Consider the following 129,564-nt stretch of genomic DNA (forward strand, 5'->3'; position numbering starts at 1 on the left):
TGTGCCAATCAAAGCTGTCTCATTTTGAGTGCAGCTCAGCAATGCTACCTTTATTGGGGTGGCTATGTGTTAGAGGCGTTTCATAGTAGAGCTGTCAACTAGGTAGCTCTCCATGGGACAGAGGCCTTTAGGTCAAAATAGGTAATTTGATTAATCTGCATTATGTAATATTAACGCCTTAAAATTTTCAGATTAATTACTGAAGGCTATTTCTTAATTCTAAGGACTCCGTATTTGAATTTACAATCCAGTTCTTATATGACCTAAAATACAGAATCTCAAGAGCTTCAAAGAGATCAGTAGTCTTTTGGTAGCTTTCAGTTTCTTTTAATGACCGCCAACCTGAATGCTCTTTTAACGATTATTAGTGTTGCATGTCTTAATTTCTCTGAGTGATTTCAAAAAGATTATTATACTGCAATTAGACTGATTTAAATATTTACATTTTGCTGGTCCAACACAGTTCATCAATCCTGCATAAATGGTTGGGGAAAATTTATGTTTGTTTTACGCAAGCAGAAAGTCCGGTCACATTATATGCTAGCCCATCAAAAATTAGTTGCGCAAGACTTTGGTTTGGCGCTGGTCTCTAAGAGAGCATTTCACCAACGCATAAAAGAAGAGATATTAGATCTAAAGCCAAAGTGGTGTTCTGTTTGGTTTGCAACACTTCACAAACTGCTGAACCATGCCAAAAAGGCTATTTGACTAGCGTCAGACCCGGGACTGGGTGACGTACCATCCGACGGGATTCACACGCTTCCCGCTCTTGAGCACAAAGGGGCAGAACAACAATATTATGGTGTCCACTCAGACCCCACCCCCACTGCCCCCCAGTAAAAACATTTCTGTGAGAGTCGGCTTGACCAACCTCTTCTCTCATATAAAAACACAAAGCTGTGCGTATTCTGACAGCTGCTGCCCGGGTGCCCTGTGGAGAACAGAAGGAGAGCTTTGAAGATCTTGACCTTCTGGAACAATAAAATGCCATCATCAAACACTCCTGAGAAAGGCTGCTGACCCACAGATCCATGTGTCTTGCTTGAAGTAATTCATATTAAACTCTGGGGATCCCTAGGATGAGTTTGACGCTAGCAGAAGCACAGATAGAGTCGATCTGGTGCATTCTGACGGTGCTAACTGGGAACACGTGCAACAGAGTTCACCACTGTCGCTTGGTTTTAGCAACACCTTTCAAGTGGTCTTCCAAATCTTTCTTAGTTGAATAAAATGAACTCTAAGAAAACAAAAAGCATATTTCTCAAACCATTAAGCCAGTCTTAGAATGCAAGAGAATGCAATATTTTATTTTATTTTATTTTATTTTATTTTATTTTATTTTATTTTTTGTTTTTGACATTCCACATTGTTACTTTTGTTCTGAATGTTGAAAGCCTTCTGCAGCTTTTTCACGATCTTGTTTGTTGCCCTTTCTGGCAAAAAAATAAAAAATAAACAAGATCACGAAGGTTAACTATTAATTTATTTGAAATAGTCCATAATTTGTCATCATAAGGTTCAATGCTGAAACTTTCAGAAGGATTTTAAAAAAATAAATAAAAAAAACTTAAAAGAAAGTATTAGCAGACATTTTGTTTTTATGGTTATATTCATGTATTTGAATGCAAATGCGGCTCCATTCAAATATTCCCTTACTTAGCAACTCTGATTTCAGTGAACATTTTTGTTCACTTTTGTGTGATTTGGCCTTGGTTACTAAGTTGTAAACACAGGAAAGAGAAACAATCTTCCTCGGTTCCTGAAAAACTTCCTGTGAAAACTATAACCTTTTTATACCTTTCCGAACATTAACACTTCCTTTTAGTTCCTTAACTTTTATTATTATGATACACTGTTACTACATATTCTACATATTTTCAGTATGTCAGCTACTTTAAGTTAAAGTTAACTTAACATTTTGTCTGAAAGAGAATAATTTTCGTAGGCTAACCTTAAAAAGAAAGGGAATAAACGGATAACTCCAAATCAGAGCTTTTTCATCAAATGGAGTCGGTGAAAGAGAATTGATCACATATGAAGTTGGTAATGGATGACTCAAAAAACCTTTCTGAACTTGATGATCAACATCTCTGGGTTTTTGCACTGAACAAGAGATCAGAGGAGATGAAGCGAAAAGTGACTTGTCTGAGCCGCCTCCAAGCGTAAGTTTGTGATCTATCAAGGTGAAAACAGGACCTGTCTCTTTGATACAGCAGGAAAAAAAAAAAAAAAACTTCAGAGAGTAAAAATATGAGGCACATGCTCAAAACAAAAAGGGCACACGCACACACACACACACACACAAAAACTCATTCTGGATAAAATAGAAAACATTTTTCTTATCTCTGTTTTCATGCTTAGAGACTGATGTTGTACTTTCAGTCACACGACTGATAAAACAAGCCTTTGAACTTACATAACTCTGCATTTGCATAACTGTCGAAGAGGATTGCAAAGCAGAGATGCCAGCTGGGTCCACTTGCTCCTCAAGCCTTCTGTCTTTGTCCACATGTTAAACTTTACAGGGCTCTCAAGAAAGTGGTGTTGACAGTCTCGATTTGAGGTCAAGAGGGGCCGGGGGTCAAGCACTTCCTGCTGACATGAAAGCACATCGGAGCACACCTTGCTCTCGGAGTCTGTCGTCGACCCCACGGACCATCTGTACCTACATAATCTGGGGTTCATCGGGGCCCAAACAAAACCCATGTGTTAATTACCTTTGAAGGTGCAATGACTTCAGAGCCACAGCTGATCTTCATCTTGTTTCAAAGGTAAAGCTGGAGAACAGGTTACGCTTCAGACGCGTTACAGTTGTCCTTTCCCAGCGGTAACCTGGCTGCTCAACAATCTCTTTAAGGGGATAAGCTTTCCGCTCAGCGTCCCTGATAGTGGGTAACCCCTTCAGTCTCACTCCGAGGAGCTTCCTAAAAATAGTATTGCAAAAATATATTTGTGATACAAGACGCACCCTGCTACACCTGCACACCAGATGTGACAGTATTCTCTTTGTGGGAATTCCAGTTGTTCTCCTGATGTTTTCCAGTTTTTTTTTTTTTTCATCCCCAACATTAACATTGTTCCACCATAATAACTGCTTAGTTCTTCAATCGATCGTTTTCGTACTTTTAGTAGAAAGAATCACCAAGAAGATTAACTGGAGCGTCATGAAAAGCATTTACAACCATTGTGTTTTAGAAAGTTCACAGAAGATTCCAGGAATGCGATGATCATAACTTCATAGACATAGCAGAGGATGCTGGTAGCAGTCACCCTATTAGTCATGACAAAAACAAGATGATGTGTCCAGCTCATTGCTTCTGCTTCCCTCTGTGAGTTCAGCTTGAGTAATGCTTTTTTCTCCAACCACAAATGACCACCTTCATCTGGACACAGGAGAAAAGAAAGTGGGCGTTGTGCATTCCCAAACAGATACGTTAAATTCCTTTGAATAAATATACCTACAGATGACCTCAAACCAAAGACAGAATATTTGTGGCGATGACACACGATTTTAAAAGGAACACGTGGATTTGTTGGAAGTGGTTTCAATATGTCTGTTTTTCTACTTAGATCCCACAATACTTACCTGCTTTTGTAAGAGGATGCGCTTTCACACAAACCATCAAAGGCTATGTCGAATATGGTTCAAGGTTCAAATTGACTTGTTCCCGCCGCTGGTGAACTTAAAGCGTGACAGACGCCGACCGGTTACCACCTGATGGAAAACTCAAAAATGTAGTCTTTTTTTTTTTTCCCCCAATCAGCAATTTCCATAATATTACATACAAACACATTTAAAGATACAGTATAATTATGCATTTCATTTTTTATTTTGAAGACGGCATGTAAAAAGTTTGAAAATTAACAGGAAGTTGGCGCCTCAGTATCCAGAACGAGCTGCTGTGCATATGAAACGGCTTCAATAAACATTTGTTTGCGCTTTTGGTTGTTTGTCCCTCAGTAAAATTCGTACACACACAGTATGACACAAAGTTAGACAGGGAATCTGTTGTTATGGTACAAGCTGTTACATACTGTTATGGTACCAACTTTCTCTTACCCATACTAAAGGCAACCCCAGTGTCACCAGTGTTATTTTTGTCATCGTTTACAAACCATGACTGGGTGAATATATTTAGAGATCAATATTTAAGGCAAATAAAGCCAGTCATGCTCATTTTTTCTTGCTAGTTGCTAATTTAAGGTACGCAAAACAGTTTAGCATGTCAAAATCATCTTTCTTTTAATTCAGTAAAACAATGTTTTCTTGACAAAGTCTCTGCTTGACTACTCAGACATGATGACTGGAAAGAAATCAGAATTGGGGATGATCAGTATCGGTGGGTAAAAGCATTGCAAATGTAAAACCATGTTGCCTTTATTCTTCAAATGTTTTTGAAGACAATCTCAAGATGGTGAAAATGAAAGCAGGCAGACCTGTAGGTGACAGATACTAACACTGTTAAGGTAATCTTAAGCAGTGATACAAGAGTATCGGCAACCAAAGTGGTAACAAAAGTCCAGCCCGAACTGAAGTTTCCTCAGGTTTCTCCAAAAGGAACTACTTGGATGCCACACAACTAATGTCTTCGATGTGCCTCTTTTTTTTTTTTTTTTTAGAGAGAGAGAGAGAGGGCTGTAAAAGCTGAGGTGATGATTTCATGTTTCTGGCGAAAAAATTCCCAGGCTGGGAAGAGCCCGTGGAAAGTAATCAAGTGGCAAGGCTATGTCATTCTGATGAAAGATGGCTTGTCAGAAACTGGCGACTATGGGTGCTCTTTGGCATCACCCACAGCCCTCTGTGCACTAAAATGTGACATCAAAGCAGGTACGAAGCCAGCCCAGATGCTGGCAGTGATCATTGTCTTCTGTAGTACCAATGGTCTCGACATCCTGGTGAGGTGATGAAAGCAAATGGTGTTAAGAGTGTCAAAATGAGAACCTTACCACAAGCTGGAGACTTTACAGTGGTACAACAACAGGAAGGTGCTACATGCCAAATACACTGAAGTCATTTCTAAATCATTTTTATAAATTATACCTTAATCCTTGTATCAACAGTTTCAATCCAGTGTTTTGGACGTTTATGTTGCAAGTCAACAACACCAAAACAAAACAACATCATAAAAATAATGTTGTTTTTTTTATTTTTTATCTGCAGCTCAAAAACAGCTTCAAATACAGCTCTCATAATAGAATAATGACCATGTTTTATGTCAGGGTGTGGACTTCAAAAGAGCTCCCCATTGGGAATGGCAGGTTAAAGGACAAAAAAATGAGTAATGTGTTGTGACTCTGCTGTGATGACCTGTAATAAGGGCTTTTCCATGTCCTATGGCAAATGTGTGGCATAAATAAACATTTTGGAGACGGCAGAGCCGGATTCTCCCTCTGTCTCACTGGCAATGAGATTAGACATAGTGGCAGGAGGGCTGCCGCCTCTCCGGGGATAATAATAGCACATTTTAAAAGGTAATTGGTCTCTGTCGTCTGCTTTTCTCCTGGCTACCTGGCAGAGGGCATAGTAAAGGGTGATTCAGGGACCAAGCATGAATGCAAAACCCCCTGGAGGATGGTTGTGCGCACTTTCGTGCGCCAGTATCTCCATCGCACCCTGGTCCACCCCGAGTCATCCTGAAAGCGTACCGACACATTCCTGCACACATGCGGGCAAACACGCAAGACATGCATGTAAACCCCGCCCTGACAGACACACGCATCCATCTCTCTCGGGGTAAATGATGTGACAAAAGTGTTAACAGGCAGCAAGTGCTGGCTTTTCACCGCCAACAACAAACAGCTCCGCTGCAAAAACAATGGTTTGATTGCTATTTAGTGTCAATAAGATCTCCAATGCTATCTTAAGAGTTTTTGTTTTTTTTATCAAAGAGGGCATCATCTGCAACCAATAGACGTTCTCCTCTTACGAAATGAGAGCCTGCTCGACAGATGTCTCCTGCCTCTCTTACTCTGTCTTACTCCCCTCACCCCCCATCCCCAGTTTACATGCACATCTTAGATGGCACCTCTTGACTTCAGTCAAGGTTGTTTACTGATTCTCTGGGAAAATATCAGGAACATGTGGCTAGGGCACATGAAAGGAGCTCCACTGTGCGTTAACACCCAAAAGCATCAGTACATGTTGTTGTTTGGGGTTTCAAACAAAGGTTCTAGCATTAAAATTAAGGGGGACCTCCTGCTTCCGTAGGGTTGCCTCAAGGTGACGCAGAACAGAAGCTGTGGTTAGAAAGGCTTCCACAGAGACCTTATAACAGTGTATGTTTGTAAAGGAAACTCCACAGTGCCAGGAAATATAAAATCTGGTAAATGAAAGAAAAAAAAAGCATGAATAGTATATGCAGTAGGGAAAAAAGGTTTTAATGACAAATATTCCAAAGTAAATATGTTCCTAATGGGTTCGTTGACATCACATTCATACAAAATGTTGGTATAAGCCCAAGCAATCCATGCCTAAAAAGAAATAAACACAAATAAGCACATAAATAACGTGTACTGAAATGCATTTAATACTTGACAGAGACTTGCTTTGGCAAACAATGCTTCAGAACGTCTGCTGTAAGCTACATTGCTCAAGTGTGATTTTGATTCATTCTTCCTATGAAATTGTCTTCAAGCAAACAAACATTTCTTTCTTGCTTTCAAAAGATTTTTTTTAATTGGATCGTTGCTGAGCAGTTGACAGTTTCATTGTTGCTGCTTTAAAAATTCAGATTTTTCTTGGTTATGTGGGATCATTGTCTTGCATCATGTTCCATTTTCATATTGTTAGAAAAAATTGTCTTGACAGTGAGATGTTCTCGCCTCTACAATGAACTATCTGTATGTCATTTCAGGGATAATGTGCAGCATCATTTCTCCTCTTACCATGGCGTGTGTACAATAAAATAAAAAAAGTTACATTTTGAGCTCTTCTGACCTCAGTGTATTCCCTATTTGGTTTGCTTGACAAGATGATTAGAAGCAATTTTAAAATGAGCTTCATTGTTGTTGTTTTTTACAGCAGAGACATTCTGTGTGATGACTTTATATACACTTTTTTTACATAAAACAAAAATAATAAAAAAAATGTATTCTCTCTTCAAGTGGTCCGTGACTCATCTGATTATGACTTGAGTCTTCTGACAAAACTTTTGTAAAGGAGCACCAAGAAATGACTGGATTATGGTGAACTGATGTTCTTTTCTTCCAAAATATGACCCAGATAATGATCTCATGGTGACATTATGAGGTTTAGAAATATGTATCTCCAGTGTTATTTTAGCATCAATTTTACACATAGTTTAACTTGTTGACTGATTTTTGCTTATTTATTTATTTGCACACCTGGGTTACTTGAATTGTTGCTGATATATTGCATGATTTTCATGTCAACTCCTCTATTATTTACCAAGAAAACTATTGATTTGTCTAATAATTTTCTCCTGTGTCCCAAAATATCTGTAAATTTTAAAATAATTCATCACACCTGAGCTGATTTCCAGACATTTCCAGATCCCTTTATGTTCTGAATCTGATCAGACTTCCAAGCTAAAACACTTTGTGGTATTATACTGCTAAATCCTGGTCTTTGGGATTGTGACCTTTATGGGATTTACTTCAGGCTCACAGTCTTCAACTTACCATAATGCTTTAATATGTTTTACACTCCTACTTTTTGGCTTTTTGCATAATGTGTGGGAAAATAAATGGTGATTTAAGGAAATTTAAAGAAACTCTTCAATGAATTATAAAAGTTTTATAGCTGGCGATCCCTCCTTTGTTCTTCCAATGAGGACCTCCACCTGTTTCTGATGATGTGAGCCAGAGCTTGTCCCTTTCAAGAGGCTGATCCCTCCTGATCTCTTTGATGTAACCTGACCTAACAGTTCCAACTAGCAGGATTTGACGATCACGGACAGACCCTCAGCAGCAACCCTGCACAAATCAGAGCTAACAGCAATGGGGGCGATAGGAGATGGGGATGTGCACGCAGACTTGGTAGGGCACAAAGACGGAAAGGGGACTCATAGAGCTATGAAGTGTCTGAACGCCAAACAGCTAGCAGTCACATGATCACTGCTGCCAACTCAGACTTAAGCAGTAAAACCTGTGAATCTGTGAGGGCACATGCAACTGATCGGAGATGAAAGACAAGCTTTGACTTTCACAGGAGGCCTGGAGTTGGGGTGGGGGGGCTATACCGGGGCACTTCTGAAGGACTGCCATCAGAACAGCTGGGTCATTTTCAGATGACCTAATTCTTGGATTAATCCAGTCAGGCTTGCATGGGTAAATTTGAGTGTATGCTACACAAAGAGGACAAAAAAAGGACAGAAAGAGAATTATTGGCAAAAGAAAGGCTTAGTGCTTCGATTTCAGCGAAGGTATGCAGAGAAACCCACCTTTCACACAATGGTGGGAAGTTGTAACCTTTTTTTTTTTTAATTTCTTAAGTCTGTTAACATGCCTAGTACATAGAACATTAGATGCAATCATCTACAATTCACTCTTCTTTGGTCGGAGAACATTTCCTCGCCAGGGCACTGCGTGTGTCAGAGGCCAGAGTCCATCTGCGAGTGATTTAAGGGTTTCATTTTTGAAGATGATGCGTGATAAAACAGGGAGGTATGGGTCAAAGTGACTATACACTCCGCCTGTGACAGAACCTCTACTCTTGGACCTTAGCACATGTTTTAATCTATCCAAGCATGTGTTTGAAGCATCAGATTCATTTTTCCTGGCTCACAGCAGCTTCACGTCATTTAGACAAGGTCTAAGTTAGGGTATTTTAAGCTGTTTGGTCATGTTGTCTTTTTGAATGGAATTTTGATGGATGGTATATGAGCAATTTCAAACATTTTGATCAACTTTTTGTTTTTTTCACAATGGAATCATAAATTTTAACAGCAAACAGTGCAGCTGTTTATTTGAGATAATCTAAAGCCAGGCTACCTCAATTGCTCCGAACCAACCCCTAAAGAGCAGCAAATTCACACACTGCTATGGAAATGTGCACAGTAATAGAACTCTGGATGATGAATAATAGTCACTTGGAAAACTGCCTAAAACAAAAGAAGGAAGTTAGTCATTATCGTTAAAAAAAAATGAACAGAACGACGTGTCGCTTTAGAGAAGTTATATTTTAACAGGCCTCTTCTATGTATTTTAATGTATCAGATGTATCAAACACAAACGTTTAATAGAAGTGGTATGATGTCAACGAGATGTGAGTGACATCAAAATTTCAATGTGGCATCACTCTTTAAAACAGGTGCGCAAGCTCCTCCTACTGAGAACAGGAAGTGACATGTTTTACTGGTGAAGGCATCCTAACTATAGCTATTGTTGAGGTTGCTCAGGATTAAGAACTATGACTTTTCACTGGAGGGTGTGGCTATGTGTGTAGGCATGGTGGCATGGCAGATTTTGATTTATGCTGTGTTAAAATGTGGCTCCAAATCACACATAGAACAACCAAACTGAGCATGAATGAATGAATGAAACTCCAGGCCAAATGAGTTGCAAAATAGATCCCTCAGCATCCTTTAGAATGTCTTGGTTACTGTGTATCCCACATTCAAGATTTGAGCACCGCAAAAGTTTCCGTTGCTAAACAAACATACTCAACATCTGGGTCATAATTTGCTAGCATGGTTTTCGTCCTGGCCGCTGAGAAAGTGAAATGAAATGTCCAATTGAAAGTTCCTCTTTAATTGTTAATCATATTAGAGTCACGCTTTTTCTGATGACATTATCGTAAGAACCCTATTGGAAATAATCAGTTTTCTTTTTGTTTGTCCATGCCAATCCTTCACTACCAATCAGGAAGTTGGGTGAAATGAATGAGGCACCTAACTTTTTGCTCCTTCACATCAGACATTATTCGTGATTAAATCCATTTTTTTAAGGTCTTGCAAGGAACACAACTTACTGGCTAAGTGTGCCTATTGAAAGACAGAGATTGATCTTACTGAAGAGTGGGGCGAAGCCCTGGATTAGGCCACTGACCAACCTTGAGTGAAGGCTGATCAAGGTTGCTTGCAGCTTTTCATTCAGACTTTATGTTTTATAATGGTCTTGTTTTGTGAAAGTTCTCTAAACATAAGGAGAAAGTAATTTTATCATTAATAATTTCATCAAGAAGGAACTGAAAGTTTCTTTTTTCACCAAATCTGCTGATAGCTAATTTTAAAATGTACTTTTATTGAACAATAAGAGCCTTAAAATATGAAGGCACTACTGTATGTCAATAGCAGTGCAGTTGAACTCCCATGAGTAATATACTGACTGACTAGGGACTGGCACCATCACTGTTCACCTCCACAGGTGACGCAGTTGTTTGAAGAAATGGAAGTGTTGATGCTCACCCTTGTAGAGCTAATTGAACATAAACAAAAATAAGTTCAACACCTAGCCGAATCCTGCAAAAACTTTTGTTTTCAAATTACAGGTTTGCTACAATTTCTGGGTGCTGGTTTGTTATGTCTCCAAGCAACTGTCTTCAGATGACACTTCTGATTTCCCCCCTCCTCACTGGATAAATCGCTATATAAATCTTTACTTTTGTTGCATTGATGCTAGAATTCAACATTCGCAACATAACCACATCACTCTCGCAAAACTTGTATCCATATTCTTGGTTGCCGTGTGCCTGCCCTTTTGGGATGCCTTTTCATTTTGTGGAAAATTATTGTGTCAGTTAAGTTATACACTTTGACCCAAAGGCGTCATTGACAAGACAGAAGCTGTTCCCTGGAAGCTCACCTCAACCATAACCAGGCATTCCTGTGTTAAAAAGCCAGCTTCCCATCAGGATGCTCTGCTCCACTTAAAATATACAGTACAGCAGGAAAGTTTTGGGAAGGACTGAAGTGGGAGGAAGGATGCAAACAGGGGAAGAAAGAGTGATGGCTGCTTTGATCTTCAGAGGCCCAGTCTGGATGAAAAAATAGAAGTGTCTTTTCCTTTAAGAAATGTGAGCAACTCAGAAATGGAATCAATAAAATACAAACATAAACAAATACAGTAGACAAATAACAAGTGCAAATTCGATCATAATAATAATAATATAATAATAATATTTTTTTCTTAAATGATTTCTTTTGCCACACAAAAAAAAAAATTGTAGGTTTTTCTCAGTTGTTTTTCTTTGAGTGTATTCTCACTTCATAAATTTGCGGTAGGATGGGAAATGGGCATTTCAAGGCCAGTAAAAGCTACCACATCAAATAAAACATTGTGGATCAAAAGAACCAACGCATCGACATTTTTTCCTGTTTAAATAAAAAAAAAAGAGAGAAAAAGAAGTGGGGCTAGTCTGCCACGCTTGATCGTGCCCTAAGTCCTGCCCCCGCAGCAGCGATTGGCTGGGTGGACGCACATGGGGGGAAAGTTTGAATAAAATACAAGAGCATGGCACAAGTGTTGTTGTTCAAGCTTGTGCGCTTGATCCAGAGGCACTCCAGTCCGTCTTGTAAAGCAGAGGTTTGACTTCTGTCTGAGAGGGTTTGCATCAGGTTCAGAAAGCTTAGTGGATGACTTGTTGGTCTCTTAGGACTTTTTTTGTTTTTAAGTCATTTTAAATTTGACATCTTAGGAGCTTGACAAGCTCCGTCGAATCCGGGCGTGATAGCCGTTGATTTACTCAGGAAAGTTGCGCGCATCGCTCCGTCTGTTGTTGTATCTGTTGAAACATCTTGAGATGAAAGCCGTCAGAATGGTCCCATCCCTGCTCCTGGTGCCGCTGCTGCTGGTGCTGATGCAGCCCGGTGCTCTGTGCGCGCGGAGGTTCCGGGGCGGCCGCAACCCGCAGCCTCGCCGCTCGCCGCCCCCTCCCACGCACCGGTCGGACAGGGGCGACACCACGGAGAGCTTCCCTCTGGACTTCACCGCAGTGGAGGAGAACATGGATAACTTCATGACGCAGGTGAAGAACCTCGCGCAGTCCCTGTACCCGTGCTCGGCACAGAAGCTTGACCACGACATGAAGCTGAACTTTCTGGTGAACACGTCAGTCACCTGCAACGACGGGAGTCCCGCCGGGTACGTAGCAAATCACGTTAGCGCGCAGACACGTATGTGGTCAAATTTAGTTTCAGGGTCACCTGAGCTGCTGCTGTTGTGCCTCAAGCGGGGCTTTCTCTGCTCCTGGTCACCTGCAGTCAGTCGCATCTGACTTGAGAAAGAAAGTGCTTTTCCAAAAGTGAACTTTCGCGACTTGGTCAAGTTTGTTTCCCAAATTAAAATCTTACTTTGTACATATATACTTAGAAATGTGAAGTTATTTATGAAAGTGAGCCGTAAAAAGCGTTCTGTTGAGACGTCTAAGATGTCTAAATGTGGTTGAAGTGTTTAGGGTTTGTTTTTCGGCTAACCAACCCTGACTTTTGATGTCCTTCCTTTGGCTACGTTTACACTAAACGTATGGACTTAAAAATAAAGTTCCGTTTTGTCATTCCCCCCCCAAACGACGTCGCAGTGTTAGCAGCGTCTGTTGGAAAACACATGATTGGCAAACGTGTGTAAAGAGTGCAAAAGTACAAAAAGCGGAGGCTCAGTCAGGATAAGGTAGGATCTGGACAGCTGCTTTGCGTCAGCGGAGCATGAAATTTGCGGGGAGCCACATGGTCCATGCTTCATTTCCTTTGCTTCAAATTAGAATGCAGGATTTGCTCTGCAGAAAGCTTCGGTGTAAGTTTGCAGACCCCTGCCTATTGCAAGCACGTTACTTTCAGACAGAGAATGTTTGACGACGGGACCCAAACAGTGGAGTTGGGATGTTTCAGAAGTGTTCTGCTTCATTATTCTGCAACTGACAGCTAAACCTATTATGTATTTGATTGGAAAAAGAGATGCAAGCTTTGAAAAATTGTTTTATATATATATATATAATGTATGTCCTTGTGCATCAATTTAATCACAAAAGTAGCATATGTGTTCTTGGCTGTTTTTAGACTATCAGCACATAATGGAAATCTGAGATAAATTATACTGTAAACATATCATCTAGTTATTATTTGCAGTTTTCTTTGTTACGTAAATCACTTTTAAGCGTGTCCTGTCCTGGCAACATTAAAAAAAAAAAAAAAAAAAACATTATGGTGGGTCTAGCTACCTCGCATTGTAGGTGAGATTTGCTTTTTATAAAGGGGGTATTGAGATATTCATCCTGTACCTTAATCAGCTTTTTAAAAAATAAATAAAGAAGAAAAAATCAGACAGGTGATACAAGTGAGATTTCTTCCATTCAGCCTTTCCCCAATTTGTCCCTGTGGATTGATATTTCATCCTTCCTAACTTCCTGTTTTAATCATTATAAACCATGTTGTACTTAAGCTTTCATTTGAAGTTTTAAGGGAATTTGAAGTTGAATAATCACATAAATGCTCAAATCTAATGAATAATTAAATTTAGGTGAATTTCACTTTCCCAAAACCTGTTTTAGCTGTAATCTCTGTTTGCTCCAGTAACTATGATATGTTTTGACCCCGAATCAAACCAAAATCCCCCTGGTGGGTATGTATTGAGGCATATGGCAGTAGGAAGCGTCCCGTGGGTAGACGGCATGAATCAACCAAAAATACCAGCATCTGCAATAGCACCAAGGAGGACGTGTGGAGGATAATAAAAAAAAAGGGAAATAAAAAAAAAAGATACAATGAACTACATGTGTCCCATAGGTATTCATTTCAGATGGTTTTAGTTCATGAAAACCCATCCTTGAAGAGTTTAGACGTGGATCACATTGACTAAATTTCATGTACCTGTGGATTTAGAATCCAGTCTGATCTCAAAGTGGCATGTGGTGAGAGCCGGCTGCTTTCACTATAAGATTCTGAGCGCTGTGGAGACCCAGCCTGGTATTGGCAGATGTCCTTTCATTCACATAAACACCATTTTCCTGAGAGCTATTAATCACAGCTATACACATCCAAAGATTAGACGCTTAAAGTTAATCGTTCAGGAATGGTGTTGTAATTCACCTCCCAGAATCACTCTTGTTTAGCGCGAGCGGGTCAACACGACACCTTCACAGCGAAGCTTGTTAAACTTCCCAAGAATGCTCCAATAAATTCTTTGTTGTTTGGAAACTGCATCGCCGACTCTTGCTGGCAATAGTTGCGTTAAGCATCATCCGAAGCCAAAACGTGTGATTCAGCGGTCTGAACAAGCAGCTGGAAGGTGCAAGCCAAGTCTGTCCTCTTTAAACTCAATGAAATGTCTTTTGGCAGTCTCTTGAGTTGAGTCATTGGCGAAGTTGAAAGAATAGAAAAAAAAATTAAAATTAAATCCAGTTGAGAAGCTTCTTCTTCTGATCTAACCATAGCAGGTTAGACCATTTTCAATAAAATAATGGTATGTTTTTTTAACAAGTGCATCCAAAAATCATAGCCATGCTCTCTCCTTGAATGTCCCACCATTAATTAAGTTGTTCTGCAGTTGCTGTTTGGAGAAAATACTACTTTCAATTCTTTCTTCTTTTTTTTTTCTATGCCTCAAAGTGCACTTGAAACTTGACAATTCTTAATTTCTCTTAATTTTCTTTTTTCTCGACTTATATCCACACTGTGGGAAAGACAGAAGAATGATGAGCTCCACGTTGAGAAATGATGGTACAACCTGGGATAGGGGTTGGTGTGATGTTTATCTCCCATTCAAGCATCGCATCAGAGCAGAAAACACACATAGGCTCATTGTTCTCCACTGTTGCTGTTTTCTGTCAGTTTTCACAGATAAAAATCAAATGAAGATAAAGGACTTTTTTGTTTATTTTAAAGCAATGAAGTCATATTTGTTCTGTTTTTCTATGCTGGTGAAAGAGTAGTTAGAGTGTTACCTTGCAGGTTTCTATCTGTATCACATTTTCTTAGAGAAATGCTTATATAAAATAAAATAAAAAGTGAGTTGTTACATTGATCTTTTTTTTTTTTTTTTACGCAAACATGCAAGTCATACTGACTTTTATTCCCCCACAGGTACTACCTGAAAGAGTCTCGGGGCAGCAGACGCTGGTTGATATTCCTTGAAGGTGTGTATCTGACCAACTTCTCACTTCTAAATCCATCTCCAAATCAAATTAGGAGTTAGTTGACGGGAGAACTGATTTGTGACGCGTCCCATTTCACGTGTTATTTTCCAGGCGGCTGGTACTGCTTTAACAAGGAGAACTGCGACAGCCGATACGAGACCATGAGGCGGTTTATGAGCTCTTCCAAGTGGCCCCAAACTAAAAGAGGTCAGTTTGTTTGCACCGCAGAGTGCAAAGTAGAAGCTGCCTTGACTTATTTGCAATGAAATGAGATCGGATGTGACGTGCACCCATTTACAGTGTTATTAAGACCTTGCATCCAGTCATGAGATGGTTCAGAATAGTTACCTGGCGCCCACTGCTAAGAAAGCATAGATTCCTTTCTCTGTCATTGCAGTGTAATGACTATAATCCATTTGGTAATGATGATGAGTAAGAGGAGGATGTGTCTGGGGATTGGGGGGGAGCCAGGATGGCTAATGATACATTTGTCTCTGCAGGCACGGGGATCCTGTCTCCACTGCCCGAGGAAAACCCTCACTGGTGGAACGCAAACATGGTGTAAGTTGACTGCTGTTTCTGTGCTCAGTGACTGCGTCGCTGAATTCCCTACTGCCAGTTTTAACTATGCATCATTTGTGCAGGTTCATTCCCTACTGCTCCAGTGACGTGTGGAGTGGTGTTACGGCTAAGACAGAGCAGAGTAAGAGATTATGAAGTCCTCTCAGTTGGGACAGTGTGTTCATCCTTAAGGAATGGCTATTTTAAACCTCTTCTTACTGTTTTTGCTCAGATGGATATGCTTTCATGGGCTCCCTGATTATCCAGGAAGTTGTAAAAAATCTTCTGGGCAAAGGTCTAGACAATGCCAGGGTCCTTCTGTTAGCAGGAAGCAGGTATTTAATTTGAAATTCTTGCAAATCAGTGTAGCTTTGCTGTACGCTTGCTGATACAGATGTGAATTGCTGCTGTTCGCAGTGCTGGCGGCACGGGGGTTCTGCTGAATGTGGATCGCGTAGCCGAGCTCCTGGAGGGGATGGGCTACGCTGGGATACAGGTGCGAGGCCTGTCCGACTCGGGCTGGTTCCTGGACAACAAGCAGTACCACTGCACGGATTGTGTGGACACAATCAGTTGCACGCCCACAGAGACTATCAAGAGAGGAATCAAGTAGGGGATAAATATAAAATCAAAAATTCATCTCACATTTGATTGTTTGGCAACTGAGAGCATGTTTGCTTATGTTGTTTTGTTGAATTTCCTGCAAGGTACTGGGGAGGTGTGGTGCCTGATAGGTGCAGGCAAAGCCATGAAGGAGAGGAGTGGAATTGTTTCTTTGGATACAGAGTCTTCCCATCAATTAAAAGTGAGTTTGTCATGTGGGGCCCCCTACTGGCCTGGTTAGACCAATACAACTGGAAGAAGCAGAGGACATGCCGATAAATTCACAAATGTCACATACAAAATTTTCTTTCCAGCATCAGTTCAGTTTTGTTTGTTTTTTTTTTTGTTTTTTTTGTTTTTTTTTTACAGCAGAGTCATAATTCAAAGCTGTATTGATGATTTTATCTTGTATCTAAGTTATCAGAGCATTTCTGATCATAATTGCATCAGCTAGTAGCATTTCTTAGCACTTTCAACAGTGTGTATGTATGCTATGGAAATGCTAAAATCTCACATTTAACTGTGACCTTCACAATGGCTTTTCCCATTTCACACTTCACTTATATGAAATATATCCAATGATGACCTCAGACCAAAAGTATGTAATATTAATTGGAGCTATATTACTACAATATGCAGAATATGTGAAGTTACTTTAACTCCTCAGTTAAAAAGCAGCTATAAAGCATCTCTCTGGTGGGTATAAAATGATGCCTGATCAGTATAAACATCTTGTGTTAGACAGTTCAATTTCTACCTACCCTGCAAAGGCACATATTTGCAAAGTGGCAAAATGATCAATTATAGAAACTTTCTTCCATGCTTTCTGGTGAACATAACAATAAACTTAGCTCTTCTTGCCTGAGTGCAGTGAGACTACATTGAATCCAATGCAAAGTACAAAGAATGCTAAATCAATTTAAAAGCAAAAAGGGGATTCATTAATAAGATTAAAGAAAAGGAGGTCAGTGGCTTGTGGGATCCTCTGAATGCCAGTCCTAAAATGAAAACCTGTTCAAAACATGGGCTGGCTCTGTTTGGTTTATTTTTATTATACTAAAATGCCTGTATCCACATTTATTATTAAGTTTTAAAACATTTTAAATTAATTTGCCTTTTTCTCTTTGTTTTTTTTTTTTTTTCTTCTTTTTTATCTCTGTGCAGGTCCCGTGTTTGTGGTCCAGTGGCTGTTTGATGAGGCTCAGTTGACAGTGGACAACATCCAGCTAACAGGTCAGCCTGTGCAGGAAGGCCAGTGGCGCTACATCCAGAATCTGGGCATTGAGCTGAGGAACACACTCAAAGATGTCCCGTAAGGCTGCATTCTTGCAATTTAGAAAGAGAATTAAAATATATATAAACATATATATTTATTTATTCATTATTTATCATGCCTTCTTTTCTTCAGGGCTATGTTTGCTCCAGCATGTTTATCACATGAAGTTATCACCAGAAAGTGAGTGAAATTTACCATTCTGGGGGACTTTGCATGTATTGTTTTTTCTACTGTGAGCTAACGGCGCCCTCTTGTGTTGTGATTCAGCTACTGGATCGACGTGCAAGTCAAAGGGACCTCTCTGCCCCGAGCCCTTCACTGCTGGGACCGCAGCCTCCATGACAGCAGAAACAACAAGCCACCGCCCAAAGCGTGTCCTGTGCATCTGATTGACAACTGCCCCTGGCCGCACTGCAACCCCACCTGCCCGACCATCCGGGACCAATTCACGGGGCAAGAGATGAGCGTCGTGCAGTTTCTCATGCACATGGGGTTCGACGTGCAGAAGATGGCCCAGCAGCAAGGCATGGACCCGAGCAAACTACTGGGCATGCTGAGCAGTGGCAGCTAAAAGGGACACACCGTCCAGTTTTAAGCTAGAACCAAGCAGGACTGGATGATCTTTCTGGCCTGTCTCCCATAACTGATACCTCTGCTCACCCTCCCCACTGCAGTTCCCCTTCTGTTGCTTCCAGACCTCCTTCCATCCCAGGTGCTTCAGTTTGACCCTGAAGTCATGTCTGACACACCAGGCTCCACCATGACCAGGCACCACTTCTTGCTATTATAAATGCTACAAAAAATTATATTTTATTTTTTAAAAACCAAAAAAAAAATAATAATAATAAAATAAAAACAACAATATCATGAATGTAATCCAGTTTTAAAGATGCTAACTGACTTCATGTCTTTAGTGCTGTCATCCTTTTGTACTGAATAGATTTAGTGAATGCAATAATGGTACAAAAAAATGCTGTTTTATATTTTAGGTAGTCGATAGTGTTGATAACAGAAAAAAAAATCCTATTACCTCTTGTGTATTAGAGATGTATTTCTATAGTTTCTAATAGAAAACACATCGGGTCATGTGTTTAGCAGAAACAGTGTAAAAACGATACAGAAAAGCACAGTCAGTAAAGCTCTTAAAAGTAAAAAGTCGCCTTTATTTTAGTGTTAAAGGTACCCAAATGAAAATAGGTTGTCAGATAGCATCTGCACTAAATATTGCGATGATTGTGAAAATAAGCAGGCAAAGTTGGAATTTCGCAGGAGCTTGTTTGAGACTTTCACAAGATGATCAGGTTTCAGCAAAAAGGTATATCGTGATCAAATCGATTTCAATTAAAACAGGAAGCAACATTTAATTCAATTGCTGCTACAATTATCTAACATAATCATTATTAGAGTTTTGATAGCTATATCTGTGAGATTTGTTTATAGAAGTTATTTTGACTGATACATTGACCCAAGCAAAAACACAGAGTAACTCTAGAGAAATGGATTCCAAAGGATTAATGTCCTCTGCCGTTTCCCATTGACATATATTTTTTTATAAACAATAGAACACCACTGACACGGGATAAGAGGTTTTTCAGTACGATAACCTGGAAAATAAATGACTGGTTAATCAGTTCAGGTATCTGCTCAGGTGGCTAACTTGTAGTCAGCTGCCTTCAATCATGCTGCTCTTGAATTGCCAACTATAGTTTTAAAACAATGTCACCTTAAACGAAAGTCTGTGACTTTTGCAAGCAGTCGGTTTTCTCCAATCTCCATACAGTCAGAGAAATCTTCAACCACATGCCACCGACACTGGCATGTCATTTAAATGACCTTAAACTGTAGCAACCGTACAATGAAAAATGCTGGTGATTTCGAAACAACAACTTTATGAAATATTGATATACCTATTTTAAAAGAAGCTGTTTTATTAAATGAGTGAGATAGTGAGACTTTCACCAGATAACAGCAAGTTGCTCTCTTTTATTCTTTTAATTACTTTATTCGTTTCATTCTTTTAAGCTTTCAACTTTTAAGCTTTCAACCTTGATACCTGAAACTGGTCTACACCTAGTTGAAATCGGACATGCGAATTTTTGCGGCTGAAGCTACATCAATATATAATAGTTCTAATCATACTCTGAAATGGTGTTAAGGTGGACCTGGAAACAAGTCACAAACAGCTATACATACACATTATAGTGCCATTACATCCATACCTCTTTCTTACGGACTGTGTCATCATCACAGGACACACACTTATGTCAGGTCAACTCCCTACAGCTCAACAGTCATCAAACTCAATGCACGATGAACATTTAAAGGGAGACAAATGTTGTGTATTGTATATTTTATGAGTATTTGTATAGATTATTTGGAAGTGTTCACCATTGTAACTCCATTCTTTTATTTCATCATAGAGATCACGTTTTAATATAATGACATTGTTTGTATGTAATGATGACTTTATAAAATATGCTTGTAAAGGACCTCTATTTTTCATCACACCGGAAAAAAAAAGAAGTATTACTAATTGTAATTTTATTCTGTAACATATTTTTTAACAAAAAAAAAAAAAAAGTAACTCAAGCTACATTGGTAACTTTTACATATTTATTTTGTTATGTAAATCATATTTATAAGTGCTATTTTTTACAGAGAAGTGATTCTTTGTAAATTGTAAATACATTGCTGTTCTTTGCTTTGTGCTGATTGCATGTCTTTGTATCACACCCAAAAAGGAAGACATTACATATACTACAAGGTGAACATTGCTGAGCAGTCTTGTTATTATTTACACGTTATAATGATCATTGGTAACAAGTTGTAGAGGGGCTAGAGTAGGATTTTATGACTTCTTAGAAGGAGGAAGAAACAAAAAAAATTGGGATTGTCAAAGATATCCCCTGCCATTTCCGTAGCTGGAAATTAAACAACTAGTGTTCAATGTAAGAAAAACAGGTCAAAAAAGTGTATAAACAGATGAGGACTATGTAAGCATAAAAAAATCGAAGGTGTCATGAAAACACTAATGGCAACTGCATCATTGCAATTATAATTCAATTCAAACTAAAAAAAAAAAAAACCTAGTATCATAAATGGCACTAGATGTGCAGCTTTCTTTTAACATTTTGTTTGCCTTAATTTGCTGCCTGTTTTTCATGTCAAAATTCTCATTTTATCTTGATCTATTTCTTTGGGATGATTCACCTGGATGGATGGACAGAGAGGCAAAAAGCTTGAAACATATATTTTTCTGGTAACACTTTATTTGAAGGGGGTTGAATAAGACTGACATGACACTGTCATAAACATGACGTAACACCTGTCATGAACATGAATAAGCCTTCATGAATATTTATGACTGTTGTGATAAAGCGTTATTCGGTAAATTATGACACTTTCAATACAAAGTTGACATTATTCAAAATGTCTTTGTTATGACAACTTGACATTAACCAATAAATCATTACTGACATAAATTTGTTATAAAAGTATTACTGATTTCACTTTAAAAATTAGGTAACTTTATGTTATTAAAGATAAAGTTTAAAGAGTAATGATTTCTTGGTTAATGTAAAGTTGTCATAACAAAGACATTTTGAATAATGTCAACTTTGTATTAAAAGTGTCATAATTTACGGAATGACGCTTTATGACAACAGTCATAAATATTCATGAAGGCTTATTCATGTTCATGACATGTGTTATGTCATGTTTATGAAAGTGTCATGTCAGTCTTATTCACCCCCCTTCAAATAAAATGTTACCATTTTTCTATATATTGAACTGGAAATGGTAAAAAATGCCATAATATTCCAGATTTTCCAGGCTGGTCTGGAACCACAAGCTTTTCCTGGGGCATTTTCTCAGTTTTGAGCAACCCCTGGCTAATGCCTTCTTGTGCAACACCGTTTGGAAAACAAAATTCTCGCTTACAGCACAGTCTGGGCTTTCTCCCTTTGACATAGACTGTGTCCAGGAGATTTTCCACCGGGCCAATCAGTGAACAGAAGGAAAAGTTGTAAACGATGACGCTGAATTTCTGCGCTGTTTTAGGAATGGCAGCAGAGGAAGTGAATGTAGCCGTTCAGTCCGTGTTGGCCACACTTCCAAATATTGAATTAATAATATAACTGTATTTGGAGTGGAGGATGGTTGTTTACAGCACAAGCAATTTGCAATAAGCTTCTTAGCGTGGAACTGGTGCATTATACATCATGAACAAACATTAGCAATTCAATAAAATCTAAAACCTAAACACACTCCACGCCTCCAGGAAGCAGTCGTTTCTCAACAGCTGATATCCCTGACCCTCTACAAAGCAAATAGCATAAGACAAAAGGCTTGTTTTCACCAGGCTTAAAAGAGCCACAACAGGTTCTTTTAATCCCAGTGTATTTTTTTCCACTTATGAAATTTGTAGGCGTTGCAAAATGCCCCAAATTCTGATCTTTCTAAGCTATTCTCATTTAATATTGTCTATAAAGCAGAGTTGTATTGGATCAAAATGCACTGGTAATCATCAACAGCTATGAAAAGATTATTGGGTAGTTGTCCCAGTAAAACCCATTCTTTGGTTCATAAATCAAAAAATTAAAGAACACTGATCCTACATGTTGAAGCTTTGTTCTGGAAATGCCGCCTCCCTCTCACGTGTTTAGGCTAAATTTGCTCTCCCTCGTGTATAATCATCTCTCTCAACTCATGTGTAATTTATGTCTTTAATGGAAGTTTTTAACCTCCCTCCCTGTCATTACACTCCATGTAAATGCCAGTCTCTTATGCTGAAGGGAGCTCTGAGTCAGCCTCTCCAGAAATACGACTCCCAGGGTGCCAGCCACATGTAGCCTCCCGCCCCTCTGTGGAATATAGACCCCCTATTTATAGAGCTGGCAAAGGCCTGGTGAGCCTGGGCTCTTCACAAACTTTTCATTTAAACAGTCACCCCTAGCAGTCCACCAAGTGCACAGTGACACTCAGACAGGGAGGAACAGGATGTGCCTGCTCAGGTAGAGAAAAGTAAAAAACCAAATCCAAAAGAGGCTGAAGGAGACTGGAAGAGCAACCCGAAGAACAAGATTGAATCTGATGGACAATTAAAGGCCTACTGGACCTGACAGGTGCAACAACAACTTGTCCACCTCTCATCACAAATAGCTATTGCTGAAGACCTAAGTCTGGATACAACTCTTAAAGGAATTCAGTGAGAACAGAAACTTCTTTTTACATTGGACAACAACAAAGGAAGGCCGTAAGCAAGAAAAGAATATACTTTAATGGACTTCAACTGTACCAATAATGGAAAAAGGAAAAAAATGGCTTGTTTATTGCCTTACTGAGTGAGTTTTGAGCACTGAAGATGGACGCAATTTAACGATTTGTGTGGCAAAGAAGAAACTTTCCAAAATCTTTTTTTTTTTTTTTTTATCTGATTGCCGAAGTCTTCCAGAGAAACCTCTACATATCTGTCTGTAAATGTAACCTGAGCTCAAGCAAGCTTTTCTAATTACAAAGCACGTTCAGACATTTGTAATTAGTGGTCATCTTTACGAGCAAACCAGGCAAGGGTGAGGTCCGTGTGAAAGGGGGGAGTAGGCCGTAAGAACACCAACACTGAGAACAAGAATATCCCAAAGGAAGACATCGGAACTTTGTAGGCCTAGCAGCGCTATGGATCCACATGGGGGACACTACCTCAACAAGGACGCTGTGCTGTCACCTTTGGGTGCTGCCCGAATATGCCAGCTGGTGCTTGGATGTACCATAATCGCCCTGGTGTCCCACAGCGCAGGTTACAGTGCAAACTATGGGACCTACTGTATGTTTGTTTGGTGCTTCAGCTTCACCGTCACACTGGTCGTTTTCACCCTGGACATCACACGGCTCCACAGCTGCATGCCAATTTCTTGGGACAACTTCACTGTCGCCTTCGCCATGCTGGCAACACTGATGTACATCACTGCCTCTGTGGTCTACCCAGTATACTTTCTCCAAACAGAGTACTCTGACGAGGACTACGAAGTACAAATCTACCGCATTTCCGTCACCGTCTGTTCCAGCGTCTGCTGCTTCCCATATGGAGTGGAAGTATTCTTGACCAGAGCAAAACCAGGAGCTGTGGTGGGCTACATGGCCACTGTGTCTGGTCTGCTCAAGGTAGTCCAGGGATTTGTGGCCTGTATCATCTTTGGGGCTCTTGCTAACGACAGCGAATACAACCAGTACATTGCCACCCAGTACTGCGTGGTGGTGTACAGCCTCTGTTTCTCTGTCACAGTGATTGTCATCATAGTGACAGTGTCCGGAAGAACCGCCGCGCTGAGGTTCCCATTTGACCGCTTTGTGGTCATCTACACGTTCTTTGCTGTGATCCTCTACCTCAGTACTGCACTGATCTGGCCCATCTTCAGCTTTGATAGAAAGTACGGCAGCAATGCTCGTCCTGAGGACTGCCCCCGGGGAGAATGCCCCTGGGACAGTAAGCTGGTTGTGGCAGTCTTCACCTGTGTCAACCTCGTGTTATATTTTATTGACCTTGTTTACTCTCAGAGGATTCGATTTGTCTCCAGCTCTGCCGTCTGAAAAACAAAAACAAACTTTTACTCCAGTTTCTGTGAAGAATATTTGATCCATAGCTCAATAGTGTTATATACTAAAAACCTTAAAAGTACTAGACAGTATTAAGCATGTTGCTTTCTCCGTTTGCCACTATTTGGTGCCATAAATGTACATTTCTAGAATTAGCAGCTTATTTATTGTTTTAAAGACTTCAACAAGATATACCTTAGAGAATTGCCTAATATGTAAGGTCTACTGTGTGCACCAAGACTGGATATTGGTTTTAGTATTCAAGAATTTTCTCTTTCTGTTTTCTGTTCTCTTCTTATTGCATTATATAATTGGTGGAGTGCAATTTGGTAATGAAATGTAAATGTATCTGATACATTTTAAAACCTAACTGACTTAACCTAACTGAGTATTTAATTGCTTTCTATCTACATTACAGTTTTAGCACTGAATGAATGTGGCATTCTTTATTCCAATATGTTTTCTAATATATATTCCAGTGTTCAATAAAATGCCCAAAACACAGACCATGTTTAGTTTTGCATCTCTTTCTTTATCTGAAGAAGTTTAAAAATTGTTCAGGCTGACTTTTAACTTGATTTCTTAAAGATTATATTTATTTCTTGCAAGTATGAAAGTAGAAGTGTGTAAAATTGTCTTTGCTTAGCACCTTTCACATATGAAACTCACAAAGTGCTTCACAAAACATAGGAAAAGCATATCAAAAATAACATCAAATTAAATTAAAAGCTTGTCTGTACAAATAGGTTTTTCGCTGTGCTAATGATAATCAGTGGAACTGAGACAATATAAAAACAATGGCAGAGAATTTCACAATTAGGGTGCACCTGCTTACAAAAGGAGTTTAATTGTCTTTTTGGCATTTTTTGTCTATTTTGTTTTTGTTTCTTACTTGAACAGAAGAAGCAATAAACAATAAGATGGATCTTTGCCTATTGTTACCCAAACTTGATAAACAAACTGTAAAATACAACTTCCAAATTTTGGATATTGCACTTCTTTTGTCTGAGTACAAGATATGACCACAATCAGAAGCTTGTTGATCTTTGGATATTGGATGTTTGGTTTGACAAACAATGGGCTCTCTCCACTACAAATATTATTAACATGGGGAAAGGAGGGAAGAAGGTGGCGAAAAATCAATGATTTTTCAGTGTGAAGCACACGTTGAGAGCAGAACAAGTGGCTTTTGGCATGTTTGGTGTTGTCAACGCATGAGAAATCGCGGCAAATACCGTTTTCTCGACTAATTTTGTCAATTTCAGTATGGTTCTTCAATATCTGGGTCAAGGGATCTGATGTGTGGTACAGACCGACACAACTGGCTCTTCATCTTTCCAAGTCCCGCCCATTAAGGTTGTTGATTGGTTACACGAGTTACGTATACCCAAAGCTAGACACTCATTGGCTGATTACATCTGCCAATGCCTGGTGTTTTTACAGGTAGCGACTTGGACGTGGAGAGGAAACTGAAACACGCTGACTTTGAAATCATAATATTTTGTTGCTACATTGCTAATTCGAAGAATCTTTCTCATTTGTAAGTCAATTTTTTTGCTTTAAAGATGCTATTTGTCAAAAATATGATCTTATACATTATGTGACGTGATGCTTTCGGATAACAAGGAAGTAAGGGTTTGTTTACTACGTACACAGGAAGAGACGTACTCGTGGAAGTGATGAAAAAGAGGCGAAACAAATATCAAACATACTGTATGATATAATATTCAATTTATTCTATTTTCAGGCATAATGAGTGTCGGATTTATAGGAGCTGGCCAGCTGGCGCAGGCTTTGGTGAGAGGCTTCTCGGTCGCAGGTAAATTTAGACTTTTACATTTGCGTTTTAATAGGTTTTGACTTGTATTTTTGAAGATTGCAATCATACACTGAAGTTGTTTCTGGACATTTTCCCCCTCCAAGGCGTGATTGCCACCCACAGAATCACAGCGAGCTCTCCAGACACTGAACTCCCCACAGTGCAGCAGCTGCGGGTGGGTACATACATTTGTCATGTCCATGAATGTCACAGCCTGTTAATTTTTGATTTGAACAGTTCTCTATATTCAACAAGTATATCTGGTTAGTAAAAAAAAAAAAAAAAAAATCTTGTTTATAATTGAGTGACAGACTAAAGAATGTATTTTATCTATTACAACCAGGGCAAAAAATTCTACAGGATTAAATGTATACATACACCTCCACCAAAACCTCCAGGGCAGGTTGTGGATAAATCAACTATATTTCAGTCATCAGCCAGGCTCTGGAAAAGTTCTGGCTGGATTTGATAATACGATGTGACAGAAAGTGGTTTTGGACGCTGTTGGCACTATTTTCACTTGATTTGGTTGTCCTAGAAGCTAAATGTTCATTCTAAAATCAGTTATGCGTGTTTGGGTCCAGTTATAACAGCCAGATTTTTTCAGGAGATTTCACCCCTTACGTGCAATGTTTTGCAATATGTAAGACTATATATATATATATATATATATATATATATAATTTATTTATTTTTTTAACCTGTGTGGATCATACAAAATATGGCTTAATCTCATCCATCTCTTGTTTTGAATATTTATAGAACTCATCAATCCATTCTTGGAAAAAAAATAAAGGTTCAAATTCATTAATAAAAGCTCTGGATTAATGGGATATTTGTGCCACTGATGAGTGCATGTAAAGTTTTTGTCAGAACTTTGTAGTTCTTTATTCACATTGAACTAATTTCTATAAAACTTCTGTATTTATAGAAAATGGGTGTGAACTTTACCACCAGCAACAAGGAGACGGTCAGCAGAAGTGATGTCCTCTTCCTGGCTGTGAAACCCCACATCATCCCCTTTGTTCTTGATGAGATTGGGCCAGATATCGAAGACCGCCACCTTATTGTGTCCTGTGCTGCGGGTGTGACCATCAGCTCCATAGAGAAGGCGAGTCTTAGCCGTTGCATTTACTTCTTCTTCACGTATTATATGATTAAGAGAACAGGTCCTTGAAGATTTTGTTGTTACCGCTTCACAGAAACTGCAGCAGTATCGTACTTCTCCAAAGGTGATGCGCTGCATGACCAACACTCCAGTGGTGGTGCGTGAAGGGGCCACCGTCTATGCAACAGGTACACATGCAGAGGTGGAGGATGGGAAACTTTTGGAGCAGCTGATGGCTAGCGTTGGCTACTGCACTGAGGTGGAGGAGGACCTGATCGATGCCGTCACAGGCCTGAGCGGCAGTGGACCCGCCTATGTGAGCTTGCTTTGCTTTACAGCATTTAGAAAATGCTGCCTTCCTGCTTATATGATTCTCTCTGGATAGTTGCCCCTTTTCCATCTCTGTAATTGTGTGATTGTTGTCTTGTAGGCATTCCTAGCTGTGGATGCCCTTGCTGATGGTGGGGTAAAAATGGGCCTGCCCAGGAGGTTGGCTGTACGCCTCGGTGCACAAGCCCTGCTGGTAGGACCCTCATATTTGACAGTAAAGTCGATGGCACAGTTTGGTCCAAAAAGCATACCTAAACACTAGTAATTTTATTTTTGTTTTGTTAAATAACAGGACACACTTTTTTTGTTGTTTTTGTTTTTTTTCAATTCTCATAATCTTTAACATTTCTGATATTTAGTTCTTGGATTTTATGCAGTCACTCTGAGCTTTGCATCATTGCTCCATAGGGTGATCTTAGTACCTGGACTATTTTCCTACTGTTAACAAGGCATTCAGGATAGAATAATTCTTTAAAATCGTCTTGTATAGCTATGCTACATTTGTTCATGCAATTCCTTGCAATGGTGTTCATGAGTTTTTAACATTTTGTCATTCTATTACCACAAAAATTGGGATTTTATGGGATAGGACAAGACACAGTTTTGCATAATTTTGAAATGGTTGAAAAGCATGCTTTTAAATTTGTTTCACAAATACAAATCTGAAATTTGTGGTGTCCATTCAGTGCATCCATTTTTTGTAGACTTAATTTAATTGCATTCTTGGGATTTAAATTTATAATATATATATTTATTTTGGTCTTGCGTCTTTGTTATAAAAAGCTGACATTTTTAAGCATTATAAATTCTAACCTTCTGTTTGGAAACTCCAGGCAATAGACATGTCATGGCATTTATTTAGGCACCTTTTTGTTGCAGTGGAGATTAATTAAGCCCGTCTTGGCTGACAGCAGACAGAATCTGGATGCTCAGCCTAATGATACAGAAAAAACATTAGTCTGTATATCATTTCCTTCTTTATGCTACTCTAAAGGGAGCCGCTCGCATGTTGTTGGACTCAGAGCAACACCCTGGGCAGCTTAAAGACAACGTTTGCTCACCAGGGGGCGCCACCATCCACGCCCTTCACGTCATGGAGAGTGGTGGCTTCCGAAGCCTCCTCATAAATGCGGTTGAAGCCTCTTGTGTAAGAACGAGGTAAGTTGATCAGATGAAGTGGGGGGAAAAAAAATATTGGCACCTAGCAAAAATGCAATTTTTAACCATTTTTAATGTAAATTGATTCTAAACTAAATATGAACTTCAGACAGCAGATGGAGCTGTTATGCAGACATATTTTAAAGATTTCTTAATGTTGTTGGTTTTCCGGATTTAAAGTACCTGATTTCTTACTGCAGTGAAAGCTATATATCCTATGTTTCTTATGCTCTACATGTATCTTTTGTAAGGGAGCTTCAGTTTTTGGCTGACCAAGAGAAGATCTCCCCAGCTGCAATAAAGAAAACGACTCTGGATAAAGTTCTTCAGCAGCCAGGCGTCACTGCAGATGCTGTCGGTGTCAGAACTCGTGGAATCAGTATTTTTAACACCACCAACCCCAAGATCAAGAAAAACTGAGTCTTTTTTTGAAATGCCTCGTTCAGTATATACACTGTCTAGGAACCACTGTTGACCACTGTTTGTGAACATGAAACCAAAACATTTAACACTGTAGAGCAGTGGTCACTTCAGGGAGACTCAATCATATTTATATAGGTTTTGACCATATTAAAAGGAAAACTATGTGAATGATTATTTTTGTGGGATTTTTTTTTTCTTTTTTTCGGAATTGAAAAAATATAGTTGAACCCTTTAATTTGACATTGTGGAAACTTGGCAATCCCTTTGGGTTTGATGCTACTGACTTCTTTGCCGTACAGAAATTGTCATGTTTAACTATTTATATAGTTAAAGTAAGGGCAGAAGGTTTATTTTTGCTATTTTTCTAAAAAAAAAAGAAAGTGTTAGGATTTTTTTGTGTAAAAATTTGATACAAGGTTTAGTTGTAACAAATTAGAAGCGACTTTGGGATTTTATAATCAGATACCTAAAGACTATCATTACAGGCTGTTTTAAAAAGTGGGAGTAAGGGCGCTTTATTGCTTACATTTGATTAAGTCCTTATATTTACTTGCGAATAATAAAAAAAACATAAGTCTTTATATTTATATTATCACAATGTTTTATGATTTTTAATATAGTGTTATACCCAAGTAAGATTATCTTGTAAGATTATCTTGTCTGCTTGTTTTAGCAGTGCCTTACCAAAATATAGATAACCCCAGTACTTTTTCCACATTTCATCACTTTACAATGACAAAATGTAATATATTGGGATTGCTCAACACCAAGTAATGGGTGTGAAGTTGGTGGAGAATGCTTAAATAAAAATTTCAACAATGTGATGTGCAGTTTACTCTGATACCTTGTAATATTCAATTCAACCACCTCTTACAAAATGGCCTTTATAAACAACAGAAAAGCCGTTATAAGAGGGCCAATTTTGTGTTAATTTTATAGTGGAAAAAAAATACCTTTTTTAATGTAATATTTTAATTATTACATTAATTATAATAATTCTGTCAAATGCTGTTTTCTGATTGATTTAAGGTACATTTGCAGTCTCTGTTTATTTAGGCACAGCAAGTGTAAGCAGTGTTCAATATAACAATAGGTTCAAAGTGTTTTTTTCATTATTATTATTGAAATGTTTGCTTTTCTTTTGAGGAAAGTAGACCTTTCATGAATGGAGACACGTGACCAAACACGATGACGTCTGGCTTTGGTACAAGAAAGCAATCAACAAGGAGCGCACGAGCTGATATCTGGAAATCGCTTCTTTTTTTTTTATTTTATTTTCTTTTGCTGCTAAAACCAAATTCATATTTATTTGTAATGCTCGCTCCTCCTCACCGCGGTTTGAGAAGAAGAGTTTGGCAGCTCTGACTTCAGGGAGCTACATCGTTTTAAATTCAGGTGAGTCTGGAAAGCGAAGCGACTCGCTGTTGTGCTGAGTGTGCAGAGATGTATTAGCACAGTTAGCTCGTCAAGCTAACTGTATTAGCTCCCACAAACGGTTTTCAAACTAAAGCGTCCGCTGTACTCGACCGCTTAAAACACGTGTTTATCTTCTTACTAGGGGATTTATTTTGAAAGTTCAAACCTGGTACGTTACACAGTGGCTTACTGGAAGAGGTTGTGCTCTTACTATGCAGGGCTAATCTTTTGTACGCTCGTAAAATGCGAATAAAGGGGGAAAACACTCAGATTTTAGTGCTCGTGGAGCGGTATTTGCCATCCGTTTCGCACCTGGTGGCCAATTCCCATCCCGCGAAGAATGGCTCGGTGCCACAGTTGTAATGTGCAGACAGAGGCACGGGGATTTCCTCGCTTGCTTGTATCGCATTGCTTGCTTGCTTGTTTTTGTAGGCGGGGAGTTGTTTGCCACTTTCGCACGAGCGGGGCGCCGAGAGGTTGAGTCGCGGAATGTCAGGAGCGTGCAACCAGCGTGTAACCTGTGCAGGTTCCCCTTTGCCATAATTAGTTTGCTCTGTGTTATTACGCCCGGTGTGCTTTGCTTGCCCACCGTGTCTGAGCGCCTCTCTGTGGGGTTTGTCAACTCATGCGCTTCTCGCTGGTCAAACCTGCTGCTTCATCACCTCGTTGTGCGAAGGAACGAGCGGCAGCCGAGCCAGCCAGCGGTGTTGCCAGATCAGGTTGGTTGCAGTGTCCTTTTGTGACATTTTTGGTCAGAAGCGAACGCGATTATTAGAAATCACAGCATGATGATGTCGCTTTTGTATGTGCATGAATTTGATCTTCCAGGAAATCGCTTCCACACCATCCTTTTCGTGTTGAATTGCTTCACCTGGAGTGATCTTAATTCATCTCACTACTATTTGAAATCAATCGTCAAATCAGACCAGTCGGTTTTGCGTCCCTCATCAATATTGTTTCATTTTAAAATCCCAACTAGAAGGCGCGATATTTTTATCATGCTGAATCATCACAATGATGTATTTAGGCGCTCTCTTAGTCAGAATCCACCCCGAAATATGGCACCACCGGACAAAGGTCTCCTCGCCAGATGAGTGTCGATGTTTATCACCGAGCCCGTCGTTATTAGTAGGAGACGGATGGAGATCTGGTTGCTGATCTCTCATCTTTCCCCAAGCCATCAGCATCAAGTGATGACCCATCAGGCAATTTATCAATAGCCTCATCGACATTCCGCTGAGAATGTGGCTTTTTATTGCAGCGCTGTCATGATGTACATCAACAAACACATTTAGACTAAATGCTTAGGTGTCAACTGCGATGTCAAAAACATTTTTTTTTAAATTGCACAATAAGCAGATATTGTGTGTTTTAATATTTTTAATCAAATGCCGTTTCAAAATTGGGTCATATCTAATTGTTGCATGATTTAAAAAAAAAAGAAAATACAAAAACACCACCTGAAAATTAGCATTTAAATGTATATTTTAATATTGAATGAGGCATGATGTGAATCATATATTTTAAGATTAACCTTCCTTATGATTTATTTTAAAGTCTTGCAGCTCTTAATTACTTTAATTTTGGGATGACAGCTGCTCTTGTTTCCCTGAGTGTGACATGATGAAATTTGCTGCCTATTAGAGCTTATAGAGGGGTTGCAGGTAATGAATTATCCATGGATAGTCTCTGTGCAATTTGAAAAGTCACCTTGGAAACTGTTGAGCACACATAGCCAGGGCTAAAACACATAGAAGTTGCCCATTCTTGCACAGATATCCCAACTTATTTCATCATCTCTGTTCATGCAAGAGAAGGGGAGCGCATTGAAGTGTGTTTAGCAGACAGGGCAATCGTACATCAGAAGCTTGGCTTTGCAATAAAGCGTAATGCCCATTGCCCTGCCTCTTTCTGCAGGTAACGAGGAAAGATGATGGTCCATATAAGCGTCGGACGGAGGCAGAGAATGGCGGAGATGAGCTCTTAGATTTATCTCCTCTTTCATTGAGGTGGTGAGGATAAAATAAAGCTAGGTATTGTAGAGGTGAACTGAGTGCACAACTCATACCCAGTGGCGTTGCTTGTAGTGGGCAGGCGGCGGAGGGTGGAAGAGGATATGTGAGGTTGATGAAACACGAAGCAAGACTTAGCTGTGCACAGAGGTACAGTCTGGCCACCAACACCACTGTACAGCCAACTCAGCTGCGCTTTGGGAGTCGTTACGCCTATTCAGGACAATTATTAGCCTCCAGAAAGGAACACAAATGCAGGATTTGTCCACAAAAGTGCTGCTTAAGCTGCACAGGGAAATAGAAATGCCTTGGAGGAAGGAAGGGAAAAGATCAATATTTTTTCTTTCAGCCCTCTCCTTTTGGAATAGGGAGGGAATGTTGGTGATGAAACCACTTGCAAGTGTGCTGCGGATTAGGATTGCTAAGCATTGCGATATGCCCCCCTTCACTCCTCAAAGTAATACTTTCATCCAGATAGTCGAAAAAGTGTGTTTGATGGATTTCTTGGAGCTTGACTTAGACATGCTGTGTTCATTAGGGCTCTCTGTTTACTCAGAATTTAGTGGAGTAAACGTGATGAGCATAAGTGCACGTCTTTCTCATGGCTAACCTTTCATTCTTTATCTTGACTAAATTCTGTGCGGAACAGATCAGCTTTAAACTCTTATGGGGAAGCAAGTGATTTAAAAAGAAAAATCCCTGTAATGCTGTAAAAACAAAGTCAAGATAAAACTAGTGAAAGCCTCAGAGTTGGTCTCCTTGCATGTTTTTCAGGTACTTAAAAAGACATAACTAGGACCGTTTCTAGTAGGTGTCTTACTTTCCGAGAAGGTTTAGAATAGTAGGAGCTTGTTTTAAAGACACCACATTGTGAAGACCCATTGGAGGATTGTGAGAACTGCAATCTGCTAGTATACATTGGATTTAGAGTTACACTTATCACACTTTTCCTGGCCAGTACTGATTAGAATTTTTTTAAGGGCTGACTTAATTAAAAATTTGACTGATTACTTTTTGTCTGTTTTTCTAAGGACTGCGACACATAAAACACAAACGTGCTGCAGCTTATTTGAGAGTGGTAATAGTTTTAAATCCAGCTGTAAGATTATTTTCATTTATGCATAAAAAAGTATAATGATAAAAGTAAAAAAAAAAAAAAATCAAAGCACACACTGCTGGTTGAGCAGCATAAAAATTCAAATGCATTTTGTGATTTAATAAACAGATTTAAGTGAACTGAATAATAGGTTTATTCAATCTCTGATTGATACTTCTGTTAATAATAGCAAAGATCCACACAAAACTGAGTTATTAAATGGAACATGAAATTATGTATATCTTTTCATTTTATTTGTAAAAGTGTTTGGGGGACAGTTCTATTAAGTAGCTTCTGTGATTGCATAATTTTGTACCAATTAGACATGTTTTTAAAAGACACAGTTTTGAGTATCTTTTATGTTCTAACAGCAATGAAGAAATTTCAAGGTTTTCCCCATGTATGCATCAATTCAGATATTTAGAAGAAAATATATTTTTTATTTAAATTAATGAACCACTTGCTACTGGGTTCCTTTTATCGGCTAAAAATTGCAAGTTTTGATGAATAGAAAATTAAATGATTTATTTTCATGTCCTTCTTTTGTGAACGATAGTAAGCAACTCAGTGTAACCAAATTCTTAAGTGAAAACATACTTTAAATGTTTGAGTAGCTCCCTGTTATGCTCCCTAATGTTGTTTTTGGGAGCATTAAAAACATGTGCAGTTGTCTTTTGAAGGATTCAGTCAGTAAGGAACATGTAAGACGGGGCAAACAAATAAATGTTTTAAAAATTCAAAAATTATTCTAAAGTATTATTTAGAATTTTTCAAATAAATTTGTTTCAATATCAGGTTTTACTTAGGGAGAATCACATAGATGTAACTAATATCTTGTTTTTGTGTTGTATCTTTTCTGTAGAAATTCAGCTGTTTGAATCAGTTTGAATAAAAAAAAATGATAGGAGAAAAAGATATGAAAAAGTGACTTGTCCTTAAGCCGTTATAATATTTTGTGAAGTTTTCATTATTGAAATGCTACTAATAAATCTGGTCTGCACTTGCGCTTCAAAAGGTTACGATGTCAGGTCAATACAATATATCCTTAAAAATGCCAGTGCTACAGTAAGCAGCAAGGTTTTTCTGTATACCGATGTTGGTTGCCCTCAACCTTTACTTCCTCTGCCACAGTATCACAATATATTCTCTTCCTGTTTAAGCAAGTCCTCCAGGCAGATACAGTTGAAGGTCCAGAGTCTCTTCTCCCAGCCTGCTGCTTGTACTGACGGAGCAGCTCAGATAGTAAATAGCGGCGGCCGAGCCTGAAAATAGATTCTGTAAGACTAGAAAACATCGGAGAGCACAAACTAGTCCTTTTAAATAAACCTCATTTTATGAGCGACTTAAAAAAAAAAAAAAAAAACCCTCCCTGAGGGCAGTGATTCATGTTTTCACTTTAAACCAACATGAACTGGATTCAGAAGTTGAGATAATGTGCCGCATGCTTTTTTTTTTTTTTTTTTATTCCGTGGATGGTGGTAGCTTCTTTATTTGTTGTTGTTCTTTTTTTCCTTTTTCTTGCTTGTGATCCTATTAACATAAATTACCTTATTATATATAACAAGGGAAAACACAAAATAGGAACAATTCTGGCAAATTCTTCCTATTCTTTTAGCTGCACTGCTGAGGGGTCGCCACAACACATCCTCCACTTCCATCGGAACCCGCCTGCAGCACACTCCTCTGTCACACCAATCTTTGAATATCCTTCTTCACTACACCCATGCACCTTTTTATGTGGTTTTTCTCTTCTCCTTTTCCACGGCAGCTTCATATTCAACACCTTTTCACCAATATATCCACTAACCTGCCTCCACAAATGTTCAAGCCATGTCTGCCTTGCTTCTCTGACTTTGTGTCAGAAGCTGTCAACCTGAGCTGTACCCCTGATATACTCGGTTACAATTCTGGCAAATTTCTTTTCTTTTTTTTTTTTTTTTTAGCTGAGATATTTTTCCTAAATTATCAAACTTTTGGAATCAGATGAAAGATAAATAATTATAGAAGACAATGGGATTCACAAGAGATGGAACAAATTGGACAAAACCATTTTTTAACTGATTTTTTTTTTTTTTTTTTGTATTTTAAAAGACTAATCTTCTTAGGAAAAGTTTTAATATTTTACTACTCATCTGAATCTATAAACTTATTTGAATTAATATTAAAACCTGATTATGTCACCCAAACAACACACTAAATGGCATATATTTCAATTTACCTGCTAAAGAAAAAAAGTGAATTTGAAATTATTCTGGAAATTTGATGTTTCCTGATGTTTGATCTGAAAGCAGTGAATATTGAAATATATAATCAGGTATGATTGGCTTAAAGTTTTAAAACTGATTTTAAATGTTTTTTTTTTATTTGTACATTTTTATTTTATTTTTAGCCATGAACCTGATATTTTTATACCAATTTTACACAAAGTCTATATTAGTTCTGCTTATTAACATGTAAGCTATCAAAGCTAGTTGCCCATGCTTTTGCAGGCGTTGGGATGAACAGGCAACAGGTGAAGGTGTCAGTACTTGTGTATTTGTAGGCTGTGAGGACAGAAAACCTCTTAAGAAGAGCTCGACAATAAAAATAAAAGAAAACTCTAAATTGTCGGCTGAGTTTCCTTTCTCTGCTGGAGTTCAAATCAGTGCTGTTTACAGAGGATCTAAACTGGCAGCCACTCTAATGCCTGTCACAATAATTACACAGTCATATTATTGTCATCATTTGTAACAGTTGTCTGTTTAATGTTTGTTACTGAATAGTAGTACTGCAGTTGCAGCACACAATTGAGCAGAGACTGGCAAATCTATTAAAATGTTTGACAAGCCGTCCACTGGCCCCTCATTTTGAGATGTTATGTCAACAACAGAGATCACATAAAAATTTGATTAGTTTTATTTTTAGAGCCTTTACTGTACAAAAGGACATAGATGAGTATTTCCCTTTTACTACAAGCAGATCACATTTCCACTCTGAAAGCTACTGAATGATTCTCCTCCTTGCTGTTTTTGTCAGTCTTATTTCACGCTCTGAATACTTAGTAGTTAATGGCTTCCCACCTCTCTTCCCATCGTACCTTACTGTTGCTCAGATGCACTCGTACACAGTTTCTCCATCCTTAAGTTTGCACCACTCAGCCCATATCGCTCCTCCAGAGCGATCAGAGGAGTCTGATTTTTAATTTGCAGTTAAATGCCTCCCGACACATGCAGCTTGCTTGATAATTGACTTAGCTCAGCTGACAGGAGAAATGATTAGATCTGAGTTTCTGGGTGATCTTTTTGAATCTGAATTAGAAGGGAGGTGCTGAAAGTAGGGCGTCTGTTCAGGCGCGGTGAGTTCTTGAGGTGGGGTGCTTGTGGCGTACAGCTTCAAAATGCTGGCTGATTACATTAAATCATCTCAACTCTGTAAGAACAATCGAATAAGACGGCAAATGAAGTCATGATACAAGATTGACTCAACGAGAAAAGGCTAGCATAGCTTTTTTAAGTTCTTTTGCTTGCCTGTTAATGTAACTTAGGTAATCAACATTAGCCTTTTTTATGTTTAAAACAAAATGGGAAGCTTGATAATCAATAAAATTATCGACTTCAAATCAATAGTTGTCTTTACGGGGTTTGATTTGGAATGACAAAAATCTGAAAATATTGATTTGTTTATGTTTCAACAGTAAAAAAAAAAAAAAAAAATTGTCCAAGCATTGGGGTTTGAAAATATATTCATATATTTTATTCTTTATGCACCACTAATTTTTACATTTATTTAAATAACCAAATGCATTTTATTTTGAGGGATTTGTTTTTACTCTGCTGGCTAACAATTACTGACAATATTTGTGCCTACTTTTCTAGAGTGAGAAATAAGCTCTCACTAATTTGTACAATTTGAGAGTAAATATATAACATAACCAAAAAGCTTGTGTTAATAAAAATAAAAGGCAATCAGCGGCCATCTAAGGGAGCCAACACAAAGAGCTGGATCTTTGAAAAAAAAAAAAAAAAAAAATAGACTTCCTGTAAGCACTTTCTCTGGCATCTGCTTAGTTGCACAATTAAACTGTGGCATCAATTTTAATAAAACATTCCAATGTTTTTAAGCTATACAGTTTTATAACTGGCATGACTGGGACTGGTAGTGGTTCCAGAAAGGTATTTGTCCTGGAATCTTAAAATTGTGTGTTTGATTCAAGTTTACTTTGGGCAAGGTACTACTACCAATCTGAGTATTGGGGCATAAATGTGTTCCTCTTTGTGGCACTGGGTGACTGCGATAGAAAAACATTAGGCATCAGTTCTGACAATTATTCATTATCTACTTTGTCTATTGTAAGTTCTGTGGCTTCAAGAAAATAATACTTACCAGAAGGTAGTTACTTATCTTTACTGTTTTAATTCGGCTCCATAGTTCCTTATATTTAGAATTCAGTTAGCCCATTTTCGTTTACGTTTTTAATTTTATTAATTTACCACAATGTCTTATTGTTAAAAGAAACACACTGGTAGGTTTAGGAAATAGCAATATGTGGGTATGAATTGGTGAAGAGAAAAATAGACCCAGGGAAAAGTCTTTTCTCATCATGCATCTCCACTGTCTAGTTTTATTTAACTTAATATCAAGCTGCCAGAACCAAGTGCTTAGAAGCTGCTTTGCAAGTATTGATCATGGCATTTTTTATATGTATGCACTTGTGTGGTTTTAGTTTTCCGTCTCTTTGCAAATACCTTTTGTATTAGGCGATGTGAAATCCACTACCTTGGCGGAGCAAATCTTGTATCCTGTTAGTCCTTCCCAGCTTTGTTTAGTATTCAGGCGGCAGGCGCTGTCGTAATCTGGATTCTGAGGCAGGTTTCAGGGGTTTTTGTTTGCTCTTATGGCCCTGATAATCTCGTTACACTGCTGTCAAGTGGAGATGGCTCTCCCTGCAGCCCCAAACCACCATGCGTGCCACCTCCAGTCCCCAGAAATATAACCTCCGCCCAACCCCCACCAGCCTGCCGCCATTTTGAGACAGTTGTTGATAGAAGGGCCTTGGATGTATCCTTGAAGAATCTCCTCCTGAGTATCTCTATTCTGCTTCCAAAACCCTGGTACACCCCACCACCATCCCCCTCCCATTTCAGGTTGTAAACGACAGTGATAAATATTCACCATCGGGACACAGTGCACGGGAGCCTTGGCTCTGGATCCCCATCAACAAAAAGTCCCCCAGCTAATGGTGTTCATCCTTGGCATCCCCCTGGAGAAACCCTGTGACGAGATCTTTAAGGCAGGCCGCTGGCTTACAGCCAAATCTATCATGTTACATCAGCCTTTATAGGAGAGCAGATTTTTCTATTTATTTTTTATTATCATTCTTGAATATGAACCTGAGCTTGCCTTTGTAGATTTGAATGAACAGAGACTGCTTCTGATGGTCGGCTGGCCTGCTCTTATTGTGTTGGCTCAACTTCACAACTTATAATTGGCACCTTGGTTTTGGTCCTTGCTGAGATCAGTATTTTTTTTTTAACTCAACCTGCTCTACTCAGGCACCTCTAAATGTGCCGACCACGCATTTCACACAAGGCTTTTTCGTCTCTCTTTCTTTTCATCTCGTCCTCACGTTCTCTCTCTCTCTCTCTCTCTCTCTCTCTCTTTCTGTCTGTCTCTCACCATTCCTTTTCTGTGGGTGACCACACTCAGCATTTTTCTATTTCCTGTGGGTGTGATGTCTCTCCTCCACAAGCAATCAGCCCTGATTTGTCAGCGTTCTTCCAGGCGATTCATAAAAATTCAGCAAGCATCCACAAAAGACGTCTGCGTCCCCACCTGCAATGCCCCCTGCGCTCCGAGCTGCAGATCTCACCTACTGCTCCGATGGCTAGATGCTCACTAAAGGCCTGGAATTTTTAATGCGAGGCAATATGCTGCAGGACTTTTTGTTTTTGTTTGAATTATTGAACTTAAAGCCATCCTGTCACTATCAAATAACTCACTGGAGCACCTCTGACATCCCCTTGTCATTTCTGCAGAAAATTGTAGGTGTGTTCTCCTCTCCCTGGCTTCTCTATTTGTGTGGATGCCTCTTTGTCTCTGTGAGGTATGACATGCCCGGCAGTGGAAGGGAGCAGCTGTGCATTGGACCTTGTCTGTGTTGTTCTGCCATGCCCTGTCATTGCTAGCCGTCTGTTGGCAGCAGCCTGTGCTGGAGGCTTGCAGCCTGGACACAATCTTTCCTTGGTGTCATATGGTGAGCTTTCACAATGCCAAGCCATGCCTTCGCACAGCTGTGTGACAGAACGCGTATCTTTAATAGGCATGGTAGCATGATATTCCCACTTTATGATAACCTTGGGTAAAAAAAAATAAAATGCAATATATTGTGTTTATATCAAAATCAAAAAGTAACACATAAAATGATATTTACTCCTGCAAAAAAAAGCAGATTTATTATAATCGTTATAATAGTGTTTAATAGCTGTACTGTGTGACTCTGAGATTCATAAGGCAGAGGAATGTCCTCTTCATTCAAACGCTTTCTATAACATCTGATTAAAGTGGAAAATGTTAGCAGTTTTTAAACCAAGCTACCAGACATTGCCAGCAACCAATTTTTACTTGATTTTGCTATTTATTAAGTGCCTTTCATTTCGTTCGTACACACGTCAAAGAACTTCCAAAATTTTTAGTTTATAAATGCCCTGCCTTCAGATTATTAAAAATAAGAAAAATGGCAGGGACATATGTTATGATGCATAAATGAAGATAATCTTATCCTTGGAACAAAATAGTCACTGTAATAAAGTTCGAAGGAAATAAATTTATCAAAGTTTTATTCATAAAAAAAAAAACAAAGGAGGAAATTGATATTAGTTGTGAAAAGCTTGATCAGTGCTGCCGTAGCTCTTTCTTTTTTCTCGCTCTTATCCTAACAGCTATTAGCCTCATGCTTTCCTGTCTGTTTGTCCATTATCTGTGCATCATCAGACAGACCATTATCCCATTATGCTTTGCATCTGTGGTCCAAATGCTTACTGGAAATGAGTCACTGCAACGGCCTGTAAAAAGTAGGTGTTACTATCATACGACTATTCATAGCCAGCCCATCAGGGATGAAAACACCACATTTAAAAAGTCCGCTGAAGGCGGGGTGGGATGCAACCACATTACAGCAGAACACTGCTGTTTTTAAGAGGACTTTATCTTTTAGAGTGAAAAGCATCAAAAAAATTCCAGTCACAATCTGACCCCATGTTATGTCCCCAGCCTGTGCAGTCGTGTCGTATTCAGGTCATTTTTAACAAGCGTCTGTCTCTCCCTGTTTGGCTCAGGTGACCGGTCCACCTGTAGCTCCCCTTTTGTTGCCATGGCAATCTCCCGGCCTTCTTATAGTGCACTTCAGAGCTGCGACTCATCTGTTTTTTCCTTGTCTTACCTCACTGAGCTTTCTCCACACATCATACGTGACTGGCTTAATGTGCTCGGAGGCCAAAAACACTCACTTGCGTGCACACACCATCACACACAGTAGCTGTAGCTCTTTGTACTTTATTTGGTGTGATGCTGTCTAAAAAAAAAAAAAAAAAAAAAAAAGAAGAAGAAATCCAGCATGTGTTTGTTTATGTAGTAACACTGCTGGCTGTGTAAATCAGCTTACGGAGGCAGTGTGCTGGGTGGGCGGACTGTGGTGGGTGTCGCTGACACAGCATTTATAGCGTGCAGAGCAAAACTCACAGTCACAACTCTGCGTGTGTGTGTGTTTGCGTGCATGCGTGTGTGTATGTGTGCGTTTTTGTGTCTCGTCTTATGATGGAGTTCACCCGATAGACAGCATTCGACCTTCTGTCTTTACACCCCTTAGTTACATTTCTCACTCACACAGCTTCCCTGGGTGTTCCCTCTGTACTGACACAACAAAAATTAAACTGCATTGCAGCCTGGTTATTCTGGGCTCTGCACTAGTTACGTCCCCTTTATTGATTTGTGGGATTATAGCCGAGCTGATTCCAAGACAGGTGCGACTGTCTAGACTGGGTAGCTCGCTGCCCTGTGTACCTGGGAGAAGGAACTCTGTTTTCTGAGATATTGCGAAGTGCTGCCAGCCAGTTTAACGGCATCCTGCATTCAACTCCCAATAATCCTTGTTGACGACGCCGCAGAAGGTTTATGTGCCTTCCTCTAGATTGCATGTCCTGTTTAAAATCAACCCGATTTACGTTTGTGGCAGACATAGCGTCAAATTATTTGTTTGTTCTGACAGATGCATAAAGAATTCTCATTCAACACTCTTGGTATCACTGAGAAGGATGTCTGAAGTCCTTGACCTACTTTATATTTGTGGGTCAAAGTCAGGCTGGAACCTATTTGCCAGAGATATATTATTTTGCACTGAAATTAATTTGTTCTTTTGACAGCAATATTTTTTTTATTATTTTTTTTTTATGATTATGACTTTTCACAGAACAACCAGCAGTACAGGTGGAGGCTTCTCTTGTGGCATGAATACCATAAACAAAGGAAACAAGGCCTTAAAGGTAAACAACAATGTCTGATAAAAATGTTTTATTAGGACTGTTCCTAATTTGTGATTTTCTTTTTTGGTGTTGGAATTTCAATTTTTTTTTTCCCATTTCAAACCGTAGTGCCTTTTAACTAAGTAGAGTAATTTTTGTCCTTTTTGTATTTTTGTCCCAGTGACGCATTTAAAATGTACTTTTCAATAAACCATCATTGTAATTTATTTTTTTTTCTTCTATCATTCCTTGATGTTTAAATTTGATGTTTTATTTTCCACTAAGAATTTATATTTTTTTATTTGTACTAGAAGCCCATCAATTTTTATAGATAAGGCACAAATACAATAAAACTATCAGTCAAGGTTGCTATCTATTTTTGAAATGACCAGTTTTGGATTACACTTCAAACTACTGTTTGCATTTATGGGATGGGGGGAAGAATCTAATTTTAGCTTCTCTTATTTTCTCTAAAGTGAGAGAGAAAGGAGGGCTGAACCTGGATAAGGGCTAAAATTTCCCAAAAATTGCTATATATTTCTCATGCGTAATGAGGACTGAATTAAATAATTGATTTTTTTTTTGAAAAAATATGTTGATACATGCTCACTGTTAAAAATTTCTGTCAAACTTTAAAATAGTATTTTTTTGTGTCCAACGGACACAGGTGGAGCACAAATGAAGGGACTCCCAAGGGTTACAAGTATAACGTTTCAGTTCTCAGGATGGTGGGTCACATTTTATTGTTCAGTTGCAATGTCTACTGTTGCCAGAAGATGATAAAATGTATATTTTCTGTTTATTATCAAATATGTGCTTGGAAAAGTTGTGTTCAGCTAATGATCTGATCATTGATAACAGTCACAATTGCTTATGTGGCCTTTTGGTAAAATTGGAAGAAAAAAAAAAATTGCCCACCCTCCATGACCTAATATTGTTACGTCGCCCACCCTGAGTTTTAATGATGACTTTTTTTTTTTTTAAACCAGTTTTGATGTAAGATAATTTCTAATTGCTCTGCCTCTGCAGGTGAAGCGGGAGCCTGGAGAAAATGGTACCAGTCTAACGGACGATGAGCTGGTCACCATGTCGGTGCGCGAACTAAACCAGCATTTACGGGGGCTCTCTAAAGAAGAGATCCTGCAGCTAAAGCAGAGGCGGCGCACCCTGAAGAACCGTGGCTACGCCGCAAGCTGCCGGGTGAAGCGGGTCACCCAGAAGGAGGAGCTGGAAAAGCAAAAAGCCCAGCTGCAACAGGAAGTGGACAAGCTGGCAACAGAGAATGCAAGCATGAAGGTGGAGCTGGATGCTCTGCGCTCAAAGTATGAAGCCCTCCAGAGCTTTGCCAGGACTGTGGCGCGCAGCCCCGTCACTACAGGAAGGGGACCCATGGCCTCCGTGATAGGGCCCCTCATCCCTGGTAAAGTAGCTGCCACCAGCGTCATCACCATCGTCAAATCCAAAACGGAGGCCAGGTCGTAGTAGCAAAATAGGCAGAGGGAAGATTTTCACTTCTGAACTAGTCAGTGCATTTTAACACGGTCCAGGGTCTCCTGTGTTTTTCGTTTTATTTTAACAGTCATAAAATGCTTCCTGATTCACTATGAGCAATGCAATTCAGCAATCGTCCATTTTCTTTAATATAAGATGATATTGTTCATCTTTATTTACCTCCAATTCCTTAATACTGACTCAATCAAATCTAACAATTTAAGGCCCTCTTGCTTGTTATTTTGCACTGACTTGAATAAGGATCAATAATGAAAGTTCACTTTCTTGGTCTTAATGCTACAGAAGTCTTCAAAACATCTAACCCAAAACTAGCAATTTAAGTCCAACTTGTGATATTTCAGTTTGTTTTGTTTTGGTGTTAGGTGTCTCTCAGTGATATAGGCATAAAACAATGCTGACAAACCTAGCGTTCGTTTCCGTTTATGCATCCGTGAAAGGCTTCAGTGAAGTTGTCATTAACGACATGACTGGTAGATGCAATAATATATGTATGCACTGAAAACACACATGGGGAAAAAAAAAAAAAAGAGATCTTGCGTATTTATCTTAGCGATATCGTTCCAGAGCTGAGTGCCATTCCAGTATGACAAGATTCCGCTATAATGTCCGAAAACCTGAATGTTGATACAGTGATACCCTCACGATTTGTGAGGACACTCATTTTGGTCATAGAGAAAATACGTCGTTTTCTTTAAAAGATATCCCTCTCTCTCTATATATATATATTAATTTTTTTTGTAATTACTTCTTAACATGTCCGTCAAATATTTCCAAAAGAACGTCTTTACACAAGCTTTACTGTTTGAATTGTTAAAGTGTAGAAAACTTTGTCTATCATTGAGTTCTTGGTTTTTATTACTTGGTAGATCAAACGCCATTGTTTATAGAAATACAGAAAAAGAAAACTCATTAAAAAAAATAAAATCCTGTGACATCTCTTTTGCAATTGTACCGAAAGTGGCTTATTATTGAAGTCTGATAGCTTTTTTCTAGTGACTAGGCGCGTACAGTGGGGTAGCGCGTAATGTGACGTATAAGTGGCAAGTTGGCGGTGTTGTTCACTGTATAGATGTCAACGCTGTGCTATTTAAAAAAAAAAAAAAAAAAAACTAATCTGTAGAGCTAAACTAGGTGGTGTGAACAAGATCAGTTGTCTGTGTGCATATTGGCATCTGTGATATCCTCTGCTTTCTCGGTGTTAGTTACCAATCATATTGTCATCAAGAGTTTACGTCAGCGAGCAGTGTAAGGCAGATATCAATGAAATAGTCTGTGAATTTAAATTAAGCTTAAACTAAAAGTATGCTGCACCTGATGTTGGATACCTTCAAAATATATCCTCTGTGACCTGAAAATAAAGAGCTTTATTGTTGGGAAGATTTCATTAGTTTTCACTTACTTGATGCTAACTGCAGTTCCTTTCAGAAGTTTACATACACTCATTGACATGAAGGACATTAACTGGAGTCTTTTAATGTATCTTTTTCCATACTATTATTATCATTAATAATAATAATGATAATTCTCCTTCTTCTGGGGCGAACTCACAATATAACATACAACTTTGAGAATTTTTAAAGCTAAAAATTTAGTGGACAAGTCCATCCACTCCCCAAATACTATTTAATTAGGTTTTCCAGTAACACTTTATTTGAAGGGGTGTGCATAAGGCTGACATGACACCATCATAAACATGACATAACACCTGTCATGAACATAAAGGAGTCTTTATGAATGTCTATGACTGTTGTCATGAAGTGTCATTCGGTAAATAATGATGCTTTTAATGCAAAGTTGCTCTAAAAGTTGAATTGAAAGTCCATTAAAAATGCCAACTTTGCATTAAATTATCATAATTTACAAAATCATGCAAAGTTGGCATTTTTAATGGACTTTTAATGCTCTTTTTAGAGCAACTTTGCATTAAAAATGTCTTTACCCAATGATACTTCATGACAACTGTCGTAAACATTCATAAAGACTTCTTTATGTTCATGTCAGGTGTTATGTCATGTTTATGATGGTGTCATGTCAGTCTTATGCTCACCCCCTCAAATAAAGTGTTACCGATTTTCCTAAGCAAGGCGCCGTCAAACCTAATACTTTTTGTAGCTACCAGCAGACTAACATCATTCTGACTGAATATTTTACAACTATCCTTTGTAGAAATCATTGCATTAATCTATATTGCTTTGATTTTTTTTTTTCCTCAGCTTAACTTCTTGGACTTATTATTGTGGCCAAATGGCTCAATCTTTAGATTTCAGTCCACATCTGAACTAATTTTTTCTGTAATCTGTGGGTAATAATTTGGGTAAAATAATTTAAACATCTTCACAGTTTTGTGTTCCAACAGGACAATTAAACAAAACACATTTTGACTGTGTGTAGATTTAAACATTTACAATAAATTGAAATTTTAGGTGCTGACTCGTATTTTTTTGTTGCATAATTACCTTGGATAAATGCACAATTTAAAGCTCAAAATTTATGCGCCGTTCTTGTCCTTCATGCATATGTATAACTTCAACTGTAGATAGCAGAAATAAAATATGCAGTTTCCTAAGCCTATATCTGGATAATCCACCAAATAAAGAGGCAGATCTTCCGTAAATTGACCCGTGGGTCTTTAGATTAAAGGTGGCATGGTTTGACTGAGGGTTTGTATGTATGCACTAAGCTCCTGCTTGTTTTGCTCAGGACAAAACAGGCCACTAAAAATAAAACAAACAGTTCTCGATAAGAAGCAAAGTGGCAACATGGATGGCAGCTCTGTTTTCTCTCTTTTTCTCTATTTTTTTTTTTGTTAAATTTAGTTTACTTGTCATAAAGGGCTTCAATGCACACGTAGAAAGAGACGGCATGAACATGTAGTTACAATCAAGAGCAGCTGCCAGCAGCGCTTCCCCCCGTGCCGAGCGTCGCACCGCCTGGTTGTGTAGAAGGAGAACCGGCGCTGAAGCAGCTGTGCACCTCAAGGTGAACGCAGTTGTTCAACGTCATTAACGGAACACACTTCAGCCAGGGGTCGCCCTCACTGAGGTGTTAATCTACAGTCACTCTCAAAACAAACATCTCAGCAAAACTCCACGTCTGAGATCTGGGTGCTGGTTACACTGTCTACGCGCACGTCGTCCTACCCTCTCTCTGTCAACATGCTTAGCTATCTGCGGTGACGGGTTAACTGTGGGAAAATGTATTTGTGACTCTTGACATAGCCCAGTATCGATGTTGGCGTCCTTATTACCGTGGCCGTCTTGTGGAGTTGATCTTTTTTCGTGTCAAGTGTCTTTAAAAGGTGTTCAAGTGGCACTGTCGAGCAATCTCTGAATCTCCTCTCGAAGGCGACGACTCTTTATCACGCATACTGGTGTATAGTATGTAGCTGCAGTAGGTACTGATGATCGTTGTAAAAAAAGTGACCCTTAATATGCAACTCAGTGGAAAGATGTGGGAGAGATGTGTAAGGTTAAATTAATATTGTCAGAGTTGTTAGTCTGTTGTTTAAATGTTCTTGCTGCTTTGTTTTGAGATGCATATGTTTTTTTTTTGCTAAATGTGTGTTGTTATTCCTGAAGTTTTGCTTCCTGAGTAAGTGTAAAAGCATTCGACCCCTTTTTTGACCTAAAGGATTCCAGGTTTTCTGCGCTGTCTTGAAACGAACTTTTATCATTTTCCAGATTTGCCAAATATGAAAAAAAATAATATTTTTTTTTAAATAAAATTCTCAATTAGGTTTAAGTTGCGTCCTTTAATTCCTTTTTCTTACAAATTTGACATCATTTCAGGAAGACAAAACTCAACCAAGTTTTGTTTTCTTTTTTTCTTTTTTGTAAAGAATTCAAACTTAAAAACCGTGTGGTACCCCTGGAATCCACAAAATATCCATCCTTATTCAGATTCCGAATTTCTAATTTCAACGTTAATTGGCTTAGATATCATGGAATTACAAATGTTTGTGATGTGGATGCAACTAAAGTGTCTGTCCCAGGGGTCTAATGCAAAATCTGCTTTTGTCTTTTTTGTTTTAATTGATACATATTTTTATGTACGTGTGTGTGTGTGTGTCCTCCTCTGCTGCTACACCAGTCATTTATGCTCCTTATTTTCTGTTGCATCCTCCACAGCATTTTCTGTCCTCATTTTGTGGCATTTTTCTAATTGATCTCAACACTGTAATTTATTCTGCACAAGTAATTTTATAATTGATCATTGCTTTTTTTTTTTTTCTTTGTAAGCAACATATTGGAGAGGATTATTACAGCACTAGTGTGGCAGTTGAATTTATTAGCTCTCGAGACGTTGGGATTTTTTTAAAAGTGGAGTTTGTAAACGGTTGACTGTGCAGGGTTATTTTTTTCCCTCTCTCTTTCTTGCTCTGTGGAGTGGGTTTGTGTTTCAAACGGAATATAAGTGAGTAATACAAAGTTAATATTCTGTTTTGTTATTTTTCTGTATGGGTTGTAATAAAATATTGCAGTACTTTGTATGAAAACAGACAATAGTTAATTGTAACTATTTATAAATTAAATTATTGTACTTTTTTGCAATCTGTAGATAAGCACTATGTATTCCTATACAGTATCAGCTGTGGATTTAAATGTGATTCTCCGAGGTGTCTAAGTTATTGATGTATATATTGTATGTTTGTTGATACAGCTTTCTTTATTTTCTATAAGACCAATAAAATGTTTTGGAAAAGGACTTCATGCGTTGCTGTCATTTGGATTTCTTGAAATTGGGTTTTGCATTATTCTGTGGCGTCATTGACCCAGTTTGATACTTGTAAAAATAAACTGACTGGGAAGGCTTTCGCCATCCAGGGTGGGTTTCAGAAGACAGCGATCATTTAGATGGCACATTTTTTTTTTTTTGATTTTTTCTCTCTTTTTTTTTTTTTGCTTTTTTTTTGCGCGATCCAAAAAAAGCTGCTGGGCGACCCACTTTGACTAACCTCAGCGGACGTATTTTTGGCCCGACACGAGTAAAACATTAGAGTCATGAAGGATGTCTAGGTGTGCTTGTCCTAGATTAGGAGGAGTTGTGAGTTAGTCATCTTAGCTCCCTGTGGAGCTCCTGAACCAACACCCTACCCCCCTCATCAAACATCAGGCTCCTCAGCAGCGCTTCAACCATAACACATCTCATGAGAGAAGCTGCTCAGACAAAGAGACAGATGGCTTCAGACAGGCTACATCTTACTGCTTCATCCTTGAGGGCAACTCCAAACCCCAGCTGCTTCGGCGTGATTTTAAAGCAATATTGTTCTTCGCTTCTCCTAAACGCTCCTACAGGTCCGTCTGACCTGTGCCTTAAAACAGGTTCTGCCTCTCTCCTTGGACGGCTGCCCCAGACGAGCACACAGCTCTCTGAAGAGTTGATTAATTTGGCGGGTTGGGTTAAGGTGAGCTGGTGGGCTATGTAGGACAGCATTCTTCATCTTCACCCACTTCTGCAGCAGGTGCCTGCCCCAGTTCTCAGACCACAACCTGCCGCACAATTAATGTTGCCATCTCCGTCAGCAGGGGTAAACTCTCACCACATGTGACCTGCTGAACTTTGACATGCTGCAGATCCCTGCACTGCAGAACATGCCTGTGCATTGTTAAAACGTCTAATGAAAGGTTCATTTAACATTTGGATTAAAGTTTCAGTCAGCTTCAGCAATTATTTAGATTGCTTAAATATAAAATTGTTATTGATTTTAAGTATTGCGATTTTGCTGAGGGTTTGCGTTACACATCGTGTGCCTCTGTCCGGATAAAGGATGCAAAAGAAAAAAATACAAGACAAAAGAGATCAGGATATTCAGTTCAGGAAGTGGCGGTGTGGAGTTAGGTTTCCCTCTGCTGGAAAAAACAACAAAGCTCAATAAGTAAGGACAATAGTCTAGGTCTGCTGTTGTAATGCTGACTTTTTTTTTGCACCTCCCCTTCAAAATAAAATAGATTTTTCTCCAATAAAATTATTTTACAGAAAGAGCGCCCATTTGAATGTGCACTATAGTTTGCAAGACTAAAAAAAAAAATAAAAAATTGCTGCCTGATATATAAAGTTCAAACCAGATATTTACACTAAAAAATGTTCAAATTTAACAGTTCCTGTTAAAAGGAAACAGTCCTCATTTAACAGGGGCTGAAAGGTCATGCAGAAAGGGAGACACTGCTAGTCTAAGAACAAAATAGGCAGACAGGTTGTGACTTGGAATTGCACTCACGGAAAAGTACTTGCAGGTGGCAGCATTGTTATGTTTTTATTATATGAATGATGTGTATCTAGTGCTCTTTGCAAGATAGTTGACCTCATGAGGGGGAAACCTTTTATAGGTATAAGCAACAAGAAGGTTAAACCTAGGGAATGAATTGGTCTTCTGATAAAATAAAATAAAATAAATAAATAAACCGAAAAAAATGTTACATTGCAGCTTATCAATGTATATACATTTTTGTATTTGAATGCATTTCTAAAAACATATTTTACATCCACGATAGATAGATAGATAGATAGATAGATAGATAGATAGATAGATAGATAGATAGATAGATAGATAGATAGATAGATAGATAGATAGATAGATAGTCACCTGATGGAGGACAACGTCTGTATAGTATATTATGTAACGATGTGTTGGTTGGCTTTGCTCTTTAACTTCCGTCAAGTGAAAACAAAGAGCCACGTTTCAAATTTTTCAAAATAAAACTCTCGCCCAACAGTCTTCCTCTGCGGTGCTCCGCCGGCTTGACGCACCGTGGACCGTGCGTCTATGCGTCGCCGGTGGAGGAGGCGTTGGCGCATCACACCACTGCCGCTTCTGCTGCTTCTGCTTCTGCTGCTGCTGCTGCTGCTGCTGCTGTTTACTCTCAAAACCGGGCCGTCCTGAACAGAGACGGGAACTGTCACCTCTACCTGCCAGGCTGCCTGTAAAAGAAAACAGAACCGACCCGCTTACGGCAAGGTGCGCGTTTTTATGCCCCGAAACAGAGCCGCCTCAAAATGATCAAGAACGGTCACCACCAACACCACCACCACAACCTCCACCAAGTGAGCGCAGCTGCGGGGAAAGACGCAGGGACGACCCCGGCCGCGGCGCCGTGCAGTCCGGAGAAGAGGAGGCGAAAGATACGTGTGTGGTGCGACGGCTGGTGAGTTGCTGATTGGACGTGTTGATTGGTGTGATGAAGATCTCACCGCGCTGTCCCCAGCCTTTGGTTCTTGTTTGAATGAAGCAGAAGTTGTCACATCGGGACAGGCCCGCTCCATGCAGGCTGCAGGAAGCTGCTTAACACCTTATCAGCTCAGCGCAGGCAAAACTTTTAATACAGTATTCTGCAGCAGATGTCCTGGATCTGTTTCTCACGCGGCGACGGTGTGATATGATGCAAAGCAATCATAACACACCTTCTTAGCAAACACCGTTATAAGAAAAGATGTATTATTTCCTGCTGCTACTGCCCATAACTGAGTGTTTTGAATTGATCATAAAGTGCTTATTAAGTCAAAATAGCATCATTAGATTTGTACAAAATGAATAAACCTGCTTTACAAGATGCAGGAGTTCTCATGTAAAAGTACAAACTTGTATTTTTTTAAGGTGTTTATTATTATTTTATTTAGTACTTTAAAGGTTAAGATCAGCACAGTGTCTATATTTCATCTACTAGCAGTTTTTTTTTTATTGAGCATTTTAGAAATAAAACATCACATCTTCATGATGATTCCTTATATGACTCTTGACATTATACAAACAGATTGCAGTTGCAATGTATTTAGTTCTCACCTAACACAACACTTCTAAAATGAACGTATTATATAGTTTCGCTGTAATCTTCCAAATTGCACGAAAGACCTAGGCACTAAGCAAAAATACATATTTGCCCAACTTTTAGTTTTGACGTTTGCTTAAATTTTCCAAGTTTTCAAAGTTGCAGATTTGGTCTTCCAGCTCCAGACACAAATGCAAAGAAAATGTTTATAAATTAAACAGACAATCTTACAAATATCTATATAGCATAATATGGTTATAATGGATATTGTCAAAAGAAATCAGTGCCTGATTTTAGAAAAAAAAAATGCTAGTTATTAGTTATATCTAAATAGTTGTTGATTGGACAGGAGATAATTAAGACAAAGATTGGTCCATTTCATCATTTGACTTTGCTTTTTGGAGCTGCTGGTGAGTGTTTGTATCTATTTTTTTTTTTTTTTATAACCAAGGTTGTCATCAAATTTCCTCAATTACTGTCTCTTATGAAATCCTCTTGTTTTCACACATCCAAACCAGCAGCCTGTAAATTGTCAGGTTGCAACATCAACCATGACACGGCTTATCTTGAAATAGATAGTGCTGAAAACTGGGAGTAACCTCAAACACACATCCACCACACTAAATATAATCTTCCAGCATGGCAAAACAGGATAATAAACAGTCACACACGTTATTACACAAACACAACAGTGTTCTTTAATATCATGGCCTTGTCACATTAGGTAATATCCGCCTTGCTTTTTAATGGTATGCCAAATTGCTTAAAGTGCATAATTCTCCAATGCCGCCTTTCTAATTACATCTTTTTTATTCAACCTTTACTAAAGTAAGAGTTTAAAATAAGAACAGATTCTTGTTTACAACAACAACAACCCGAGGCTGTGATATGTATGTTTGGATTTTCAGCTAAGCAAGGCTATGTTGCTCATAAATCATTCTGTTTCTAGGCACCACAGAACATAAAGAAAACACCTTGTGAAGATGTTGGCTGAAACTGTTAAGAGAGAGTCATTATCCCGTGGAAACAAATCCCTCAGCTACGTGGACTGAAAGGCCACTCAGCAGGAAGAAGCTATAGGTGCCAAATCAACACAAAAAGCCAAATTACAAAATCACAGTTTGCAAATGCACACAACGTTGTGGATTTTTGGAGACACGTCTTGTGGCTTGGAGCTAAAATCAACCTGCTTGCTCAGAATGAAGAACAGAAGAGTTGGAAACTCGCAACCTTGAGAAAATCATCCCAACTTTAAAACGCGGCGATGGCAGCGTCACGTTTTGCAGATTTCTTTTGCTGTAGAACAGACAGTTTTGACGCTGGGATTACAAACCTGATTCAGTTACGCCAGTTCTGTGAGGAGGGGATGAGACAAGTAAGGGAATGTAAACTTCTGAGTTTAAAGAATCCTTTGGATTTCACTCTTATTCTTAACAAATAAGTTTGGTAATCCTAAATCTGTTTTAGGTCCCGTTTTCCTGAAAACAGGAAAACTGAAATCTCATTTAATATTAGACATTATGTCAGTGCAGATATCTGGTTTCACCTGAAAGGGTTTGCTCCCCTTAGCCACATCCTCTGTCATTACACAAATCTATATCACATGGTTTCCTTTACTACATTAAACACTCAAATTTCTACAGCTTGGAAAATAGGATGAGACAAGGATCTGGCCAAACTACTAAATTAATAACTAATCCACTTGCCTTTTCTTTGTTAACACAAGGATTTATTTTTAAGTGTTCTGCCAGGATGGAGAAAAGGCTGGTTTAACTTCACATGCTGAAATAAAACTACAACGGACCGCAGCATTAAACCAACTCAGCAGCTGAATACTAACGTCAATTGAAACTTGTGCTTTGAATGATCAGAAAACACATATTATGACGTTGCTGTATCAGTCGAGACTATTTTGTTTGATCTGATCTTATTTGATTTAAGTTGTTTCCTTTTACACTTGCTTTAAAATTCAACTGCTAGAATATAGGTATCTTTTTTGCTTAAAAATCATCCGAGTTCCTTTTCCTTTATATTTACTTAAAAAAAAAAAAAAAAAAAAAAAAAAATATATATATATATATATATATATATATAGATAGATAGATAGATAGATAGATAGATAGATAGATAGATAGATAGATAGATAGATAGATAGATAGATAGATAGATAGATAGATAGATAGATAGAACACTGAATCCCAGCATAAACCAGCATTTAAATAAAATCCCCCAGTTGACTCATTTGCAAATGAACCAAAACTTTTTCAAACCCGACCCCTGATGGACACATCCTGCAGCGACTGAACAGATGTTTTGAATATCTGCGCATGAAGACCAGGATTACGGTGGCTTTCTCTCGCAGAATTCCTGCTGTTCCTCTGTGGCTGCATATCTGCGCTTTGACGGCATGTCGCGGAATATTTGGGATGCCGGAATATTAACCGGTGGGGTGAGCATGCAAAGGAAGCCAATGTCAACAGAGCTCATGTCATTAACCCCCCCTTAGCCCCATCCAGCGCACACCTGCTAAGGCCTCCGAGCAGATTGACTCCTTCCCGCCTCGCTCTTACTAGTCCTTCAATCCCTTGAAAGGAAATTTCCTATTAAGTCACAGCTTTCATTTTTCTCACTCACAATACGTGGCACATTCTGTTCCTATTAGTCAACCTGGTTAAAGGTCTGCTGTCGGAGAAGCATCATCAACCAAGCGTGCAAAGTCCAAATCCACAATCTCCTGTGGTGCTGTAAAGACTCAGCCAATAAGCAGCGCTTTGCTTATTGATTCAAAGCCTGTTATCTTCGATTACTGGAGACATTAGACCTTACTGACTGAAATCCTGCTGTTGTCGTTTGCTGTTTCCAAACGGTCCCCCCCTCCTCCCCCGCGTCGCGTGCACATATGTCTGCAAAGCCTTTGCCCTCGAGAAGCTTAGGTGCCACTTGGGTGTCTGTTGACAGGCTTCTCTAATTAAAATTTCATCATCCCCACAGTGATACGCTCACAATGCTTCCCTGCTAAAGAAATACAGGGAGAGGAAGAGGGCCACTTGTTGTTGGGCATGGTGCAGGAACAAACCCCGCACACAGAAAGGCCTTATGTAACTCAGGGCCTTTCATTCAGTCACCTCCAAACGCCTCTTGGCCCCCTCGGTCACCTCAGAGCTCCTGGATCTCGTTCCAATGGTTCGACAACACAGGGGCTCATTGCTCACTGTTACTCTGGGTAACAAGCTGACTTTCACCCAAAGTTATGATTTAAAAGTCCACTTCGAGTGTCGATGCACTCTACAAAAAAAGCGAAGCCAAGTCCGTTTGCAGCAGGACTGGGCGTCGCAGCGGTCGGTGCAGCCGTCATCAGTAGGATCAGGGTCTGGAAGCGCCACCAGGCTCTCTTACTGTCTCTGCTGTGTTTGTAATCTAATAGTAATAGTGTTGTTTTCCTATCCATGTTTCTGAGCATGCTATTTATAGTGTTGTTCACTGCATGCTGAAATAAATCAAGAGGACAGAAATATGCGCAATTATCCTGCTGTTTTTTTTTTGTTTTTTTTATTTTCCACTACACAAATCCTCACCCAGAGAGAAGAGAAAAAATGAATATTAGTGTGATGTAGGCTGAGAGCTTTAAACAACCTCTGAAGGGAGGCTAACACCCATCTGTTCTGTTTCTTTGTGAGATTACTGTGCTACACTCTCGGTCTCTTATCTGTCCTAATCTAATTAACTGGAGACACTATCATAGCCGAGGATAAACGAGCAGAATGGAAGGAAGACAGTTCATCACACAGGTTTGGGTTTAGGTGCTTTTTCTAGTCCAGCACATTATTTACTTGAGTCAAAAAGTGGAAGTCGTGCATTAACCATAGCTCCACAGTGATGCATTTCAAACGTTTCTTTCTTTCGTGGTTATGGTTTCCAGCTAATGAAGTTCAAAAATAAGTCATCAGGAAACCGAACTGTAAATCCAGATGTTATGTTGGGATCGTGTTACGCTCTACGCAATCATGAGGACCACTGCTGACAACGGCTGACAACCTCTGCACAAGACGCATTAGCTAAAGAGTCCGACTGTTCACAAGGCACTGTATCCAAGGTTTTACTGGAAAGTTGAGTGAGAGGAAAAAGTCAGAAAGAAAAAAAAAGCTGCCCAAGAGACACATTCTGAAAAATTTAGGAGAAACTCTGGTCTTCTATCATGTCTTACTCCTTTCTTCTTGTGTTTTTTTCCACCTTAGCTATGACATGGTGCATTATGGCCACTCAAACCAGCTGCGACAGGCCAAAGCGATGGGAGATTACCTCATCGTTGGAGTGCACACAGACAGTTAAGTCTTAAACAAATGTAACAGATACTTAATTTAGCATAAAACTGCATTGCTGCACTGCTGAAGCGTGAAGCCCTCGATTGTCGTGGCTGCTCAAGCGTGTTGGTCCAGAATAGAACAAACAGTTCCTCTGACTAAACCACATTGTGAGTGACAAACCCAGAGAACAATTTGGTGTTGTTTCCTTGAAAGCCATTGAAATAGTTCAGGATTTTTGAAGTGTGGTTCATCTGACTTTTAGTCACATCAGTGTTATCTCTTAAATGTGGCATATTTAACTCAATATGAAATAAATAAGCACAATAGTTACCCAGAGTTTTCATTCATGCCCATCGTGGTATTTGCAAAATTTGTCTCCCTTTGACAATTTCTTGACCTTTCTTTTCAGACTTCATCCTCTGGGTCATGGCCTTTGCTCGAACAAGGGGCATTAAGTAAGAAGGCAAATATTCTTGATGAGCTGTAAAGGTCCCGTCATTCACCTCCAACTGTTTAAACACTGGAAGAGAAGGATGTGCGACCCAGATTGCTGTTTATCTAGAAAAGTAGAAACTTATTCCACTTTTTTCACCCTTTTTTGGTACAAAATTTTGGTACTGACCACGCATCAGTTTGTACCCACCTTGGGAGTGTTTTGTACGCATTTTGACAACATAATGATTTATCATAGCAGTCTATCTGGTTTTATGAATCCAATAAATAATAAACTATCAGCAAGAGTTCTCTTGGTTTGATCAAGGTTAAATAAATCTGCCATATTTATTAGTCATCTGGGCAAGAGGGGATCAGAGATGCAATCAATACAAACAGAGTATGAAAGAAAATATAGTTATTCATCAATCGTTAGTAATACATGAATTCATGAAATTGGGTCAGTTGAGAATCAAATCGCAAAAAGAGGGAAGCATACAGGTGCAAATCAGTGAAGGAGCCAACCGACCCAGAGCCTACACAAGTAGGTCAAGAAATGAAGTAGCTGACCAAATATCAGCTTGACTAGCAACAAACTTGTGGGTTGCAACAAAGAGAAAAATGGCAAAAAGGTCTAACATTCAGCACAATGTGTATCTAAAATGTTATATACTGCACTATTCTAAGTTTAATGATCACCATGCCACATTTTGTAGCAGCAGTAAGAATAATTGTTGCTTTTCTGTTTTCAATAAAGCAGTCAGATCACGTTGCGCAATTTGGTTTAAACTCTTTGTGGAAATACCATGCATTAAATGGCGTTGTTACTTTTACTTATCGCATAATCTCTTGGCAGCCTACAGGAGGAAAAGTGCAATGTACTGTTACATTTAATGTATTAGAACATGTGTTCCATTGAGACTCATTGGTGAGATTAAAAGCACCTTTTGAAATAACCTTTAGGCGGATACTTTTCATTAAACCCATGTTTCTGTATGAATTTTTATTGGTTTGGTGTAATGTGCTAGCCTAGATGAGTTGTATTTTTCAGTAATTGTAAGCTGGAAATCATAATTAACACAAATAAAGAACTGAAAACATCTATATAATGTGTTTAATTTGGTAAATTGAGTTACTGAAATAAACGAACCTTTCAGTAATATTCTACTTTGTTGTAGTCAGCTTCTCAAAACTGAGATTTCTGCTTCCATGTTCACCTAACCCAGGCGTATTTGCTCAAGTTTTTCTTAAATTTCTTGCTTTATTATTTGAAGGTGAGATTTCAAAGCACAAGGGTCCGCCAGTCTTCACTCAGGAAGAAAGGTACAAGATGGTGCGGGCCATAAAGTGGGTGGACGAAGTGGTGGAAGGAGCCCCTTACGTCACGACCCTCGGGACGCTCGACAAGTACAGCTGCGACTTCTGTGTTCACGGAGGTACTAAACGCTCCGTTCAGATACATGTGGGACACTGCGTTAGTCCTGACTCTGTTGTTTTGTTCCAGATGATATAACACTAACTGTGGATGGAAAAGATACATATGAGGAGGTAAAGAAGTCAGGACGCTATAGGTGAGTTGTTTTTTTGGGGGGGCTTTTCTCTGTCAAACACAGAAGAAAGTCAGGCTGGGCTTCTCTGTGTGCTTGATTAACCTGCATGTTACACTGGATTGTTACAGAGAGTGTAAGCGAACGCAGGGAGTTTCCACGACAGACCTTGTTGGCAGGATGCTTCTGATGACCAAAGCACACCACAGCAACATTGTGGGTTTTTACTGAAATTATGTTTTAACGCCCTAACATGAGCAATTTTGCCAACTTTTCTGTTTCATTTTTTATTTTCAGGACAGCTCAGACTACCAGCAGCACACAGACAACTTTGGAAAGGTTATTTATTTATTTATTTATTTATTTATTTATTTATTTATTTATTTATTTATTTATTTGCAGTGCTCACCTTCTTCCTCGACTGTTTTGTCATACAAGCAGAAAGTAGTTGGCATTTTCACCAGATGTTAGCTGATATTAAATAAAGGGCTTTGTTTTGGACCCGCTTACTAATCATTTAGTAGGCCTTGCCAGCAAATTGTGAATAGCACTTCTGTTCCTGAATGAGAAGAGTAACTAAAAGCCACAAAGCTTTTAGTCACAGGCAGTTAAGGGTCTCTTGACTGGAAGAACAACGCTGGTCATTTGGCAAGTGATGAATAAATCCATTCTGAATTTGCTGCCCAGTTCAGAGCTAGTCTTTTACCGGTTGCTTTTACTGCTCTCCCCACTAGGGGGCAGTGATGCTGCATAGAGATTACCTCTCTGGAAAAGCAGATGCAATAAATCAGATTAAACATTTTAGTTTTAAATCAGTTAGTCTTCCCAAATGTATTTATATTTGCTAAATGCCAGAATAAAGAGAGAGGGATTCATTAGAGATTTTTCAGAACACAAAATGTAATGGTTTACTAGCACTTCTTCGATAATTGATAGAATTTTATGCACCTGTCCATCATGAAGCAAAATACACCACAACTTAATGCTGCCAACAACAACATACTTCACAGTTTGGATGTTACTCACAAGCTTTCAACCTAGTCTCATCTTAACTCAGAACATGTTTCCAAAGACTAAGAACTTTGTTTCTATGTGCATCCCTGGCTTTTTATGTGACTTTTTGAGTGATGGCTTCTTTCTTGCACTGTGAATTTCTGCTTATCTTGGTACAGGACCAATTTCAATGTGGATAATGACACCATTTTTATTCTAATCATGATGATTTTTCTTACAGCAAATAAGCATTTGACATTTATAACTAGAGTATTACATCAGACAATAAAAATATTCAGATATCTCATAAAAAGTATGTTTAATACTTGCTTAAAGGTTGTTCCAAATAGTACTTTTAATCTCTTAGGTAAGCCTCATTGGAATGCTTATTCTAGTTTATTGGATATGGCTGTATATCAGAAGTTTGCCTGATTTAATTCTGCTCCATTTTTGAGTACTTATTTTACTTTTTTTTATGGTCATATGTTCAGAAGGGCCACAGTCCTTGGACAGGAGTATCTCAGTTCCTGCAGACTTCTCAGAAGATAATTCAGTTCGCTTCAGGCCAGGAGCCTCAGCCTGGAGACACCATCATCTACGTCGCAGGAGCCTTTGACCTCTTTCGTATCTTTTTATAAATTACAATCGATACTGCACATGTATCTTTTCATGCTGACTCTTTTAAGTCTCTAAAAAACACATGCGATATTTGTAAAATTACACCTCCGACAATATAGTCTGAAATAACGGCACTGAATTCATACCAAATAAAAAAAAAAAACCCACAAACACAAATCACACAACAAAAACCAAAAGAAAACAGCAATACAAAAACCTCCTTTTAACTAATTTAAAAAGGGAAATAGAATATAAGCGCAATCAAATTGATAAAAGACAATTTAAGCCCAGCAGAAAAAAAAAACAAATAAATACTGAACATAACATATCAGAATAAATATTCTCCTATATTTTGTTATGTTTTTGCTACTTTTTTTGCTTTGTAGCCAGTTAATATTAATTCAATATGTTCTGAATGTGGTCACTAAAACATCAGCTGCTTTCATGGAAGCCAATGATGTCCTTGATGATTCCTCTGCCAGACATTGGTCATGTGGACTTCCTGGAAGCGGTCCATAAACTTGCCGAAAAGCCGTACATCATAGTGGGACTGCACTTTGATCAGGTGAGACCTTTTCAAACCAACCTTTTGTTTTAATCTAAATGAAAATCTGGATCGGTCGTATTCCATTCGAAGATGCGCTAGCATGTCTGACACGTTCTCTTGTGTTTCAGGAGGTGAATCGTTACAAAAGAAAAAATTACCCCATCATGAATGTCCACGAGAGAACGCTCAGTGTGCTGGCTTGCAGAGTAGGCTCTTCTCCTTTGTAATCCAGTAATTTCCTCTGCATTAAATATATTCACGTATTTGTGTGGTTTTACAGTATGTTGCAGAAGTGGTGATTGGCGCACCCTTTGCCGTCACAAAAGATCTGCTGGATCATTTTAAGGCAAGTGCAAAAAAATAAAAATAAAACTCACCAAATTCTTGCTGCTGGGTCATTTATTCTATAATTGTTGTGTCTTTGTGTGTTCAGGTGGATCTTGTTTGCCATGGTAAGACAGAAATCTACCCGGACAAGGATGGATCTGACCCTTACGCTGTAAGACCTGACACATTTCATCATTCAGCAGTGATTATTTATGATTTTTTTTTTTTTTTTTTATGATCATTGTTGCTTATTTTCCAGGAACCAAAAAGAAGAGGCTTACTACGAACTGTAGACAGTGGGAACACTCTTACTTCAGATGCAATTGTGCAAAGGATAATAAAAAACAGGTGATAACTTTATCAGAGAGAAACCCTCTTTGATGTCCTTTTTTTTAACATAGCATGTATATATAAATGTGTATACACATTTGCTTTCCAATTTTCTCATTTTAGGATTCCAAATCTAATTCACAATAGTAAGCCAAATCCATTAATAAATAGGTCTTGCACAAAATTTTGCCTTTTTTTGTATTAGTTGTTTCATGAATTATCATTGCTAATTACAGATCATTATGAGGCTAAACTGTGACATTTAAATAATATAAATCTCCGAGAACAAATTGCACATCGTATTTTGGAGCAGAATTCCATCAAAGGGACGCACCGATTTATTCTCTCTTCTTTATTTGATTGTTTATGTTTCCTTTTGTTTAATCAGGCTTCTATTTGAGGCGAGGAACAAGAAGAAAGAAGCCAAAGAGATCGCTGTGATCCAGGCTATGAAGCGACAAGAAGAGGAAAAGACTAAAGGAAGATCCCAAGCTCTGCTGTAGACATGCACCGCCGTTTGTGGTTTTGACCTAACATTAGCAAGCTACATAAATATAAACCTCTGTATAGCAACGTCAACTCTTCGTAAGTGTTATAGCATATCTGGATAATATCAGCAGTTTTATAGTGGAAAGGTAACACACCTGCTGCTGGATCATTATCTGTTTGCGAGCAGTCAGATCAATCATAAGCTGGAACAAGGAACATGTACTGTACCTGTATCTTCAAAAGTCTAATATATACCTTTGGACATTTTAAACTTTTGTAATTTTATTGCCTTTTAACAAAAAAAAAAAGAAATGTTGAAGTTATTTTTGGCTTTTAGCACAAGAAGAGTGCAGGTTGGTGAAGTGGGACAAACATTTATTTATCTAACCAGAACTGGAAATCTTCCCTGGGCTGTTGTTGCTTTTTGCACAGCAATACTCCTAATCCTAACTAATCATCATCTGTATGTACTGTATCAACATGCATCAGGATTTTTACACTATAGCAGAAATCCGAGGACACATACCCTCGTGTTGCTGTTCAGTTAATACTCTTAAATATTTTGGACCTCATATGTTCCACACTCTGCACTGACTGCCCAAAAAAATCATGGGAAATGTTCTGTTTTAATAACAGAGTTGTTGTTTATTAATCACAAGTGCACACTGTTGAGACCTGAAGGTCATGCCTTTTGCGTGCATTTTTAAAAAAATATTACCACTGAAATTTATGAAATGATGAACTGTCTGCTTTAGCTTTGGTTTTCATTGCATGAATGGAAATTGATGACATTGTGTTGTCCTGAAGACAAAGTAGAGTTCACACTTCTCCTAAATCACGAGGAGTCTAACGTGGCTAGGAAATGGGGTCAAATAATATATTTTTTTTGTACAAGCATATTTTACTCCACTCCATTAGCTGCTGTAAACATGGTAGCGTAATGTTTCAAAAGCATAATTCATATTATTGTCAAACTGAAATGTAGATAGCGCTGCCTATTATCTATATGTTATTGGTCACTCGCTAAGGACATACTGTATAATGTAAAGTTGATCGGATTTACAGTATATTATTGCTAATAAAAAAGAAATTCTGAAGGATGGTTTCACTTTTTTCCATTCTTATCAATATTATATTTGTAAGAACAAATATATTTGTTCTATATAGATAGATAGATAGATAGATAGATAGATAGATAGATAGATAGATAGATAGATACACACGTCTATTGATATGCTGCAAAATTGTGATGAAACAACTTTTCCAATTGGCTTGAGTTACGTAATTAATACTTTTATATAAGTAATTTTATATAAGTATTGGACCATCTCCACACTGACTCTTGATATCATCATTTTTTTCATAAATAACGATCATGAGTTGAACATTTTGCACGTGAACACAAACAAATCTGGCCAAAACAAAATTGCCCATTTTGTTTTTTAGAGACTCACCTTTTCCGGTGTAACAGGCTTTTATTTTGACAGAATGCGGTACAAGTGTGTTCCTAATTAAGCAAATTAGCACCTCCGAGTTACGCTTGCTTGATGCCAGGAGAAATAGCAACAAAACAAAGTGTTGAGAAACGAAGAGCAACAACAGAGGGATGTTTCGTTGTTTAAACATGCTTCATCTGTCGCTGAAGGTACGCAGCAAAACTCTGTTTGATAAACGACTTCAGAAAGTTTTGTTTGAAATTTGAAATCAGGAAATAATTTTCGCTCTCCCATTCACTGTTTCAGAACACCTATTTTTCTATTCAACTAAGCACTAATTAAGTCCTATTTGTCAAAATATCTGTAGATGATTATTTAATTTTTTTTGTTTGCTTTTCTCCTGGAGATTTAGCAACAACAATAACAACAACAAAAAAAAAAAAACTATTTTGGTTATTTCAACATCTCTGGAATTGAAATGAAGACATGTCGCTGTTTCCGTTAGGTCTGCATGGGAATGTGCCTCCAACAGGATATCTCGGAGGAAACCAAGACAGCCCAAATAAAGAGCTCCACAATCGAGCAAGACCTTTGTGATCATGCCAGGGCCGAAAGGAATGTAATCAAAATCCTCATGCTTGGTGTGTATATGCTGCATCATTTAGCAGCTCTCAAATACTTTGGTTAATTGCTGCAAAACGCTGTTTGTGTGGCAGGAGTTGCAGAGAGCGGAAAGAGCACAATAATCAGACAGATAAAGATAATACACAGCCGTGGCTTCTCCAGCCAGGAACTTCTTAGTTTCAAGGTACCAAGCATTTATCACACTTTTTTAAAATGCTGGATAATTATTTTTTTCTTGAATAAAGATGCAAATGAAATGGACAAATGTTTTCAAAGCCTGCAGTGTTGGATAACCTCCTAACCTCTATGAAGATTGTTCTGCAAGGAATGGGCAAGCTGCGGATAAACCTCGCAAATAATAAGAACAAGGTGAGCCACAGACATTCATTCCTCTTATGTTTGGCTTTCACTGCACCTGCTTTCTATTACACTAGAGGGCCCTCTCTGCCTATGTGAAGCATGGCGTCCTCGTCTCATGAGCGGTACTTGTATAATATTAGATTTTACGAAGAGAAAAGAAGCGTTTGCATCCAGGGTGCGTTGCAACTCTTAGTTGTATTCTAGCTTTCAGTGAGGCTTCCAAGCGTTAATAAACAGAAATCATTAAGACTAGATAAGATTTCAGGTTTTGCTGAGCGATTTTGTTTATTTATTTTATTTTTATATACAGATTATCTATATTTCAGAAAGCTAGTATCTTATAGATTTATTGTAAATGGCATCAAGCATTTATCTCTTAGTCTTGGTGATTATGCTTTACAGCAGTTTTTCTTTTACACAATTTTTTTTTTAATTGATCTTGTATAGTATTCTTTAATTTGGTAAAGTTAATTTTGGGATTTCCATTAGCTGTAATCTAAAAATCATCATAATTATCTGATGAAACTAACATCAAAACTTAACCTCTCTCTGATAGTTAGAGATTTTAATGCACTATGAAATCAAATTGATCCTTTTTTCACTCCAGGTTTGTGCTGTCTGCGGTGCATCCCAGCATTATATTATTGACCCTGACTGTACAATGTTCCCAACCTTAAACCAGATCCAGGCCCGCTGCATTCTGTCCTGCAGCCAATGCTTGGGAGACGATCAGCAGCTGCTCCCTTTTGTGGCTCAAGCCTTCTGTGCCCTTTGGGCCGACCAGGGGGTGAGGGCCGCTGCAGCCAGAGGACACGAGTACGATCTGAACGACTCCGCCCTCTAGTGAGTACATCAACCTCAGGGCGATTTATATTGCACAATCCCCTTCCCAATTATGACTGACAGTGGAAATGTCAAGGGAAATTGCCCAGTAAGGAGAGTAGTTACAGTTTGTCTATAGAGAGCAAATGGTAAAAGCAGCACTGAGAATAACTCCCATCAGGAAATGATTTGCATGACATTTCTGGAATAGGAAGCTTAATTAGAACCACATCAAATAAAAATAAAAAATAAAAAAACTGTTTGCAGATATCCAGGTGGAGGAGAATAAGGGTGGAGTACATGAAACATGCATGAGAGACTATTCTTGTGTCTAATGAAAAGACGAATAGTGGCATAATATGTGGGGTTGTGTGTAGCTTGAGGTAAAGTGAAGTGTTTATGACTTAGCTGTAAAGTTTGCATTGCTCTGAAAAGTGATAATAAAAAGTGAGGAATCAATTTTACTTATTTGAGGGATGTCTCAAGAAAGCTACAACTAGCTTTTTTTTTTTTTTATCCCTTCTGTAGAAAATCACATCCACAGAGTAACGTCGGCATCTCCATGTCTTATCATGGAGATGGTGAGTTCTGGGCTGTGTGTAGAGTTATGCATTTGCCATGCATGGCAGTTTGTATGTATAGATATGTTGCTTTTTGGTCTCATCTGACATTAGCTTCTTGGTTTCTGTCTTTTGACCAACTCCAATTGGGACTTCAACATCTAACTACTTGCCACATTTTCATGAAAGCCTGTTTAATGAATGCACAACTAGATGTTTTCCTGCCGACACATTCTCTCACTTGAGCTATGGACTTCTTAAGTTGAGAGACAAGTTGGCTTTAATCAAGTGCATGCCACACCTTTCAGATTTGGTTTTCACTCCTCCACACATCAAGCTTGTTTTCCTCATAAGTCTGGTGATCTTCATACTATATGGCAAAATGTGGAAAAAGTGCTATGAATACTTGTAAAAAATACTGTTATTTTTCCCACATTTGTTCCAAAATGTTTTTGTCTGAACAGCACTTGTTTTTCTCCGCTCTGTCATTGGATCATGCAATAATGCTCTTTCAAGAGTTGTGTAAAAGCAGAGTGGCCTCCAAAATTTCATCAACACCTACCTCTCTGCTTTGTGCTCTGTGTTCAGTATTTTCGATGAGTGCTTTTGTGCTGCATCATTATGTAAAGAATGGAATATGTTTGCAGAAAAGCAATCTGAAATGTGCACTTGTCTTGTGCACACAATATTCGGTAATAAGCTGGACACCCGAGTGGCTGGCTATATGATTAAATATTGGATTGTGATTATTTCTTTAAGTAAAAGAAGTGATTTGTCTTTTTAAATAAATGTGGACTCGGTGGGCAGAATGAACTTCTTATCTTTGAGGCAACAGGGAGGCGATCAGTCAAGATAAAATCTACTCCGGGTGGTCAGACGGAGAAAGGACGGAGGTGTGACAGCTTCATTACTGGAACTCGATAAAGTCGGTTGCTGGGGGATTATATGAGACTCGCCTGTCTCTCTTTCAGTGATCTCACCTTGCTAGACCCGCCATTGATTTCTCCCTCCAGAAATGTTGGATTAGACTGTGTCGTGACACACTTGACTTCCCCAGGCACCCAAATGTGTAAAATGACTTCTCTGATGGTGGCGTGGGCTTGAAGTGAGCGGTTAATGTTGTTAAAAGAAAATATGTAGTTACAGTGCGTTATCTGCGGTTGTAAGGTGTGTTTACGAGAAGCATTCTAATTAAGCCCTACTATAAATGCAAGCCTCCAAGCCGTTTGGGATGTTTTAAATTGCAATCAGTTTGGAACAGGTTTAGCTTTTTCTCTGAGTCTTTGTAAAATTCAGTTAATATTATTTTATATAGTGTCAGTGTCAGAGCAAATGTCATCTTCATAGCACTTTATAGAAAGAAAAAATAAAACGGGTCCAAAGCATTCCCACTTCTATAGAAGTCGGTTCCAAAAAAAGTCTTGTTTGCAGAATAGACCGCAACAAATTCAGAGAAGAAATGTCATAGCTGGCCTCAAATATATGCATTTTAACATTTTCTGATGGATTTAAATGGGACACAAAACTGCAGTCTTGATTTTTCAAGTATTTCATGGGATCTTGCAAAACTTTCTCAGAATCTCAATTTTCGCAGGATTTCGATAGTCAAGATAGCTTTTTTTGTTGTTTGAGCATTTCCAGAAAAACCTTTGTTGTCTTGTCACAAATGATATTAAGTCACATCAAGTGATTAATGACATGATTCACATAAGACACCTGGAGGCAGAGTTTCATTGAAAGGTTTCAATTTTCACTGATGCTTCCATGAGATGAAATTTCAGTTTCTAAAGCATTTTCTTTTGATGCTTAAATACATCAAAGGCAATTCTCAAAATTCAGTTCTACAGTACATTATAGGGCTTTCCCCATTTACTTGTGTTGGTGTGTATGCAATCCTTAGGTATGAAAAGAACTAATTGTCTTGTGGTTAAGTGTGAAAGTACCATCATGACTCGGGGAGGTGATTTTTTTTTTTTTTTTTTTTTTCTGCTGCTTTTTTTTCTGCTATACTGTAGCTTGGAGGACATTGCTCCAGATTGAAATTACAATTGTTACAAAAGTCCTGAAAAAATATTGGCTGACAATAATTTTCCATCTTGTTTTTAAAAACTAAATCTTCCTTTGTTTTTTGTTTCATATGCTTTTTAAAATATTTTTTAAAGGCATATTTGTGAACTGATTAAGAATTGATAAAAAAAAAAATACTAGAACCAATGGAAAAAGAACAAGTTTACAGCTAGTCAATTTCAAATTTATTGTCAAATGTCTTCCTTTTTTCCTGGTCATCTGCAGCTTCTTTGAAAACATAAGTCGAATCATCTCGCCAAACTACATCCCCACAGAGATGGATGTCCTGAGAGTCAGAGTGAGGACCTGTGGAATCATTGAGACACAGTTTCAAGTAGATGAAACAATCTTTAGGTAAGACTTTGAAATAAATACTAAATATAAAAAAGCTTTAACCTGAAGGCGAGTGGATTTTTAAATCAATCTTCTAAATTTACATTGAGTCAAGCAATCCTGACTCTAAAATGGGGGTTAATAATCTTGAATAAGAAAATTTGGAAATTAGAAGTTGCATTATTAATCAAACAAGAACTTTAAGTTATGTAAATACAGTGGTGGAAGTGTAAGAGGGAGGTGTGGCAAACCTAAAAACTTGGTTACCGCAGCAGCAGTTTCAGCAAGGGACATTTAACTTTTTTACGAGGGGAGATGGCAACAGAATGTTAACTGCAACACTGTTTTACAAAAAAAGTGATTCACCAAACAAAACTGTCTGAATCGCAGAATAACCAAATATGTTGGGGTTTTTTTATCTTAAAGATGACTACTAAGCAGATGTTCAAAAGAGTCTGCCAACTGAAGAAATACCTGACCAAACGATCCGACTTAAAATGTCCTAAGGAATCAGTTAAACAGACAACTTAATCTATACCCACAATAATGAAAATTATAAATAAATAAAAAATAAACTTCCAGCTGTCTCTTATTGAGTTATTGAACCTCTGAAGACTCTCAGACTCCCCTTCAAGACATTTCAACAAACAGAAGAAGCTTTCAGTGGTGAACTGAATGAAGGAAACTTCCTGGGGGTGAATTGGACATTAAATATTGATGGCCTTAATCTTTCCAATTAGTCACAAAAAAATCAAATATGAAGTGTATCAGTAGACCACTGAAACGTTTCTTTTCAGATACCTTTTACAATGCTCTTTATCTACTTTCTTGGATAACATTATTTGTTTCTGTGGGCTGCAGGTTAGAATCCATAGAGAACTTGTGTGTGTGTAGTTGAAAATGTAATTTGAGAAAAAAAAGAATAAACAGTAAGAACTCTTGCTGTAAACTTGATGAGGCTAGTTTATGGATCTAACTCTCTCTTTCTAATTTTTCTAATATATCTGGACCAAAACATTTTTTTTCAGTTAAAACAGTCAAAAACTCAAAAGCCTAATGTTGGCCTTGCTCTCATTTTGGTATGAAAATACTGTTGCACCTTTTGCTCATTTTGTTGAATTAATAATAAATCAAGCGAAGTTTGTCATAAAATGACAGGATCTCATGTTTTAAATTGGTAACTCAGGAAAGCTGCAGTGATTATTCTTTTCTCCATCACTTCAGCTACTGCCGTCAGTTCAGTTAACACTTATCCTCCTCCAGCTTGGTACAACTGACTCAGAAGATAAATGCCTCGTTGCTGGTGACATGCGGCAATCTTGCACCTGGAGACTCTTTGGTCCAAATTGAAACTCATTACCAATGTCACCCAGACCCTAAGGTTCACCGGGTGCCACTCTGTTGAAACGAATGTCTTCAGTATTTTGAATAGTAGTGACTTTTTATTGCTTTAATACTTGATCACAACTAAAACTACTTTGTAAAGAAATACTTTTTTTTATTCTTTCTTGTGCACATTAGCACATGCTTTGATGATGTCTGGAAAGTTTTCATGTAATTTTCAATCTTTTTTTTTTTTTTTTAATGTTATTTCTTGTCTGTTGGCAGATTGTATGACATTGGTGGCCAACGCAGTGAAAGGAGAAAGTGGCTGAGCTGCTTTGATTCTATTCATGCCTTACTGTTTGTTGTGGCTCTCAGCAGCTATGATCAGATGTTGTTTAAGGATCCATCAATGGTATGTCATTAAACTATATTAGCATTTGATAATTATATGGATTTTTTTTAAACCTTTTTTTCTTAGCTTTATCTGCCGGACCTTATTTTCTTTTCTTAGAACGGACTTCAGGAAAGCCTCGAGTTTTTTTCATCAATCTGCACAAACACAGTCTTCAAGAAAACTTCCCTGGTAAGTTTTTCTTTGTGAAATCTGAAGAGTGTGATAGATTTAAATTTAACCCTCTACATTCTGATGCAGCTAAATGAAATCCAGAGTGAACAACTTTAACAGAAGTCACCTGAAGGGCAGTTTATTCTTCTGCAATGTTATAACACATATTCTTTGTGAATACCTCAGAAGTTTAATGGAGAATTATGAAGACTCAAGAACACATCCGACAAGGATAAAGTTAAAAGGTTTAACACACCGTTGCATTTAAAGTTATTGCCTTTTAAGTCTTTAATTGTGCACTGTACAATCTATTGTGTAAGACACAGCTACTTTCTCTAGTTTTGCTAACCTACCAAAACTAGATTCCACTAAAATGACTAAGCACGTAGAGTAGTAACCAAGAAGCAACCAAGACTCTGAAGCAGCTGCAGATATCACTTTCTCAAGTGGGAGTTGAGATTACGTTGATTAGTCATGTACGCCACATATCTAGCCTTCATTACATGCAGTTTTCCAGTTTTCCACAAACTATATGTAGGTCACTGCAAGCGCGTGGGAGAAAGGGCTCTGATCAGACAACACCAAAAAGAAACCTTTGATGAAACATGAAAAGTTTTATTCGTGGCAGAAAATGAACACCGCAAAGCAACTTGAACATGCCATCCACACTGCAAAAAAATGGAGTTGGCAGCATCATGGTGTGGCAACATGCATAGAGCATGATCAGAGTTGATGGGAAATGTTGAAGAAGAAAGGCTTTTGCAGGCTGCATGGAACTTGGTGCTGGGATGTTGGTTCAACTTCTAGCAAAATAACCTGATAATAAGACCCTTTATTTTATTGTGTGTTGAGCCAGGGGAACACCTTACCATTCAGGAGTTGAGATTACACTTGGTAATCAAAGCATAGTACAGGTGAAAGTGGCTCAAAGTCGAGATCGAAATCCAATAAACAATCTGTGAAAATTGCTGATCAGACGCACAATTAATCCAGTTCGATTTAGCTTGAGCTGTTTTGCAAGGAATGCATGAAAACATCAGTCTGTAGATGTGCAGAACTGCTTCATAGCCCAAAAAATTGGCAGGAGATGCAAAGATTGATGGAAAAAGGTGGTTTTGCAAATGCTTGCCAGGGGATTTTAAGCAAATGTATGCTACATTTTTCAGATTACCATTTGTAAAATATCTTAAAACAACATATCTATTTATTTTTACTTTGCATTAATTTTCTACTTTGTCTGTCAAAATCTCCATAAAAAAAATGAAGTATAAATGGGAAACAATGATTTGTACCCTTACCTTTTCGAACCTCTTGCTCTCATGCTGTTCTAATATGACGGCAGGATAGATGCACTCATGGGCTTTTTAAGAAATCTTACACACTTTGTAAATGGCGGCCACAAAGCTTTGATTGCATCTGATGAGCATAATTGGCATACAAATTCTAGTTTGCTGTCACCACATTTAACAGCTGCTGTGGTTGTTTTCTGCTGACATACTGACAATGTGTTGCTTTGGTTATGAATAGAAATTGTTTGTTTCTGCAGTTCATCTTGAGATATATGGGGTAGAGTTTTGCCTTTTTAGCGTGGTCCTTTCTTTTTGTTTCTAGTGTGGGGAAAAAGTCAGATAAGGTCATTGGAAATAACAGAACTGTAGTGTGACTGGAGATTACTTGATATTTTATCTGCTATTTAAACAGGAACATTAATTTTATTGGGTTTGATGATCAAACAAGGCTTCTCTAAGGTAGTTTTAAAAATTATGATTAACCACACACACCAATTTTTCTTCTCAGTTATCCAACATATGCATAATTTCAAGACCTTATTAATTCACTGATAAACTAACGCAAACTCCACCACTTGGAGACCAAGTTTTCATCCATGTTTTTAGTGTTGGATCTGATTTTGCAGTGCTGTTGACTTGTGAAGTTGCAAATGATTGAATCCTCTTTGGTGCTTGTTTGCTCAATTGCCAATTTGTGCCTTTGTTGTTTGGCCATTCTGTTCATGACTTGTGGTATGAAAAGTTCGCCATTACAATAAAATGTTTAGTACCCAGCATGAATCAGCTCTGGGAATGTTTCATATCTACTTTTACAACTGAAGTAAATTAATTTCCTATCTGCTCATAACGCCCTTAAATAATACAAACCAGTAAGACGTTTCTTGGTTCTGATTGGAACGGTCATAATCTTTTGGACCGACGGGTTAATTGGAAATGGTGTCCAGTCCAGGTTTATTTCTACAACATATGTACAACAATAGGCAACTAAAGTACTGCACTTAGTAATCCTCAGTAAAAAATGGTAAAATGAGTTGGAAAATTTCTGAAGAAATTTAAACGGGGCCTTCCAAAGTGTACCCGTACGTTGGAACCCAGAGTTCTGATGCTAAATATTAGCATCAATGATAAAGTAAGCTACAATGTACTCAATAGCATGTTGAATAACAAGGACTTACTGCATTCAGTATTTTAAAATTAGTGTATGAGCTAAAATTAGCCAAAATGCTAATGTTAGCCTAAATGCTGCCAGTGGCATGTGGGGTATAACTAGTACGTTGACTTGCATTGACTTCTTCCATTCAGTGTGCTAATAAATAATAAACATGGCTAATAAATAAACAAAATGGGTAAAAAGCTTATTTTAGGGAAAAGGATACTGCTAATGTGGGCAGTAGCTACATTAGCAATGTTTGTGCGAATGCCAATGCACTGCCTTCTGATTCTTACCTTTGCAAAAGTAAAAATCAGTTGTTTACTACATGGCACTTGTTTACCAGAAAAATGCACGTGTCTCTTAGCAACACAGTGACAACAAATATTGTTATTGTTCAAAAAACAGAAGATTTCTTCTTCTCTTTTAAAGTACAACTTATCTTCTACTAAACTACAGTTGTGTTGAAATATGCAGAAAGGTGAAAATGTGTTTTTTTTTTTGTTTTTTTTTGGTCATTGATGGTGAATATATACTGCTCAAAAAAATAAAGGGAACATTTCACTTTAATTTTGTGTGTGGCTCCAAATCCAGGCCTCCATTGGTTAATAAATTTGATTTCCATTGAAAATTTTTTGTTGATTTTTTTTTTTTTTGTCAGCACATTCAACTTTGTACAGAACAAAGTATTCAATGAGAATATTTCATTCATTTAGATCTAGGATGTGTTATTTGAGTGTTCCCTTTCTTTTTTTGAGCAGTGTATTATAAAACAGACATTCCACATAACAATAAAGATCTGATTTATACTTCGTGGCAGTTCGTTACCAGAAATAAATGTTCATTTCTTGACACCAAATTAATTGTTTATAAAACATAAGCTCTTTTGAAATACTGTTTATCTGCTTAGAAATAGGAAATTTACAGTTGGTAAATTTTGCAAAAAAATCAGATGTTTACTTCATATACTTGGTTACCAGAAAATACGCTCATCTCTTAGCAACACAGTAACAACAAATATTATTGTTCAAAAAAACTGGAGATTTTTTTTTTTGCACTTTTGAAATACTACTTATTACTTGACTACAGTTGTGCAGTTGGTGAATTTTTCAGTAAAGTTAAAATGCTTTTTTCTTGTCATTGTTGAATACATTATAAAACAGACATTAAACACAATAGTAAAAATCTGATTTATACTTCGTGGCAGATCGTTACTAGAGAAAAATGGCATTACCTCAATAAAAGCCTATATTTGCTCAGTGAAACAATTGGACTTAGTCTAAAGGTGCAGAAAGTGTTCAGAAAATATTATACAAATATGTAAGATTTTAGCATTTTTATGATTACCTGCTCATATTTCTGAAATTGCTTAACTAATAAGGAAAGTAAACTTTTTAATGGTTCAAGTTGTAGCAGGATATGATTTGTTTGAGATCAAAATTGGGAGCAATTTGGTGAAAGGCCCATTTCTCTGTAAGTGGTTAAAAAATAACCCTGTACGAAATTTGTAAACACACATGTCTGCATTAAAATCAATTTAAACATTTTGTTGTGAAGGCTACTCTTACAGATTTTTTTTTGTTTTTTTTTTTTTTGTTGATAAATTATCCCTGTCAGTTTATTTAGGGAAATGTAATGGCATAAAAAATAATATATAAATTTTAAGTGTGGTATTTTTGACAAAGATACCATAGTTAGCAACTACTGTTTATTTCAACCTGTTTTAGGGATTGGACTTGGTTCTACTCCGTTCTCCTGAGCTGTTACTCGGCACTCTTGCAGCATATTTCTTTTGAGAAAGTGAGATTACAGTAAACAGCCCTAGAGGCTCCACAACAAACAGATTAATGTCGACTGGCCATTTCATTCTCAAAAACTCACTTTACAGTTTGTCCACAGACTTTGGTACTGATTCGTCTTTCTAGCACAACCCATGCTTTGAATCGTGACTCAAGAAGCTATAAAGTCACAAATACAAATGGAAGTGTTGGAAAGTAAAGAAGTCAATTTCTATTCTGACCCATTTCAGTTTTTTGCTATGAAGTTATGACTGAAAACATCCATTTACATATTCGGGTCTTTCTACTGCTTTTTTTTGTTCTCTATATGTCTTATAGATTTTGTTTCTGAACAAAACTGACCTTTTCCGGAGGAAGATCCTGCACTCTGGGAGACACTTGAGATTTTACCTTTCGTGCTATGAAGGTACAGTAGAGGGAACAATCCAGATCATTTATATTTTCTCTGAATGTCTTATTCTAAAGCCATTTTTAGCATCTCATCTGATTTTACTGTGTTTCAAATTGATCATATTAGCTTCCATTTAAAAAACAAGTGACGCATTGAAAGCAGATTACAAGCAGAACACTAGTTTCTTCACAGTCCTGCTTTGGCCATGTCTGTTACTGAACAATGAAAGGTGTGAGAGAGTTGAATGATCCAACATTTGAAAGTTGCTTATAAATTCAGCACTTTGGATTCTTGCAACATCACCTCTGCTGGTGTGGTAAACAGAAATCTTTGTGCATACAGATTGAAATACATTGTTCATTTTATTTATTCGGTCTGGGTCATGGTGGTGCATCATTCCAGACTCATTGCCAGGGGTTCTGTGTGTCGGCATTATGTTTCATGTATTTGGATTTTGATGAAAAATATGTCAGGCAATGTCTTGTTGCATCTATTTTTCAGAAAGTGAATAAGCTGTTTGAGTTGAGACAAACTTATTTTGCCTGTCTAGGAGCAGACTGTGACGTGGAGGCTGCAGCCCACCATGTAGCTGCCGTGTTCTCGGCCTGTAACATGGCCTCGAGCAGACCTGTTTACCACCACTTCAGCACAGCCATCGACTCTGAAGTCATGAAGGAGGTCTTCCACATGGTCATTGATCAGATCATCAAGGAGAACCTATCAGCTGTCCAGCTGTTGTAGGTCTCCTCTACACTCTGTTTAGATGACGATTAGAGTGATTTTATATTTTATTTTAATGCTTTTAAAACAAAAGGCCATGTGACTGGCTAAGACAATTGTATATATGGTGCTGTTTTATTTCTAAATTATTTTAAATAAAGTTTTAGTCTCGATCATCTCGCATCTTCCTTTAATATCCATGCAAATTTTCTAGAAAAATAAACAATTATTGAGTTACCAAAGTGTCTTGGCTTCAATTAATGTTATTGAAACATTTAACTGTACACACTGCAGTTTTCTGTTGGTCATCCAGTCATATTTTAAATTTGCAAATTTACTTTAATTTCAGGTAGTCTAAATTCTCTTTGTGTGTGTGTGTGTGGATCTTTGGGGAGTTTTCTCTCATAGAAAAGCCCAGAGCAGTGCCTATCTGGGCAGTGGAGGGAAAATTAGTCGGTTCACTTTACCAAAGACATTTTGGTCTGTAGCAAAAAGAATAAAAGCCAGTGTCCAAATGTACATGAACATTAAAATGTCAAAACTGCAGCTTGGTATTTTTTTTGCAAATCAAATCCAGAGCAACCTATTGCCTTCCTTGAAATGGTTTGTGTAAGTTAATCACAGTGTGGCAGAAAATGAACACTGTACTTCATCCTGAACACACAGCAAAACACTACAGTATCTATAGGCATCCTGGGTTAACATGGGCTATAGATGCCATCTTTAGGTATTTAAGATTGAGTTGGCCACAGTTGATGGGGAGATGAATGAAGCTTAATGCAAAGTAATCCTGCAGGAAAACCTGTTTAAAGCTGCATACTATTTAAGAGTCAACTTAACCATACAGCCGGAGTTTAATGGAGTGATTTTGATCAAAGGATATTCATTTAATAAAATACCCCTGACAAAACCTACATCTGCAAAAACTGAAATCTTAAGATAAAATATCTCAAGTTGATTTGAACTTGAGTGCTTTAAATTGCCCTGTTGCTGAAAATGTGCTATATAAATAAAATTACCTTACCTTTTTCCTTTTTTTTATAAGATATTTTTTCTTAGTATAAGTTGTTTCTATTAGAAACTTCTTTTAAGTGTTTTTTTCCCCTTAAATATCTCAATAAGATCTTAAAGCTGGATATTGAGAAATTTTTACTTGTTACAAGTAAATGTATTCTTGAAACTAGAACTTGCAAAGCAGTGTAACACTTTTAAAGTAAAAAATTCTTATTTCAAGAAAGAGACTTCATGACTTCAATCTCTAATAAAACAGAAAATTTAAATTAATGACAATGTAAAACAAAACAATTTTACATTTGGCAGAGTAGTGTGAATTGACATTTGATATTAATATAATTAACATGTCACACTTAAAACAATTTTCAGAAACAGAAATTGTTTATCATTTTGGGTTCATATATGTTTCCCCGGCATGTATGTGGACTGTGATGACAGTCCACTACGTCTTGTGATGACTGTGGACTGTAATATACTGGATTATTTTTCATTTTTGTACAGTTCAATAATATCTCCAAGATAACATTTTATCAAAAAGATTTTGCTCTTGCTGCTGAATGTATAATACGGGGTAAAATTCCACCAGTTTTTCTGCATCCACTAGTTCAGCAGAAAGACTTTTAGATCTTTCTACCGTTTTTAGAAAGACCTATAAGTTGCAGTGTGCAAAGTGTGGGACTTTGACTTGATATGCCATAATATGTCTATCAAAATTTTGTTTCAAAAGGTTGGTATTCTAAACAATACAGTGTCAAATCAACTATATATATATATATATATATATATATATATATATATATATATATATATATATATATATATATATATATATATTTTTTTTGTTTATAAGTCCAAATTCTGGCAAATTACCTTTTGCAATTATCAAAGACTTCTGGGCGATTTATTTACTGCCATTTATCATAACCCACTTCACAGATACAGCAAGGTGTAATTCATAACCAAGCAAGTCTCAGTTTTCCTCGTAAATACAGTAGATCTTTAACTTCAGATACAGGTCCCATCTCCCTTTCACTTAAAAAGATTGGGTGAACCGAAGTTTCAACATTTTGACAGTTTTCATATATTTGGTTTTGATTTATCAGAGACTTGCAAATATATTTTTTTTAAATTTACTTTGAAGCCCATTGTTTAAAACAAACAAAAGATGTTTAAACTCAAACCGCATGCACATATGTCTGTCCAATTGGACCTAATGATTCAATCTGTGATGGCAAATGTATCGGATAATGCTGTTTAGGCGTAATATTGTGTTCTGGGAATAGCACTCGCCAAATGATTTTCAATAAGTGACTTCAATCTAGAAACAAATGTGATGAGAAGAACAGGTGCAAACACTAAATGTACAATCTCCATTAACTCATTTATCAGTTGCACATGTGAGCATTTTTAGAAAGACCTAAAAGTTGCAGTTTAGATGCTTTTCATCCGTTCTGACTAAAGTTGCAGAATTTTACTATGAAAAATCTGTTAAAAAAAATCAAAACTGGTAGATGACTCTAAATACTTCCAGCTTTAATTGCCACGAAATGCTACTCTACAAATCAATGTGACAATGGTGATGACCTTGCATGTTGATTTACCCATCAGTGTGATTGAGTAGACCTTCTAACAGCTGTGGTTAGTGTTAATATTGCAAAGCAGATTAGCAAACAACTGTAGCTGTTCCAACTATTTGTTTTTTTCTGTTCATTCTGTAATTTTATTGTATATTAAGGGATGAAGTAACACGATACTCCCGAGTGTATGCCAGATTTTTTTTTGGTGTTCAACTTGCTTTGCAAACGTTTTTCCGCTGCCCAAGTGATGAAATGTGAAGAATCAAATTACATCTTTGTGATTTGCATTTTAACCAGATCCACAGAATGATCCATTTATTGATGTAAACTAAGATCAAATATGAACAATAACACTAAACCAAACAACAATTAGACATATTCCATGGTAAAAAAAAAAATAAAAATAAATAAATAAAGCAAAAAGGGAGCATGAAAAACAAACTTCCATCAACAGCATTACCCATCACATTAAACATAGATGTTTTTTTGGAGTTTTTAAATGTCCTTTTAAGAATTATGCGTCATGATCCAAGGACAGCAATCAGTCTCCTTCGCAGTCTGAGGAGTCCAGGGAGAGGAAGATGTCTGCTTTGCACTTCAGAGATCCCTTGGTTTCCTGGAAGAGTTCGCAGCTCTGCAGGTTTGGGGTAATGTCTTTAATGCAAAGAGGCTGTTTGGAGAGAATGGAGACAGATAATTAGAGAATCAGGATTAAAGTATCTAAAACCACGACTAGTTTTGTGCACTTGAATGAAGATGAGTTTCAAGCTGCTTTTACGCAGCAACAAATATTCTGCAACTTTATACTGTGTGCATTCATGCAAAGCTTGTAATATCCTATCCATATTTTTTTAAAAGAAATTATTGTAGATTTATTTTCTGCAATATTGTAGAATTTTTTCGTAATGCTGATGTGAAAAATATCGGGGTACAGAATGCAAGCCCATAACGGTTCGCTTTTGTTTTCTCATTAAAGTTTAAGTTTTTGCAGCGAAAAGCCATTAAGCAAGAAGTAAATAATTAATACATAGAAAACGGAAAAAAGAGTGCTGCCAAATTTCTGTAATCTTATGTTTAATCGTCTGCTAAATAATGAAGAAAAACAAACAAAAAAAAATACATTCAAAAGTTGACTGAGCAAATGAATTCCCACTAACCATCGTCTTTAAAACAGAGTTATGAGAGAGTAACTGAGATAAGACGCTGCTGGTGGCAGACTCTCCGCTCTCTGACGGGGATTCCTCTCTCCTCGCGTACGATGACGACCTCCGGATCCCGGACAGCAAGCCGGACGCCCTGCCCACCGAGTAGTAGTTCGGTCCGGCCACCTGCTTGTACCAAGCCTCCGACGGGCTGCAGGCGACGAGAAGGCAAAACGCTACGATAGGAAACATAAGTTTAGAAGTCATCTCCATGTCGAGAGCGGAGGTCTGAGCTGCTCCTTATCTCACTTCGGCTGCTGGCTCTTCTTTCTGAGACCAATCACTGACCAAGATCCTTTTATAGATCTCCAGATGATCATCCCCGGTGATCATCCCGTCGTCACGAGAGAGAGAGAGAGAGAGAGAGAGAGAGAAGGAAGAGAGCGAGGAAGAAAGTTCTTGTGGCAATAAAATCAAAAACTTTGATTTCTCACTTTGTGTTTTGCCTTTTAGGTTTGTTTTATTTTGCTTAGTTTTCCCTAAAAAAAAAAAAAACACACACACAATTGTTTCTATTACATTGTGTATACTCTGCATTAAATGGGAGTCGCGTATGTCGTTAAGGTGCAAAACTATAGGGGCTATAATAGATTGTATTAGCAATATGTAATTATACTGTTTCTGGATCCCAAATAAGCAACCATCTGTCAGGGTGTTGCAAGGATTCATCTCTTCCCCTCATTTTTGACAGGAGTTGTAGTTGACAGAACAGAAAACTCTTGGGTAAAATTTGCCAACACTCACAGTAAAAGAACGTCTTTATTACGAGCCTCAACTAACAAGTCCATTTGTCAAAGTTCATTAGAACAGAACAACTTTTATCTGTGATTGTTATAAAGCTGAGCAATCATGAAATCATGCTTGACATAACAGAAAATGAAAGTAAATTTCATTGTGTTGCGGCATCAAATAAAAGGTATCTTCTTCTTTTGTGGAAGTCACTGAAGCAACAGTATGTTGCCCTAAGATAAATTCAAAAATGGAGCATGTAGAACTTAATAAAAAATATATCTCGGGCAGAAGGGATAATATATAAACATGGTGGATAGATGAGTTGGAGAAGGTTCTGCTATTAATTCAAAGCCAAACGTATTATTTTGCCGGTCTGTAAATACTGATGTTTTAAACATTAAAAGCATTGTTTGTGATCATTAAAACACAGTGGCGAATATCTCACAAGGTTTTAATAATCATATGAATCCCTATTGTTTCTAAATTATTTAAGAGTGAAGAATTCTTGTGGTCTGTTGGAACAACACTAGATCCTAATTTATTCAATTTTTTACTCAGAAATGACCAGAAAACTCCTTTATGAACAAATAAAGTGGTAGCCCATCATCATCAGCAGTGAGATAAACACTATGTTGGCGCGCTGTGTGATCGCGTTGCACAAAACCTATTAAACCATCATGGCTCCAACCCTGCACTTACTGTTAACCACAACATAAGAACATCAGGTTGCAGTGCACGAAGCGTGGCTCCCTGCATCGAGATCTTGTACAACTCAGGTTGACATGCGAAGAGCCGAAACAGGCTTTGTGTAAGTGACCTGATTTTTATAGGCTGAGAAGTGCAGCTTTGACCTAAGACCCTGTTTTTTTCAAGACAGGAAGCTGCACATTGAGGTGATAGATAGAAAAGCACGCAAAAGAAGAAAAAAAAAAGAGACTGCCTGTTCTTCCACTCTGTCAGATGTTAAAACTTCTGTTAAAATTAAAAGACCTGAAAGATTTGACTCGACTCGGCCCGAAAATGTTGGCTGAAAGCAGACAATTGATGTGGACCCTGTTGCTTCTATTTGCAGGAGGTAAATGCAAACGACGTTTGAAATATTTCTCAGCTATGGTATGTTGCAACATGTAGACATTTTTTTTTTCCTTTTCCAGACGTTTTCTCCAGCAAGTGCTTCGTGGATTACCCCCAGCAAACCATCTGTGCTGTCAGAGGCTCGCCTGTTGTCTTCTTTTGTATCTTTAATATTATTGAAAAGCAAGAAGTAAAAAGGTTCATGTGGGCTTATGTGAAGCCTTCTAAAGGTCGTTTTATTTTAACTTACCCTGGGAATGTATCTGAAAGATTTGAGTACACCGGAGACAAAGTGCATAACTGCTCTTTGAAAATACACGAAGTGAGCCACTATGATGCTGGGAAATATTTTTTCAGATACAATGCCAACAAAGGATGCCCCGCTAAACGTCTAGTATTGAAAGTTATTGGTAAGTCATTTGTCATTTGATTTAAAATCGTACTGTTTGCATTAAATAAGTGGAAAATTTAAAAGAAAATCAAATTCAAATTTTCATAGATCTGAATATTTCGGTGCCAAAAGAAACGATAAAGGAAGGAGATTCAGTAAATCTCACCTGCAAAAACCGCTGCGACGGTGAAGAAGGTTCATATGGGTACAGCTGGTTTAAAGACGGAGAAGCCATAAATGAAGGACCGGTACTTCATTTGACAAACGTGTCCTCTAAACATTCAGGGAACTACACTTGCTCCCTAAAAATGACAAACGGAACAACTTCAGGAGTCGCTCATGTCGATGTTGAATGTGAGTATGGGCCTCAACAGAAAGACTTTGATGTGTACAGAGTCACCCATTTGATCCCTCTGAGTAATGCTGACATTTCTTGACATTTCAAGGGTTTTTTTTTTTTTTTTTGAAAATCAGTTTGAAAGGGAGCTTTGAGAAAAGTATACAACTTTAGTAGTATTTTTTATTTGTGCTTTTGATATATTTTATTTTTTCAGTTATTTTTTTTCTCAAAGAAATTATTTCATTTTCCTAGAAGAAATTATTTTTAAAATGCTGTCTCCACCAAGACATTTTTTGTTCCCAGCAGTGACTGTAGTTTGTGTTGTATAAGTGGATGTTGAAGGCAAGACTGCAAATGTTTCATGCAGCAGTAATCTGCAACTTTGTTGTGATAAATCATCTTCCCTGACACTCATTTGCACAATATGCCCCCCTCTGCTCCTGAAAAAAAAAAAAAAAAAAAAACAAAACTGAAAACTCTTTCCTTTATTTTCAGATGGACCCAAGAACACATCTGTGCTTGTCAGATCATCATCTGAGACGGGCGCAGACGGCAGCATTGTCCTGATCTGCTGCAGCGATGCGCACCCGCCTGTAGAAAATTACAGCTGGTTCAAAATAGCAGACAGTTGGATCCAGAAAGTTGGACATCAGCCTGAGTTGCTTCCTGTTGATGGCGGTCAGTATTCATGCAGCGTCTCCAACAAACATGGAAGTCAAAACTCCACAGTTTTCACTTTGAAGAAGAAGAATCGTAAGTATTTCGCTAAAGCCGTCGCCTTCTATGAACTAGTTTTTGGAAAATGCATTAAGAAGCTTATTAGGTTTTGTTTTCTTGCACTTTTATATAACTTTTTTAAGCATCCCAGACAAACTATAATGTTTTTTTTTTTACAGCTTATTGGACATTTATGAAAGCCATGCTTGTCATTATCAGTGTCAGTGTTGTGCTGCTTCTAGTTGTGACATCTGTTGTTGCTGTTTGCAGGTGAGCTGTCTGTTCTTGTGTGGCATTGGTTTTAAACATCTCTATTAAAGGCAGATACATTCTTTAGTGTTAGTGACCTTACTCTGTGCACAGAGCACGCACAAAGCAGCTGTTTACACGTTACTCATCCTTGTAGGACGCGCTTTTTATTTTAGAGTAAAGTATTACACGGAACAAACTGGAGAACCTTGCGTTTTTTTTCTGAGCTTAAATTACAGACAAACGTATCATTCAAAGCTATAGAATCTGATGTTTCTATAAATATTAAAAACTGAATGCAGAAAACTGAATGAACACAATCGTTTTTTTTTTCCATCAATATCAATTTGTAATATTTTCTCTTTATTTTCATTGAAAAACAATCACTCTAAATTATACTTTTTTTTGTGCTCTTTTTCAGGCTCACCAAAAACAAAATAAGGGCAGAGACAGAACATCTGGAAGAAATGCAGGTCATCTTGTTTTGTTTCCTTGATTTAAACCGCAGACAGCATTGTTCTAACGACTGTTATCTGAAGCCAAATCAAGTAAACATCTCAAACTCTGAGTCATCACAGATAAAATGCGGGAAAATAACCTTTTTTACGGCTAGGGTTAAAAACTTTGACTTCTAATATTTACTTAAACATTTCTGTTTCCTTTATTTATCTACTAATATGTGTTTGCATTTTTGTATTCAGAGGACAGATGGTGCAAATCGACTTAGGACTGAAGACAGTCACCAGTCACAAGCTGTCAACGATCTTAAGGTTGAAGAAGCTACAACAGAAATAATATATGCAACTATTGAATTTCAAAAGGGAAGAAAGAGAACCATGTGAGACATTCTGACATTTTTAAACCCGTTGTTATAATCAATGAAGAGAATAGATGGTACAAGTGCTGATATACATTTTAACTTTCAGGAAACGGGAGGATTATGAAAATGAAACTGTTATTTACAGCACAGTTCGCAGGTAAAGTCCAGCAAACGTGTTTTTTTTTTATATATATATATAATCTTTTGATTTAAACAGATTTGTTAAAAAACATTTTATTTCTTTTTTTTAGGAACTAGCTTTTGAGCCACTGAAATAGGACATTCTCTTGATGTGAATCCTCACAGCAAAGTCTGAGTAAGAGCAAAACCTTCTGCCTGGGGGATCTTTCTGGTTGGTGGATGTCTCCTTAGATGATGAAAAGAAGTACAGCAACTCACATTTAGTCTGTCTGCCAGAAAGTATCGCTCTTGATGATAACTGAAAAATAAAACTTCAATCAGATTTACTGAGAAATTGCTGAAGCCCAAAAGTACCATTGTTTGTCGACATTTGCATATTTATTGATATGTGACTACAGAACAAGTTGTTTTCAATGACTAACAGTGAGTTACTTCTCTCCATCTCTTTTATGTGAGGAATCTTTCAGAGTATGATTCTTGTGAGACACTAGAATTTTCTTAGAAATGTTCTCAAAGACATACAAAAAGCATCTCCGAAAAGTTTGGAGTGTTTCCTTCCCACAATCCCACACACCTTATGCCTGTCTAGAAAACCTGACAGGACTGTTCGGTTTTTACTTCTAAAGCCAAGAAATGCATTATTTTAAATAACTGTTGAATTTTACCTGTAAATTCTAAAGAAAGATCTGAAAGTCTGTCTGTGCAAAAGTGACTCATCCGCCGCAATAGAACGCCAGCGCCTCACCACCTGCTACCACTTCCTGTGTTGTTTACTGGCCATTTTTTCCACAACTGCTTTTGTGGCCTGCTACATAAATCTGTGGTTCTTTCAGATGTGAAGTTGAAACCGCACATGACCACTATGACCGTATAACCACTCCTACATGCTTTCACTGGGTTGGAGGTTTGTTTGTCTCTTTTCATGAAAGGATCCAGATAGTGTTTGAAAATGGATTCGCTTTTCCAGATTTTGATTTGGACATTTTTCTGAAGTAAAATTGTGAATTTCTTCATTCTTGCTTGGTTGTTAAATGAAACCACTTTCTCTTACATGGGCATCAACATCTGGAATAAAACATTTGAACTCTGCACTCAATCTAAACCTTTCTGACTTCTGTTAATCAAAAGAGACAGAGTCTTCTCACAATGGTAGCATTAACCCATTTCACTCAAGTCCATCTTAAGGCAAAGCACATTTGATTAGACTTAGATAAATATTTAGGATCATGACGTCCTAACATTAATATGTAATTTTGATGCTTTAAGGTTTTGTAAAAAACAAAAACAATAAAAGTAGACTTGAAGTGGATGCCTCAGTTTGCCTCCTTTCTTGCATTTTGCTCTTCAGGGAATTTAGAAATGCTGTCGTCATAACTACGTCTATCTCAACACTTCTCACTGCCTGGGGATGTTGTTGCCCTCATAGGGTACGCAACATACTCTGTCAATGACAGTCTTTGAAGAAAAAAAAGGCTATTTGTATAGCTCTCCAACAAAACTATGAACTATGAAGATTGTTTCATCTACATCATTAAAAAACCATGAGCAAAACTGAGGTTATGGAAATCAGCAAAAGATATATCCAGATTCTTTCATGTGCTGGATCTGTTGCTCAAAAAGGTGTGACAGTGACTCAAAGATCAAACGTACACATAAAGATAATTATATCCTATACCGAGTCTTGTTTGTGATTACTGTGTAGCCAGAACTCGTCTACATCAGCCAGTACAGCAAAACCTCAAACGCACAAAGAAAGTCTTGTGTGACTCTCAGGTCATCGAAGCATCTGTTAACTCCAAGAGAAAGATAGACGTGTGAGATATTTTATTTAGCTGCAAACCATTTTTTCATAGAGCCATTGATGCAGAGTCGCTCATCGACTGCCTCACCTGCAGGCTAGAGCAAGACGGACTCCCATGTGAGTGATAGATGTGTGATATACAGTGAAGTTTGCAGGTAAAGTTCAACAAGCATAGGTTAAACATTAATAACCAAGTGCTTAAGGCGGCCTTGGTGCAAACATGTCTTTTTTTTTTCTTTTTCAGAACATCGCCATTAAACCCCCCACACATCACAGACATCAAGCAACGTCATTTTGAGTTATAGATGTACAGAGAAAGCTTTGATGGCGTCTGTTCTTTAATACGCATGAAAGAGAAATGAAAAACACAATACTAGGCAACTCTTGTCTGATTTCTCTAAAATAATGAAGTACCTAGATTACACAACATGTGTTTGTCTTTGAAAGTTATTTCCCAACTTGCATTTAAGTTGTAGTCACAGAAATCACACTTCTGAAAATTTTCACGTGCCGTCATGTCACGCCCACAAACTTCAAATGCAGATACTCGATTTAATCACAAGAGGCAGAACAAAGAACAGCGGGAAGACATCCACATTTTAAACACAAAACCACTGACTAGATGTGAAATGATTTCAGCCTTAGCTTGCATTGGAACCCTCTTTTTCATCTTATTCTTGATGTTACTGTCTCTTTAAGACTGTGACAGCATCCTCATAAAATGACCCAACATTAATTATCAATCTAGTTTTTAAAACAGGACGAGAACTGAAAAGCCCTAGTGAGTTTCTATTTCCTCACAAACAGCATCTCTTTTGCTTTTTGTTTGGTTCGTTCAAACTTTAGTAAAGCGTTTAGAATATCACCATGCTTTGGTCTCACATTGCTCTTTGCATTGAAGGAACCGTATGTAACTGCTGTATTCTTCAGGATGAAAGACACGTCTTCTAATCTTAAACCCTGACAGCCCGAGTGAACCTTTAGCTCTGAGTGCAATCCAAGTTACCATGGCATTATGTTTGAACAAAAACCTGAAAATGTGAAAGTGGAGTGATCCTGCTGAAACACCAATCTATGGTGATAACCCATGTGACTCTTATAGATGACTGAAGAAGTCACCTGTGAAATCCTTTGGCCGAGATGTCACTTTGTTCCACACACACACTCAGATTCTGTCCCACGCTGCCCTCTGCTGAACATCTAGGAGCACAGCATGGCCTTTTGATCAATTCTGAGTGTCCTGACTTGTGGAAAGCCTGAACAAACAGCGAATGAGTGTCACATGAGAGCTATAAGGAGAAATGACTCATAACAACAACAAAGGTCATCCTGGAGGCATTTCAAAGCTTAAGCTTTAAGTGTTTATTAAATTGTTAATTGGGTGATGCAGACTTATTTAAAAGAACATTTAAAAGAACATTTAGTGTGAGATTGATCTGCTTGTTTTGCTTAAGTGTGCAGGTTGTTGCAGTACCAGTTATTTTTTGTGATATTAAATTATCTAATGCTGTTTTTAGCTTTGGCACAGCCTGGATGTAGCTTCAAAGTGCCAAACAAATCAGTTCTTTCTATCTTGAGGGCATGCTGTCTCCAACTAGCCAGTTTATCCAGTGCTGCTACTAGGCAACTAAACATACCTCCGAGATTTTAGGTTATGTTCCCTTTGGAAGTTTTGTGTTTTATTTAACAGTATTTTAAAAGTCAGATTTGATCACTTTTGTTTCACTTTCAGTGCTACAGTTCTACTTATAAGTGTTGGGTTGTTTTTCAAAAGAGAAAGTGAAAGTTAGCAGTGAAGACTCTTCCCTTACATTGCCAAGCTACAATTAACTTTTGACAGCACAGAAACATTTGCAGGAATCACTTTTAATCTATCTTGAAGTAATATAAATATGTCCAATGTATGAAAAGAAAAAGTTCTACTACAACAGTGTGTGAAATCAACTGTAAAACAGGTTGATGGTTAAATCATGCTTCGGTTGTTGTTCTTTTCAAGAAAATTACATTATATTTCAATAAAATTAACAATAGCCCTGATTAGACTAAGCCAAAAGCATTGCTTACATATAAAAAAGCAAGACTGATTAATATAAAAAGAATGATGAACTGGCATGAACTGGATAATGAACTGGCATCTCCAAAGCCCAGATGTCATCAATAATGAAGCAATGTGGAATATTCTTGACTAATTAAACACTAATGAAGAGTTTTAGGATGCCATTTAGAAGCTAGGAGAATTTTTTTCTGAAGTCTTTCTGACTAAAGGTGTTTCAAAGAAACTTCTTCCCAGAAGTTATAAAATGAATATCTGGTTATACCAAATATTTAATTTTAAACTTGTTACAGTTAAACAAAATGTATAGTATTTATACACTGATAATACTAAGACCACCTGCATTGGCTCACTGACCCAGACTGAGATGTTCAGTTTATCGACAACAGAAAACCACCAACCTGGACTAGAAATGCTATATTCATTCCCAGCTGAACCAGTAACACAGGCCAGACTTACTCTTCATCCCCACTTGAACAAATGACCCAGACTAGGGATGCTCCATTTAACCCAGGATGAATATTCTGTGTTTAGCTCCACTATTCTAACCTTCTATGAAAGTAAACACAGAAGTTTAATTTAATTTCAGTTTTCTTTTTCACCTGGGGCAAAGAATATATTTTTTTATGCTAAGTGGAAGCAGCAATCTGCACTAGAGATTCACGATTAAGCTCCACTTGAACCAACAACCATGGATGGAGATGGTTAAGTTGTCCCCAAATGTTGAAGATATAACCAGTTTTATTCTTGTCACTAGTCACTGGTCATAATTGTAAAACTAAGGTGTGTTTGTACACAATTCAGTACAAGCACTAGTTTAAAAAAATCCACACATTAAAACAAGAAATTTAGAACACACGGGATTGAAGATATTTTTATGTTGCTTTTTAACAAAATTCGACCCCAGATCTTTTCGTCAATATTTATTTTTTTTCCTCCACTTTCTGTTGCTCTTGTCCATTTGAGAAGGGCTTAACAGAAATAACTTTCATTAACTGATTAGTTGGGATTCCAGAAATGTGTTATCTTAGTTTTGGTGCATTATTCTTACATTGTACTGCATGTATTTTAGCCAACAAGGATACATATGTATGGAGGGACAGCAGTTATGAAAGTAGGATGTTTGGGGAACATTTTTGCCCAGAGGGGGTCACTGTTTTATAATCAGTGATTTGTTTTATTACACAGCTCTTGAAATCTTGTTATATAAAAATAATTTTAAGCACCCATGTACTTCAAATAAAAAACGGAGGTGAAATTACTAATTATTATTAATTTTTTTTTTCATTTATATCTTCACATGAAGTTGGGATCGGAACTCGCACGTTTATGATTCATAATAAAAGTAAACTTTGAAGGTTTACGCCCATTTAGGATGAAACGAAACTTTAGGAGAGACGGAAACGTGCTTGAGCGAGAAGACGTCTCAACCCAGAGCAGCCAGCAGTGAGTCATAGTGCATGCAGCAGAGATGGTGTGTAGACTTTACTGAACTGGACCGCAGAGAGAAGATTGAGGACCCACTTGGTTCTGGTGAGCGCTGAAATGTTTGTTTTTGCTACAAGCCATCCGGCATGCAGTAACGCTAGTATCCTAATCCTATTAGCTGGAGAGACTGTAAGAGCTCGTTGTGACAAGACACAGCTGAGTAAGTGGAGGATTACTGGGCTAAAACAGTGTTGTGGTTCGGCGTACACCTAAATTTATAGCTGTCATGAGTTAGTTTCTGTTTGACAGAAGGGAGACGAAGCTAAAGTTAGCAAGTGTTAACTACTGGGCTAGGTAGCTCACTAGCTGCTCATAGCGGTGGTGGTATTTTTCTGATGCAACTTATGGCTTTTAGTGAGGATGCCTGATGGGACTTGTTATTTAAATTATCATGGTAGCTGTAAAAGTAATTGCTAAGCTATCGTTCACGTTTTTGGGTAGTCAAAATAACAAGGAAGTTATTCGCTGATATGTGATTGGCCGACATATATAGCCAAAGATCGTTTGTTATGAGATGATGCTGCACGGTACAGTTAAAAAAATCGAACTGTGTTGCCTACAGTTTGATTCGTTCAGAACTGGAGGTTTTCAGCTGAAACAAAACTAAACGGCAACAATTACCATCTTAATAATGATTCACATTAATGTGAAATAAATCATTATCACAAATATTTATTAATAAGGTTGACCTAGATTTGACTTGAAATAATAAAGAATAAAATATAGCTAAATAAATTGTATTATTTATTTTAAACCCTGCATTAAATGTGAGCCCAGTAGGTTTAATCTAGATATATTGTGATTCTTTAATTATACTGTTGCTGTGCCTCACATGACTAATATCTGCAGGGTGGAGAAAGGAAAATGAAACCCATCAGAAAGTGTGCTAATCTAGGAGTACCAAGTGAGGTCTGTTGAACTTCAACCAATTAGCTGTATTTTTTTCTTTATCTTAAATATCATTTTTTATTTAGGATAGAAACCTTAAGCTTTTCTTACTTCACCTCTCCCCTCATTTTTTTGCGGAGGTCAGTGTATCAACACATGGTAGTTGGCAGGACAGAGGGCTGCTGTGTAACAGCTCCCAGTGACATTTTTATTGTGATACACAACAAAGGACTTGCAGGTCAGTTTGTTGCGTAAATGTTGGTCAGAGATCATGAGGTGAACTACTTTTCTGTGTGTAAATCTGAGCACTCTATCGTGATACCTTGCTTGATACAACAGAAAGTGAAAGGATACTTACTGCCTTATAATCAAATACAAGATACTTACGTCTTTTGTATTAGTCACAGAAGCCTGACGATGAAGTGTCCAAGATGTGACTATGATATTTTGGATAAGAAATCCAAGTTTTGCAGTCAGTGTGGCCTCAGGCTTCCTGCCACAACATCAAACACAGAAGGTAAGTGGACAAGTTTAGAGATTCAGTTTATTCTCATGTATTAACTAATCCATTTTGAAAAAAATATGTTTTTATGCTCATATGTTTAAAAATTAAACAAATCTGTTTCTTAAAGAGAACATTTTAAAGAGCTATAAAAAACCTTTAAATTACTTAATCTTTTATAGTAGTAGTGTCATCTCATGTGTTTACATTTTATTGTTTTGTGACTTTAAGTGAAATTATAAGGTTTGGTCAAATGTAACTAAGATTAAGCTTTTTGGAAACAGCCACTAGTGGTGGATTTGTTGTGAAACAAAAAACATGGTAGAAAGCACCTCATGCCCATTGTTGAGCATGGTGGAGGATCTGTGATGCAGTGGGCAGAGCACATTTGCAATAAAAAAATCTGGTCAACCTCTGTTCTATGATATCAGGTTATAATTTGATGCAGAATATTATGGGTTTGGAATAGATGGATATTGAAGTATGGTTTTATTTCATTTTTAGTACCAAGAATAAAATAACCTAATCAACTTACTAAGAAGTTTAGATCAATTGTATATTTTGACTAATTGCAGTTATAAGCACAAGTATGAAAAAATTGTTTTAGAAATCAAAGTTGTTTTAAAGTATCTGTTTTTTAAAATTAGATTTTTATTCTTAGCTTTATTTCTCTGTTGTAGACACAGAAAATCAGCCAAAGTCCCTGATTGCAAACTCTGAAAGCAAAATGGAGGAATCAAACTCTCAGAGAAATGTCCATCATGCAGAGAGCATGGACTCCAATAAATCTTCCAAACGACCAAATGATGAACAACTCAACCCAAAGAAAAAGGTGAGAGTAAGTAACCTGAACCGTTTTACTCTTCTTATTGATAAGATTATCCTAAATATTGACACCAAAAACTGTTCCTGTGGACACATAGCTCATAGTTATTCATAACATAAACAAGGTTTCTATGGAGTATGAAAAAAGTATTGCGATGAAAATAGAGTATACAATAAGGTTTATTATTTATTTCCAGACTCCGTAAGTCAGTCAGCGGTTTTAGCAGCTTCAACTGCTGAAGCCTGACTGCTGTACAAATATCTACCATAAATATATGATGTTTACAATGAAATGCAGTTATGTATTTACATTTTTAGGAAAATGTATAAAAGTGACTCAGAATCTGTAAATTTGAGTCATAAGAACAGAATTTTGAATTGAAAATGTAAAGAAACCCTTGAGAAATTGTGTGATATCTGAAACAAGGTCAGAATTAATCCTTTGTATGTCCAGAAGGTGATTTATTTGTTAAAACATATATATTTTCTTTTTGTCCTTTTTATAGAAGAAAAAAAGAAAGAAAAACAAAAAGAAGAAAGGTGACAACATGCCTTCAGACCAAGATCAGAGTCAGTCTGACCCGTCACTCGTATCTTTGGAAGACAGTCAGGGAAAGATGAGACAAGAAAGAGGAGACTCCAGTGACACTGAAAGCTCAGATGCCAATATGGAGGAAACGACAGACTCACTCCAAGATAATCCCCCCTCACACCAAGATGATTCCCCCTCACACCAAGATGATTCCCCCTCGCCCCAACAGCAGCCTACTTCATTACCAGCTAATGGCACGGCAGCCTCCTCTAAAAGTACACCGATTGAAGAACCTGTATCTACAGCTGAGGAGACTTCAAGTCAGTCTGAAGAAACCAAAGCTAAGGAGACTGATGCCAATAAGTCAGTTCAAGATCAAACACCTGAGAAAGGAGCAGGCGATGCTTCAGCTCAAGCTTCAGCCTCAACAAACAAGCAGTCTGTTTCAACTGAGGGAGCAAAGCCTGCTGATCCTGAAGAGCAAAAGGTTACCCCAAAAAATTCAAAAAACAAGAATGAATCTGTTGTTACCGTAGAATCTAGACTGGACAAGAATGCTAATTCAAATCCAAATGCAAAGCAGGCAGAAGAAACGCATCGGAAGGCTAAAGGTCAAGGTGATCAGAAACCGAAAGGAAAAAGTCAGCAGGACCAGAAGCAGAAATCAGCGCCATTAAAGGTAGTGTTGGTTAATGTTTGTTGTACAAAATTGTTAATGAAAAAGACCTATGTAAGGTGTGTATAAATAGCATTTATAGCATTTATACTTAACATTGCAGGCTGATAACTCAGGCTCCAGTGTGGATCCGGAAAATAAAATGGAGACTGAGAACAGGCAGGATGAAGTTTCAGGCGATGGAAAGCAACAAAATCAAGACAATAAGAAAAGCACAAAAGCCAACACTTCAGCAGCACCACTGCCTAAAGCGTAAGATGCATGTAACTTTAAAAAACTACTTTTATTTTTGAAGAATTATGTTCACTAAACCAATTTTCTTCTCTTTGTTTTGTAGGCAAATTCAAAACAAAAACGTTGTCACACGAGACAGGCTCACAATTTACTTCCATGCAGTTCTTTCAAAGGATTTCAAATTTAATCCTGATGAAGATCGAATCTTTATCAGAGCTGGGAAACCTATTGCAAATAGCTGGAATGACAATGTAGCTGAGCTGGAAGTAACCAGGTAGGAAAGTGCCAAAAACCCAATTTAATCTTCGGTTTTAACTCTTTGCTAAGCTATGTTTAATGTTGACACAAAACTGTTTCACCTTTTGATTTTAGGAGGTTTTTACTGTTTGAATGGCTTATATTTAAGAGTGAAAAGCTTTTCTATAAAAAATATTTCCGTAAAAATGGTGAGGTAAGACTTGGCTAGGAAAAAAGACACCTTGAAGAAGCATTATTTAAAAATAATTTCAAATCTGGCTCTGGTTGCAAACAATAAAGAAATAACAAATAATTAGAGATATTTCAATAGTGCATGAAATTTAAGAGAAATATATTGTTTTTGGTTCTTCCACAAACATGCAAAGTTGGACTTCATCCTCGTCTCACTGATGTTACAACATGTGCCCTATAATTTGTTCTCCTCTGCAGGGATCTTGGAGAGCATGGTTTTCTTGTTGAAGGATGCCTCATAACGAGCAAAGACAAAACTGTGTCCGAGTCCATAGCATACAAATATGTTGTCTATAAGAATAAAAAGGGTATTTATGAGTTTGAGTACATTTACAAACTGGACTCTACACATCACCATACCAACAGATGCTTGTTTGTGAACAAACACCTCATCACTGATGACGGTAAATAAATGTAAAAAACATCTTCTCTCAGTCAAGCTGTGCAGTAATTTTAGCTAGTATTGAGCAGTTTAACCTATATTAAGCTGTGATTGTTTAGCAAACACTAGTATTTGTTTTGTATTTTCTGGTTAAGGGGACTGGCATCAGTATGATGACATCATCTGCGCTGAGCCTTCAAAGGGCATGTTCCCCCGCCTCAAGGAACTCAAGGAAAAGTTTTGGCCTGATCAACGTAAAGATCTGATTCAAGGAAGAGAAATTGCTGCAAATGTGATGTTGGAGTCCATATTTGATCTTCTAAAGAGCTGGAGTGATGCCAACGTAAAAAGTTTTCAAATTCAGCTAAATCAGTTTTTCCAGGTTTATGCAAATCCTTTTGTATTTGAGGAGAAGCAAAAGAAATGGTACTCCTTACAATTTGGGGAAGACGATGTAAGTTCAGAAATTGTATGTTTGTAATCTAGATCCTCATTTTTGGCCAATTTAACTCACTCTTTTTTTAATGCAATATTATAGGTGAGGAAGATCCTGAAAGAGTTCATGCTGACACACGTGATCCCTCAGCTCCAGGATAAGGGGTCTACATCTCCTGGGGTCTACATCCCAGACCCCATGAGAGCAGCTGTGGTCATGCTTCACGTGTGGAGACAGTACAAAATCAAACTTGAAAATCCTGAGCTCCTCCGCCTCTGTTCTGCACTGTGTTTGCCTGAACTAGAGAAGGACAAATTTCTTCAGTACTGGGCAAATTTTTCTCAAGCTGTTTCAGTATTCAAAAAGTAGGTACCCAAAATATCTTTTAATTTTAATTACAAAACATGAATTTTAGTAAAGAAGATGATTAAGACCTATGTTTGGAAGCAATGATGGAGAATAAATGCTCAGGCATTTTATATGTAAAACATACAATCCCACAGATTATTAACCAATTTTTAAATGTTGTTTGTAGTTTGCCAGAAATGCTGGTGGATCTCATCAAAACAGTCAAAAGAGCTACAATGCCTCGATGGATTATGGTACTGCCACTCCTTCATCTGCTGAGAGGCACCATAAAGCCCTTTGAAGGAAAAACCTCTGGAAACAGAAACTATAGTTTTTCCTGGGCAGGTTTGGAAGACATTGACATTAACAACCAAACATACTTTTACAGTCAAGACAGGAAGTAAGACCCATCAGTCTTTAGCTGTCAGCACATTATTTTTAAGTTTTCATTTTCAAATAGACCAATGTTACTGACCACCTTTTTGATTGATTCTTTTTCAGAGCACTTATAAATGTGATGAAGAACAACAGTCACTTGATGAAGGTGGATCCACTTTTAGTTCGGTCCTGCTTGTACCTGATGCCTCTTGAGGGACAGCTGGAATGTAGCACCAACATTAATCCTGAGCTTCTGGACATACTTCAAGTTTTTACCAATAAGGTTCCTGATGAAATTACAGCCATCAACTTTCAAGTGAGTGGAAATCTGGACAACAATAGTGGTAAATGTAGATGAAACCCTGCATGGTCATTCATCATATTTCTGAAGCCACCAGATTTTACACATATCTCAATATTGCGTTATTCCCAATCAATTTTGTAGCTGCAACATAGACATATGAGCCTCTAACTGCATGAAAATGTGTTACCTTCTTGAACGTTAGTCAATAGTTATTGGTGACAGTGTCAATTAATTATATTTCTGGTTTTCTGCTATGCTTTTCTAGAATGTCACTGAAATTCTTGCCCACATCCAACAGCACCTTGTTGAGGAAAAATACAGGTAGTGACATCAATATATGACACTATTATATAAAATCTTGTGTGTTTGTGAAGCCTGCAAATTGTATTCATTTATGACTAGTACTAGCTAAGGATTCAAGCAATGATCTTTACGTTAAGTAACCAGAACCAGTCCCTTTTTATATTAAGGACTATTGTCAACATTAGATGAGTGCGAGTTGTTAGAGATGGGTGTGTAGTCACAATAAAACTGATAAGTTAAGGGTTGCAATCTAGGGAAAAAGAACACAAAAGTTATTTAAATTTGTGAAATTCGCATCTTTAACAGCAGTTAAACTTAAAAGCATCAATTATGTTTATGTGTATAACTCAGAATAATTACTTTATGTACATGCTGTTGCTTAAAGAACACTAAACCTGACTGTTATAGCATGGGCCAATGCTCAGCTAATGACATAAGATATATTACAAAATATTCACGTCCAATGTGAGTTCATAAGGCAAAGAGTTTGTCCATTTCAGAGGAGTCAACTTGGTATGAGATCTGGCTGGTTTGTTTCTGGCAAATTTGAAATTACTAATGGGAATGCTTATTACTCTTCGATCTTTTTCCCTAAAACTGTTCCACCAAATTACCATACAGTAGTGAGCCAGGAAGTACTTGATTTAGGAAAAGAAAACAAAACCAATCAGTGAATGCAAGCTGGTGAAAATCTCACTTTTTTGCACAAATTAATTTTTATTCATTTTGCTCAGATAGAAAAAAAATAAGCCTCTACTGCAGTTAACGCCAGCCATAGCGAGTGAGTTTGTCATATTTGGATAGAGGAGCTATGGATTTGATTTAATAAAGCCATTCATGAATGTCAGTGGAAAATTGGTACAGATTATTTTGGCTGTGCTTAATATTTTCTTTTAAAAAACATGGTAAAGAACTCACCCCGGACTGTAAAGGTATAAAGAACCATTATATGTCTGAGTATCACCCAACTCATCTTTTAATTTTCTTCATCATAGCGGCTTCACACAGGTTTACAGGAAGGAATGTCTGACAACTGCATTGAGATTGTTAGAGAAGCTCTGCAAAGGAGTCAAACCAGGAACTTCTACCCAAAACTTTCCTGAGATCCCTGTGGCAGCGACACATCTTGTTGCTTCAGTTTTAGACTTCTTTTTGTCTAACAAGGAACAGGTAAGAAACACAGTTCATATATGTGATATTTTAGTTTGCCTTACATTAATTTGCACACATTAAAATGTAAATACTATTTAGGAGTCTGAGGATGCAGATCGCGAACAGCAAAATGCAAAAGACTTGGTAACATGTAAGGGGATGGAAATCATGAGAAACTGGATGAATCGGTCATTCAAACAAAGTTTACTAAAGAGGGGACTGACATCCTTTTACTCAGCAAAAACAACAGAACTGGAGGTGAGTTTTTTTTAATCTATTTAGCTGAATACTAAATATTGACAAAACATGCATCTTATAGATTTTTTTAATTCTTGCATTTCAGACATGGAACAACATTATCTCCATTAACTTTGAAGATAAAAAATGTACAAAAGAATGGAGGCAAAGATTTATTATGGACTTTGAGGGCAAGTTCAAACAGGTAGGTGATACATTGGAGAGTTAAGATTATTTTCAGTCAGAGATAACGGTGATTTAATTAATTTATGGAATTTTTTGGTTTTAGGAAACTGCACTTGATCAAATTGAATTCTACTGTACAAACATAGAGGAGTTTAGTGCTTCCTATCCACATGTTGCTGCCAGCATTGAGAAGTGTGCTCTTGAAGCTGTCACATCTTTGTGCCAGGTATCAGACTTTTAATTTTATTGCTTTGCTTCGCTAGCTTTTGGCAGTGTTGGCTATGTGACATGTATCCAATGGGCAAAATGGTTGCGTTTCTTAAGCATATTATAAGCACCTTGAAAAGAAAGGAAAAATTAACAAAAATAGACTGCACATTTTAATTTTTTCCATTGATTAGCTGAATGCTTGTCTTCTCACTGTATGCAGACCAGATCTGAAGGGAAACTGTTTGAGAGGTTTAAGATAAACTGGAAGTTTGGGAATCTCATCTCTGCAATCATCCAAAAGTCCTGGCCCAGGGATGGTCAAGGAAAATATCAGGAGAAGGAAGAAGTGGTCCTTCAGCACCTCCTCTCCTGGACGGCAGCTAAAGACATTTTTCATCTATATGGTATTTTTTCACTTTAAACAAGAACCTTACAGTATGGTTTGAAAAAAGCATTCTTTTGTTTGGAGAGGCACACATAACTGAGTAACCCCTTGTTTAAAAAAAACAAACCACAAACTGGAGATAATTAACACGTGATTTAGCTGGTTGCTTTTTTTAATAAAAAAAAAAAAAACATTACTTTTAAATTCTATATGTACAGGTGCAGACAAGAAGCTGATTGAGAAGCTCTCTGAAGATGCCAAAGACCGATTGGCCATAGCCATATCAGCCTTCACAGCCATAATCAACCAGCTGGTACATGGAGACATTAAGATCAGTCTGCTCAATGTCATTCTGGAGAGGAAAGACGCCTTCTTAGAACTGCTGAAGATTGGTAAGTAATTATTTCAAAAATAAAAACTGAAATTGAAACGATTGACTAAAAAAACAAAAAAGAAACTGTTGATATTTTTGTATTGTTATGTTTTTAAAAGACTGCCTCACTGAGAAAGAACAACACAGGGATCTTTCCAAAATGAAAAGGTTTTTGCAACACAGAGCAGAAGAAGTTAAGGCTGTGTACCACGAAAAGGAGCTTGTGGATGTCATATTAACAATGTGCCACAAACTTGAAGAACATATGCCAGGTCTGAAGCTTACATAAATAAGTTTAGTTTACTTTAATTTGTTGTTGCAAAGTTAACAGGTGGTTATTTAATTTCTTTTATTAGTTGATGTTTCTGACCTGGAGGACAAAACACAAGTCAACATTGAGATGATGCCCTTGAACTATTTCATGGAAGCTCATCATTTTGACCAACTGGCTACCACAATGTCTGGCATTGTTACCTTCTTCAGCCTGGACGAGGAAATAAGAGACATGGCAACATTCCTGTACACATTCAATGAAAGTATTGTCTTACAAATGTGTTGGGAAAAATTTGCCAAAGAAATGGCCAGGGACGAAATGGAAGATGCGGATGGGGAGATATCTGACTTCAGTGCCACACCAGAAATGATATACAATCAGATCTACTTGCCTTGTAGGGATGAATACAAAGACATCTACACTCGCTTAAAAGATGGAAGCATAAGACTTGAAGAAGTCGACCTGCTTTTCAAAGCCTACAAGGACAAGTATGAAGATCTCACTCAGGAGCTTGACATCATGTGTAAACAGGAGACATCTGCAAACAAGCAGTGGATTCATAATAGGGTTCAACAGGTCCAACAGTATCACGAGCTGCACCTCGCTGTGGCCTCTGCTAAAGTTATTATGATGGTCAAAGACACACTTGGTCTTCAAGGGGACTTCCAGGTCTTGGAAACGCTGACGGATGTTGTAAGTAGTCATGTTTAAATATGTTAATGTATGTGAATAATCGGTGTCATGAATCATCTCATAATCAGTCAAAAAAAAAACTATTGAGAGTTTGTCTGAAGGATTTCACCTATTGAATCACTTTAATCACACTTAAAGAAAAATGATTTGAAAGAGGGTGAAAGAAGAGACAAATTCAAAGTTTTCAAACATCTATTACATGTTATTTTCCCTATTACCATGACGGGTCCGTGTCACCAACACCAGAAAATAACTTGATATTGTAGGGCAAGAAAGTTTCTGCTTTATATGTCAAATGGAAGTGATAGTGAGCTTCTGCTCCAACAGTAGTTCTGCTTTTCTCAGAAACTTTATGGACCATGATTAGTTTTAGTTCTGTGTGTTGACTGGGCAGTTCCTCACTTTTGAACAATCGATTAGTTGGGAACCCAGAAATAAAATTGCTAAAGAAAGTCATTAAATTGTTGCAGGCAGAGGAAAAAAAAAAAATATATATTTTTTTTTTTTTTTTTACATATTGATAAGCATTCAGACAAACCTAAAATGAAATCACTTCGGGGTCATAACATTCAGTGACATCTAGAATGTTAAATATTCAAGATGTCTTGAGTATAAGAGGTTGATTATACTAAATATTAGTGTAAGATTTACTATAATCAAGGACATTTAGTTAAAGGTATGTGAAAAGTCAGATGGGGTGTGTTTATGAATATTACACATTCATAGAATGTATTCTTAATAACTCAATTCCCATTTCTCTTCAGATTCGTGAAGACTTTAAGAGAGAACCGCTAAATAGGATTGACAACGACTTGATGCAGGCAAAGATGGTGCTGGTTGACATCACAGAGTCTCGCAGGTTGTGTTTACAAGAACTAGAACTCAGACGACACTTTGTAAGATGGGTAAAGGATGCCCTAGAGGGTGTGTATACTTCTGTTTTCATGTAATACATTTTTTGTAAGTGGTATGTTGGGAAAACTATTTGAAAATGTCCATTTAAATTGTAATTTTAGATATCAATGAGTTGAAGGTGTTTGTCGACTTGGCTTCCATCTCTGCTGGAGAGAATGACATGGATGTGGATCGTGTTGCTTGTTTCCATGACGCCGTCCTTGGTTACTCTTCTGTGCTTTATGAGCTTAAGCCAGACTCTGGTTTCCGTGCCTTCAAAGATGTGCTCAACAAGCTCTGGAGGGCTTTGGAGAATGACAACAACTTGCCAAAAAAACTGGTGAGAGGAGACATTATAAAAAATAAGACTTTAATTAAGATTATTTCCAAGTATTCATATGAATGTTAATATTTGGGGAATAGGATATTTTATGATATCTTTTTTTGTTCTTTTTTTTTATATTTTAGCGTGACAGTGCACGTCACTTGGAGTGGTTAAAAACTGTGAAGGACAGTCATGGGTCAGTGGAGCTATCCTCTCTCTCGTTGGCCTCAGCCATTAACAACAAAGGCATCTACCTAATCAGTGCACGGGATGTGAAAAAGGTAAAAACACTTCCGTAAGATAGATTGGTCTGTTTGTTTATGCACTAAAGACGTCATCTTTTAAGAAAATACTGTTGAAACCCGATATTTACTTACACCAAATAAAAATACACATGCACATTTCTCACTGTCTGAAGTTAAACTTGATCAAACCTCTCTTGTTTTATGTCAGTTAGAATGACCAAAATTATTTCTATTTCCTAAATACCAGAAAACTTAGTGAGAGCACCAACCTGCTTCATGAGCAGTATGGATGGATGGTTGGACATTTTCATCATGTCTATGCTTGCATATAATTGTTTGAACAGATGTTTGCAGCACCTTCAAGCATCAGTATATTGTTCCCACTGATAAACTACACTGGTGCTGCTCCACAGTGCTTCTCCTGATATCTTGGCTAATTTTTTTGGAGTTTCCCCATTGTGTCAAAGAAGAAAGCAGCATATTTCATGTGTATCCTTAAAATACATGCAGAGGTGTGCCTCCAGTTTAACTCAAGTGTGTCAGTTATCCTATCAAAGTTTGTGGGAGGAAGCCCAAAAGGTTTTACCTATGTCAGACAGTTTAAAAGACTATCATTCCTGATACTGGCCAAATATATGTAAACTGTTGAATTTGAGGAAAATTATACAAATATCTCTATAAATATTCTTGCTAAGTTTTTGGCATTTAGGAAATAGAAATAATTTGAGTAATTTTAACTGACATAAAACAGGAGAGGTTTGGTCAGGTTTAACCCAAGATGGTGAGAATAAATGTGTATGTGTCTTTTTATTTGGCATATATAAATATCTGGTTCAACCTGCAAAATCATGGATACAAGCTTATGTTTGTTTGTTTTTTTTATCTAGTTGAGTCTTGAAACAGCCCTGAAGTTGCAGATTCCAGAGGAGCATGATGAAGGTCGGCAGATGCGTTGCTACTCTCTTGAAGACCTGAGGGAGCTACAAAACAAACTCATGCTCATGTCTGGAAAAGGGGACCAAGGGCAGAGTGAAGTTGAACGTTTTGTAGAGGTAAAATTAAATAATTAGAAAGACCATTTAGTCACGTTTCTATAAGCATTATTTCATTTTAAATTGATTCAACTCATGACAACAAGTTTGAAATGTTATCAAAATTACAAATGGATTATTTTTGGGGTTGAGAAGCTTGATCTTTTCACAGTTTATTTGTCTCATACCGTCACGACAAGGTGATAGTTTTAAGAAATATGCAAAAAACATATTTTTCATAAAAGTTACATACTGCAGCTTTATTGGCTAGTGCTGTATACTATATGTTAAGCAATATTGATTATTCATTTAATCGGGGATTGTATAGAAAATCCTAAATGTTTTTAAAACTCATTCATTGGGGTATTTTCTGCCTCGCACTCTTTCTGTGTTACAGGTTTTTGCCAGTGTTCAAAGACTGACAGAGGCCTTCATTGCTCTTTATACCGCTGGAAATCCTCTGTTCAGACACTGGGAAGTGCAGATTAATTGCTCTTTAAGTTATGCTGAACCCAGCATTTTGATGGACTTTAATTTGGGCAGGGCTCTTAGTGTCATTGTGGAGGGCAGCCCAGAGGAGCAGCTTCCTGAGCTCTGCCGAAAAATGGAGAAATGTCTGGAATATTGGATGAACTTTGTACACAAACAGAGATCCCAACAGTATTTCTTAAACTACTACACTGCCGAGCAGATTGTCTATCTCTGTGGCAAGCTGACACAACAAAATGTAAACAAGGTTGAGGACCAGGTCCTTATGATGCTGTCCTTTATCAAGCCAAATTGCACATCCACAGATCTGAGGCATGTGTGGCATGAGCTCCAGTATGAAATCATTACTAAACCCCAGGATCAAAATGAGGACATTGAGTTTCAGACTTTTGTTGTGGTGTCAACAAGTGACCCGGAAGAATTTACAAGTGAACTGGATCCTTTGCAAAGTCTTGTGGAAAAAGCAAAGGGTCTGCAGGCATTTGATCACATATGGAATGCCTACATGAAAGACATGAAGAATTTTCTGCCAGACATTCTTGATATAAGAACTCTTGGCCTACTGTTGGAACTACTGGCCAACAAAGATGATGAAGATGAAGAAGACGACAGTGACGAAGACATTTCTGATGACAACAGTGGAAAGTTCATAAACAGGCAACTGCCCAGAGGTTTGGTCAATGGAAAGCCAAATCTCATTGTTTGTCCACACGATGATGCCTTGGCATCCTGCATCTCAATTTACATGAGCAGCAAAGACGAAGCTCTTCCAACCTATGATGAAGTCCTACTGTGCAACCCCTCAACCCCATATGAAGAAGTGGAGCTGTTCCTCAGACGCTGCCTTGGCAATGGCTACAGGGGACAAAAGATATACTCTTTGGTATATGGAGATCTCCTGAGTTACGATGTGAGCTCTAAAGTTGAGAACTTTTTCCAGCAGATGAAAATGCAGAGCAGGAAAGACTACAGGCTTGTTATTATTTGTAGCTCAGAGAGAGAACATGCCTATCTTCCATCTGCCTTCAGCCAGTACAGGTTGCACATGATTCCCCAAGAGCCTTTAGCAAGGATCCAGCAGTACCTGCAACAACACTACACTGTCCCAGTCGACCAGTGCAGCGCTGCAGCAGCTTTCAAAGATAGACTGTGCGTTGGTGTTGTTTCATCTCAAAGGGCTGGTGTTGGTGAGTATATGAAAGATTTCTACTTGATGTCTTACACTAATAGAACATTAAAAAATCTAATTGTTTATAGCTCTGAATGTATTTTTTTTTAAATTGCAGGTAAATCTTTGTACATCAGGAGGATGTATGAAAAACTTAAACACTCTACTAAAAAGCAGTCAATGTTGAAATGTATTTGCTTGATTGAACCTAAAGTTGATGAGACTGTCATCCTTCAGTCTTTACTTGACACTCCCAAAAGGAAAGAACTCATTATCTTCCATTTTGATGTCACATCATCGGTAAATATTACGTTATTTAATATTGAGTCATTGAAATAATTACTTTTACAGATTGTATCTTATTGTACAATGTGTCTGTTTTGCTCCTGAAAAGGTCCAGAAAGGACTTCCAGAATTCCTATTCAAATTGTTGATCCTGCGCTATTTGATGGACTCTGAGGGGAAAATGTGGCGGTGCAATGACAAGCAGATGTATGTCATTGAGATTTTAGAGCCCACTGTCAAGTCAACAGGAAATGCCACTCGAGAGGTAAGACTTTTTCAGTATTTTTCAGTCTTTGTATAAATTTGTCTATCTTACCTGTCTTCTTCTTACTTCTTTTAGGCACCAATGGCAAGAAACACTTTTCTGGACATGTTTCCTAAAATTTTCTGCCGACCACCCAAAGAGGTCCTTATGCTTGAGATGAGAAAGCAGGAGAATCCTACTATTGTGAGCAGTGTGGACCCACTGATGGATGATAAAGAGTTCAGGAGCGAGGCCTTTCAGCGGCCATACCAGTACCTGACACGGTTCCACAACAAAATCGATCTAGATGTTTTCACATATCAGGGTGTTGAGGGGTCACATGTAGAATGTCTTCAAATGCTTCTCATGTACTGTGGGGTAATGGACCCCTCCTGGGCTGAACTTAGAAATTTCACTTGGTTTCTTAACCTTCAACTAAGAGACTGTGAGACATCAGTCTTTTGTGATGCCACTTTCACTGGAGACACACTAACCGGATTCAAAACCTTTGTGGTGGATTTCATGATTCTGATGGCAAAGGACTTTGCCACTCCATCACTCAGCATCTCTGACCAGAGTCCTGGCAGGTTACAAGTTAATCTGGTTGGTGTCCGAGATGAAGACCTGGCTCCTTTTCTCATCAGAAAAAGATGGGAAACAGAGCCACATCCTTACATCTTCTTCAATGATGACCACGTCTCCATAACCTTTATTGGCTTTCATCTTCAACCCAATGATCAGAACTTTGTTGATGCCATTGAACCCACCTCTGGAAGGGTGATCAGAAGGAATGTCATGACCAGAGCATTGTATGAAGGCTTACAGCTCCAACGAGTTCCTTTCAACATAGACTTTGATGCCCTTCCAAGATGGGAGAAAATAGAGCGAATCTGCAATGTTCTTGGTATCCAGTGGCCTCTTGACCCTGATGAAACATATGAACTTACCACAGACAACATTTTGAAGATGCTAGCAATCCACATGCGGTTCAGATGTGGCATACCTGTCATCATAATGGGAGAAACGGGCTGTGGAAAAACCCGGCTAATAAAATTCCTTTGTGAATTGCGAAGGAGTGGAGTTGCAGCTGAGAACATGAAACTGGTCAAGGTGCATGGAGGGACAACTTCAGAGATGATCTATGGTAAAGTCAGAGAAGCAGAAGACATTGCTTCGATCAACAAGCAAGACTATGGATTTGACTCTGTCCTCTTCTTTGATGAGGCCAATACTACAGAGGCCATCAGCAGTATCAAGGAGGTCCTCTGTGACAAGACTGTGAAGGGAGAATCCTTAACACCAAACTCAGGATTGCAGATTATTGCTGCATGTAATCCCTACAGAAAGCACACAGATGACATGATTCAAAGATTGGAATCTGCTGGCCTTGGGTACCGAGTTCGAGCTGAAGAGACTGATGAAAAACTGGGGTCTATACCTTTGCGCCAGCTGGTGTATAGAGTTCAAGCATTGCCACCAAGCATGATTCCTCTGGTATGGGACTTTGGACAGTTAAATGATCACACAGAAAAAATATACATCCAGCAGATTGTGCAAAGAGTCACTACAAGCAAGTCAATCGATCAAACCTACATCAAATGCATCACAGATGTTCTTTCAGCCTCACAGAAGTACATGAGAACCAGGAAGGATGAATGCAGCTTTGTCAGCTTAAGAGATGTAGAACGCTGCATGCAAGCTTTTGTTTGGTTCCATGACCACCATGAGATGTTCTTTTCAGAGCTTCAAAAATTTCAGTGTACTCAAAATGATGAAGAAAATGAACCTGAGGTTCAAGATCCTGTTCTCTGGTCCCTTGTCATGGCCATAGGAGTGTGTTACCATGCCTGTCTTGAAAATAAGGACAAATACAGACAAAAAATCAGTACCAAATTACCGTCATCATACACCCCAATGAGAGTGATGCATGAAATTTCACTCATGCAAGATTTACTCTTGAGTGGTGTGCCAATGGGAGATACAATTGCAAGAAACAGTGCCCTCAAAGAAAATGTCTTCATGATGGTTCTCTGCATTGAGTTAAGAATCCCCCTATTCTTAGTTGGAAAACCTGGAAGCTCAAAGTCCCTTTCCAAAACTTTAGTTGCAGATGCCATGCAAGGACAAGCTGCTCATTCTGAACTCTACAAGATGCTCAAACAGATCCATTTGGTGTCCTTCCAGTGTAGTCCTCATTCAACTCCTGAAGGTATCATCACCACGTTCAAGCAATGTGGGCGTTTTCAGGAAGGAAAAAATCTCAATGAATACATTTCAGTTGTGGTTCTTGATGAAATTGGGCTGGCAGAGGACTCTCCAAAGATGCCACTAAAAACACTTCACCCGTTGCTGGAAGAGGGATGCATTGATGATGAACCACTACCGCACAAAAAAGTTGGATTCATTGGTATTTCCAACTGGGCGTTGGACCCCGCAAAGATGAACAGAGGCATTTTTGTCTCCCGTGGTGACCCTGATGAGAAAGAACTCATTGAGAGTGCTAAAGGCATATGCTCATCTGATGTAATGGTTTTGGAGAGAGTCAGGGATTTCTTTCAACCATTTGCAAGATCCTATTTGAAGATTTGCCGGAAACAAGGGAAAGGTTTTTTTGGCCTACGTGACTACTACAGCTTGGTAAAGATGATCTTTGCTGTGGCCAAGACCTCTCAACGAAAACCTGCAGCAGAGGAGATTGTCAAGGTTGTTTTGAGAAATTTCAGTGGCAGGGATGATGTTGATGTAGTTTCTGTCTTTACCCAAAGACTTAAAATTTCTCCAAATTTGGAGAACATCAACACCATTGAGTTTGTGAAAGAAAACATTCAAGCAGTTGGACAAGATGAAGAGTGTCGGTACCTTCTTGTGCTAACAAAAAACTATGCAGCCCTACAGATCCTACAGCAAACATTCTTTTCTGAAAGTGGTCAACCAGAAATTATCTTTGGATCCAGCTTTCCAAAAGACCAAGAGTACACTCAAATCTGTCGCAACATCAACAGAGTGAAGATCTGCATGGAGACGGGCCAAACAGTTGTGCTGCTAAACTTGCAGAATCTCTATGAAAGTCTCTATGATGCTCTCAATCAGTACTACGTATGCTTGGGAGGACAGAAATATGTCGATCTTGGATTGGGAACCCATCGTGTAAAATGCAGAGTGCACAAAGACTTCCGGCTAATTGTCATTGAGGAAAGAGAAGTGGTCTACAAACAATTCCCAATACCTCTAATCAACAGGCTGGAGAAACACTACCTTGATATCCACACTGTCCTTAAAGCTGAGCAGAAAAAGATGGTTGAAGAACTAGAGAGATGGGCAAAGCTATTTGTATCTCTTACTGGTCAGCATGCTGGAGCAGCTGATATGTACAAGTACACACTCCCTGATGTTTTCATTGGCTACCACTCAGATACCTGCGCTTCTGTGATTCTCCAAGTGATAGAGGAGCGGAAGAACAATTCGGAAACGTCAGATTCTCAGAGAGGACTGCTTGATCAGGCCAAGCTCATACTTCTCAAATGTGCTACACCAGACTCTGTGGTGCGATTGGACTGCACAGGCCTGCCAAAAGTGGAAAGTCAACATTTGGCTAAGGTGTACTTTGAGGAACAAAGTAATAGCTGTTTAGCTGACTACATCCATGCTCACACAAGACAGGAAACCAAGATCAACACATTCTTCACAGAGGTAATGCTTACTGGCCTTTTATTTTCACATGAATCATTTACTTTTTTCAGATTACAGGATCTAATGTCAATGTCAAACTTTAGGTGACCACATTCTCCAGACTTTTGACTGCATTTGACATGGAACCTCTGGAGAAAATGTTTTATAGTGTTGAGCTTCTCTCACTTCAACAGTTTGACACAGAGCACTCCTTCCTAAAGAAAATAAGGTTTGTTTCTAAATGTACTGATACAGTTATTATAGAACATAATTACAAGTACTTAAAATTAATGCTACTTTTCCAAATACCAACATTGTTAAAAGATATTTTAAGACACTTTTACAAGACATGAAACATCAATGATCTAAAATTAATCTTTCATATTCATTGGCAGTTGGTTGAGTGAAGCGCCTATTTAAGAGTTTGATTTTTAGTTTAAGCTGAAGTTTACAAAGTTAAGGTTTAAAAAATTAACCCCTAGAACTTCAAAATTGTGAGTCGAAACGTCATCCAATATGTCCCCCTCGCAGTAGTTGTTGAAAAGAAATTGCATGCACTTTATTTGTATGTATTAAATCAGTCAGAGAAAGCATGTGACTATGAAGAAATCGATTATTATTAGTTTGTATTGCCAACAGCAGTTTGCATGGTCACTTTGAAGAATTTGAATTAATGAGTTACAACATTTAATTTCCCATTGGGATCAATAAAGTATTTTTGAATTTTAACATATTAATCAAATCAATTGGATCTTGCTTAAATTAAGCATTTCATAAATAGCCACCAGCACTTTCTGCAGGTTCATAATTACTTTTATTTACCTTGAAGAATTAATACCACAAGTTTTTGAGTAGCATATGTAAAGTAGCCCAAATGACTGTTATGTGTATATGTAGAAGCAAAGTTTTGTTCTTCATTTGAGTAAAATATATCTGTGTTCATTTAATGATGTTAAAGATATTAGCTATTATTGCCAAAAATGTTGCACTATTTCTTTACACAATAATTCATTAAAATGTAATGTTAAAGAAATATAATGTTAAAGAAAATTGTACTCATATTTATAAGGAATATTCTTAAATTGAAAGATGAAATTCTTTTTCTTTTTTTTTTTTATTGAAGGAACTTCCTCACAGCTGAAAATGGAGGAAGTGTGACTGGACCCTGTAACCGAATCCTCATTATTCAGTGTGATTTTGATGAACCCTGTAAGAGCAGCAACCTGATAGCATCTGCAAAGTAAGTCCCACTATTCATTTTCTATAAGGATTTCACCACTGTATCCCGTTACCATATTGAGTGTTGTGGTCCATTTTCAGGTATTCATCACTAAATGAGATCAACAAAGTTACACAGGAGAGCAAAGGATGTAGGGTGTTTGTCTACTTTATCACAAGGTTGCCAAGGATGGAAGGAGGGACTTCTTACATTGGTTTTCACGGAGGTAAACATGCTACCATTTGGAAATATTTCGTTTTTTTATCTGAATAGGAAATAATCCAAGACACTGTGCTTTTTATAGGACCCTGGAGATCAGTTCATATAGATGACCTCAGAAGGTCAAAGGACATTGTTTCAGATATCAAGACCTTGCAAAACATGAAAATCAGTCAAATGTTTGAAACAAAAACAAGTCGGCCTGAAGGTAAAAGAAAAATGCTAAATATAGTGCACATTATATTACATATGTATTGCATGTATATTTATTGCACTGTATAAATATGTATATATATTTGTGTGTTACGTGATTACAGCTATGGAGACTGATGACATGTACACAGAGAGTGTGCAAGAAGAGTTGGAAGAAAGCGTAAGTATAGACGATATATTTCACATTTTTAGTTTCATTGGATAAACTAATGTCTTATCCAATGAACAAGAATATTATTTAAATGTTTTTTGTTCAGTAAATTAATTCACTAAGTGAAACAGATTAATTATACAAAGACTGATGTTTTCAAGTGTTTTGTTATGTTGTGATGACTTTCAGGTTAGGCCATTATATAAAGATTCTTAATGTAGAAATAGGTTGCTAAATGTTCAGTACCTGCTCAAAGGTTTAATCTGCAAACAAGCTTATTGAATATGGCTGTAATACATTTTTTTTTACACTATGTTCATTGTAAGTGCATATTTTTATTTTAATTTGTCTTTTTTCTTCATGAAGGACTTGGATAATGTTGTAGATACCACATCATTGCTCCGGAGCTGTGTGCAGACTGCTGTTGGCATGCTGAGGGACCAAGTGACAAGTGGCTTCCGCAGCACTCGACGGGTTGAGATCCTTTTAACTCTCCTGAGTGACACTGATGAACTAAGGGGTACGACAGAAAACATGTTTTCCTTTCATTTTCACAGTTTAGATAATTTTGCAAAAAATGTTGCTTCATACATTTGCTATGATATGTAATGAAATGCCAGTGAAAATTTCAGAATAACCATAGTTTTCTCTGGCTTTTTTGGGTCACAGAGCAACGCAGCTCTGCTCATTCTCCATCTTGTCTCCATCAGTTCATGGATGGGGAGCAGGAAATGGTCTAAATACAGTACACACTGAGTACACCTGCACAAATACATACCTACTCACCTTGTTCTTAGAAATAACATCCACTGAACAAACTGGAGGTAATAACTCCCCATTGACTGACCGTTCTTAAAAGCAACAAAAACATATTTTCAGAGTACAACTGACAAATGGGTTACATCTGCCACTTGGGCACCTTGGAGCTCTTGGAGGAGAAAGGCTGTCCTATTTTATGCGTTGAACCAGTCAGTTTTAAGGATGTCTGTTGGTTCTGTGAAAAATTATGAAAACCAAGACATTCTAATCAAACAATGAAATAACCCCTGGATGCCCAGGACTGAACTGCTGCTAGCACTTAGCATTGGTCAACAATTCATAACAGAATGAGAGCATCGCGCAACACAAATATATAATCACCCTGACAAAACACTTGGTACTAAACAGTAAAACTTAATTTAATGTAGCTTTGAGGCAAATAATTTGCCTTGAGGAATTTTAATAATCGAGGTAATTGAATCGTGACCTAATGTAAATGACATTATTCTGACAGTAACAATCAGTTTGCAGCTGTAGGTAGGAATAAAAGTTTTTTGGTTTCCTAAATTATTGCAGTGACATCATTTGCATTTTTATTTTATAATTATCATGTATATGTTCCCTACAGATTCAGTACTTGTCATTTTGTGTGTCTGCAGATGAATTTCTTCAAACCGTGAAGAAGCGTCTTCACTCACTGCTACTGATTCATGATGGGAACACGTTCATGAAGAGCAACTGGGTCCTAAAAGAGGCTTCAAACATTGATGCCTTGCAGGAAGGAGGCACTTTCAGGTAACTACTAATAGGATGCAAAGCAGTGTCTTTGAAAGCTTTTCTTGACTTCTTTTGCCATTATTTCAGACACACCTTATGGAAACGTGTTCAAGCTGTGGTGGTCCCCATTTTGGCACATCTAGTGTCAGTGATTGACCGGGACCAAAACATGGATCTCTTGCTTGACAAAAACTGCTCTGAGGCAGTGAAGAGATTGTGGTTGGATATCTTTGGCGATGAAAAGCTGGTGGAAATCTCACACCTAGCAATGGACTCCAGGTCAGTGGAAGTCGCGTGTTTTTTTTTTTTTTATTATTATTATATAATCTACTTGAACATTCTGTTTACCTTTGCATATTTATATCTTTCTCAGCTCTGAGACAAGAACAATCCTTGTGCAGAACTACATTCCTCAAGATAGAAACATAGGCTGCATCATGCCCTTCAGCTGGAGAATTAAGGACTATTTGGAGGAACTTTGCGTTCATGTCCTTCAGAATGAAGGTATAAGCATTTAATAGATCTTTAAGTTGATCTGTCACAGATGCAGATATACAGACTTTGCCATTTTTGTATCAATTTTGATTTTACAGGACACAATCAATTGAAACTGATTGAGATCTTTTGGAATACGCCACTTGGGCGCTACATTGAGAAAGCTGATTCAGAGACTCAGATGGAGTTTTACCATCGCTACCTTCAAGACTTTATCTCCATGTCGATGAATGTCACTTCTTCAGAAGACCTGAAGGTTGTCTTGATTTTACTTAATGCCATAAAATGTCACATTGTCAGAGAAGTTGTACATGTTGTATTAAACCACATGATCTGCTGTTTTAGCTCCTCTGTGGTGCCTTGAATAGCTGCGTCAGTGAACTACGACTGCAGCTGAACGACACAGAGAAAATGACAGCTCTTCCATGGGTTCATGCTGCTTATCACAAGTTCAAAAACCGGCTTCAGAACCTCTCCAGAATGATGTGCACGGAACCCCAGGTGACCAAAGACCTTCTGGGAAACCCACATGCAGGAGACAGCGTTGAACTTGTAAGCCTCAACTTACCCCTCTTAATTTTTAAAGTATATTTTTTGAGTAAGTCTTCAGGCTTTTGACTTTCAAATCTTGAAACACATGTTCCTTGTCTCCAAGGTCCTCGACGTTTATGCTGCTTTTGCTTGTTTGGAGCACCTGGAGCCCAGAGTGCTGGCCACCGATGCTCAAAGACAAGCTTGGCTCAGGCAGGTGAAGAAACTTCAAGTTCCCATTGAACTGATCTGTTCAGAAGACAGTGTGAGACATTATGGAGAGAGGAGCAAGATGATAGTCCTCAGAGTCCAGTAAGTCAAGAGAAAACCTTAATCAGGGAACAAAGTTCATTACTTAATAACACAGACTGAGGAATTCAATTGTTGTTGGTCTTTGCATGTAGATCTGGATGGAATCGCATATTTTCTCTCTCTTTGTTCGTGGAGCACATGCTGATGGAGATTGAACAGCTGGACACGAAGCTCACACCTTTAGTGTTGGAGCATATGCGAGGGCTTGGCAAGGTTTCTACGTGTTTTTTAATTTTCGTTTTTCGAGATGAGCCTGTTAGCATGAAACTGACTTTGTGCTTACTTGTCATTTTCCCAGTGAAACTTAAATCTCTTAATTTTTCTTTCCCATTAAGATTCTTGAAAAAAATTCTGACGTTAAAACTCAGCAGATTTTCGAGGCAGTGATTGGTTTGCTGAAAAACTGCAAAGATGGAGCCGTGGAACGCATTTTCAGGTGAAAAATCGACGTTGCAATATATATTTGCCATAGCTAGTCAGAATTATGTGTAGTGCATTTAATGTTATCCAGGTAAAAATTTACCCTAAAATAGATGACAATTATCTCCTTTGAATTACACTTGAGGCTGCATATTATTAGGAAAACATAACATTGTGATTCTGTTGTTGAACATTGCTATGATGAGGTTAATTGCAAATAATCTTCTTTGCTCTCTGTTCACTTTCCTAATTCACTATATCAGATGTGGTAATGAAATATATTTGAAACTCAGTCAAAGCCTATCCAAACTAGGGTGTAAATATTACTCTTGGCACAAGCCAAATAGTTTATCTGTTTCTACCTTTGTCTGTAATAATGTGTGAGAGTAGTGAAATATTCTTAAATTAATTTATTGCTTAGTACCTTAATTTATTCTGTTTGGTTGCTTTTACAATAGGCTTTTTGTTAATACAAAAAAAAAAAAAAACTGACCAACTGCATTTAAAACATACTTTTTTGTCTTGGTCTAAAAGGGTATTAAATGTTAAGACATAGAGTGTGTTATTTACTTGATCCATAACGCAATTTTTCCTACTGAAAATTGGTGTTTCTTGAATGAAACAGCTCTTGTAGTAATGTTTGTATTTTCTGTCTCCAGGTTCGGTCATATGGTCTGTCCAGTTTGCATGGGAGACCCTCAAGACCCACTCTACCTACAATGTAATCACATCTACTGTGTAGCTTGCATCAAACAGTGGCTGGTCCCCGGTCAGATGTACTGCCCACTTTGCATGCAGCCAGTTGAGGAAAACTTCCCATTGGTTCCTTCAGATGAGATGAGGTGAGTAATTTTTTTATTATTTTTTTTAATGCATATTTGTTTCCTGGAGTTGTCTGACGTGAGCTGTAATGTCACCGTTTGTCTTGCTTTGTTTAGGGTTCGTGTTGGTCAGCATGCTCAGTTCAGGAAGCGCTGCAACGCTTTCTTCATAGACCTGGTGTCTACTGTGTGCTTCAAGGACAACTCTCCACCATCATCAGCCGTCATCTTTCATTTATTGAATTTTCTCATGGTGGAGGCCAGCCCGGTTCCCTTACTCAGAGGTACTGTGATACAGCCTTATCACCCTGATCGATATTTTTTGTCAGATGTGTGTGTAAAATCCAATAAACATCTTTTTTTTCTTTTTTTTTTTTTTTCAGCCAATCGACAAATGCTGACAAAGGTACTTTCTCCATTTGATGACTCTGCTGATAAAAATCCTGTTGTTCGCTCGGTGGTGCTCAAACTTCTGATGAAGTACAGGTGAGGTGTTATGGTTGCATGTTATTCTAGCTGCATTGTGTTTGTATGCTTCTTATATTCAGAGTCCCGCAGAAAAATTAAAAAAAATCAAAAGCATAATATCTTTCGGTACATCTAGAACGTTCCAGTTTTCATTCTAATACTTTTATTAAGTGGGGGGGAAGGTAATGCAATATTATGTTTTTGTTTTTTTTTCCCTGATGTGTTATTTATTAGCGCATCTGCTTTAAATGCTTTCAATTATTTATTTATTTATTTATTTTTTTTATATTTCAAAATTCAATGCAAATCCTAATGGGCCAACAAACTCATCTGACTTAAACCCCATTAAGAATCTTTTTGATATTATTAATAGAAACAGGGAAGTTTGAATGTAGATGGTGTCTAAAGGTTGTTGAGGAGAACTTCTGACCCCAAGATGCATTTCTCTAAAAGTCAACTCTGGAGATCGAATTTTAAATCTTTTCCACTGCCCCCAAATGATGCATGGTGGGAAGTGAAATTCTTGTTTAGTCATGTTTCATCACACTTCCAGTTCTATTAACCTTTGTTGTTGTTGTTGTTGTTGCTGCTCTTATTGTGGACATGGGCAAGTTTTAGCTAACCAAAATTTAGTTGAGTACACACTGGCTTTATTTGAATGGCACTTTCTCTTTTCTTCCCATTTTGAAGAATGGCTAAAAAAGGTCTTCGTGTCATTTCATTCATGCCCCAAAGAAGCGGAAAATCAATCTAGGACTATTAGCTAGAACATCTAAAAACTAATCAAGTTCAAAAAGGAAAGTATGAATTTAATGGAGTCTTCAGTTAGTTTTTTTTTATTATTATTATTATTTCTTTAGTGATTGAAAAAATTATGTCAGCAAACAATTATTTATTTTTTTCCATTTTTTTAGTTTCTTTTTTTGTCCAATGGTTTTAGCTGTTTTTGCACATCTGTACTGAAAAGCAGATACAGGTGGAGGCTGCTCTATGTGGCGACATCTCTCAACATAGATTTTTTTTTTTTCAGCTTTGATGAAGTGAAAGAATATCTGCAGCAGCATCTGGTGGCTGTTGAACAGAGCAACATGTTGGATGAGACGGACAAAATTGAACTCTACTGCATGTACATCAACTGTCTGGAGGTGAGTTTGGCTGTGAAAGCTCCATCCAGATTGTAGAATGGTACAATATTTTGCAATTATTATTTTTTTTTTTTAACCATTTCATTCCCTCTCTTTTCTCTAAAGGATTCCATGTTTGAAAGGCTCCAGTTCAGGTCTGCTGCAGATCAGAAGGCATATTTTCAGAATGAAAGTGCCTTTCTGACTGAGTATCTGCAAACACACGGTCAGCATCCTGAAAAACCGTCTGTGGAGTATCTGCAGCAGTTGGCCAGAGTGCGAATGGACCTGGACAGGACTGCCAGTCTGATTGTGGAAAATATGAGAGAAACAGGTCTGTAATGCTGGTGTTATGGTGCAGAAGAATGTCTCTTCTCTTTTACTTTAGGAGTGTTTCAAATGTTCTCTTCCTGTTTCCAGGCTCACCTGAAGGTGATCATAATGGATCCGCAGCCTTTCTGGACAGCGTGGTGAACCTGTGCAGGCGGAGTGGGAACGACTGGTATCGTGTCTATTTGATCCGCAAGATTTGCAGCCAATATGGAGTGGAGTTTGTCCAGAAACGTCTTAGGCGGGGACAGATGAGTTGGCTCTTCCCTGAAGAAGTTCAGCTCCAGGTTCAGTGTGATTTTTGTTTTTGATGATAGTTGCTCAGTTATGTACGCCTATCAACTGTTGTGATTTATTTTTCCCTACACCCAGGACGAGGAGACCCCCCCAGTAGATCACTATCTTGTCTGCGGAAACGATTACAAGACAATCAGAGAAGCAGTTGCAAAGACAGTTATGGAAGGCAAAGTAGAAGGACTGGATGAGGCCTGCGAGGTAATGTTATTACTTACTGTTAATTTGTTTTTAATCCAGGACTTTGCTTCTGTATGTATGTTTTAATGAGTATCTTTATGTTATTTTAATGTATTACAGGGTTGCAGATGTGCGCCACAACTGAAAGCAGTTTACCTTCTGTTAGCACTGTACAGAGAAATCACCACTCTCTATGGACACGCTAATGAGGGCTTCCACCCCAAGCCGCAGGTACATTCTTAAATCTAAATCCCTAAATTAGCCAAAGAGCAGCATTCGCTGAAAAAAAAAAATATATATATCATCCATACACACTGCCTGCATTCACATCCGTTCACGTGAATACAGGCACATAAAGTATATGTGATAGACAAACACAAAGTGGTGTAAAAATATCAAGTGGAGGGAAAACTATGCAATACTTCACTTTTTTATTGTTGTTTTTTTACAAATAAAAATTTGAAACGTCTTAAGCTCCTACAAGTCAATACTTTACAGAATCATGCTGTTAAAGCTCCAAGTCTTTTGTGGCATCTGTTTAGGGTTATGGACATTCTTCTTTCACAATAGCTCAAGATCAGTCTCATTTAATGGAGAATGTATGCATTGTTCAGTAATGATGGTTTCCAATAAACCAAACAGAGCTCTTACTTTATACTGAAATATAGTACAATTAGTTGCACTGTATGTTATTTCTGGATGATATTTCTGAGAATCCGCATAGAGGCCACTGAAACTGAACACCTACGTCATTTTTTTAGATTTTAAAACATGTACCGTCTGTTTTTGAGTTAACAATTACCCACTAGTTTTTGTTGTGTCACATAAAACTCCAATGAAATTAATTCAAGTTCAGATGTTTTTAATTGTGGCTCTTCATATTATCATCTCGGTCAGATCTTAATTATAAAATTCTTAAAAAAAAAAAAAATAATATGAAGATTTTATTGACTTTTTTTTTTCTTGTGTGTGTGTATTTAGAACTGATGTTGCATATTTTCTGTATAATTGTACCAACAGCAACTTGAAGCACTTTCAGCTTACATCCAGGCATCCAAAGTCCTTGCCAGCCCAGAGGTGAAGGCCTTCGCTCAAGCTCTGGTGACCAACAAAATGGGGCCTCTTTCTGCCCGCCCCGGTACCTCCGGGGCCCAAAGTGTGGCAGTGGAATTAACTGTTCACTTAGCTGCTGTACTGCTCTGTGGAAACCAGGGGATCATAGCTCCCCTTCAGCAGCTGGCACTGACGCCTGTCAACATGCAGGTTTGTGTTACAGCTTTTTTTCAGTCACAGCAAATATAACTTTGAAATTGATGTGCAACTTTTTAAAATTTGTTTTACAGGCAGCGTTTTTGCCCTCTATGCCGGAAGATATCGTAGCAGCGGCTCAACAAGCTCTGGGCCCACTGCAGTGGTACCGTAAGTAAAGAACAACGATTTTATAGACTCACTCGAGAAATTTCAGATCAAACTCCCATACCATTAAAAGTTGAACCGTTTCGTCTGGTCGCACAGGTTGTCCAAATGGTCATCCCTGCACCATTGGGGAGGTATGCTACATTCAATCAAATTAGTAAAAATATTGTAAAAACTCTCATTTTTCTAGATCTTTATCTTTTATATTGTGAAATGTTTTTTTTTGCAACTTGTGCTTTTCTAGTGTGGCCAGCCAATGCAAACCAGTCTTTGCGTAGACTGTGGTGCTGTAATTGGAGGAAACAACCATGCGCCTGTGCAGGGTTTTCAGGTTCTTGCAATGCAGTAAGTGCTTTCCAAAATCCAGGGGAAAATGTGCGAAGAGAAAGTTGATCACATTTGCTCAAGGATTTTCTTTTTTTTTCTTAACGTCCTCTGACAGAGGTGACCGCACCCAGACAGGCCACATCCTCGGTGATCCAAGTCGCCGGGACAATCCAGATATGCTGGACACAAAGAACATGTCTCCTGTTCCCTTTAACGTTGTCCGAATGCTCACTCACATGGCAATGCTGCTCGGGGCCTGTAATCACACACAGGTAACAAACCCATTTTATTTTGCGCTTTTTGGGAACATGACATACTTTACAGAGTTTAAGAGCAAAAAAAAAGGAGGGAAAAGAGCAGCAGAAAATATTAAACTATGCAAATAAAATAATAATTTTGAGGTAACTAAAACAAAATCTGATAAAAATAGGGGCAATGATGTTGCAATAATGAACGAGGAAATGTTTATTGACCTCATCATTATAATTTTAAACATTAAAAATATGCATTTAACAAATACATAAACATGAAATTATATTCCTTTTATGATGTGTAATGAAATAGAGGTAACTCATAGAACCGAATTAAATTGACAGCGTAAAATAACCTAAACAAAATTAAAATATGAATAAAAATAAAACAAAAGGACTGAAGTTGAATTAAATACTAGGCTAGAACTATTTAGCTGTGTGATCGCAGTATTCCTGTCAGATTTTCTTTTTTCTTTTCTCATCATTAATAGTTTCCTTTTTGTGTTTTTAGTTAATCTCTGCAATCATTAAGCCTCAAGTTCCAGACCCTGCTGCATTCCTTCTTAATCACCTGAGAAAAGATGTGGAACATCTGATCAAATCACTGGGAAAGGGGACAGATGACACAATCACGACAGTTCACCTGGTAATCAGCAGCTTGCTGGGACCCCACCAGCAACAGAAATGTAAGTTACGATCTTGGTGACCCTTTACACCAAATAATATTCTATATTCTATAATATGGGAACTTTAAATAAAGTTATTTGGCATTGAATCTTTATTTTTTTTTTCTTTGCCTCTTACCTATTAAACTCCATGGCTGTGCATCTCAGGTTTTTTTTTTTTTTCCCCATACCTTTGTTTGAGAAACAGCGATCTCTAGTGGCCAAGAAGAAAAAAAAACACATTTAGGAAAATAAAGAATTTATGATGAGGCCTGTATCATTGTAATTTTTTTCAGCTTTGACTTACTGATGAATCTAGTTTAAATTATTTGGGCTTGTTTTCCAGGGCCAGTTCCTTATGACAATCGGCTTTCGAATAAAGAGGCCAGAAATGGATGGGAGTTGGAAATGAGCAATGCTGTCATCGCACCTCAGCTAAAGGTAGGACATATATATCGTATTGGAATCAGGAGATGGTTCTGTCATCCATGTTCATGAGGGAACTAAGTAAAACATATCGCCATCCGTCACCTTCTCTTCTCCAGCACTTGGACAGACACCTAAAAGAAGTGAACGCCTTCATCCGGGCAGACTCTCGGATCTCTGCCAACCCGATCATGAAGCTGGTGTATGGTGACCCTCGTCTCTTTTTGGCGTCTCTGCCGGCGAACTCTCTGCTCCACTGTTCCGCCGTGTGGAGCTGCAGGGAGAAAGTGTGTGTGCTGAGCCTCACTCACATCCTGGAGCAGAACGATGGCAAAGACACTGTGCCTGTGCTTTGGAGATTTCTCCACAAGGTGAGAAAACAGCAGCAAAAAGTTGCGAGCTTCAAGAGCAGCTTCTCTGCTGGGAGGTTACTTTGAACACCTTAAAGACTTTTTGGTTCACATGGTAAAAAATCTGTCGGAAAAAAAGAAAATTGTTGTAGCGGCAGTTTTGCTGTACTAAAATTTATATTAGTACAATTTTCTAAAACCGTCTGCCTTAGATTTTACACATTTTTAACAAGTGTCTTTGAATTTTACAACAATTTGTTTTCGTAGGAAGCAGAGCTCCGACTGGTGAAGTACCTCCCTGACATCCTCACACTGCAGAAGAATCTGGTGAAGAAGTTTCAGAACATCACTGAGCTGACCTACGAGACAATCAATGAGTTTCTTCACAGTCAGAAAGCCGGTACTTGGACCGTCCAGACACATCGATTTCAGCTTTTTCAGCCACGTCACTCGCATTATGCAGTGCATCACTGAACTACATGTTGGCTTTTCGTTTAAACCTCATGGTCAGATACTTGGCAGAATGCGTTTTGTATTCTTGTTTGCCAGGAAATGGGTACATTTATCCTAAAATAGGACAATGATATAGTATCCTTGAAAAGGGGGGAGTGGGGTGGGAGTGTAAATATGCTGTGGTCAGTCGGCATAGTTTAGAGCGGCTCCATGTGTCTTAAAACATGTCTGGCTTCTTTCTGGTCACAGTTTCACTTAAAGCCTGGTATGAGAAATACATCAAAATCTTCCTAACAACCTGGAACCAGCTGAGAGTGTCTCTGGCAACCAATGGTAAACAAAAACAACAACAGTAAACCTGCTCTAGTGACGGAGTGTTAGTCTAATTTGCGTGAAAATGTCCTTCAGGTGAGATTAAGATCCCAAATGAGTTCTGCCAGAAGGACCTGGACCTGAACAGTGACTTGAAGGTGCTGTTGCCTCAGCGACAGGGCGCAGGCCTGTGCTCCACGGCTCTTATCAGCTACCTGATTGCTCTGCACAATGACCTCATCTACTGCGTGGACAAGCATACTGGAGAAGAGACCAGGTGAGGGCGCTCTTGCCACATTTTTCCTCATCTTCATGTTTGGACATATTCTGCAAATAGATCCTGTGTGGTTTTTTTTTAGATAATCACGGTGGCACGCAGCTAACACACTGCATTATTTCCATGTATGAATTTCACAGCTACAAAGTGAGCCCTGCAGATCTCACTGATCTGCATGTGATCCGTTACGAGCTGGAGCGGGACTTGATGCCCCTGATTCTGTCCAACACTCAGTACAGCATCGAGAAGGGCCAAGAGACCCTTCATGAATATGACTTGTTCAAGATCCAGCAGCAGATCATTTCGCGCTTTCTGCTGGGAAAACCTCGAATCACTCTCGACGTGAGCACATGCAAAAAGCAGCTACAGCAACTTTTTTTTTTTTTGAAGTTTGACAAAACTTTTTATTTTTTTATTTTTTTTAACCTTCATATGAACGTCTTCTTATTACAGGGTATTCCTACACTGGTCAACAGACACGATCGTGACTACCAGATAATCCTCAGAGATGTTAAGTCCAAAGTTGTGCAAGTAAGTTATTCATACTCCTTGTTTTTAACTGCATTTATACCCCTTATCCTGATTCGCCTCAATAAAATCCAGTCTAACCAAACCATCTACATTTCTGAGCAGGCATCAGAAATTTATTTTAGAACATTAATAAAACAAACGGCATTGTGATGACCAACAGCACAACCATGGAGATCAGGGATAAAGTCGTGAAAAGGTTTAAAGATAATAATTGATATTGATAATTATGTACTACTTAGTGTTGGTGGATCATGTAAAATCCCAATGAAATACTTTGAGTATGTTGGCTTTGTAACGCAATTTAGCTGTGAAAAAGTTCTAATGTTGTCAGTTCTTGTGCCAGGTTCTGATTGTTGTTCATGCAATATACATTACATACTTTATAAGTATTGCTACACAAGCTCACATGAGTATCTGGGATGTCTTTGATTATGCCATCAGGAGCCCCTGCAGACCCTCACCCTCTTCTCCGTCGCTGGGGAGCTGCACTCCTACAGCGAGGTGTGCGAGGCCTTGTCCACGCTGGAAGTGGCGCTCGGCTTCCTCGCCATGACGGGGGGGGAGCCCCACATGCAGCTCTCCCGCTACCTAGAGGAGGTGCTGCAGATGGGAAACCAGGTGGCTCAGCATATCGTCAAGGTCAGCCTATCTGAGACGGCGGTCGCGCTATCTTCTACATGTTCACTCCCTCTTCCGCAGTCTAGACTGTTTGGTTACATTCTACGCCCACAAAGCACACAAACTTGCCTCTTGTTGCAACTTTTTTGTTAACCAGCCTGAAAGATATATTTCATTTTAGTGAACATAGTCTTGTGCATGAGGTGTTTATCAGGGAATGGTCTCCATTTTTCCTTGCAGGTTTTCAGCATGTGTTGCCTAAAGCATTGTGTTGCTCTGTGGCAGCTGTTGGCTTCACTTAAATCGGAAAACATGCTGCGGCTGAAGAGGGTAAGACTTCACTTTCCCCTCTCCTGCCAGTGCCGGTGGTGGCAATCTCTAGCTTATGCTAGGAGAACATCTAAATGCTGTGTTGCTGATTCTCGTGTTTTTCAGGACCCATTTGTGGGAGTCCCAGAAAAGTACAAGAAGCCTCTGGGAGAGGAAGAGCACAGGCTGCTCACCGCCTTCTTCTCCAGGAACAGTGCCGACACTTTCCTGTTAGAAATGCACGAGTTCTTAGTTCTGGTTCTTAAAAAGTCCAATGATCCTGATACCTACAGGCCTGATTGGGGGTAATATAAATTTTCTTTATGTACTAAATATATATATATTTTATATATATATTTTTTTTAATCCTTGCTGATGTAAACACTGTATGAATTTGGAAACTAAAAGTTTTTTACCAGATCACATGGAGAATGCAGAACTTCAAATTTTTATTTATTTTATTTTGCTTAATATTGCTGACTTATTTGGTCCACTTTTCCAAAAAGAAAAAGAAAAGTGTTTTGATTTATCACTAAGCCTGTTGCTGTACATGCCTTGTGCTGTATTTCTACGATTGCTCTTCCCAATCCTTTTTTGAAATTGTTCTTTTTCTCTTTTCAAGCTTGAAAGAATCTTTGGTGTCTTACATGGAACAAAAAGACATGGACATACCTCCAGATGTGGAGGAGCACTTCCCAGAAGAAGTCTTCCTGTCCCACTATGTTGAGGCCTGGAAGTTCATCATCGCTTTTAAGCAGGAGCGTGGTCAGAGACAATGAAGACATCAGGAACAAAAGTGCTATTTTTGCTGCCTTTGTGCTTAAATTGAATTGCTGTTGTTAAATGACAATATGGTTATGTCATGTTTTTTGCACATAAATCGAAAAAGATGTGCCTTTTTAGGAGAGCATAGAGCCACCAAATAAGGGTGTCATTTACCCTTATGAAGATCTAAACTTTTGTATGCTTTTTGTTTTGTATTTCTCTCAATAAGGTTGGGAATAGATTTTTGCAGTTTAAATTTCCTTAATTGCACTTTTACTTCTTTACTCACAATAAGAATAATTGAAGAAGAAAACAAAACTCAGGTACAAAATGTATGGAGATGTAAGCTGAACACATCTCAAACCCTTAAAAGTGATGAATAATGTATTTTGCCTACTTATAGTTAATTTACCACTATTCAGTTTTCTAATTCTATTTCACGTTTTATCCATTTTGAACTCTGCTGTGCAACATTCCATTTTTTTTTTTTTTTTCAAAATTTGCCGTTTCTTAGTGCTTTGATTCCTAATTGCATTGGTGTTATAATAATGTGACATAAAAGGCACCTTATGATCATAACATATTGTGGCCTGAAGTTTATTTTCTTGTTCTGATGGTGTCAGGTTCTATGTTCAATGTTGTGTGTGTGTGTGTGTGTGTGTGTGTGTGTGTCCTCATTTTCAGGGGAAAAAAAGAAAAATAAATAAATAAAAGCAGACATGATACCTGCTTTTAAAAACAAAGAGCAGTGTTCATTCTGTTACCTGAACCAAATAAATCCATGTGGATGCAGTGAATAAAATGGAGCTTCTTTTGCAAGAAGCTTAAGATGCTGATTAATGTGACCTTATGTTTTCTGTCTTGGAGTAACCTACGTGGATCCCATTTTGACATGAGGATAAAGTATCTCCCCGAGATCTAAGTGAAAACGTGTTCTGTTTAACAGAAATATTTTTTTTCCTACCACACATTAGGAAAAACATCTCGATGCTGAAGTATGTATATGTTTGCTGTATTTCCTTCCGTCACACCTCTTATGGACATTAAGCCTGTGCAGTCACTTTCTGATTGACCTTCACATCAACAGTGGTAAAAGCAGTCGTGGCTTGTTTCTTGCATCTCGCGTTTATGCTCTCAGTATGAACTTGCTTAGATGACCGTACCTTTGACCTACTGGTTGTTGTTTTGAATGTCCTCCACCTCCAGATTAAGTTCAGTGTTTTGCATGGTTTTCCTCTTGCTTCAATAGTCAGAACCACACAAAATTAAATGTGTGACATTTAAACAGAGCCAACCTCCTTCAAAATGTGCAATATAACAATTACGTGTGCAAGATGGGATACGGCTGTGTGGAGCGAGCTGAAGGGGCGTAAAAAGAAGAGTGAAGTAAAGCAGCTCCATAATGATTGGAAACGGATTAGGTCATACTAAAAATAATCAAGTTATAGTAAAGTGGAGTATGTAAAGATGTAGATGTACCGCTTTATGACAGTGAAGACCATAGGAACGTTTTGCAATGTAAAGCTTTATTGTTGTAGATGTGCTATGTTTTTTTATTTTATTTTTATTAATCACCTTGCAAATGATCTACTAATACAACAGGACAATTTGCATCAGAATAACACTGAAACAAAAAAAAATTAAATGTACATAAAGCCTTATTTGCTTTTTCCGACTGATGTATGGTTTTCAACAACTTCAGTGCTGCTGGCTAAATAAATTAGTCCTTATTTACGAATTACATCACCGGCAAAAATCCAGCACTGGCAACATATGATGCAGTGCTCAGGAAATGTCTGCCTGCCAAAGGTTTTGTGACTTTTTGACCCTTGGCTGGTGGGAGCCCAATGTGTTTCTGATCAGGCTGATGGAAATGATAAAGACAAGACAGCCCAAAGAACGCCGCTGGATAGCTCCTTGATTCAATTTCCTCTGTGCCAAAGCAGTGTTTAGCACAACAATGGCAAATGGAAGCTTTTGCCTGTGAAAGTAAACCGTGTCCATGACCACCCTCGAGGAGGGCAGAAAACCTCAGATATGCACTTTAGATCCTTTCCAGTGTGCCTAAACTAATGAAATATAATTAAAATTTTATGAAGAAACGAGAACTGTCTCTAAGTTGACAATCTGCTCTGTTTTTCAGTAGATTTCACCAGGAATGGCTTCATGCAGACGTCCCACCTGCCTCACCGTGTCAGTGCCGATCATTAGACGGAAAAAGAAACTGGACATCGGCTCGGTAAACACACCCACAAATGGGTCAGTGGCATGATTTGTGCGACTCAAGTCTTGCAGAGCAAGCCTCAGTGAGTAAGTTCAATCAGTTCACTTCCACTCCCGTAGGCTTCAAAGCCACCAAGCCTGTGGTAGAAAGGGGAGAACAAATTATTTTCCAGCTTTCAGTTCCCTGTCTTTGTTTTTAATGAGGAGGAATCAGGGACAAACTTGGTAGTTTGCTGTTAATAGCAACCGTGGTCAATGCACACTTTGGTTTAGGTCCGGAGCCTTTCCATGAGGAAGTTTGTTATGATTAACGAAGCTGGACAGCTTGTGGGAGAGGCTGGGGTGACAGCTTTCATAACTTTGTTAATACTCCGGTGTAGATTCTTAGTCATCCCGGATGTGACAATCCTTCTACTTCAGCACCTAAAACTTAGTTAAAAATAGACGGTGGAATTACTCTGCAAACCGTACTTATTGCATTAGCTTTTACATATATTAATTTGTCAGTATTTCCTTCATCATTGTGTTTGGGCTTGCTGCTAATGACGGTGGTAGAATATCTAAAGCTGAGAATTATGAATAAAAGTGATGAAAGTGATGAGGAGCAACCAAAAAGTAATTTAGGACAACCCCAAAAGTTGCTGAAGAATAATTATGCAATGTTTGGAAAGCAAAACTCAGCTGTGATAGGCTTCCAGAACTGTCATTATGTGAAAGAGGATGTTCAGTTTTAGTGAATGTGACTTAAGTGGCTCGTTTTGTGTCAAAATATTGAAGCTAAGATTACATATTTGCCTTGAAAAACAATAAAAGGCCTGATTATGATTTATCAGCTTCATATTTTTTTTACATACATTTATCTTTACTGGTTCTAAGGTATGATTTTGTCTGAATTTCTCTTACAACATTATTGATGTGTTGTTGCGTCTCACTTTGTTATCCTGATCTCACTCGTCACCTAGCTTATCCCTTTGAACAGTTGCATAAACAATTAGTCAGAGAACAAGCCTAAAATGTTTAGAAGTTTCAAATGGAACCAGTTCTCCAGTCTACATAGGATACCTGCTCATGCTTGACTTTGAATCTCCTCCGTACCTGGAGCTATGAAAGAGCTTCAGCCTTAACCCTTTCCAAAACAACCTCAGATATTCATCGGGTTTACACCTTGGGGATCTAATATCACTCACAGGCTTTGACGCCAGGCAGGCGCTCACAGCCAAAGGGGAACAAGGTTTTTAATGACTCTGGTATGAAATCAGTACCTCAAAATACCCAGGAGACCTCAGAAAGAGCACCAACGGGCTACTGTATTTTCTATGGAGCTTTATGCTTCACCGGGAGTCTGCGGAAATGTTTTCTTTAAATTAGCCCTTCGGGTGCTGCTGTTATTGCGTTATTATCAAATTAGTGTATTTTAATTACGACGTCATATGAAATGCATGTGCCAGCGGGTCACTGCGAGGTTAAAGCTCAGAGGGCCGTGTTATAACTCTCAGGTTGCTCGGCCCGCTGTGCAGCTTTAAGATGAAGAACAGAGAGGCAGAAATGCTCCGTGAGCACATCTGTGAATTATATTAGCTAATTGTGTGCACTTCTCTTTGCACTCAACACTTGAGTTGTCCTCCAAGCAGAAGGAAGAAATTAGGAGCGCTGCCGCCATGTTGTTCTGTTAAATACGTGAAGAGAAAATACAATTACTAGTGAAGTGGGAACATACCACATGGGATTATAAGAGGGCTCAGCATTTAAAGATTTCAGATTTAAAAACTGTGCCGTGTGCATGTTTACCTGGCAAACAGACAACAGAGGACATTCAAACTAGTTTGTGGCATTTGAAGTATGCATCTGAAACGTAAACTGCTATTTGACGGTGCTTTTGCTGAAGCAGATTTTTTTGTCTTTACCTTTTTTACCTTCAAGTATACCTGCTTCAAGTGCTTCAACTCAAAGTCTCTTACAGCACCACAGCTCATTCTTTGAGTCAATAACATAAATATCAGATATTATCGAATCAAATTGTTATGGAAAGACGAGAAGGTGTTTGAGAGCCCAAAAATATGTCGACCATTCCATAAGTAATAATAAGGAGCAAGGTCAAGAGTGTGTTCCAGGTACATTGTGTCGGAAATATTTGCTGCCTTCACTGACTTTTGTTTGAAATAGCGCTGCATATAGTCTCTGCGATATGTTCTCACCTTCTCAGCTCCACGCAAATGAACAGGAAAATGCACCATGAATTCAATCCTTGAATTCCTTTTAGTAAACATATCCAAATTAAATTAATGGATGCAAAGGAAACTTCGTGGTTGCTCTGAAAACCATTACTTTGTTTCTCTTTTCAGCCCAGTGAGGCATCTGTTATTCCCAAAAATTTTGAGGCGCTTCCAAGTTGTGATACAGTGCCCTGCAAAAGTATTCATACACCTTTTGAAACCTCTAAGTATCTTCCAAGATTGTGTTGTGTTTAGCTCCACTCATTTTTCCAGCTTACTCTAGCCCGTTTTCTGTTCCTAAAATCACTACATGAAACTGCAACCATGTTTCACGAGTGTGGTGTGTTCAAAGGAATGAGCAGTGGTACTTCTCCACCATTTTGCACAGAGGTCAAAAAGTTTCCTTATGTCTTGATAAGTGTCTATATGAATGGATTGTGATAAAATGTCAAAAGAATTTCTTTTGGCTTTCTCCTAACAAAGACTTTTTACCTTTGCCTCTTTTGTATAGGAGGCCAGATTTGTGATGTGCGTGGCTAATCATCCTATCAAGAGATTCTCTTTGCTGAAATCCTGGGGATCCGTAACGCTGTCAGTTCTCTGATGTTCTCTATCAAACTTTAGAAGCCTTCACAGAGCAGCTGCATTTATACTGAGATTAAATTAGGTTGAAGAGGACACTAATTACTAATCTGGTAACTTATAAAGGCAACTGGTAACACTGGGTTTTATGTGTATCAGTTATTTAGGGTTAAAAACCAGTAGACATTTTTCAGCTTTTTCAGAATTTTTGAAAATCATGTGTTTTTCTATCTGTTTTACAATTATAAACTACCTTGTGTCGGTTTAAGGACTTTGAATTTAAATTTGCCTGAAGTTTGATTTTTGAGGTCATTTCTGTGCTTTTGATGATTTCTTTATTTTTGACGATTTGTAGTTAATTATTCTATGTTTGTTATTTCCCTGTCTGTTCTCTGTGTCAGTGGCCGCTGCCATCCATAACTCACCTGATGTCAATGCCACCGATCACTCTGCCTTTAAGCAGGCTGTTTTCACTTAGTCCTCACTGGATTCCATTGTGTGTGTCCAAACTCCAAAGTTCTGCTTATGCACCATTCTCTTAGTTTTGTGAGTTTTCTTAGAATTTTTAACAAATCCATCACCATTTTCACCACCATCATGTTGCCAGCTCCCTGCTTGTTATTGTGTACAACGACAAAAAAAAAAATATGTCAGGTATTGTTTCAAGAAGCTATTTTTTGTTGTCATTGCTGCTTTTTTATTCTTTCAAGAATCACTGCAGTTCAGATTCCTAGAAATGTGTCTATTCTGCACTTTTGTTCTTGGACTGCACTGATTTAGTGAAACAATAAAATATCCTTTTACATCAAGACTGAGAAAAAAAACGGCTTTTACAGCACAAAACCCTCATCTGAATAAAGCAAACCAAAAGCCACTTGGCACACCGCTCATATTGTTATATAATATGATTAAATGGTATCCCACCTTCTCTTGTTCCCTCAGTTGTCAGCTTCATTGACTTCCTCCAAAACTATTTCTCCTTCTAGCTTCATTCTCTCTTCTTTCACTCACTCTCTTTACCCAGATCTGCTTTGTTATCTGACAACCTTTGGCTGTGAATAGATAATGACTGTGCAAAAGGGTTTTGTTTACCATGGATACATCAGGATTAGAGTGATTATCACTGGTGCCAGCGTTGTAACAAGGCCGGAAAGTATTTCACGTTGTATGTAGGTGCTGACAGTTATCATCCACAAGATTAGAGCGGATGGATTATGGATTGTTGTTCTTCCACCTGGTGATGAGAGACTAGAAGAAAAAGACTGAATGTAGACCCCCAGGAACAAGGCTGCCATGAGTGAAAGTAATCCCTGCCCCTTGTTTGTTATAAAACTTGTTCAACGTTCAGCTTTTTGTTAGATGTACTCCTGAGTAGGCAGCTCTTGTTGAAGACGTTATACTTCTTACCTTGACCTTTGACCTCCGTATTCCCTGCTGCCTGAGGCAGGCAAAAGAACGCGATGGGTCCCCTGCCTCCATCCAAGCTCTCCTGTGGTCAGGGCCCAAACTGGTGTTCAGTCTCATCGAGTTTCTCGTCTTGGCCCCAGCACAAATACACAACACCCTCTCGGATTGCACTTGATAATATTTATCCTCAATTATAATTCCTCAGAAGGGATTCTTGAGCAAAGTACAGTGGCAGCAGACAAAGCAAGGCGACCTTGAGCCTTGCTGAAGTGGGCTCCCCTTTTGCTCTCTAGAACTTTTTACTCTACCTCGCTGTAGTGCAAAATAAGCAATGTAACCATTAAGAGATTCTCTGTAATATAGAACCACTTAGCTGTATATTTGTTCTGGTGGTGAATGCATGCATTGCTATAGGGAAATGCGACACCATCTTGAATATACATTGGTGAGACATGTGAGGAGTGGCCATAGTTTGCATGGAGGTTACAAAGGGGCATACGTATTTCAAAGGCACCAGACAGACACAAAGAACCAAAACATTCATGACTTTATTAATACACAATATATAGATAGCCATCAAAAGCTAGCTTTAAAAAAAAAGCCTTCCCACACCATCACTATACTCTTACTACCATGTTTGAGAGTTGACCTGCTATTTAGAGTGATGTGCAGGGTTAGTTTTCTAAAGAACATTTTGTTTTGCATGTCGGCCAAAAAGTTCAGATTTGGTTTCATCTGACCAGAGGTCCTTGTTCTCCATTTGCTATGTCCCTCAAAAGGCTTGGGGGAAATGGAGCTTCTTTAGTAAAGAAACAGACAAAGGGAAATGTTCACGTACAATTAATATAACTTTGCAGTTTCAGAGGGAAATGTCATCATGCTGCCCCCTGACAAGACGCCACCCTGGGTGATTGCCCTATATCAGACACTGCCACCGCTCATAGCATCACATGCTTTGTAATTCAGTCACAAAATCCCAACATTTAGCTTGGACCCTTTTGCTGGGTAGTCATAATATGCCTCATTACTGTGCTGGTTGCTTTAATGCAGAGGTTCCCAAACTGTGGGGCGCGCCCCCTAGGAGGGGCACCGTGTCATTGCAGGGGGGGCGCGGGAAGCCGTCTGGATGAAAAAAAAAAAAAAAAAAAAAAACATGAACACTGTATGCGCTGGGTTTTTACCTTAGAATGGCCAACTCTCTGTTATAACTGTCAATTTGATACAGTAGAGGCTTCCACACTTCCCATATTTGTGTCCTCTGTCACTTTTATCAGCAGTTAAAACTTTTTAATCCGTTGTTAACATGTAACCTGTTTTTCCGAGCCGCCTTTAAACGCAACATGAGCGCTACGATGCTCGCGCTGGGTTTACACCTGTGAAGGAGACCTGCTGCTGCTGTGCGGAGCTACGTAGGTTTGTGTTAGAATCACGGCAGCAAACCAGCAAAACGCAAAGAACTTTTCACAGTTTTTCCTCCAAACTAACCGACTGAGTTGAGTGAAGCTGTTGGATGCAGGTAATGTTAGCTAAAAGATGACTAGCTAATGTTAGCTAAAAGATGACTAGCTAATATCAATACAGAACCTTAAGTTTAACAAGTACCTTGTAGGCTACCACGCGTCATTTCAACTAGGCAGCCATTTGTAATCCATAGGGGGGCGGGGGGGCAGAAAATGTTTGGAAACCACTGCAATGTGTGGCACAGTGTGTATCTTCAGCTCATCCTTCTCATTTCTGGTTAGCCTGTAATGCATCATTTTGGTTCTACAGATCAGGGTGGGATTTGTTGGTTGTTTTGGCTCTTCCAAATGGCATCAGAGGATTGAGGATTTTCTTGCTGGGGAAGTTGATGGAAATAATGAGAGGAAGGTACTCTGGCCATTTGCAATTTTTTTTTTTTTTTTTTTTTTTTTTAACATACACACATAGAAAGATCTGTGTATAATGTTGTTGTTTCTGGCAGAGCCTTATTTGGGCAACTCAGCTCCACTCTGCGATGCCCAGGAACGACATGCGTGTCATTTCCTGCTGGGAGCAGACATTTCGTTATTACTGCTGCTCTCTGGCAGCCTCAGCATGTTCTTTCTCTAATTTCCAAAAACACATAAGTCGTGTATTTTTTTTTTGCCAGTCAACAGCAGCATTATTTC

The 129,564-nt window shown here is 38.1% G+C and overlaps 9 protein-coding genes across 13 annotated transcripts; 8 read left to right on the forward strand and 1 right to left on the reverse strand.

Annotated features, from left to right (window-relative positions):
- The first annotated feature begins 11,431 nt into the window (after positions 1–11,431).
- notum1a (notum, palmitoleoyl-protein carboxylesterase a) lies at positions 11,432–20,169 on the forward strand. The gene is made up of 11 exons (XM_015057412.1): positions 11,432–12,042; positions 14,976–15,028; positions 15,140–15,235; positions 15,529–15,589; positions 15,673–15,731; positions 15,822–15,924; positions 16,007–16,198; positions 16,297–16,394; positions 17,357–17,504; positions 17,601–17,648; positions 17,736–20,169. The coding sequence occupies exons 1-11, from the start codon at positions 11,702–11,704 to the stop codon at positions 18,037–18,039; spliced, it is 1,503 nt and encodes a 500-aa protein (XP_014912898.1). The 5' UTR covers positions 11,432–11,701; the 3' UTR covers positions 18,040–20,169.
- A 2,202-nt stretch (positions 20,170–22,371) lies between these two features.
- myadml2 (myeloid associated differentiation marker like 2) lies at positions 22,372–24,566 on the forward strand. Its single transcript, XM_015057399.1, has one exon. The coding sequence runs from the start codon at positions 23,142–23,144 to the stop codon at positions 24,051–24,053; it is 912 nt and encodes a 303-aa protein (XP_014912885.1). The 5' UTR covers positions 22,372–23,141; the 3' UTR covers positions 24,054–24,566.
- Positions 24,567–25,466: 900 nt separating this feature from the next.
- pycr1a (pyrroline-5-carboxylate reductase 1a) lies at positions 25,467–29,718 on the forward strand. The gene is made up of 8 exons (XM_015057411.1): positions 25,467–25,599; positions 25,807–25,878; positions 25,983–26,053; positions 26,810–26,989; positions 27,081–27,302; positions 27,417–27,509; positions 28,311–28,474; positions 28,726–29,718. The coding sequence occupies exons 2-8, from the start codon at positions 25,812–25,814 to the stop codon at positions 28,892–28,894; spliced, it is 966 nt and encodes a 321-aa protein (XP_014912897.1). The 5' UTR covers positions 25,467–25,599; positions 25,807–25,811; the 3' UTR covers positions 28,895–29,718.
- Positions 29,719–30,379: 661 nt separating this feature from the next.
- LOC106962789 (transcription factor MafG-like) lies at positions 30,380–44,528 on the forward strand. The gene is given in 4 exon segments (XM_015057410.1): positions 30,380–30,992; positions 30,995–31,032; positions 41,865–41,937; positions 42,946–44,528. Coding segments are annotated over 4 exon segments (618 nt in total). The 5' UTR covers positions 30,380–30,938; the 3' UTR covers positions 43,399–44,528.
- Positions 44,529–50,174: 5,646 nt separating this feature from the next.
- On the forward strand, positions 50,175–61,876 carry LOC106962788 (ethanolamine-phosphate cytidylyltransferase-like). Its single transcript, XM_015057409.1, has 13 exons — positions 50,175–50,570; positions 55,427–55,515; positions 57,202–57,363; positions 57,432–57,498; positions 57,606–57,690; positions 57,772–57,813; positions 58,959–59,091; positions 59,568–59,650; positions 59,761–59,838; positions 59,913–59,978; positions 60,066–60,131; positions 60,219–60,307; positions 60,678–61,876. Exons 1-13 carry the CDS (start codon positions 50,422–50,424, stop codon positions 60,790–60,792), a joined length of 1,224 nt encoding a protein of 407 aa, XP_014912895.1. The 5' UTR covers positions 50,175–50,421; the 3' UTR covers positions 60,793–61,876.
- A 388-nt stretch (positions 61,877–62,264) lies between these two features.
- Positions 62,265–74,394, forward strand: LOC106962780 (guanine nucleotide-binding protein G(o) subunit alpha-like). The gene is made up of 10 exons (XM_015057398.1): positions 62,265–62,423; positions 62,720–62,855; positions 62,931–63,022; positions 63,115–63,207; positions 63,881–64,041; positions 66,873–67,001; positions 68,589–68,718; positions 68,818–68,889; positions 73,428–73,515; positions 74,051–74,394. Exons 1-10 carry the CDS (start codon positions 62,385–62,387, stop codon positions 74,239–74,241), a joined length of 1,131 nt encoding a protein of 376 aa, XP_014912884.1. The 5' UTR covers positions 62,265–62,384; the 3' UTR covers positions 74,242–74,394.
- A 2,698-nt stretch (positions 74,395–77,092) lies between these two features.
- LOC106962784 (neuropeptide B) lies at positions 77,093–78,297 on the reverse strand. The gene is made up of 2 exons (XM_015057402.1): positions 77,969–78,297; positions 77,093–77,481 (listed from the first exon to the last, which is right to left on the reverse strand). The coding sequence occupies exons 1-2, from the start codon at positions 78,224–78,226 to the stop codon at positions 77,353–77,355; spliced, it is 387 nt and encodes a 128-aa protein (XP_014912888.1). The 5' UTR covers positions 78,227–78,297; the 3' UTR covers positions 77,093–77,352.
- Positions 78,298–79,351: 1,054 nt separating this feature from the next.
- LOC106962786 (B-cell receptor CD22-like) lies at positions 79,352–83,775 on the forward strand. Of its 2 annotated transcripts, XM_015057403.1 has the most exons (9): positions 79,353–79,820; positions 79,900–80,229; positions 80,319–80,564; positions 81,046–81,303; positions 81,447–81,537; positions 81,938–81,989; positions 82,218–82,354; positions 82,443–82,493; positions 82,588–83,775. In XM_015057403.1, exons 1-9 carry the CDS (start codon positions 79,706–79,708, stop codon positions 82,592–82,594), a joined length of 1,287 nt encoding a protein of 428 aa, XP_014912889.1. In that variant the 5' UTR covers positions 79,353–79,705; the 3' UTR covers positions 82,595–83,775. The 2 variants fall into 2 exon arrangements, with proteins under 2 accessions (XP_014912890.1, XP_014912889.1); XM_015057404.1 differs by lacking the exon at positions 82,588–83,775 and having other exon boundaries at positions 79,352–79,820; positions 82,443–82,497.
- Positions 83,776–87,675: 3,900 nt separating this feature from the next.
- On the forward strand, positions 87,676–121,568 carry rnf213a (ring finger protein 213a). Of its 4 annotated transcripts, XM_015057408.1 has the most exons (68): positions 87,676–87,864; positions 89,109–89,224; positions 89,890–90,047; positions 90,541–91,053; positions 91,150–91,245; positions 91,346–91,494; positions 91,580–91,750; positions 92,164–92,369; positions 92,503–92,801; positions 92,886–93,148; positions 93,319–93,531; positions 93,633–93,825; positions 94,079–94,134; positions 95,112–95,286; positions 95,368–95,526; positions 95,612–95,710; positions 95,795–95,917; positions 96,122–96,305; positions 96,505–96,678; positions 96,779–96,931; positions 97,016–97,626; positions 98,391–98,550; positions 98,643–98,860; positions 98,989–99,126; positions 99,978–100,142; positions 100,519–101,797; positions 101,897–102,078; positions 102,173–102,328; positions 102,404–105,997; positions 106,081–106,205; positions 107,100–107,216; positions 107,297–107,421; positions 107,500–107,622; positions 107,732–107,787; positions 108,145–108,298; positions 109,197–109,332; positions 109,402–109,593; positions 109,688–109,818; positions 109,908–110,065; positions 110,155–110,361; positions 110,465–110,652; positions 110,745–110,865; positions 110,988–111,088; positions 111,732–111,914; positions 112,011–112,177; positions 112,277–112,379; positions 113,392–113,506; positions 113,612–113,819; positions 113,906–114,102; positions 114,188–114,310; positions 114,410–114,520; positions 115,310–115,552; positions 115,633–115,708; positions 115,805–115,839; positions 115,950–116,050; positions 116,148–116,304; positions 116,795–116,969; positions 117,295–117,389; positions 117,494–117,745; positions 117,992–118,124; positions 118,427–118,510; positions 118,586–118,766; positions 118,907–119,108; positions 119,220–119,297; positions 119,739–119,936; positions 120,156–120,245; positions 120,351–120,529; positions 120,847–121,568. In XM_015057408.1, the coding sequence occupies exons 2-68, from the start codon at positions 89,125–89,127 to the stop codon at positions 121,001–121,003; spliced, it is 15,564 nt and encodes a 5,187-aa protein (XP_014912894.1). In that variant the 5' UTR covers positions 87,676–87,864; positions 89,109–89,124; the 3' UTR covers positions 121,004–121,568. The 4 variants fall into 4 exon arrangements, with proteins under 4 accessions (XP_014912894.1, XP_014912891.1, XP_014912893.1 ...); XM_015057405.1 differs by having other exon boundaries at positions 90,541–91,245; XM_015057407.1 differs by having other exon boundaries at positions 89,890–90,041; positions 90,541–91,245.
- The last annotated feature ends 7,996 nt before the right edge of the window (positions 121,569–129,564 follow it).

The sequence above is a fragment of the Poecilia latipinna genome, unplaced genomic scaffold (assembly GCF_001443285.1).
Source record: "Poecilia latipinna isolate Pla-1442-1.1 unplaced genomic scaffold, P_latipinna-1.0 Scaffold1460, whole genome shotgun sequence".
In the NCBI taxonomy this organism is placed as follows: Eukaryota; Metazoa; Chordata; class Actinopteri; order Cyprinodontiformes; family Poeciliidae; genus Poecilia; species Poecilia latipinna.

Excerpts from the sequence above, each read along its gene's own strand:
- LOC106962788 (XM_015057409.1), top strand. The coding sequence starts at position 50,422 with ATGATCAAGAACGGTCACCACCAACACCACCACCACAACCTCCACCAA. Across the intron at positions 50,571-55,426 it reads CGTGTGTGGTGCGACGGCTG|CTATGACATGGTGCATTATG; the intron begins GTGAGTTGCTGA and ends TTTCCACCTTAG. Across the intron at positions 60,308-60,677 it reads CAAAGGATAATAAAAAACAG|GCTTCTATTTGAGGCGAGGA; the intron begins GTGATAACTTTA and ends TTGTTTAATCAG.
- pycr1a (XM_015057411.1), top strand. The coding sequence starts at position 25,812 with ATGAGTGTCGGATTTATAGGAGCTGGCCAGCTGGCGCAGGCTTTGGTG. Across the intron at positions 25,879-25,982 it reads GAGAGGCTTCTCGGTCGCAG|GCGTGATTGCCACCCACAGA; the intron begins GTAAATTTAGAC and ends TCCCCCTCCAAG. Across the intron at positions 27,510-28,310 it reads TCGGTGCACAAGCCCTGCTG|GGAGCCGCTCGCATGTTGTT; the intron begins GTAGGACCCTCA and ends GCTACTCTAAAG.
- rnf213a (XM_015057405.1), top strand. The coding sequence starts at position 89,125 with ATGAAGTGTCCAAGATGTGACTATGATATTTTGGATAAGAAATCCAAG. Across the intron at positions 112,178-112,276 it reads CCCGGTTCCCTTACTCAGAG|CCAATCGACAAATGCTGACA; the intron begins GTACTGTGATAC and ends TTTTTTTTTCAG. Across the intron at positions 116,305-116,794 it reads GGGCCTGTAATCACACACAG|TTAATCTCTGCAATCATTAA; the intron begins GTAACAAACCCA and ends TTGTGTTTTTAG.
- myadml2 (XM_015057399.1), top strand. The coding sequence starts at position 23,142 with ATGGATCCACATGGGGGACACTACCTCAACAAGGACGCTGTGCTGTCA.
- LOC106962784 (XM_015057402.1), bottom strand. The coding sequence starts at position 78,226 with ATGGAGATGACTTCTAAACTTATGTTTCCTATCGTAGCGTTTTGCCTT. Across the intron at positions 77,482-77,968 it reads ACTCTGTTTTAAAGACGATG|CCTCTTTGCATTAAAGACAT; the intron begins GTTAGTGGGAAT and ends CTCTCCAAACAG.
- LOC106962786 (XM_015057403.1), top strand. The coding sequence starts at position 79,706 with ATGTTAAAACTTCTGTTAAAATTAAAAGACCTGAAAGATTTGACTCGA. Across the intron at positions 80,565-81,045 it reads CGCTCATGTCGATGTTGAAT|ATGGACCCAAGAACACATCT; the intron begins GTGAGTATGGGC and ends CTTTATTTTCAG. Across the intron at positions 81,990-82,217 it reads AACATCTGGAAGAAATGCAG|AGGACAGATGGTGCAAATCG; the intron begins GTCATCTTGTTT and ends TTTTGTATTCAG.
- notum1a (XM_015057412.1), top strand. The coding sequence starts at position 11,702 with ATGAAAGCCGTCAGAATGGTCCCATCCCTGCTCCTGGTGCCGCTGCTG. Across the intron at positions 15,236-15,528 it reads GTGGCCCCAAACTAAAAGAG|GCACGGGGATCCTGTCTCCA; the intron begins GTCAGTTTGTTT and ends TTGTCTCTGCAG. Across the intron at positions 15,590-15,672 it reads TGGTGGAACGCAAACATGGT|GTTCATTCCCTACTGCTCCA; the intron begins GTAAGTTGACTG and ends TCATTTGTGCAG.
- LOC106962780 (XM_015057398.1), top strand. The coding sequence starts at position 62,385 with ATGTTTCGTTGTTTAAACATGCTTCATCTGTCGCTGAAG. Across the intron at positions 63,023-63,114 it reads AGGAACTTCTTAGTTTCAAG|CCTGCAGTGTTGGATAACCT; the intron begins GTACCAAGCATT and ends ATGTTTTCAAAG. Across the intron at positions 68,719-68,817 it reads TGTTTAAGGATCCATCAATG|AACGGACTTCAGGAAAGCCT; the intron begins GTATGTCATTAA and ends TTCTTTTCTTAG.